A 121,896-nucleotide genomic window follows, 5' to 3' on the forward strand; every position below is an offset into this window, starting at 1 on the left:
AGTGTAGTGCCCTAGGGAGTAGTTATTGGCAGCCTGTGAGGACCTGCTCAGGGTGAAAGAGCTGATGGTAGATGCCAGGGCAAAATTCATCAATGATGGTGGGTTCTGGATTTACAAACACTGCCCTGGACACATGTTTGCCAGCACCCATCTCACTGAAGAAGATGCAAGAGCCATCCCCTCCCCCAGTGGTCTTCTCACTTGGCATCTGACCATCAGGCTGGATGCCATGTTCCAAGTAATATGGCTCCCAGCAGGCACTGCCAATCTGACCACCAGCCTGGCCAACAGGAATGAAGATGCCCTCAAACATGGTGGCTACAGCTTAGCAGGCACCGGCTACAGAAGCAGACGCTGGGTCCTGGTTACTGTTGCCAACAAACTAAGAGTCAAGGTAAATCGCACACTCGGGTACTCATATTTTATGTTCTTATTCCCTTCTCTTGCTTTTGATATTCCACTGTGTAATCGGTTTTGCTATAATGCCACCTTGATTTTTCCTCCTTTTAATAGGTTTTTTTGTTTGTTTGTTTCGTTGGTTGGTTTTTGGTGTTTTTTTTGTTTTGTTTTTTTTTTTTTTTTTTTTTTTTTTTTTCCTAAATGAAAGACTTTGTCTTCAAGGGCCAGTAAATGTTCTTGGATACATGTCAATGCTAATCATTCTGTATCAGTTTTCTCTGGGCCACAGTGCAGCCTTTTCATTTGGAGCTTCAAGTCTTATTTAATTTTCCAAAGCATTTTACTGAGTATCATCTCCAGGCTTCTTCTTAAAGGATACCAATAATGCATACGCTGCAATTCTTTTGCCTTCCAGATCTTTCGGATTCTCTTTCATCCGTTCTATGTTTGTTCATTTCTAGTCTATTTTTGCTTGCTTTTCTTAATCCTGTTCCCCTCTTCATCACGGATGTCAGCAGTGCCTGTTCTTCTTTGCGTTTATTCCAAGGTGCTTGCATTTCAATGGCGACTCTATTTTTCTCTTCTGCTTCCTTCCTGAGCTCTAGAAGTTCTTGTTTCATCTCCATCTGTAATGTCCCTATTATTTTCCCCAAGCTCTCACTTGCTGTGCTTACACCTGTTTTGTTAACTTGCCTTAATTCATAGCCATTTACTTGCTCATCATTTTCAACATCTTGGTGGCCACTTTTTATTGTGAAGAACCCTTTCTGCCATACATACATCTGTCCCTCCCCCATGCCTTTTGTCTTATACCATCTTTACATGGAACCTGTTCTGGTTGTCTTTGTGCACTCATCTGTCAATTACATACACTCTTCTGGGATTTTGGAACTAGTTCATGTTGGGAAGGGGCAGGGCAGTACTTCCAGGCTAACAGAAATTCTCTCTGGTTCAGGGAGAAACACATCATGACAAGGTTGTATATGCAATTAACTTTAGCTTTTCCCTCTCTCCAGCCAACAAACACAGGCAACTACAGCGCAAGGCATAACTTGGCTTCTCTCCCACCCACCTCACCAAGAGACAGACAAAAATGGCATTTCCACAGTTTTTTTTTTAATTCAACTCTGCCTTTCCCATTTCTCTGTGTGATGAAGTAAGGTCTAGGGATCTAGGTTCCCTACCACCACAAGTAGATGCCATTCCTATGATTCCAAAGAAGAAGAAATTGGTTTTGCCCCCTCAGAATGCCATCTGTGTAAGAAAATGTTTTCCTTCCAACTGTGTCTGAAATCTACACCTACAAACACCCCTTCCGGGAGCCTTCCTGGACCTGTACTTGATGTTTACTGCATTGGCAGCTCTCCACATGTATTACCTTTTGCAGGTTAGTCTTTAGTTTTATCAAAGGTGACATTCTTATTTCTGCCCTCCATTTTTCTTTCTGGAAAATTCTAAGAAGTATAGAAAAATATCTTTAGTATGTCCTGTTAAATCAAAGCCCCAGTATTTATAAAAGGTATAGATTAAAGTGAGCACAAAGATTAACTTTAGGGGGAAAACGTGCTGGCAGGTAGACACATATCCTGAGAACTGACCATGGAAGGGAGGGAAAAATTACTTTATCAGTGCCTCAGCTGAGGATAAAAGAACCCATGTTCGGACTATGTATATGCTAGTCCCTCCCTGTAAACTCATTTCCCCCCAGCACCAGTGTTTTGTCTTATACCACCCCTTAGAAACTTTGGTACTCAAAAGGTGGTCCGTGGAACAGCAACATCAGCCTCAGATGGGAGCTTGTTAGAGATGCACAATCTTAGGCCCTAACTCCAGCTCAAAATAAGAATCTGCATTATAACAAGATTCCCAGGTGACTCACATACACAGTAAGTTTGGGTAGCAGCATCTGGTCTCAGCTCTAGTATCCCTTCCCTCCGCTGACCCAGTCATCTGAGGCTCCTTTGTTGCACACTCCAAAGACATTTCTTCTGAGTTCTCACTCTGTAATTATCCATTTACTAGAATATGTTTAGAAAAACATATTCATCTGTATGTCCCCCACTAAGATAGTGCCAAGCTCCCTAACTATCCCACAACCAATAAATAAATATTTGCTGAATGAGTAAGTGCATGTCTACCATATTCTATTTATGTCTCAAACCATCTTCAGTGCCCATTGGCCCTTGCTCATTCTCCCTTCAGTGGCCTCCATGCATCAACTCATCCATGTCTATATCCACCTGCTAGAACTGAGCAAGGAAACAAAGGAATGAATGGTATCTCAGAAAATCCAAGAAATCTCATCATTCAGTGCCATTTTCCAACATCTTACATATTTGTAAACGGCACAAAGAGATCCTGTTACCTGAGTGTTATTTTGGAAAATCTAATCATTATTCCTGTGTGGGAAGGGAAGACATTTCCCTGGCACTGGAGCAGACACCCAGCGCCCACAGCCCCAGCTCAGAGAGAATGTGCTGCAGCAGGAAGGTCCCAGTGACAGAGGAGGGGCCAGACGGGGTGGGAGACACTGAGAGGAGCTTCCCCTGCTGCTGTGCTCACACTCAGCTCCAGTAGTGCAATTGTTCCTGTCTACTGCCCTCACCAGGTGTAGGGGAAAGTGCCATTCTCAGCTGCAGGGGGCTGTTTTGATGAGCAAGGAATGAAAAGTGACAGCTTGAAACTAGTTTCCCTACGTGGATAATTAAACCTTTACTAAATATAGTAAGTTTAAAATGAATGTTCACAACACTGAAACAGAACATGCTAATTCTAAAAATACAGACTCCCTTGCTGTGGAAGTCCTCTCAGGAAAAGGGGACAGTGAAGCGCAACGATGATTTCATCCCTCCTGACCTCCACCCCCCACCCAGTGAGCCAATGTGTTCCAAGAGGAGGGTCACCACATGGCATGGGGAGAAGCCAGAGGTGTTAGCAGACACTCCATGAAACTCTGAGGAAACTAATGGTAGAAAATCAAGGAAGGAGAAGTGATAAGGCAGAAGTGCTCTCTGTGGGATCCTGCCCTGCACCAAATCAAGCCAACAAGCTCTTGTTTTTTTAATCAATAAATGCAAATCTCGAGTTTGTATGGGAAAGAAATTTCACTAGCTTTGCATTGGAGTCCATGATGCATTTTGTTAGAAAGGACATTCCAGTAAGAAAAACTTTCTTTGAGGAAAGTAAACTTTCCAGGGAGGAAGTTTCCTGAACAATTTAATCACAGATGACCTTGACTCTCTATGACCTCAAAAGCGATTACACCCAGATCTCAAAGAAGGCTGTTCTTTGATCATAAAATTCTCCTTTGCAATTTACGTGGTGTAATAACCTGTCAACAAAGCTTCAAAGAGTTGTCTTCACTTGGTATTCTTGTCTTCCCAACCTGCTCTCTCTGGAGCCCACTGCGACCAGAGTCAAAGTGTGCATCATGGGCATAATGTCCCCATGTTGTTCCTTCCAGTGGTCAGCCCCTAGTTGTGCCAGGAGCATGTGGCAGGGCTGGTCACCCCCTTCCTGAAAATCCTCACCTTTCACTCATCTGGTTCTCGATCCACCATTCCCTCTGATTCTCCTCTGACCTCAATAGGGACAACTTCACTGACACAGAAAGTTGCATTTTGTTGATATGTGACCTCATCTTCAGTGACCATCCTTTCTATTTTTGGAAGGCTTGAGTTTTCTTCACAGCAAAACTAAGTATGTGAATATGATACTTTGCTCTTCCAAAATGTAATGTGTCACTGAAAGTCACAGTGTCTCTTCAGAAGGCACCATCCTCAGGGGTCGCAGCACTGCTACATCCTCTGTGGTTCAACCTCAACCCTTCAACTTTCCAGTCTTCCCTCAGCACCAGTCCAGTGCAGTAGCTCAGGGGCATAGGTCTAGGCAACAATAGCCAGTTAATTCTCTCCTGGCGAGAGGGGAACTCAGACATCCACATAAAACTCTGGCTACCCTCAGCCCAAAGGGTGCAAAGCCGAAAATTTATTTCCTCCATAATTTCATGCCATGAAGTTATTTGTACTGCTTATCACATCTATACTTAAAGATGTGATAAATACAACTAAGAAATTATTCCAGAAGAGAAGACAGCAAGAGTTTTGGTGTGTTTTTGTTTGTTTTTGTTTTTGAAGAATTGGGGGCAGGGAATGAGGGGGATTTGGGGCCAGGAAAACTCTTTTTCAGGGGTATAAAGGGCTACTGTGCTCCTCCCACTCTGTAATTCTCATTATAACAATCTGCCATCCTTCTTTTCAAGGAAAAAGGCCATGTTCACAATAAGCTCCCTTCACTTACTCCTGTTTTAGCACTTGTGACATTCCTGACCTGTCCTCCAACTCCCCAGGCAATAATCAAACCAGATCAATTGCAAGAAATTACAACAATTTTACACATTCTGAAACTAGCTGCATGACATTTCAGTTGTTTTTTTGTTTTCCAAATATATCAATCGATAACTTAGACTTTAAAGGAAATCCTGGTTGTTTCAAGAAGTCTTTTACCTCTGTGTGAAAATTACTTCATCTGACAAATGCTCAGCCATCTTCTGTAAATGGTAACTCATTTGTAATCTACAAGTTTATAGAGCTAAAGAATTCTTTTAGCATAACTTACATAAAAGACATTCTTAACCTCTAAAATTTAATGGGTGTTTTATATTGTGTTTACTTTTTCCATGGGAGCCAAGAAAGAAATCTAGCATGTCTGACACTTTTAAGAGATGTGCTTGTTCTGTATCCTTAATCCAATTCAAAATGTTCAAAGTTCAAGAGAAAGTGCTTAAAAGGAAGTAATTTCAATGTATATTTATGCCACAATGACATTTGTAACATATGTATTATATAATGTATAATTTATAATTTCTAGAATTTACTTTGTAAAATTTTCAAATAGGCTCTATCAATATTTATGAAAGGGTGGAAGGAGTTGAGATATTATCTACTTTTTTTTTTAAATACTCCCCTTTTACAAGCATATGGTCAGTTCTTTGTTCATTGTCTTAGCGAAGTGGTAAACTGAGGCAGAAAGAGGACAAGGCCTCTGAAATTTCCTAGCATTGATTTCTGAGTATGTGTGTGACAATAAACACTTAAGGCTAAGAAAATGAACTGAGGTCTTTACAAAGTGTCTGAGACAAACTAAAAAGGAAAAGAAAAGAATTTCTCACCTCACCCTACCACCACTCCAGAAGAAAATAAAAAGGCTTCTCTACAAAGGAGAGCAGAGCCTAGGGGCCAGGGTGTCCTAAGAAAAGGGTCCCCCAGAAAGACAGTGGCTGCAGCCAGCCTCCATGCAGGGATTCCGGATTCTCAGCCCTTCAGAAAAGTAAGAAACTGTACCGACACAGCCCTCCAAGTAGAGGATGACTGTAATAAGACAAGACACCACAGTAAAAATGCCATGCAGACAGGCACTGGGAGTGACTGGGCAGGCTTCTGCGAGGCCCAGGGACTCAGGACCAGGACCACATGTGTAGACAGTCATTCCCCCCAACAAGTGCTTAGGACCGAGTCATCTTCAACATTATCCACATTTCCTAGAATCTGGGCTCCAAGTGTGAAATGAGAGAAAAGGTCGACCCAGCCCCGACTGCCATTGTCAGACACAAGCAGAATGGGGGGTGAGAAAAGAAATTATGATGGATTATAGGGAGAACACCAGCATATGTGGACAGAAACTCATACCCACTATCAAGGAAATAGTTAATCTTCATAATTTGTTTTTCAACTAAGCAGACAGACAGTGACCTTATTTATTTCATTGACCTTATCCACTTTTATTGCATTATGAAACTGGTACACTGCGAGAAAACCTAAAATCTACCAATGTTTATGTTTCTGCAGTATTCTCACTACTTGAAGGTCAGGAGTCAAAGTTTATGATCCCACAGATAAAAACATTAAGACATAAAAAGCAAACAAAGCAGGTGAGTGACAGAACTGAACGTAGTTCTGTTTTATTTTTGATATATCGTGTCGTCCTCAGAAAGTATTCCAACCACTGTATCATGAGACATCCTAATGGCCAATATAAGTATTGTTTAACTAACTGTCTGGCATCACTAAGTCTAGAGACATTTGCTTTCTCTTGTTGAACGTAGCCACAGGGGGAAACCCTGCTAAAAATCAAACATAAAATTTAAATGTAGGTTGTTGAATTTTCAACTTCAGCAGAAGTCACAATCTTGCCCAGGCTCTCATGTGAAAATGACAGCACGGATTTGGAAAGAATGAAGTCCTAGAATGTGGAAAGACCACAGCTAGTTATACTGAAATGAAACTTACAAACCTGAAGGGCCAGGTCCCCCTGAGTCCTCCCTATCAGTGGAAGTAGCCTGCCCTCTTTTGTCTGGGGACATCAGCCTCTTGTAGCCACTCTCTTCTCCAAAAGCATAATTCTCATCAGGCTTCAGGGTATCAGGCACACAATGTAACACGGGAGCAAAGAGCTCACTCTCCAAAAGAACTCAAAGATTTTGCTAAATTACTGGCATAAATCTAAGAAATACACGTGGAAGTAGATTCTAAGAGTGTTAGAATAGGAGGACCAAACAAGGTTAGATTGGGCTACATTCATTGATAGGAGTGTATTTACTAGCGATTCTGAATTTAATGTGTTAGCTCATGTAGAGAGAAATGGCTATAACAACTGATGTGGCTGGTTGACTGAAACTTGGTCTCAAAAGTGGTCTACATTTAATGAGGTTGAAATATCAGGGAATACCAAAGCTTAGGTAGACAGGAACGTTCAAGCAGATTTATCATGTGTTACCTGCAGAGTCCCAATTATATTCCCCAAGGCCCAGAATATACTCACTTCATTAAACATTGATAAGTATATAATTGGGTAGAGCACCTGTACCCTCAAAAAGCATTGCTCACCTTGCAGACCAAGAGTGACCATGAAGAGTTTCATTGATAGGAGACCCCTGATGTCAATGGGAGGATAGGATTCCAGAGGAAGAGAAGGCATGAGGCAGCAATTTACCACCAAAGACCAGGAGAACACACTCACAATGAAGGGGACCAAGGACGTAATGGTGATCTGTTAACAGGATTTAGCAAGAAAAAACTCTAGGTCTGGTGGCCAAATACCTGGCTTGAGTTGAAAGGGAAAAGGTATGGGGAAGACTTCTCAAAGAGGGCATAGTGGGAAGAAATTTGTCTTGTATGTGAATTCCTACCCAAGGGCAACCGCTATGGAAGTTCTTTTAAAAAAATTTTTTAATGTTTATTTTTTAGGGAGAAAGAGAGAGAGAGCATGAGCATGGAAGGGGCAGAAAGAGAGGGAGACACAGAATCTGAAGCAGGCTCCAGGCTCTGAGCGGTCAGCATGAAGCCCTACATGGGACGTGAACTCACAAACTGCAAGATCATGACCTGAGCTGAGATTGGATGTTCAACTGACTGAGCCACGCAGGCACCCCATCTATGGAAGTTCTTTAAAACCATGCTGGCTGACACCAGTCACATACTTTCCCAAGATATTCCAGTGTTACTCAAAGGCCCCCTGAGCTTAGTGGCCAGAGTATCAGGGTTGGAGGCTCTGAAAAAACAAACCAGATCTCTCCTTAGTAAGGCTGACCTGGCTACAATTACTGCCTATTTTCTCATCAGCCAATAGCAGAGATCAACACTGAGCCCCTGATGTGGTACCATTTACCAGGGGAACCAGCCAGCCACCTGGTAACAGCTTCATTACCTTGGACTTATTTCCATTAAGGAGAGGATGGGGATTAATCCTCACTGTACTAAACCCATAATCTGGATAGGGGTTGGTCTTTCTGCCGGTAACACCCCTGTAAAAGCCACCCATGTACTCAAAAAATACCTTATCCACCATCATCGTATTCCACACAACACTGCTTCTGATCGACTTATTTCATAGCAAATTAAGTACAACAGTGGACTTATGCCCAACTAATCCTATGTTATTTCCATCACATATACCATTGCCCAGAAGCAACTGGGCTGATTCAAACCCTGGATGGCTTACTGACCACTCAGTTATAGCTCTGTTTGGGACAAAACACTGTGAAAGACTAAAGCTTATGCCTTGACTCAGACTTCATATGGTGCTCTCTCCCCTATAACCAGAATACATGGAACTGGAACTTAAAGGGTGGAAATAAAAGCAGCTCTTCTCACTAAATACCTGACAATGGGGACCTAACAATGGTTCCATTAAACTGTGGGGAGAAAAGGCCACTTTGAACTCCTTATGCCACTCAGTCAACAGAGAAAAAAATTAGTACCTCTATTGGCTGAAATGATTCTGTTTACCAAGAGAACTGGGGATGCTACTAAACACTGGAAACAATGAGGACTACATCTGACATACAAGGGACCCTCTGGAAGCAGCAGCAAAGTTAATGTTAAACTAAAGGAATCAACTTTTTCAAAACTGCTATTATTGAGAACTCAGACCCTTACAATGAAGGTTTGGGTCACTCAGCCAGGTAGAGAACCCTGATCTAAAGGCAATGAGAACAAGGGCAGGCAGTAAAAGAGACCAACCACAGATAGTAATGACAGCCTCTTAATTACTGAAATAAGAACTGTATAGTTTGTATTTTCTCTTTGTATGCTGTTTGTAGGAGTTTATATTAACCATTTTTCTTTTTTCTTCCTTTCTTCCCTTCACTATTTTATATATAAGTTGTTTAACTTAGCCTGTAGATAACACCCAATGGGATTGTGACTGAATTTGGAAAATAAGTAATACAGGCAGCTAAGGATACAAATGGCTGTTGAGATTTTATGTCTCCTCATTCAGAGGAGGGGGTGAGAGCTTCTGCACTTCTCTGAAGAACAGAGCTGCCTTTGTGATGTACAAAAGTTCAAATGTGGGGGTGCCTGGGTGGCTCAGTAGGTTGGGCATTAGACTTCAGCTCAGGTCATGATCTCACGGTCTGGGAGTTTGAGCCCCGCATCAGGATCTGTTATGACAGCTCAGAGACAAGAACCTGGTTTGGATTCTGTGACTCCCTCCCTCCCTCTCCCTGCCTCCCTCCCCCACTTGTACTCTCTCTCTAAAACAATAAACATTAAAAAAAATTTTTTAAAGGGGTACCTGGGTGGCTCAGTTGGTTAAGTGTCCAACTTGGGCTCAGGTTACATTCTCACTCTTTGTGGGTTTAAGCCCCGCATCGGGCTCTGGGCTGAGAACTCAGAGCCTGGAGTCTGCTTCAGATTCTGTGTCTTCCTCTCTCTCTGCCCCTCCCCCACTTGTACTCTCTCTCGCTTTCTCTCAAAAATAAACATTAAAAAACACTAAAATAGTTTTGTTTTTTTTTTAACATTTACTTATTTTTGAGACAGAGAGAGACAGAGCATGAACAGGGGAGGGGCAGAGAGAGAGGGAGACAAAGAATCTGAAACAGGCTCCAGGCTCCAAGCTGTCAGCACAGAGCCCAACGCAGGGCTCCTACTCACGGACTGTGAGATCATGACCTGAGCTGAAGTCGGACGCTTAACCGACCAAACCACCCAGGCGCCCTGAAAAAAAAAACACTAAAATTGTTTTTTAAAAAGTTCAAATATTTATCAAAGGATGTGTGTGGAGACTAAGGTGCCATAGGAGTTCACTGCCAGTCATTGATTTATTACCTCCCAACTCCAGATCCACCCTTCCCTGCCCTACTCTACACCCTGGGAACACCTCTCCCTGGACAGCTGGTGCCATATTCTGTTTTGTTGGTACAATTCAAGGGGACAAACAGCAAGGTATAGCAGAATGAACATTCTTCCATTCTTCCTGGGTCTTCTGTCACCAGCTGCATGTAGGAGACCCAGTGGCACCTACCCTCGGGCAAATTTCACCAGCTCCCAATGAGGGCTTCCAAATGAGTTTCACTTCCATCCCAGGAGACCTCTTTCTTGCCAGCAATATGTAGAACATCCAGTGGTACCCCCCTTCCAGCAGACTTGCCAAACCATAGTAGGCACTTTCCTGCTCATGGTACTAGACCACTGGCACCCCAAAAGACAGCTGACTGTTAAGCAGCCTTGGCCGCTGACACTTGAAAGAATTGCACTAGGCAGCGGGCTACACACAGCCTGTCCTTCTCCAGTAACATCTGGATCTCAGCCTTGGGATGAGGGTGAGTGAACCATCTCCAAATGAATTCCTTCCTTGAGGACTGTCAGCTCTACATGGAGTAGCCACAGATACTTTATTATGTGGTAGTTATCGTAGCTACTTCCTAACTTGGTATTCCTGTTTTTTAGAGTGTAACCTACCCCTTTTGTAATTAAACAGGTTTTTCTAATAATTCACCATATTAAATTTTCCCTATTCAAATTACTGGTGTGATTTTGGTCTCCTCTCTGGACACTGAGTGATACAGTTCCCTTGAAGAAAGAATCCCCTTTAGAAAAGTTCTAATTTTTCTAATTTTTCCCCCCACAAATGAGTATCATCAAAACATTACAGCACTTTGAACAGTATGTTTCACAGTTGGAATTATAATATTTGCCTTTAAAAAAAATGTAGTGTTTATTTTTGAGAGAGAGAGACAGATCGAGTGCAAGCGGGGGAAGGACAGAGAGAGAGGGAGACATTGAATCCGAATCAGGCTCCGGGCTCTGAGGTGTCAGCTGACTGAGCCACCCAGGCACCCCTAAAATTCAGAAAACAGTCTGACAGTTGCTCAAAATGTTAAACATCCAGTTCCCATATAATCCAAAAATTCCACTTCTAGGCAACACATGCAAGAGAAATGAAAGCATACACCACACAACTTGTCCATGAATGTTCATGGTAGCTTGATTCATAACAGCCAAAAAGTAGAAACCATCCAAATATCCATCAACTGGTGAAAAAAATGTGGTATACACATAAAATAGATTATTTAGCCATAAAAGGGATGAACATAGGGCACCTGGATGGCTCAGTCGGTTGAGCATCTGACCTCACCTCAGGACAGCACAGAACCTTTTTTGGATCCTCTGTCCCTTTCTCTCTCAAAAATAAAAATAATTTTAAAAAATCAACATTAAAAAAGAGGGAAGAATAGATTTACATGTTTTAACATGGATGCATCTTTAAAGTTTCATGCTAACTCAAAGAAATCAGAGCCAGTTATCAGAGACCATACATTGTAGGATTCCATTTGAATGACACTTCAAGGACAGAGTGATCTATACAGACAGTTAATTAGCAATGCCTAAAGCTGAGGCAAGAGGAATGAGCAGGAATGGGGACAGACAGCTAATGGATGTGGGATTTCTCATGGAAAAGTTCTCAGATTGTGGTAATCTGTAAAACTCTGAAAAATATGCTCAAAACAGTGAACTGTACACTTTGAATACATCAATTTAAATGTATGTGAGTTATGTCTTAATACAGCAGTTTTGAAACTCTGCCTTCTAAAAGTGGCTTTAGCTCTGCCAGCATAGCTCCTGAAATGTATCCAAGGGAAGCAAAAATAAAACCAAGAACTAAACCCAATAAATCACAAAATCTTTTAACATTTTACCTATTCCTTGGTTTCATTTGATTTGCTTTTAATAAAAATTGTTTTTGAAAAACATCTGAGAGGAGAGTGGATGACTTTTCTCGGAGGTTTTGTAATAGGCTGTTTTATCCAATTGCCTGAAGGGTATGCTTTGTGAATGTGATTTAATGATTCTAAATCAATGGTAAAGATCACCTCAAAAGAGATAATAACCAGGAAAGTGTGATGGAAAATGCCACAGGGTGTCCCTCTGGTTCCAGCTCTTTGAAGAGAGACTAGAGCTTTGGAAGGCACCTTCACCACCCTGGACCTCTCTGCTCATCTGTACTATCAGCATGTTGAGAGAAATGGTCTCTGAACATCTGTGTCCCCAACATTCTGGGAGGCTGAGCTTCTGTTCTGGGGGGGTGTGGGGGGGTGGGGAATGTAAGCAAATTTTGCAAATGAAAGCAGACTTCTGTTGAATACTTTGGTGTGATGGCCTACATGAGTATCAGATATGCCCAGGGCCATGGTCCCTCCAGGGTCACCAGAGAGGCTCTTCTTTAGGAAACCAGACAAACATCAAGGACAGGCTAGATGGCAATCAAAAAGTAAACTGGACTCTTCAGACTGAGGACCTTTGAATGAGGTTACAAAACTTGCTGTACTTGTTGCCAGTTTTCCTAAGTAGCTAATTCCTTTTTTTTTTTTTTTTAATAAAAGCTTCTGTAGTTATTCCTGGTTTTAAAAAAATGGGCAATTTTGAAATAATTAAATCCTTTATATAGTTTTCTTTCACATTACTCATCTCTTCTTTTGCTCCCTGAGGATCTTGCAAAGCAATGAACCTCAGGAAAAGTACAGGAAAATACAGTTACTTTCTTTCTCCTATTTCTTCTTTGTGTGCAATAAAAGATTCCCTCTAAGAGCTCTCCCTCTTAACTCCAAATGGACAAGCTAAATCTAATTCTAATTGCTACCCATATTAACTAATCTCACATTTAAATCATGCTGATGCCATTTTATCAAGGCTTTGAAAAGGGCTTAAGCAATTTGTTTACTTCAGTGAACTGTAAGCTAGCTGTTGCTCAAGGATTTTTCAATTTTAATTTTATTGCTTCAAATTTCACCTCACTTATTTTCCTAGGTATGCACAATGGTCAGATGCTCATTGAATGAAAACCTTCAACCCAGAAGACAGAAAGGGGACTAGACAACCTTTACCGGATATAAAATAAAAAATTAAATATCCACTATTAATATGCTTTCATATGTACAAGTATGTATAGGATATTTGATACAGATATACATTAATGCCGTAAGATACAGACATACAATAAAAAGTAAATACTTCTTTTAAATGAAAAAAATACAACAAAGTACAAATATGTAAGAAGTGATAAAGATAACAAGTGTTAGAAAATTTGGGGAAAAATGTATTTTTATTAGTTGCCTGATACATTTCTAGAATACTTTTATTCCTACGGTTTTAGCTGAATACTTGCTGGGTGCCTTGTCCTAGGACAACATTTTACAAAACATTAAGAACCATCTCTTTTGTCCATTGTACATTCTGTTGGGTTCTCTGTCAGTATGACGGGATCATGATTCTGGGAAAAGTCATTAAACATTGTTGAATGAAATATTGCTCACCCTAACAAGTCCCAACAAAAAAGGGCAGGTTGTATCAAAATCAATAACCTGGTCATAATGCAGTCTTGACATTCACACCCTTCTGTTGACTATAAAACTTGGCTGTGTCTATAGTGTCATATTCATTTTCCATCTGCTTTTTCACTTTCTGCTTGAGGAGGTCCTGGTTCTCCTAAACATCTGGATGTCTTGCCTTCAGTTTTTTTAACTGTAATTTTTGGTTATCTTCTTTGCCCTATCTTCATGATTTTGAGCATCAGAGCTTTTAGTTTATATAGTGACATGTTTTTTTTTTCATTTTGAAGCTTATGCTACCTTTTTCATCCAATTTTTGTTTTTTCTCTCCCTCTAGGGAGACTTCTTTCATATCAATAGTGTCATAAATTATTTAATAACTTAAATAATATCAAGTATAAAATATCTAACTTCTACAACATAATTCATCTGTCATCAGAACCTAACAAAAACAAGAGCTGGCAAACTCTTTAGTTAATAAAGGGTCACATAGTATATACTTTTCAGCACTGAGGGCCTTACAGTCCATCTTAATGACACAACTCTACTTTCACAACACTAAAATAGCCACAGACATTATGTAAATATATGGCCATGACTTTGTTCCAGCAGTAACCTGGATTTGGTCCCCAGTCCATAGTTTGTCAAACCTTACCCAAGAGCAATTTTAATGTTTATTTATTTTTGAGCGAGAAAGACAGAGCACGAGCAGGGGAGGGGCAGAGACAGAGGGAGACACAGAATCCAAACCAGGCTCCAGGCTCAGAGCTTTTAGCACAGAGCCCAACGTGGGACTCATATTCATGAACCCCTCAAACCCACAAACTCCAAGATCATGACCTGAGCCGAAGTTGGACACTTAACCAGTTGAGCTATTCAGGCCCCCCTCAAATCAGTTTTCAAACTGCTGCTACATTCTATTGACCTACACAATTACTCCTACTACCAATCTCCTCTAACAATTCTTAGATTGCATACACTGACTTATTGGTGGATATTAGGAGTTTGGTCCCTTCGACACTTCTTTCTTGTGTTTTCCTTCATTGTTGGCAATAGGGTGAGCCATTTCCTCTGGAACCATGCAATTTCAGCAGCATAGGATACATGGGAAGTGCTGAAACAATCCAATACACTAGGAAGCTTAAAACATGTGAGCTCACATACATACTATTTGCAGTATAGCAACAGGTTTGGATCTTAATCAGAAATTCTGATAAACTCTATTTTGTACATTTCCTCTCAAAAAATCTATGTATGCTGCACTGGTAATTGATATGCAGTAAATGTATTGTTGACAGGAGACAATTACCATTTGACTGGAAATTAATGAAAACAAACTTACCAGTGTACAAATTGGAATAGTTTCCCCAGACTAACTTCTGGTTCTCTACCTTTTTAAAAAATGTTTATTTTGAGAGACAGGCTACTTGGGATTCCTTCTCTCTGCCCCTCTGCCCCTCCCCAATTTGTGTGCACGCACTCTCTGTAAAAAGAAACTTAGAAAAAAAAAAAAACATAAAATAAACCGGTTTACTCTACCAAACATCTCCCCCAAAATGTTTAAGTGAATAAAGCTGCACCCAAGTTCACATAGTTTGTGTTATAGGACATAATTCTGCCCTATCCTCTGTGCAGTATATCTTCCAGTTTTATAAAGACTGTACATGAGACAGTCCCAAAGAAGAGTTTTTGAAACCACTCAAAAACCTTTGAGTGGCTCACAGAACCCTGTAATTTAACCTGTCAGCCCCCAGAAATAAATTACGATACATGTAAATCATCATTTTCCAAGCTATGGAAGCAACAATTCTTAAAATACAGTTGTGAGTAAAAGTTTTATGTTCATTAAATACAAAGAACCAAGATACATAGATTGTTTTAAAGCAAAAATGTATTTTTTTTTTTTTTTACACTCTAGGATACAAAGTCCCCGAAATAAAGACTAGAATCAGACTTTCTCATACTCATTATTATGCAATAAAATCAGGAGAGTCAGCTCTGAAAAATAGGTAGATCCATCAGTCAGAAATTTTCCACAGCGTATATTTGTCAAGTACAAATACTGGGGGTGCTTCATATATGTTATGGATAGAAAATAGGGACTTTTCCAACCCAAACTACTGTATAAGAAGGAAAGCTATGTAAGTTTCTTCCTTGGACTGCTGAAGCACAGCAGGGGGTGGGAAGCGGTGGGGAACAGTAGCCACCATTCACTGTGAATGGACTTTTGCCAGACATGGTGCAGGGCATTCTAGTGATATTAGCTCACTTAATCTTCCTCACAACTCCATTATATAGGCAGAGAATGTTAAATAACTCCCATAAGTTCACAAGTTAAGATATATACTTCTACAGAACTCACAGACTCAAATCACAATAGAAATTAAAAGACATTTCAAACTGACTTACAATAAAAATAAGACCTATTAAAACTCAACCGAAGCTACTAAAGCCGTGCTTACAGGAAAATTTATAGCCTTATAGGCATTTATTAGAAAAGATGAAATCTGGCTGCAGGCTAAATGTTTATCTCACACAACTGAAACAAGAGCAAATTAACACAAGGAAACCAAGTGAAGACAATAAAGATAGGACATAGAAAACAAATATACAATACAGAGGTCAAAAAAGCCTAAAAACATGTTACTGATAAATAATTCACTTAAAAAACCTAGGTGAAAACGAGTCCACAACCAAGCTCCTGGGCCATGGTCTGCTCATAATCTCCATGGGGTTCAGGGAATCATGAAGTACATCATTTTTTAAAAAGCAGCTCTGACCATTTGTTAAAGATAGGACCAAAACGGTAAGTCAAGTCTGCTTCTACAAGTGGATTTTGACAGTGAAATCACTGTTATTTAACACATTTGCAGAGAATTTTTTGAAGCCCACACCTTTTCTATGTTAAAGTAGCTCTCAAGTGTTTTATAGGGTAAGAGCCCTTAAAAAGTCAATTGTAGCTTATGTGAAATAATATTTCTTATACTGAACAGAAAACAATTAGGTTACTGTTTTAATGCAAAAGAGAAGAAATTCATTAAATAACATTATGGGATCAATAAATTTAGAAAACTGAAACGCCATTTCACTGTTAAAAGCCTAGGTGAAAGGAATTGTATGTGCTTACCTGAAATGTTCCCCCAAGTCATCACAGAATACTCCGAACTCTGCCATATGTGGCAAAAATTAATTCTATGACTCACTGCACTGGTTTCTCCCTTTTATTTAGGGGGTTTACAAGCCCATTGGAGCATAAACTCCCGTGGGTCTCCGGGTGTGGTCTCGCGACAACACCATCTCTATCACCTGGGACTTGTTAGACATGCAAATTATCAGGCCGCATCTACAGAACCAACCTTAGCTACAGAACCAACCTTAGCAATCTGGGCTCTAACAAGCCCTCCAGGTGATTCTAATCCACACTGAAGTTTGAGAACCCCTGCTCTAAGGTAAATTGAGAAAGACTTCCAGAAGCATCTCAAAATGGCATCTCCACCTGAAGCTAAAGGAAACGCACAGGGCTCTGCCCATCCACAGGTGTGGGCAGTTTATACAGAGCTCTTAATGGCTCTGACTAAAGCAGGAGCCTAATTATCAAAGCAGAAGCTTCCACAGCGTCTCACATAAGACGGGTTCTACCTTGCAAAAATGTGCTGTAAATAGCACTTCCCTGCATACTAGAAGAAATGACAAGAAATTTAATGAGCTTATAACAAGATATACTTGCCTGAATAGTTGATCATTCGCCAGAGTAGAGCTGTCCTACCCCTAAAAAAGGACATTCATAGGAAAATAGAAGCAAAGGAGAAAGCTGAGAAAACCACCATTCCAAGGACAGCCAATTAGTAAATGGCTTGATTGAATGAAAATAAGATCCACCAGCACTTTATCACCAATTATCCTAAGGCGACAATGGCTATATTTACTCCTTTATATTTTCCTCTGCCTTATTCCTGCCTCTATTTTGAGAAGAAAATGAAGAAAAATGTTTCCCCTGAGTTTCCCTAAGCTCACATTTCTCCAACTAACAATGGTCACAACAGCCACGAGGGGTCCCTGGGGGATTTAGACACATGGGTCTCTTAACAAAGAAAAGCAAAACACTTGCCTTTCCAGCATGGTGTTCTTGTTGTCCTGTTTTTATTTATTTATTTTTTTAATATACTTTGTCCTTTCCAAATCAGACGATAGATTAAACTGAAGTTCTGAGTGGAGCTCACTGATGATTAGGGGGGAAAGGGATGTGTGCACATTTTACTACTATTTCTTTCTCTGCCTGATGTCTCCCACCACGCACACTGCCTGTAAGTAATTGCACCACTCAGTGGAATTTTCTAAAGGTCAAACCTCTCTCCTTCCTTCAGAGAGCCTGTGGAACAGTGAGCTAGGGAGGTAACACCCCAACATCACAGCCCAGGTTCTAACTCTGTGCCTAGACCCTGAAAGAAAAACATCTCTTTTTAGTAACTATTTTGTATTCCACTTTTTTAATTGCAAAACTAATACATGCACATTTTAACTGATAAAATAATCCAAAGATGCATCTGTGGTATAAACAATATTTAACATAAACACATTTGTAAGGGACGTTGGTGGGGAAATCTTTCATTGTGTGAATTTGGGTGTGAACATGTTAAAGGGGGAAACAGTATTCTCTTTCCAAAGGATTCACACATCCCCACCAACTGGTGTCTGGTGCAAGGCACACACACTCAGCTTGCACCAACACCCCTAGCTGGACTAATGCATTCAACGGAATTGAGAAAAGACTCCATGGCCAATTGGTACCAGTAGGGGTAAAAGTCTAATGGTGGCCATGCTATTATGGACATTCTAAACCACACTGCTCTGTGACATGACCTCTGTTGTGTCCTCCATGGCCAAGGTCCCTGCCAAATTCCTGAGCCTAGTTCTTCTATATTAATCTTCCAACTAGTTCTGTGAGCCCCATTTAGCACATAATTTGGAATATTCTCAATACTGGCAAAATTTTTTGCCTTTAAGGGTAGATTTGAGTTTTGAAACAGCCAAAAGGCATTTGGAAAGAAGTGATGATACTAATGAATACTATGAATACTATATATGGACATACACACTCACACACACATGAATGAGACATGATTATTATGAAGTTAAAGAAAATGGTGCCAAAAATGTCTTGAACAATGGAAACATTGTTAAAATGAGTGCATTTTAACATTAAGAGCTCACTCTTTAAAAGGATGAAATTAATGTCAATGTTTATTTCTATTTTTGTAAATTAAAATCAGTCTTACTACTACCTATCTGGTATGCATTTTATATGAGCCCAGGCATAATGGGAACTCATGAAGAGCCTAGAAATTCTTTATTTATTTATTTAAAAAAATTTTTTTAATGTTTGTTTATTTCTGAGACAGAGAGAGACAGAGCATGAGTGGGGGAGGGGCAGAGAGAGAGGGAGACAGAATCAGATGCTTCCAGGCTCTGAGCTGTCAGCACAGAGCCCGACGAAGGGCTCGAACTCACAAACCATGAGATCGTGACCTGAGCCAAAGTCGGTCACTCAACCGAGCGAGCCACCCAGGCACCCCGAAATTCTTTATTTTAATAAGAAAAAGACAGGCTTCCAGATCCATAATTTAATTACTTTAAACCTAGAAACTACAATTCAGTTTTGGTCTGCCCAATATTATATTTTCTACACTATGATAATAAAAACAAAATAGCTTTCTCCTGACAGTACACCTACATAAATAAAACCACTATTTGGAATAGCATTTTTATGACTTTAAACAGAAGCAAATGTTTGGATTATCTTATTTTAAGTTGCCATGCACTTTTGATACTCATATCCATCCATGTATAATTGTCTAACATTTAGTGGATGCTGGAATACATTTTTATTTTCAAATCTATTCCATGAACTGGGCACGAAGTTTTTTATTTTCTACAATGATTGTTTTTGTACCAGTTTTATTTATATGTTTCACATACCATACAATTCACCCATTTAAAAGAGCAATTCAATGATTTTTAGTATATTCACAGACTTGTTCAACCATCACAGCTGTGATTTGTTTCAAGAGGCAGTAGCCAAAGCAATAAGGGACAGAAAAGGAGCTCCCTTTCAAGTTTCAAGCCGAACTCAACACCAAAAAAACAAACAATCTGATTTAAAAATAGGCAGAGAAGAGGTGACTGGATGGCTCAGTCAGCTAAGCATCCAACTCTTGTTTTTGGCTCAGGACATGATCTCACAGTTTGTGTGTTCAAGCCCTGCATAGGGCTCTGCACCTGGCAGCATGGAGCCTGGGTGCAATTCTCTCCCTCTCTCTTTCTCTCTCTCTCTGCACCTCCCCCGCCCTGTTCGCACTCTGTTGCTAAATAAATAAATACATACATAAATAAATAAATGTTTAAAAATGGGCAGAGGACCTGAAAAGACATTTCTCCAAAGATGATATACAGATGGCCAACAGACATATACACAAGCCCACATTGTGGCTATTTTGTCTGATGAATCGTATATAGCTGTGGAGTGGAAAATTCGTTCTCCCTACATGGAGATGGCATGAGGAGGGAGAGAAGCGAAGGCAAATCAAAGCAGTTTATTTATGGTTGCTAGTCTCATCTTCCTAACTAGACTATCCTGCTGGGCAGTAAGAAACTCAGGATTTAAATTAACTAAATTTAAATATATCGGATAACTTCTTATCTGATGCAATCAAGATTAATATTTGATTTAAAAGTTAAAATGAGAAACTATAAAATATATAACAAATACTATAATCATTTTCATTTAAATCATAAATACATACATTTAATAAAGTGAGTCCATTTAACTTGTCAAGATGATACATGATTTTTCACAACATAGTTGTTCCACTTTTTAATTGTACAACTATTTTTAACTCTTGATTCAATCTGGTACTTAATAAATGGTAACATTTAGGGCTTTATTGACCTATATTAGTTCTGGATTTGATTCTCTCTTTGCTTCTCCTCTTTTTCAAATTGAGATCAATTAATTTAATTAAGATCAATTAATTTAATTAAGATTTTATATGATTTCTACATTATTCATGCTATGGCCTTAGTGTTTATGTCCCCCAGTAAAATTCATATGCTGAAACCTTAATCTCAATGCAACTGTATTATGGGGCGGGACCTTTGGGAGGGTTCTAACCTCAGAAATGGCATTAGGGCCCATATAAGAAAAAGTTAGAGGTGGACCTGGGTGGCTCAGTCAGTTAAACATCTGACTTCAGCTCAGGTCATGATCTCACAGTTAGTAAGTTTGAGCACCAGGTCTGGCTCTGTGCAGACAGCTCAGAGCCTGAAGCCTGCTTCAGATTCTGTGTCTCCCTCTCTCTCTGCTCCTCCCTGCTCATTCTCATTCTCTCTCTCTCAAAAATAAATAAAACATTTTTTAAAAATTTTTTAAAAAGAAATTTAGAAACTCCTTCCTTCTCTTGACCAAGTCAAACTTTCCATGCTGCCCACACTATTTTAAAAAATACAACTACCCTATGATCCAGCAATTGCACTACTATTTACCCACAGAATACAAAATTCAAAGGGATACATGAACCCCAATGTTTATTGCAGCATTATCTATAAGTGCCAAATTATGGAAACAGCACACACAATGGAATATTACTCAGCCGTAAAAAAGAATGATATCTTGCCACTTGCAATGATGTGGTTGGAGCTAAAGAATCTAATTCTAAGCAAAATACGTCATTCAGAGAAAGACAAGTACCATATGATTTCACTCCTATGTGGAATTTAAGAAACAAAACAAAGGAGCAAAGGGAAAAAAGAGTGAGGCAAACCAAGAAACAGACTCTTCACTATAGAGAACAAACGGATGGTCATTAGAAGGGAGGTGGGGGGAGGTTGGGGGAAATAGGTGATGGGGATTAAGGAGTGCACTTGTGATGGAAGTGTTGAATCACTGTATTGTACACCTGAAACTAATATTACAGTGTATGCTAACTAAAATTTAAATAAAAACTTTAACAAAATTCTATCATAGTTAAAAGCTGAACACTGAATCTTTGCATTCTTATTATAAAAGTCTTAATCCCACTTCTAGTCCCATAGTTTCTCACACTCCTACCCTCACTGCAGAAAGATGCCTTGGCCTGACCAGGCCTGTGTATAAAGTCATATACACAGAAATTCAGGACAGGAGAGTACATAGCACATTTCAAAAAAAAATTACCCTCTGTTAAATACTTCACTTCTACTAAGTGAAGAGAATGAATAAATAAGTGAACAAGGGCAAGATAAACTTGCATAAGAAATAACAGGACAGAAAAGAAGCAAGCTCACAGAACACTCAGGAATGTTTGCTTGATACATAAACAAAGTCACTGAGACCATGAACCGCTTCCCATTATTTGTCCTTAGGAAATAAAAATACATCAAAAAGAATTGAAATCAGGATCTCAAAGAGATATCTGTATCCCCACATTCACCACAGAATTATTCACAATAGCCAAGATATGGAAACAACCTAAACGTCCATTGACAGATGAATGAATGCATGAAGAAGATGTGGTGTATATATACAATGGAATATTATTCAGCCTTAAGAAATGAAGGAAATCCTGTCATTTGTAACAACAGAGATAAACCTGGAGAACTCGATGCTAAACGAAATAAGGCAGACCACAGAAGGACAAATACGATGTAATACCATTATATGAGAAATCTAAAGTAGCCAAAGTCCTAGAACCAGGGAGTAGAAGGATGGTTACCAGGGACTGCGAAGAGGGGAAATAGGAAGGTATTAGTCAAAGTGTACAAAGTTCGATCATGCAAGATGAATAAGCCCTAGAGGCCTACTGAACATCACAGTGCCTGTAACAATACTGTAGTATGTACTTAAATACTTGCTAAGAGGGTAGATCTTACGTTACGTGTTCTTATCATACACTACACACACACAAAATAAAGAAGGTAGAAGAAAACTTTTGGAGGTGAAAGATGTTTATGGCATAGATGTGGTGCTGATTTTCATGAATGTATATTTATCTCCAAACCCATAAAACTGTATACATTAGAAACGTACATCTTTTTTTAGGTCAATAAAAACTTAATAAAGTGGCTTAGAAAGGAGATAGAAATAAAATGCCACATTTTATAAAATCTGGGACACCATTAATTTTTCCACCACTAAAAAAATTTTTAGATGCTGCCAATTAAACAATGACTCACCACCAACTGAGAGATGCATCCTAGTTTCAGAGATGCTAAAATGTGGAGAAAAAAATGTCTTAGGTGGAATAAAATATGGTAGCAGAGATGAATGAATCCTAAAAACAAAAATTAACTGATCACTTTCAGTTACGTTAGAGATACAAAAAAGATTGCTACCAAAATAAAAAAAAATGAAATAAGAACTAGAATAATCAAAAATATTTTCACCATTTCTATAACACACAGAATACTACAGAAAAATGTAACCAGGATGCAGGGTTTTGAAACAGGTATTTAAGGTCTTCCAAAATGGAATTAAAAAATGAAAAGGAATATAACAAAGTAGAATCATGGAAATGCCACTTCTTCCTGGAAAAGCTGCTGAGCGGTCAAAATCGTCATAGGAAAGCACGGGACTCTGTCTTCCCGCGGAATGGCTGGTTCAGGAGGTTTGCAAGGTCTGCGAAAGCACCCAGGGCTACTCTGAAAGATGTCTTCTTTCTTTCTTTCTTTCTTTCTTTCTTTCTTTCCTTCTTTCTTTCTTTCTTTTTCTTTCTTTCTTTAAGTGTATTTATTTTGAGAGAGAGAAAGAGAAAGAGTACGAATGGGGGAGGCGCACAAAGAGAGGGAGAGAGAGAACCCCAAGCAGGCTCCGCACTGCCACACACACCTCGATGCGGGGCTCAAACTCACGAACTATGAGATCACGACCAGAGCCAAAGTCAGACAGACATTCCATCAACTGAGCCACCCAGATGTCCCTCTGAAAGATGTCTTCTGAGACAAGTGCACAAGCTGTAAGACGTTTGATGATCTCTAGATACATCTTTTTGCCTAAAGAACAGCAATACAAGTCCTGCTGATTACATCCTTCCTTACCGGCTACAAACTGATAACATGCATAGTGATGGGAAAAGAGTTTCCTTACATTAGGATATAAATGAAGCATCCAAATGAGTTTTCAAACTATACTTTACTATACTCCATTAAAAAAAAAACTGAACTACAGAAAGGCATAGCATCTAAGTATGACCAATGTTAACTGCTTCTAACTCAATGCCCTGCTTATATCTACGAGGGGCTATAAAAGTCTATAAAATTGGGCTTTTGATTATGAAAATATTCAACCCTGGTAATGGGAATATTCACATCTTTTCACACATAAAAAGGCTATCAAGTCAAGAACATTTTAATGAAATGAGGAATAATTTAGAGATGCTTATTTAATACTCTCATTTTATATTGAGTCAATTAAAAAAAAAACTACATAACTTTGGTTTTGACTTAATGATAAAATTTGAAACTAGGCATTATGACATGAGTCATTTGATCTAACAGGACAACTTGAAGCTCTGTGCCCACTCTATTACCCATGTGGCCAAGCTACTGAAAATTGCCATGAATGTTAATAATGATATGAAAAGGGAGTCTGGTTTATATAAATGCAAGTCAATACATATGGGGAAAGGACCATTTATTGTGATGGATGTGTTCACTGAATATAAAAAGAATATTATTGAAGAGAGAGTGAAAGGAAGAGATCTATAAATATCCAGACTCCCTGCAGTTGAAGGGAATTAACTACACGGAAATGAAAGAAAAGCTAAAGGAAAACACGGAGTTCGCATGTGGAGAAAATATTAAAAGCATCTCACTGCAGGCAACAAGATTAAGGCGATGCATTTGTGGAGCCAGTTCTAACATTCATTAAATGTTATGAAACGGAACAGTACAGACCCAGAGGCATGGAATATATCAGGCTGTTGAGGGTAAAATAGAAACGGGCAAATAAAAGGATCACTCTTTTAAATAAAGCACAAGGAAGGTTCATCAATACCAATGATTTTTTGCAACCTTCGTAAATACACCAGTATAAATGAACACAGGCATGCCTTGTGAAAACTTGGAAAGAGAAACCATGATGTAGCCCCAACCTAAGCAGGATTCCAAAGCAAAGTCCAGAGAGCACGGTGTCTGGATGTACTGGGCTTGAATAAAGTAGAAGAGGAAGTCACCTTGGAGATGTTACTTGAGAGATGCGGTAAAGCTCCTCACTTAAAATAATTCCCTGCCTGCTCTACCACAGGTCATGAGATCCCCTTATCAACCACTCCTTTAGATAAAGTCATTTAAGACTCTTTATTAAAATACTAGTCGGGGCGCCTGGGTGGCGCAGTCGGTTAAGCGTCCGACTTCAGTCAGGTAACGATCTCGCGGTCCGTGAGTTCGAGCCCCGCGTCGGGCTCTGGGCTGATGGCTCAGAGCCTGGAGCCTGTTTCCGATTCTGTGTCTCCCTCTCTCTCTGCCCCTCCCCCGTTCATGCTCTGTCTCTCTCTGTCCCAAAAATAAATAAACGTTGAAAAAAAAAAAAAATACTAGTATTATACTGACAACATGGAATGACAAATGACTTCTGCCTGCCACTAGCGCCTTATTTTGCACCAGACCCACCTAGGAAATGTCTTTTTGCCCTGCCTTCGTCCTGGTGGACACGTTTTTCAGGGCTCAGCTTAAATATTAGCTCCTCAGGGACATCTTCCCTATGCCTCCAACTGCCCTGGAAAAATTGCCTTTCTCTTCTCTGTGTCCCTGCACGCTATGGGGCTCTGTGGCTCCAAGGTCATCACCTACAGTTACGTGGAGACATGTGCATTTTCCTCACTGCTACATGCCTTCAGAGTTAGACCTTTCTTCCTGCATCATTGCTGAGGGTCTGCATATTAAGGGTCTAAAAACCAAACCAAAACCAAACAAAGAATAACTGCAACAGCTCTAATTATTTGGATAGCTAATAGTCTTTCTGAAGAAACGAAGTGCAGCCTGGATTAGTTATACTGAGGGCAAAGGTCGGCATGATAGTGGAGACCCTGAAGTGAGAGGGCAGCACCATGCAAACACTGGGCCCTTCTGACAGCTCGTAAATGGCGTCTCATATAAACACCAATGCTCAGTACATACATGAGCATGGCTGACATGGGGGGTGGGGGTGAAGAGAAAAGGACCCCAAAATGAAGGGGCACAGATGGAGGATGGAGGGAAGCCCCCCAGAAGTGCCCTCTTTCGGAGATCTGCTTGGATCAAGCCCACATACCTCACCTGACAGCAACAGGATTAGTGTGGTAAAACGCAAGAGTATTGGATCATCAAAGAGAAGAGCACACCTGAAGTTCTGCATTAGTGTCTGAGCACTTCCCTGAACCTGCCTCCTCATCTGCATCTGTTTGCCCACTGGGATTTGAAAAGAGTTTGTCAGAAAATACAGGTGAAATCACTGCACCAAGTGCTCCAGAAATGAAAAGTACTGGGTTTTTTTTGTTTGGTTTTTGTTTTTCGTTCTTGTTTGTTTGTTTGTTTTTTGGTCTAACCAACAAGACAATGTAGGTAATGACAACATAAAAGCCACCTATTAGTGAAAATAAACATATGCACAGAGACTGAAGGCTGGCTCTGGCAATTTCGGTTGGCACAATGAGTACTGAAAATTTGTGAATATTTTATCAACAACTGTGATGACAGGTGCAAACATATAACACAAGTATTGACACTGATGAAGAAAAATGTTCTGGTAGCTATTGGGGATTAAACCAACCAGCCTAATCATCTAAACAGAGACAAACAGCAGTTCAAGTTAAGTTAGGCACGTTCTTTTTTTTTTTTTTTTAATGTTTTTATTTTTTTATTTTTTCTTATTGTTGAAGGAGAGAAATACAGAGTGTGAGCAGAGAGGGGCAGAGAGAGAGGGAGACGCAGAATCCAAAGTTGGCTCCAGGCTCCAAGCTGTCAGCACAGAGCCCGACGCAGGGCTTGAACTCACAAACCACGAGAACACGTCCTAAGGTGAAGTCAGATGCTCAACTGACTGAGCTACCCAGATGCCCCAGGTTAGGCACATTCTAACAAGCCTAAGGATGAAGATAAAATTTCTTTGGGAAAAAGGCAACTCATGATGCATTAGCATTCACTTTAAACTTACCCTGACAGGCTTTCTTCTATTTTCATATAGAACTGAGTGTGCTGACATGTGTTTTACTCAAAACAAAAGCAGAAGAGCTCAAGAGACAGAAATAGGAAAATAAGCATAAAGCAATAAGGGGCCAAGTGTGGGAAAAGGCTTAAAAAAAAATCACGAAACACCAGAACCAGAAGAGACCTCACAACTCACCTAATGCAAATTTTGTCATCTCTGCCCATATTATTTTTTTGGCCAACACTGGCATTTGGCATTTTGTTTTTGTTTCAAATACTTTGGCGTAGGACTTGAATGTTCCATCTTCTACTGGCCCTTCCACTACTCACAACCTCTACTATCTTCCTGTCCCCAGAAGACATTGGAGTTTGTGACCTCTGAAATCCAATCCCTTCAGTTTACTGAGGAAACCAAAGCCCAGAGAGGCTATGAGTCACTCAAGTTAGTGTGACTCACTAATCAAGATTGGTGCTACAAATTCTAGTGGGAAGGACCTTTTGGTAACAATTCAGATAGAAAGAAGAGACTAAGAGTCTTGCCTTAAGGTTGACATTTGCACAGCAAATATACCATTTCTTTAGTTCTGTTTCTTTCAGGTGCGGGAGATGAAAGTCTCCCCAAACTATGCCCTGGTACCACTGCCACTGCTCACAGTGTTCTCTCCACTCACCTGTTTATCTCTGGTAAAGTCACTTAATCTTCTCAGTGACCTCTAAGGTGTTTTCTGGGCTACGCTTGTTGGACTCCTTGCAGTAGGCTGGTGTCGTCAACTCCAAAAGCATCGTTTGCAAACACATGTTTTATCTCAGATTCTACTTCTGCACTTATTATAAGGTGCTTGGTAAAGAGATGAAAAATGAGTCTGAGGAATAAGAGGTAACCAAGATTTATTCTAAGGAAAGAGAGCCGGCAGTTACTCCCACGTTGTAGAAAAGACAGCCGACTTGCACAAAATTATCCTACCTCTGTTGTTTTTTTTTTTTCTCAAACTCAATTTTGTAGACAATTTTTTTCACTTTAAAATCTAGTAATCTGACATTTAATCCAAATTATCCGCTGCTGCATTGAGATAACTGTTTATTCTCACCATGTAGATAGCCCACTTTTGGAGAGTGTTTAGCAAGCAATAGAGCCCTGTGAGGTTTTGGAGAAAAATATGGTGATACAGGAGTCAAAACAGTACCCATAGTTACTTATGTTACAATAAAGATGATCAGTTTTTAAGTTTCTTCTTTCCACAACTAATGGATTACAAATTATGTAAAATATACATAACTTTTAAATAAAATCCCTAGCTTTTCCTTTATGGTACAATCATTACCAACACAAGACTGTTCCCACTGGGTCCATCTGTCCTCACTGGATGGTCAGGACTTGTGAAGAGTCTTCCTAAACCAGACACCTCCAACAGCTTTTAATAGATCAGTGAATTCCATTCTCTGTGAAGAGAAGAGTGAGGAACTTTCTGAAATCAAAGCCTTTGTGGTCTTTAACCAATAATGGTGGTTAATCATACTTGGCATTTGGATGAGTAGAAAGTTCAAAGAAATTTACAAATGATGTCAGTGTATGTTTCAAATGTTAATTATTGCTTCAGGTAATTATTAAGAGGTAAACAGTGAAAGCAGTATTATCCAATCAGATTTTACCACCCTCTACATGCCATTTAGAAAAGTCTTAAATTTTTTCTAAGTATCAGAAAGCTTTTTTTTTTTTTTAATAAGATTGGAATCTTTAAGACAAACTTGCATATGGGCAAAATCCCAGGTTTGATTAAAAAAAAAAAAAAGGCAGAATCAGTAGATAAAAAGGCTCATTTCTGCTGTTATTGTCCTCTATACCTCGTATTACGGTCTGTTTTAAGATCTCATGTGAAGAAACTTTCAGCCACATGATTCTAATCTTCAAAACATCGTTCGCATGCTATGACTTTGCTTTTTTTAATAACTGAGTCTAAAACACACCTGATTTTTTAAAAATATAAATACTTATATATATATATATAAATAGAAATAAACTGGAATCAAAGGCTCTTAAAATCACAGATTGCATTTTATCCTAACATAACTGTTTTTCACAGGAAATTGTTCTGCTACTTTAGTAAATTATCACTGAAATGTTTGTTGCAAAGAGTCTTCCAAAGGGCACAAGTTCTTAGTTGCAAACAGTGAGCAAAAGACCTCTTCATTCCCATGTCGGATAACCCTACACTGATTAAAAGTACTTCTATTTTAAATATCAATTATAGTTTCCTAGTTCTTATGAAAATAAAATAATCTTCATTCCTCTGGTGTTTTCTTTGTTTTACTAGAATGCTCAAGAAGACTACCTTGTTATTACTATGAGAGAGAGGCTGGCAGATATAAGGAAAATTTGTGGAGGCTGGAAAAGGGGAGAACACCTTCTGTTATATGCTCTAGAAAAGTATCTGGAATCTGTTCTCGGTTTTGACAGAAGAGGCCCAACAGAGATATTATATAATGAATACACCCAGCCAAACACATATATTATTTTTTGCTTTGAGACAGGTATGTTTTATGGGAAATAGAATTTATTCTAGGTCCTCAAATGAGGCAAACAATTCTCCAAGATGGAATTTGCAAAAACTATAGTTTTTTAACTAAATCTTAGATTCACTGAATTATGAAACTTACAGAGCAACACAAACCTACACTGAACAAGCAACAACTTTCATTTTTTAATGGGCTAGTACCTTATTATCTCATTGTTGTTCCCATTTCATTTCCTCAAATGGAAAGTTGAAACACTGAGGTTATACAGACACTAAAACACACAAAAAATCCACGAAAAGTTACTCATTATATTCTTAAATTAGTGAATATACCCTCCAGTTATCCCAGGGAGTATATTTCTTCTACAAAATTAACTAACAAATGCATTTTCAAGTTGATAAAAAGAAGCAAATTCTCTGTTTATTAATGCTGTACCAGATTCCAACTTACAAATTACTTGCGTACACAGGAGCAAATATTTTCTTTAAGTCCTAATAATCATAGTTTGTTTTATAGTAATTTGTTCGCCTGGGAGACCCAACATGTAATGATTCAAGGTAGTATACTTTTTTGCAGGTTATGTTGTCTTAGGCAAGAAAATGCAAGTGCAAAATGATTCCAAATGCCACAAAATTAGAATTTCCAATGCTTCATTTTGAAGTAAACACTTCAAATTTGGGCCACTGCTATAATGATGGAGAGACATACAGTTGAATTGCCTCTTGCTACTGATTGTAGTAAATAATAATTATTTCGTAAATAAATATTTATTTAGTAACAATATTGGTTTTAGTCAATTACTCCAGGACTTTAATGTTTAATGTCCGTTTTTGTTCTTCAAGGCAAAAGGAAAGATGTTAAAGATTCAGCCACCCCATATAGTGAAGAGGCATTTTAATTGATTCCTTTCTCAATCATGCGAAAAGATTTTGTGCTCTTCTAAACATAGAAATATTCAGTTACCTATTCTTATACATTAACAGTTCACAAATACTGGCTCTTTTTAAGTTACATTTCCTATAAAAATGTATAGAAATGCTCTTCTGGCTGTGGGAATCCAAACAGAGCTCCTGGAGGACACAAATGCTAAGTCATGACTGATACATCTGCTGCATTTGCTAGAGCCCAAATATGACTTCCCTAAAGGTAGATGCAGGAACACAATGATGTATGAGAAATGAGAATGAAGAATGGCTGAATTCCATTACATGGGATATACTCAATCTTGAAATGTGCCTTAGAACCCCCAAATTTTCTGTATGGAACACTCGTTTGATAAATTCCTGATCGCAGTCTCTCAGATCAATGATAATCCCTATGACATTTTCTACTCATCCTGCCTGTCACAATACCTTAAAAGGCATACCTACAAAGCCGATACATGACTGCACCAGAGAGCTTCTACAAAACACTCTAGTTTCATCACTGTTGCAATTTTTTTTATAGGGATATGTAGGAAATTCAGTGAAAAATCTTTAGTAGATATTCATAGAAAGTGACCAGAAAAAGAGTGGAAATGAATTTGGCAAGGTAGGTTAGGCCACTGAAAACACTGCCAATAAAAAAGAAATTTGAGTTCTTAAGTTTTACAAAGCATAGGCCAAAAAAATAACCTCTGAGCTTATACACAAATATCAAACGGTGCTCATAAAAACCATGAAACAATGCTCAATGGGAGACAATAAGACATCGGAGTCAGGAGCCTGGACAATGCAGTCACAGCTGGTCGTGACTGCTTACTATGCTGTTCACAAGATGGGTGATCTTAGGGCAGTTACCCAACCTTACTGAGTCTTGTTTCCTGAGCTGTAAACTGGATATAAATTCGAAAGTAGCAAATACAAGAATTTAATAGTAGACTAAACATACCTGAAGAGAAATGTGCTGGAATGGAAGAAAGAGTAAAGAAATTATCCAGAATGCAGCACAAAAAGGCAAAAATATGGAAGGTACATGAGAGATTAAGAAACAGAGAATAGTATGAAAAGATCTAAAATATGTTTAAAGAATCAAAAGCAGAGGAGAGATTGTGAGAAAGGGAATATTTAAGAGAGTAAAAGACCTTGATCCTCTTATTTAAGAAGCCCCACAAATAACCAATCAGAATAATCACTGAAATAGTACATTATATAAACCAGAAATGTCATTGTAAACTGCAGACCACCAAAGATAAAGAGAAAATCATAAACAGCAGCTGCCAAAACATGACACACTATCTATAAAGAGTGTCAACAGACTTCTCATCAGTAACAATGGAAGCCAGCTAACAAATGAATGACTAAAACGTACTGAGATACAAAAACCTTCAACCTAGAATTCTATAAGCAGCAGAAATATTTGTAAAGAATGAAGGCATTCTTTATACAGAATTGTATGCTTAAAAATGATTAAAATGGCAAGTTTTGATATAAGAAAAACATAAAACGTAAAATACTAAAAACCACTGAATTATACACTTTAAAAGGGTTAATTACATGACATGTGAATTACATCTCAATAAAGTTATTTATTTAAAAAACGAATGAGGGCAAAATGAAAAAGACAAAAACCAGCAAATACTAAGTTCTGAAGAATGTACTCTAAGGAGAAATGTGGTAAAACATGGGTAAGTCTAATAAACAAATACTATATATAAAAACAATATAGTATGAGGTTTAAAAATAATAAAGTTAAAATATATCAGAAGAATAATACCTCATTTGGGAGGGTGTTGTTAGTGCTTTAAGGTCCCTGAACAGCCTCCGTGGAGGGTAAAAGGTATTTACTGACTTTAAACTTTGATAAATTAGTATGTAAAATGTAATTTCCAGGGACCCAATAAGAAAATTAGAAACAGAATATTGAATTTCAAATTAGAAGAAAACATGAAATTAGGTGTAAGATTCAAAAAAAGTCGAGAAAGTAGAGACAAAGAGGTGTAAAACATCAATAAATGTTTATACCCAAATATAGAATTTTATTAAATATAATTTGTTACAAAATTTTGACTAGAAACAAAAATTGTCAAGTTGGCATCTTAAAAAATAATCTATATGATGGTTATAAGGGACACAACTAAAATATAATATGGAAAGACTGCAAACAAGTACATTGCTAAACATAAAGAGTGACAGTTTATAATAATTCTAAAAAATGAAGGAGGGAAGGAAGAAAGGAGGGATGGAGGGAGGGAGGGAGAAAAGGAGGGAAAACGAATTGGAAAGTGTATTGTATCTATCACTTCATAACAAATTACCCCCAGATTAAGTGACTAGAAAACCCAAATATTTATTATCTCACAGTTTCTGTGGGTCTGGAATCCAGGCACAATGAAGCTGAGTCCTCTGGCTCAGGACCTCAGGCTTCAGTCAAAGCGTCAGCTAAGGCTGCCTTCACCTCAAGGTTTAAGAGAGAGTGTGCTTGCAGGATCACTCACGTGACTGCTGGCAGGCTTCAGAACAGCCACTTCCAAGATTGCTCACACAGCTGTTGGCAGGCCGCACGTCCTCGCTCACTAGAAGGCAGAGACAGGAGTTCCTGGCCTGAGGGACCTCTCCATAGGGCAGCTCACGCAGGTCAGCTGGCTTTCCCCTCAGAGCAGGCCTGGGAAAGAGAGAGGGAGGGCAAGCAAGACGGAAACTGGGTCTTTATGTATTCTAATCTCAAGAGATATCCTATCACTTTTGTCATATTCTGTTTGTTACAAATGTGTCACTACACCCAACTTAACATTCAAGGAAAGATTACACAAATACCAACAGGCAGGGGTCACTGGGGACATTTTAAATGCCATAGACTGCAGAAATGAAAAACAAAAACTGTCATTGTTTGCTTATTATGTAGTGAATATGTAGGAAATTAAAAAAAAATATCACACTAGATGTTTAGAATTAATAGGAAAGACTAGGGGCACCTGGGCGGCTCAGTCAGTTGAGTCCAACTTCAGCTCAAATCGTGATCTCACGGTTCTTGAGTTCAAGCCTCACATCAGGCTCTGTGCTGACAGCTCGGAGCCTGGAACCTGCTTCAGATTTTGTGTCTCCCTCTCTCTCTATGCCTTCCTCTCTCTCTCAAAAATAAATACACATTAAAAAAAAAACAGGAAAGCCTAGCAGGGAGTTTGGATACAAATATCAGTACACAAAAATCAGTTTTATACTATATATAAGAAGCTGAAAGTGGAAATTTTAAAAATAACCCCCTTCACAATAGGATCAAACAAGAGGTATTTTTCAGTTCAATAATAACTAGTGAAGTTAGGGATGGATACTATTTACTTTTGCGTATACTTGAAATTTTTGATACTAACATATTTTTTAAAAGTATCAAATACCTAGGAACACATCTAACAAACGATTTGCAAACCTTTGCAGAGATTTTTTTTCTCATTTATTCTAAATAAATGGAAAGATAAACTATGTTCACCCACTGGAAGACTTAATATTGTAAATATAGCAATTATCTCCAAATTGATTTATAAATTCAATACAATCCAAATCAAAATCTCAGAGGTGTGTGTGTGTGTATGTGTGTGTGTGCACACATGTGTAAAGCTTGACAGGCTGATACTAAAATCTGAATAAAAATGGAAAAAGTAAAAAAAAAACATATACAGTAGAAGTCTTTGGCTAAACCATATCCATAACACAAAGTAAAACCATAATGAGATACCATTATACACCCACCACATTGACAACAATTCAAACTCTGACAATAGCAAGTTTTGGTGAGGACATTAAGCAAAAAGAACTCTTAGACACTGTCAATGGGAAGGTTTACCGGAGCACAAAGAAAGCAGAAGTAGACTTATTCTTTGCTCTAAACATCATTCTAAGATCTGAAAACAAATCCTGAAATACTAAAAATCTCCCATTCCTTTACCTATTCGGAGGGAAAGGTGGTATCCAAACCAAGAGGAATACTTTTATCCACTTGTAAGTAAACAAAATCTGAGTCACATGTAGGAGGCATTCTGCAACAAAAGAACAGGGCCAGAGGGCAAAGGCAAGGAAATTCAGTCCAAAGCCAACTAGTGACTGTTACTCTTAAAATTAGGGTAATTACTTACAGAAGAAGGCTTCCAGATGCTCCATACTCTAAGTGTACCATTATTTGCAAAAGGGCAAAGCAAACTGGGTCTTTATGTACTCTAATCTCAAGAGATATCCTATCACTTAGCCACAACGGACAAAGGCTCCTGAAGGCTCATAAAAAGCTTAAACATCACTCATTTTATCATAGAAATAAATGAATGATGTGAGGACACTGGCCAAGATGATGAACTTCAGCATCTGAAGATGTTTTCTAACTGAACTAAATAAATACCAAAAAAGAAACACCACAGAGCATAAAAAACAAAAACCAGTATTTATTTACATTCCATTTACTTTCCAAAGGACGAGGAAGGTGGGAGAAATACAAAGGAAGTAGTCTTGTTTTACTTAACCTATTTGTGCTTTTCACGAAACAACAAAGACCTGACTCACAATCACAGGAACAAGGGGACCCAAAAAGATTACTCAGTTCAATTTTCCATCTCCAGCCAAGACTGAAATTATACCACTGCAGGCAAATGAAAATCAACCCCACGTATAGGTGAACACCAGTTAATATATGTTCTAAAAGAACCAGGTTTAGTTAAAGCTGTCATAACATCCAACGAATCTGCAATAAAAGACACAGTCATCATAATGTGGAGCCTTAAGACTCTCTGTACAACAATGAAAACCAAATTTTACACAAAGAGAAGTCACAACTATTAAGCTGTGAAGTCAAGAGCATCACAGTAGCAGTACCCAGTGTCTCTCTTATTCAAGTACATACACTATTTTTAAAACTTGGTTATAACAAAGACATCAGTAACTGAAATGTACAATTATTTTATTAACACCATGAAAGATAACAAATAAAAAAATAAAACTACCCACAAATTTTGTAACAATTACAGACACGCATATTAACCATACCACTCTACATTTGTCTCAACTTTTAACTGATTTGTACACTTTAAAAATAGCATTGGGTTTTACAAAAATACTGATAATGGCTCAACATTTTAGGAAGTCTGGTAACTTTATATTTTTCCATAGCTTCTATTTTCTGCTCTTCTTTCTTCCATCACCATAATCCTCCTATAACCACCAATTTGCTCGAGGCAACAGCAACAGAGATCTCTAAGAGCAATGTAAGTACTACATCCGAAAACTTCTAGTTCTTTGAAATGGTTGGAAAGGGTTTTTTAGTGCCCACATCAGGAGCTGTGGTTTTGGTTTCGGTTTTTCAGGAAACAGAAGTGCTTCACTCTCTGGTGTAGGAAATCGTTCTTGGTAGACTTCAGGATAGGATTTTTGAAACTAAAAAAAAAAAAAAAAGATTCAAGATGAGTCAAAAAAAACCCACATAAGGGCCAATAAAATTAGGCGATCTAATTTTAAAATTAAAGACTTTCTGATCTGATTCCATACAAGCTGTTTTTGTTTTGTTTCAATGTTTATTGTTCTCTATCAGAAAAGAGAATAACAAGACAACTAATCGTAATCAAATTCACTCCAACACAAATCCATTTCTTTTGGTAAGATCATTTGACTCCACTTGCTATAGATCTAATTCAATTTAAACTTGATCAAAGCTTCAAATACACTTCTCATTTTGGTCTTATTTCTTAAAATTTCCCCCACTGCTAACTATAAATAGACTTCACTTTAAAAATATTCACAAGTAATCCTGACTTGAAAATAACTTATGTTCTACACAGTTAAAGAAAATTTTGGCCCAACTACATTTCACGATCTCCCAGCTTCTCCAACTCAGTCCCACCTGCTTCTGCTCAAATGGAAGGGAAAACATTCCAGTATATATGACTTTTTGAAAAGCTTAAAGAGAGGCAATATGCTTTTCCTTCATCCTCAACACTGAACTCTTCTCCAAAATTACTGAGAAAAATACGATTGGGAGTCTAGAACTCTGGTGATCTGTGTATAATCCTATATGCATGATGTGATCAGGGATCAAGCTTGCAGGAGTCAGACTTCAAAAATAAAAACAATTCACTTAATCTGGAATCAATACTTTAAGAATGGTCGAAGTAAATCTAGTGTGAGTTAAATACTATTCAATGAAACCCTAAACCTTGTTCCTAGCAGAAACTAAAAACTTTTAGTGCTGCCTGAGGCAAAAAAACAATTTGATACTGGTGATCTAAAACCAAAGCCTTTCCAGTTTTACACATTTTCTATTTGCAAATTCAGTATAATTTGCCTTTCAAAAAAAAATCAAAAAGAACCTGTCCTCATCTGATAGTTTCTCTGAACTTAAAGTAATTACTCCACTAACACATCAAGCCACATACCAAAACAAAGGACAAATAATAGAGAAGAGCTCCACAAATGAAGAGTTCAACAATGGTAAAATATCTACACTGGAAAATAAAGACGTGGAAAACAGACTACAATTGTGTAAAACAATGAGACTGCCGGAATGTATAAATTGAGTAATATACTTTCAAAACTGCTATGTCATAGAAGATGAGATTTATATGAAACTTAGTAAAACAGAGAATAAAAAGAAAAAATATAAGAACAGCAGGCAGAAGAAGAAATGACTTCTAAAGAATATTCTTCTTTTACCTGCTTTAGTTTTTTCTTCTTCTCTTTGCTGGAGAGTTTGGCATCTGTTATGACTTCTTCCAGCAAGGCTGCCAGAGGTTCCTGAGAGCAGTATGCTCTCTGGTATTCAAACTCCCCTGGACTGATCTGACGGCAAAATGAGGGAGCAGATAGAGTGATATCCATATCAGCTCCTGGGTATTTTATCTAAGGCAAAAGGATTAATAGTGAATGGAATAAGTATATTTTCACATAAACTGCAAAAATTAGTTCAGATCAAATACAGCACATCTCCTACTAAGAGTACCACATCATTCTTCAATTTGGGGAACACTCTTTGGTAAAAGGTAACAGTGTTTCTATAACTTCAAAAAAAATATCACAGTCACAGTTTTAAGTAAGAGATGCTTACCTTTTTAAACCCAAGATCCATTTTAATAAATAAAAAACCTGCGTGTTCTTTTAAATAAAATCTTAAGTTGAAACATAAACTAAATATGTTGACAAAAATGATTCAAAACAATTATAATATTGACCACACTTTGTGGATCCCTTCCCACATCTGGAGAATCTGATCCTCTCTTTCTTGGGGATGGACAGAGAAACACATATAGCTTGGCTGTTATGTAGAGAGAAGTTCTACAACCATCTCCAAATATGTTAACACTGAAAATCAAAAAAATAAATATTCAGACATTGTATAGGGCAAAAGGGAGAAGGAAGAAAAAAGAGGAAACACAATACCAAGACCTATAAATAAACGAGCATCCATTAAAAATATTTAATTTCTGGGGCAGTTGGGTGGCTCAGTTGACTAAGCATTGGACCTTGCTCAGGTCATGATCCCATGGTTTGTGAGTTCTAGCCCCACATCAGGCTCTATGCTGTCAGCACAGAGCCTGCTTCAGATTCTCTGTCCCCCTCTCTCTCTGCCCCTCCCTGCTCATTCTCTCTCTCTCTCTCACAAATAAGTACGTAAAAACTTTAAAAATATATATATTTAATTTACATAAAGCAAATATTAACAGGTATAAAGGGAGAAACTGACAGTAATACAATCATAATAGGAGACTTTAACACCCCACTTACATCAATGGAGAAGTCATCCAGACAGAAAATCAACAAGGTTAGATGGATGTAACAAATATATACAGAATATTTCATTCAAATACAGCAGAATACATATTCTTTTCAAATGTACATGGAACACTCTCCAGCATAGATCACATCTTAGGCCACAAAACAATACTCAATAAATTTAAGAAGACTGAAATCATATCAAACATCTTTTCCAATCACAACAGTGTAAAAGTAGAAATCAGTTATCAAAAGCAAACAAAAAAACAAAAAACCTGAAATAAACAAAAACATGTGCAACTAAATAACCAATGGATCAATGAAGAAATCAAAGAAGAAATTAAAAAAAAATACATGAAGACAAATGAAAATGAAAACACAATGGTCCGGGGCACCTGGGTAGCTTAGTCAGTTGAGACCCAAAATCTTAAAACTCCCAAAAGAAAACATAGGCTATAATCTCTTGGACATTACCCTAAACAACATATTTATGGATATGTCTCCTCAGGCAAGGCAAACAAAAGTAAAAATAAGCTCCTGAGACTACACTAAAATAAAGAGATTTTGTATAGCAAACAAACAAACCAAACCAAACAAAAACAAAAAACCCCTCAATAAAACAAAAAGACAACACAGTGAATGGGAGAAAATATCTGCATATGATATATCCAATAAGGTTATACTATCCAAAATATAGAACTTATATAACTCAACATCAAAAAAACAAATAATCTGATTTAAAAATGGGCAGAAGACCGGAAAAGACATTTTTCCAAAGACGTACAGATGGCCAATAGAAACATGCAAAGATGCTCAACATCACTAATCATCCAGGAAACAGAAATCAAAACCACAATTAGATACCACCTCGTACCAGTCACAATGGCTAGAATCAAAAAGACAGGAAATAACAACTGCTGGCAAGGATGTGGAGAAAAGGAACCCTCGTGCACTGTTAGTGGAATGTAAATTGGTGCAACTGTTTTGGAAAATAGTATGAAAGTTCCTCAAAAAATTAAAAACAGAACTACCATATGATCCAGTAATTCCTCTTCTGGATGTTTACCCAAACAGAATGAAAATACTAATTTGAAAATAAATATGCACACACCTACGTTTATCACACACGAAGAACAAAACTTTGCCATTTGCAACAATTAAGGATAGAGCTACAGAGTATAATACTAACAGAAATAAGTTACTTAGAGAAAAAAATTACCATATAATTTCACTCATTTGTGGAATTTAAGAAACAAACCATAAATAAATAAATAAATAAATAAATAAATAAATAAATAAATAAATAAAAAGCAAAGGGAAAAAGAGAAAGACAAACCAAGAAACAGACTCTTAGCTATAGAGAACAAACTGATGGTTACCACAGGACAGATGGTGGGGGATGGGTAAAAAAGGTTATGGGGATTAAACAGTGCACTTGTCATGATGAACACTGGGTGATGTACGGAACTGCTGAATCACTATATTACACTCTTGAAACTAACATAGCACTGTATGTTAGCTATACTGCAACTTCAAAAAAAAAAAAAAAGGTGGTATATACATGGAACATTACTCGGCCATAAAAAGAATGATATCTTGCCACTTGTGACAACATAAATGGACCTATAAGATATTTTGCTAAGTGAAGTCAGATAGAGAAAGTCAAATACCATATGATTTCACTTATATCTGGAATATAAAAAAACAAATTAAAAAAAACCCCAAATTTACTCTCATATACAGAAGAAGGGGCACAGGGATGGGGGGAGATAGGCAAATAGACGAAGGGAATTAAGAGGTAAAAACTTCCAGTTAGAAAATATAAATAAGTCACAGACATGAAAAGTACAACATAGAGAATACAGTCAATAATGTAACAATGTTGTATAGTTACCATACTCATCGTGAGGAGCACTGAATAATGTACAGAACTATGGAATGGCTATGTTATACACCTGAAACTAATGTAACACTATGGCAATTATACTTCAATTAGAAAGAAATTAAAGTGTTTTTTTAGGTAATAATTTTTTTCTGTACATGTTCCTTAAAATGTTTTATTAACTGTTAGATATTAACAAATATTATCTTATCCATTTCCTGATAGGATATATTAAAACGTCCCATTGCAATTGTGGATTTTCAAGTCAACTTGTAATTTTGTCATCATTATACATTCTGAGGATCATAATGTGCATACAAGTTCAAATATTTTTTCCTCCAATTTTATTTTTTATTAAATTTTATTAAATTTCTCATTATTCTTAATTCCAAAAATTTACATCACGGTTTTGCCAGTGCCTTCTTGCAAAGATTACCAGGATGACATCTGTGGTCAAAAAGAGAGAGGTAGAATGAATTGTACTGCTAAAAATGACCACAAACCATAAATAACAATAGGATTGTATTGGGGTACCTGGCTGGTTCAGTCGGGGGAGCACGTGACTCTTGATCTCGGGGTTGTGAGCTCAAGCCTCACATTAGGTGTAGAGATTACTTTAAAAAAATTAAATCTTTTAAAAAACAAGAACAGTGGAGTCTGTCAATGCGAAGGTGGTCAAATGGTCTAGGATTTGGACTTGTGAAACTCTTATAGAAATTAATACATTTAAAAAGCAGACATTTTTACAGGGGGATTGGGTACAAAGCACACCCACAGACCCAAGGAAGACCCATGCCCAATAAGGGCCTTCATGCTAGGCTGAAGGGGAAGACTTTTCTTTGCATGGAGCCAGTCTGCAAAGAGGTGATGTGGGTGTTTTATCAAATGCCCAAGTTTCAACAAAAGATCATAAGGCATACAAAGAAGCTTGGAAACATGGCCCACTAAAATCAAATCCTAAATCTCCAGAAAGCAAGCCTAACAAAACACAGGCCTCAGACTTTAGTAGACAATGATTTTTCTTTTTTTTCTTTTTTTTCACTTTACACCCAAGTTAGTGAGCATGTAGTGCAACAATGATCTCAGGAGTAGATTCCTGAACACCCCTTAGGTCAATAAATTTTTAATTAAAGAATTTTACATGTGATTCTTTGCACGGCCAATCACCACAGTTTCTCCAAAATCAGAATCATAATCTTCAAAATAGCCCTTTTGAAAAGCACTTTGGTTCAATCCACAGTTGCCACTGTCACTGCAGAGTTCTTTTCAGTTGGACTTCTTTGATCTCCACTTGTATATGGACAGACTTCAAAAATTCCCCCCACATTTAGGGTCAGAGTAGATGGATCTGATCTTCCTGGTGCTCAATTTCAGACAACCTCTAAATGTGAATGAGTGCAAATCATAATCACCCCTAAACTATCCCACCCTAAAACTGTATAGATTGTTGGGATATGCCAATACCTAAGACTTAAAAAATTTGACTATTACATCTTTCACATAGTTTTAGCAGAAAGACGTCTTGCAGTTCTTCCTACAGATCTAAACACATAGTTCTGTGAATACAGAAAACCACACATATACTCTATGAGGAGTTTCCAATGATGTAGGTCTAGAGACAAAGCCCCATCAGGATAGACCTCAGTTAAAGTGTTCCATCTTCCCAAAAATATAACACCTTTTGTTCTTCTGCAGCCAGAAGCCTAGTAAGGAAAATTCTAGATATCTACGATTAAAGATAGCAAAGGAAGAAGAGGACTGTAGTCAAGGCTGATAAAAGGTTGGTGTCAAAAACAACACCTACCTCACAATTTATCTGTCCCAGGATCAGCTGTGTAATTTCCCCAGAACAATCCAAGTAACATTGTTCATTTTCAGAGAAGCACTTCCCTAAATCTCACATGCTGTAGGGGCTGAGTAGTCCACATGAGAGAACAGAAATCTCTGAATACTGAAACAACTGGTCAGCAATTCTACTGAGTACTTCCAACAGAGAAAATGTAATTGGACAAATGAGTGCTTACTGGTTTTATGTAGTGCCAGAGCAGTGCCCTCCTCAAGATCATGATAATGTGCAGTTAAATGAATCAACACAGCTCAGCCTTCTGATCCTCAACTGAGAGCAAAGGGCTCAGTTATAAGCTGCTGCAGCATATGCCTGTGCTATGGGACACACAAACCCAGCAAGCATATAGAGGAACATAGCTACTGCTATCAATTCTCCCTGCAGAAATTCAGTGAAGTATTTCTTCTTTACCTTTTTTATAGGTTAGGGTCATAGAAATATTGGGCGGAGGGAAGATTTAACTAAAACAGCACTAAGGTTATACTTTTTACCCATTAAAACGGCAAAGGTATATGTGTTAATGATAATACCCAAAGTAGCACAAGGGTGCAAAGAAATGAACACTTTCTTAGACAATTCATGGGAATATACATTGGCATAATCATTCTAAAGGGAAATTTGGCAATATGCAATCAATACTTAAAATACACCCACGGCCTTTGACCATGCAATACCACTTGTAAAAATTTATTCTTAAAGGGACACCTGGGTGGCTCAGTCTGTTGAGTGTCTGACTCTTGATTTCAGCTCAGGTTGTGATCTCATGGTTGTGATATGGAGCCTTGCATCAGGCTCTGTGCTGATGGCATGGACCCTGTTTGGGATTCTCTTTCTCTCTCAAAATAAATAAAAACAAATTATTTTTAGAAAATAATCAAGGATTACCACCACACCACACACCCCCCAAAAAAACCTAGCTACAAAAATATTTACTGGTAGGTTGTTTGCAAAATAGAGGGGGAAATGGAAACAATCTAACCAAAGAAACCCATTTAAATAAATTATGGTATATATCCATATTACCAAACACTATACTATCAATAATAACAATACTGTGGAATGACATAACACTAATGATGATGATAATATTAACAGCAGCTACCAACTGAGGGCCTAGTATGTGATAAATATTATTCTAAGCACTTTACACATCTTAAGCCATCCAATCCCTAAAACAACCCCAGGAGGTAGGTACTGACTATTATTATCCCACTCTACAGATAAGAAAAGAGGGATGTCAGGTAGAGGCTGAAGCAGAGACATTTTACAAAATGTGCCCAAGGTCACAGGGCCAATAAAGGGTCTATCAAGAACACAAGTACCACTTAGCTCCAGGGTCTGAGCTCTCAACAACCCTGGTGTCAATCAAGAATATTCAGTGATATGGGGCGCCTGGGTGGCGCAGTCGGTTAAGCATCCGACTTCAGTCAGGTCACGATCTCGCGGTCCGTGAGTTCGAGCCCCGCGTCGGGCTCTGGGCTGATGGCTCAGAGCCTGGAGCCTGTTTCCGATTCTGTGTCTCCCTCTCTGTCTGCCCCTCCCCCGTTCATGCTCTGTCTCTCTCTGTCCCAAAAGTAAATAAACGTTGAAAAAAAAATTAAAAAAAAAAAAAAAAAAAAGAATATTCAGTGATATGGGAAATATTTCTTGTTGTACTATCAAAAGAAAAAAAGGTAAGAAATAATAAGAAAGAAAAGAGCAAGAGTGAGAGAGAGTGAGGAAAGGGGAGGGGAGAAGGGAAGGGGAAGGGGAAGGGGAGGGAAGGGAAGGGAAGGAAAGGGAAGGAAAGGGAAGGGAGAAGAAGGGGGGAGGCAAGGCAAGACAAGACATGACACAGAAAAACATCTGAAAGACGGTAATACTAACTGAATAGGTAGTGTTACCCTTTGAGTTTTTGGTGTACATTTTCTATAGTTTCCAAATTATTTCAATAGATTAGGTTGACAATTACCCAAAATTTTTTATTTTAATTTTTAAATTGCACACTGAAACAGGTGAACAGTTATTCACCCTGAAAATACTTTGGGAGGTAGCAGCTCACTGGTCCTTAATCATGGAACCTCAAAAAGTGCTTAAGCAGAAAGAGGGCCAATTATTCCAAAGGAGCTAAGAAGACCTTTTGCTTGCATTTATCAAGTTTCTGCTCCCACAGGCTGACATACAAACCCCACTTGGGGCCCACATAATAGTTATGCATTACATTTCTTTTGCATCATTTTAACAGAACAATAGTAAAAGCTCCCTTTCAACGAGTACCTGCTAGAAGTCAGACATTTATGCTAGGGGTTTTACAATACAGTATTCTACTCTTAGCAACAATTTTATAGAGCAGGTATGGCCCATTTTAACACTTGCAGAAACTAAAATTCAGAGAGGTTAAGAGACTTGCCCAAGGCCACAAAACCAGGAAAAGGGAAAACCAGGAACTGGCCCAGCCAGGACTTTACGGCTCTAAGGCCATTCTTCTACCACACCACGTTTTAGGGAGGCAGTGTGGTATGACAGACCACGGATTCTGGAAATTGAGTTTATGTGTGTGAATCCTGGCTCTGTGACTTAAATTCTCCGTGTCTTAGCTCACTCATCGAAAAAATGCAAATATCAATAGTATGTCGGTCACAGGGCGATTATGATCAAGACGTATTACACATAAATCATTTCCATCAGGAAGTATATGCAGACTCTAAACAAATTCATTTAAGGAAGTTGCAGTCAGAAGTATGCAGCATTGATTACATAACCAAACCAAGTAAGCATTCTATAAGTTTTCAATAATACCAAACACATACAGAGCTTACCATGCAGCAAGCCCTGTTGGAAGCACTTTGTACAGATTTATTCACTTACTTCTTCCCAACAAGAGGTTCCAAGAAACCTAGCAAGTTTACATGACTTTCTGCTGGCAATTTTAAAGGACTGGTAACATCCCTTTCTTTACCTGCACTCTTCGTAGATGAGCCACACGCTCCTCTATGGAGGTCTGCAAGGCCAAAGGGACTTTCAAAATCTCTTGGTAATTGTCCATTAGAAACGTCACCAACCTCACAGCTAATAACTCATCCAAGTCTACTTCATCCTTGGAACACAAGATGCAACGGGAAAATGTCTGAACCATCTGAAACAAGAAGGGGAGGTATTTTTTCATGAAACACAGATGAAGTCTTCTTTCCCTACAATGAACTGAGTTCAATCTAATTTGCAAAAAACAAATGTGACTAGTCAGGGAGAAATGGCCCACAGGACAGGGTACACATCTACTCTGACACCTGGCCGTACCTGGTCATCTGAGATGGGCTGATTTTTATCAACCAGCAAAACAGAAGGTGCGTCTCAACTAACAGAGACTCAGCAGACATGCTTGTCTGAGCAGTTTTTTTTTTTTTTTTTTTTTTTAATTTTTTTTTTTTCACGTTTATTTACTTCTGAGACAGAGAGAGAGAGACAGAGCATGAACGGGGGAGGGGCAGAGAGAGAGGGAGACACAGAATGTGAAACAGGCTCCAGGCTCTGAGCTGTTGTCAGCACAGAGCCCGACGCGGGGCTCGAACTCACAGACCGCGAGATCGTGACCTGGCTGAAGTCGGACGCTTAACCGACTGCGCCACCCAGGCGCCCCTTGTCTGAGCAGTTTTTAAAGCACACCCCTTTACATACAGTTTTAAACATATATAAACGAATTCTGAAAATTATTATCACTACCATTACTTGAATCATGTAGCAGTTCAAAGTTCAAAGTACTTTAAAGCCATTTAGTTTACTAATATCCTTATTTCACTATTGATTTTTTTAAAAATCTGCTAGCACAACATATATGCCTCAACAGTTATGTTTTTTCCCAGTTAACTGTAATTTTCTCTAGGATTTTGGGTGTACATTTGACAATCACATTTGAACAAAATCATTAGACTTTGTAACAAGTTCATTAAATGATGAGACTTTACAAAAAGCAGAAATATAAAAAATATTATGTAGCTGCTTTCATAGAAGGCATATTAACTATTTCCTTCTTTAATACTATCCTTTGGATAGATACTTTTTCCTTTTCCTACTAATTTTACTGCTGACAATCTTATTTTGAAACCTACAAGCATGAAATCATGTAATTCTGCTTAATTAGACTTCATTTCATCGACTTACTGCAGAGGATCCTTTATTTTTCATTCACATGTACGTGTACAGAGAGACACGCAGACAGACATTTTTTACCTGGAGACTATGGACCTTAGGGAATCTGAATGCCTTGAAATTGTATGCAAAATTTTACATGTGTATCCTTCTGGGGAACAGTGTAAAGTTTTCTTCAGCCTTTCACAAAGGCCCATTAGCCCCATTACCTATCTACCCAACCAAAACCAAGGTCAAGAATCCCTCTACTGGGCACTGAGTGCTCCTCTGATCTTACCCCACCCCACACTTCTAAAACTGGACCAGAGGACCCCCAGAGGCACACCATGGTTCAGCTGGACGTGAAAAGGACATACACCTCAAAGAAGCATCAAATTTGCTCCAAGGCCTCCAATTTTGAGGAAAATTAAAAATTTTTGTAATAAGAAATTCTAAACATAAACCCTATTTTAAAAAACATGCTAACATTAGCAAAGTAAAATTTAAAATTAGCATATGTGGCACACATGGGTGGCTCCGTGAGTTAAGCGTCTGACTTTGGCTCAGGTCACAATTTCACGGTTCGTGAGTTTGAGCCCCACATCAGGTTCTGCACTGACAGAGCACAGCCTGCTTGGGATTCTCTTTCCCTCCCTCCCTCTCTGCCCCTCCCCTGCTTGCTCTTTCTCTCCTTCAAAAATAAATAGATAGATAGATAGACAGATAGATAGATAGATAGATAGATAGATAGGGGCGCCTGGGTGCCTCAGTCGGTTGGTTGGGTGTCCGTCCAACCTTGGCTCAGGTCATGATCTCACAGCCCGTGAGTTCGAGCCCCGCATCAGGTTCTGTGCTTACAGCTCAGAGCCTGGAGCCTGCTTCGGATTCTGTGTCTCCCTCTCTCTCTCTGCCCCTAGCTCACTCGCATCCTGTCTCTGTCTCTCTCAAAAATAAATAAACGTTAAAAAAATAATAATAAAATAAACAAAAACTTCAAAAAATAATAAAATAAAATTAGCATACATTGGTAAGCAAAACTGAAAATATTTTATGGACCCTAAGATCATAACCTGAGTGAACAAGTTCTCAATCTCCCTGCCAGGCTATCTGATCCATCTCTGTATTTTACTTCTTTCCTCTTTACCCCATTATACAGGCTGCGTCCACTTGTTATAGTGACAAATGCTTCACAACCCTTTTTGTCGTAGAGGAAAGAATACTGTTTTCGTGAGAGACCACTTATCCTCACTGTCCACCCTTCCTTCTCTTTATGTTGACAGTAAGCTCTAGGCAGCAGACCCCTTTAAACTCAGAGCCTATCCCTACTCACTCTCCACTTTGCATTATGTTATTTAAGACACTAACACCCAAAGTGTTTAGTGTCGGGGTGGTTTCCAAGCGATGGCTCTACAAGCAAGCCTGCCTTGCACCTTTCTCTGGCTGCCAAGCTAGTAAACTCTACTCAGGTGGATTTTATTGCCAAAACTGAAGTCAAGTTAGATGGTAGAGATCAACCTACCAGTGTTCGGGTACCAAGGCCATCACACAGGGGTGGCATCTCCTTATTTAGGCAGATTCTTGCCATCATCCTCATCAACAGCTGTAACTTTCTCCTATTTTCGGGTGGCAGGAGGAGGCAGCAAATCTGAAATGCTTCAATAGCCATTTTCTCTTTCTGTAACAAACCTGATTTAGAAAGAAGTTTTTAATCTTTTAAAACCAATAGCCAACTTGACTCCATTATGTTTACATTTTTCAAATTATGTACTATTAAAATTATGTAGAACATGTACACATATCCAACTACGCTGGGCCAAATGATTATAGATCTAATGCACTGGCACCGAAAATACAAACCATCAACTAAGGATGACAAATATATAAAACAAATACAGCCATTTGCCTCTCTCAGATTTTTTGTAGTATTCTTTCCCAGCAAACCAAGAGCAGTCAGGTTAAGTCCAACCTAACACTCAACACTCACAGTTACTATAGGATGAAGACAGCATGAGCAAAGATATGAATGTGTCACTGCTGCCCTGAATTGCCCCCTTGTATTATGTCCCTGGGATGAGCAGAGTCACCATCTAACAGGATTCTCACGGACTGAAAACAGGTCCGATTGGCCTACAGTCAGACCACTGCCAGATGGCTGCACTTCTTCCCAAACAACACACGTCAAATAACCCTTCCTCACACATAAGCTGTTCTTCCTAGCTAAGTGTACCAATTCAATCATGTTATATGCCAGCCCTCCTCAACCAAACTACAGTCTTCTAATACTGTGCTAAAAATCATGGTTCTCTAATACTGTGCTCTCTTCAACCACATTTGTCCCCAGACAAATCCACATCCAAACCCTCTAATGAGAAGAAACTGCTTTCATCAAGTTATTTGTTCCATGTCCAACCTCTTCAAGTTCCCAATGGTTTCTCTTAGAGGCAAAACCATCTTTGGCACCCAGTAAGTATTTCTGACCATCTATGATATGCCAGGAACTGTGCCAAGTCCTGGAAATATGAAAATATGCCAGGTCCCTCACTCTGAAGAGCTGATGTGCTATGAGGAGACACCCATTAAAAAATTGTAAATGGCAAAATGTGAGAGGTGCTGCAAGAGACATCTGCAAGGGTAACATTAGGGAAATTATAAGTCATTCCTTAGGACACAGCACAGGCTTGGCATAGAAGTAAAGCTGGAAAGGTCAACAGAGATGAGACCCGAAAAGGCCTTGAATGCCAGACTAAGGAGCTTGGGTTTGGCCCTGACGGCAGTGGGTGGGCATGGGAGAGAAAAGGAGGCAGAAGGGGAGCTTTAATACACCAAGTTCAATCCTAGATGTTCACTGAAAATACTGCTGCTGATTCTCATCACTAGACCTTCTTTCAACTCTATATAATCAGGTCTATGAAAAGACAAAAGGTTTATGATCAAATATTAATTCTTTCTTTCACTTATCCAACAAATATTTATTAAGCCTTGCCTGTATTCCAGGAACTATTTTAGAAGAGGACATACAGTAGGGAATAAAAACAAAATCCTTGCCTGATGTCATGGAGCTTACTTTCCAGCAGATAATAAGCAAAGAGGTACAAACATATGGCAGGTGGAAAAATGCTATGGAGAAAAAAGAAAGGAGCAGGGGAGTGATGGGATGTGCTCAGAAAAACATTTCTGGTTTTTTGGGAAAGGTCTCCAAGGAGGTGAAATTTGAGCAGAGATCTGAAGGAAATGAGAGTAAGCCAGGGAAGTTATCTGAGAGACAAATTTCCAAGGTGGAGGAAAGAGCAATGACAGAGATTGTGACACGAGAGTATGTTTGGAGTGTGTGAGGAAAAGCAGTGAGGCCAGTGTGAAGACAGAGGAGTGTATAAGAGCATTCAAACAGGAAAGGAGGTTAGAGTGGAAGGTTAAGAGCCACACCAGGCAGAACCTTGTAGGCTACCATTAAGAATTTTGAGTTTTATTATGAGTGACCTCAGAAATCACTGGAGGGTTCTGGGCAGGGGAATCATTAACCTGAATTACTTTTTACTCTGGCAGCTCTAGAGAGAAGAGATTATAAGGGGGTAACACAGAAGGAGGAAGATGAGAAGCATGATGATAGTCTGGATAAGATAGAAGAAGTGGAACTAGTAAGAACTAATTAAATTCTAAATCTCTTTCTCCACAAAGCCTTCTACTTTTTCCATAAAGCTTTCTATCACATTAGCCCACAAATCCCTTCTTTTTCCAAATTATAAACACCTTTTAACAGATTTTACCTTATTTTATTATGATTCATGTATATATACAATATGTGTATTGTATATATGTATTGTTTTATGAAAGAGAAAGCAAGCTAATTGAAAGCATAATCCATTTCCTTTGGCAAGCCTTACTTCCTGATAAAGTACAGGTGAACGTTAAAATACCTATTTGTCAATAGAGTATTACATGGCTATTAAAATGGTAAATTTTGAAGTTATGGAACAATATTTCCAGTACAATATTTATGAAGAAAATCACAATAAACCTTATAAAAATAAGGTAGTAAAAAGAAAAAGATCAAGACTACATCAATTTTTTTTTAATTTTTTTTTAACGTTTATTTATTTTTCAGACAGAGAGAGACACAGCATGAATGGGGGAGGGGCAGAGAGAGAGGGAAACACAGAATCGGAAACAGGCTCCAGGCTCTGAGCCATCAGCCCAGAGCCCGATGCGGGGCTCAAACTCGCGGACCGCGAGATCGTGACCTGAGCTGAAGTCGGACGCTCAACTGACTGAGCCACCCAGGCGCCCCTACATCAATTTTCTTTTAATTTTCAGATTTCTTTGTTGGGACACTGTTAAACTAACACATAAAAGTTACATTCATCAAATCTTTTAAAAAGTCTAAATTCTAAACTTCCAGTTGCTTAAATCCCAAACTTGAAGTTGGTCATGATTCTGGGTTTTATGAAAATTAGGGTGAGAATGTATCAGTAAATCCATCTCAAGAATTAATCTACACAAACCTACACAAATAGGAGACAAAGTCCACCCTTGACTCGCGTACATCCCAAAAACTCACTGGCCCCCCTGTGAAGCCAGGGACTCCCTTCCTTCTGCCACAGATCCCAAGTGAGAACTCCCTGCAATTCATTCCAATTGCCAACTTCCTACCTCCTGTAAAAAGAGAAGCAATGCTACTGATCCCTTCCTCCATTAAATCCCTAATCTCCCCCAAACAATGCCGCAGCATCTGGCTGTGGAGGAGCCACCATCAATAGTTTGAATGAGGGAAGCTCCTGCTGAACAACAGTCCAGAATGTAGAAGGAAGGAGAGTTGCTTATGCCCAAAGCTTGAAGAGTAACATGAAACTATGAGGTTCCTAATACTCCCTCCTGGAGCCTGGAATGCATTTTACCAGAGGAAGGAAAAACAAAACAAAACAAAACACTGTAGGGACTGATTAGGCCTACAGTACCATTAGATTTTAACTACAGCTAAAATTCATAATGAATTAAGTATATTCTGTAAATTGATCTTATAACTTAGCTGTCCTTTACAGCACTGCTTCTTGGGGAAGGAGGCAAGGAGCAGAACATTGTTCTAAACAACATACTCTGAAAGGTTTACAACAAAATCTGTCATTTTGACATAATTTAATTATTTATCAGATAAAATTAAAAAATTAAGACGTTCCTACCTCCCAAAAGGTATAAAAATTGGTACTCCTAATCCCCCCTACTTGTTCTTTTTTTTTTTTTTTTTTTTTTAAGAGAGAGAGAGTGTGCATGAGTGGGAGGGTAGGGGTGTCAGAGAAAGAGAGACAGAGAATGAATCTCAAGCAGGCTCCACGCTTAGCCTGAGGCAGGGCTCAATCCCATGACCCTGGGATCATGACCTGAACCCAAATTCAAGAGTCAGACGCTTAACCCGACTGAGCCACCCAGGCACCTCTAATTTTTCTAATTATACATTATCACCTCCTAATATACTACAGAATTTACTTTTTTGTTATCTACCATTGTTTCCCCTCTGCCTTACTAAAATGTAAGCTCTATATGGGCAGGGATTCCTTTTAGTTTTGTTTACTGATACCTCCAACAGGTAGAACACTACCTGGTAGATCACAGGTGCTTACTAAATATTTTCTGTGGTGAACATATGAATGAATGACTATATGAATGAAGGAATAACAATGAGTCCTCCCTTGCTAGGATTGGAACTAGAATATCTGGCTTAACTCCCCGGTCCCATTGATTGTATATGCTTGGACAAGTCACTTAACCTCCATGAATCCCAATTAACCCAGCAGTAAATTGTGGTGGACGGCCATAAAACCGAATCATTGTAATGAACTGAGGCCCATAGGCTATAAAAGAAAGCCTACGTGAATTGAAACTTTTAATAGCATTGATGATAGCTGCTGCTGCTGCTACTACTACAATTACTACTACTAAATTAAAGCATTAAGACTAATACCAGGGTGGAAAAAAGGATGCAAATCAGATGCAACTTTGGCTAGATTTTCTTAAAAAGTCAGTTAAGGAACGTACTGTGCACTAGTACAGAGACGTGAATTTGGCTCTGGATCTCTGTGATGAGAGAATAAATAAAGTCCCACAATGCCCCAGCAGAACTGTATTACTGAGTAACAAATCATCTAAGAATGCCCTCCTCAAGCCTATATGCCTCAGCAGTTGCATAACCCTATGACAGAGGATGGAAAAAAATATAAACATATGTAAACATCATCTCATGCAATGGTTATGTCAACTTGACCATGCGTAATTCAGAAAGACTCACAATTATGACTTTTTGGGTCACTGGAACAATCTCATGCCCACATTATTATTAGGTAAAAACAGCTAAGTCTGACTTACTGATGTTAGAAGGATATATAACAACCCTTAAATTTATATAACAACCCTTAAACAACCCTATAACAACCCTTAAATTTTTCTTGACTTTTCAGCTGAAAGAATGTGGATGCCTGTGTTGCCATCAATGACAGAACTATCACAATATTTGGTAGTTGGCCCCTTGTTAACCTAAAGATTATAGAAGTCTTTGTTAGAATTAACTACTAATGTATAATGTACAACACTACAGTCTTAAAACTTAGGTGAAAGTTGTTCTTTAGGCAAAAGGCTTACCTTTCAACAGCGTTTAATTTGCTAACTGATATAGCAACTGTGTGGCTGAACACAAGATTTCAAGGATGAACTACAACAGCTGACCTGCTTTGGTTGCTTACTCCAATCAAATAATTCAAATAGATAAAAAGTTCACTGAGAAAAACACAAAAGAAATTATCTCATGTCCATAAGTGGCAAGAATTAGGAGTAGGGACTCACCTGACATGAAAGCAAGACTTGCTACAAAGCTATAGTTAATTAAACAGTATGATGCTACCATGAGAAAACATAAAAGACCAACATGACAAATTTGGAAGTCTAGAAACAGGCCCAAGTATGCTTGGGAACCTGATACATCACAGAAATGTCATCACCAATCAGCAAGGAAAGAATGGTCTGTTCAAAAAAGGTGTTTGGAATAACCTAATAACCATATGTCAGGAAAAAAATTAAATCATTAAAATTAAATTATTAAAAATACAGAAAATTCTGACTCCAACCAAGATAGAACAGCAAGGCCCAGACTAACCCTCCCTCCACAAACAGCTAGAAAACTGGACAAATTTTATGCAATAACAATTTCTATACATGGGATAGCGAAACAGTACCATAATTCCTGAGAAAAGAGAACAAAACAAACAAGCTCTACAATTTCTCCACATTATGCCTAGAGGCACATTCTAAAACATGTATCAGAGACAGCTCAAGCAGATGGAAGAGACAGACTGGAGTTTGTGGAGGCTGAGTCAGCTGGACATTGCAAAGCAGAGTTCCAACTGCAGAGAACTAAACAGAAGAAAGCTTCCATAAACCTACATAGAAATCCCCTGAGACTCTGATGAACACTGAAATGCATATACATGATTAAGGCAAAACTCTAGGAGGTCATACAAAAAACAACCAGTGAGCTTTGAGCTGAACAGTTCCCAGAGCTCACATAGAAGAGAGCCCTGCTGATCACTGAAGGCATTTCACAGAAAGCCCAGCAGGATTATGCTTCAATAGTAGGACCAAACTTCACTTCAGTAAAGGTTAATCTAATCTGGCCTTAAAAACAGCTTTAAGGGGCGACTGGGTGGCGCAGTCGGTTAAGCGTCCGACTTCAGCCAGGTCACGATCTCGCGGTCCGTGAGTTCGAGCCCCACGTCGGGCTCTGGGCTGATGGCTCGGAGCCTGGAGCCTGTTTCCGATTCTGTGTCTCCCTCTCTCTCTGCCCCTCCCCCGTTCATGCTCTGTCTCTCTCTGTCCCAAAAATAAATAAACGTTGAAAAAAAAAAAATTAAAAAAAAAAAAAAAACAGCTTTAAAAATAAGACACAGGGGCGCCTGGGTGGCTCAGTCGGTTGAGGATCCGACTTCAGCTCAGGTCATGATCTCACAGTCTGTGAGTTCGAGTCCCGCGTCGGGCTCTGTGCTGACAGCTCAGAGCCTGGAGCCTGTTTCAGATTCTGTGTCTCCCCCTCTCTGCCCCTTCCCCGCCATGCTCTTTCTCTCTCTGTCTCTCAAATATGAATAAATGTTAAAAAAAAATTAAAAAAAAATAAAAATAAAAATAAAAATAACACACAAATGAATCAAAAAGAAATTCAATTAAATTAACTGCCTAAGAGAACAAAGCTTACCCTCTTCAAAGGAAGATAACGAAATTCAGATACTCAACAAGGAAAAACATTTTGTTCAAACAAAATCACTAGACATACCAATAAGCAAAAAGTATGATCCATGGCAGGAGAAAAAATTAGTAGAAAATCATAAAAATAGCCACAGATAAAGAACTTAGAGAAAAGTATGTTACAAAAGATATTCTATGTTCTCATATTATTAGAAAATATATAAATACAGGAAGGAGAAAATGGAAGATATAAAGAAAAACCAAATGGGGGGCGCCTGGGTGGCGCAGTCGGTTAAGCGTCCGACTTCAGCCAGGTCACGATCTCGCGGTCCGTGAGTTCGAGCCCCGCGTCGGGCTCTGGGCTGATGGCTCGGAGCCTGGAGCCTGTTTCCGATTCTGTGTCTCCCTCTCTCTCTGCCCCTCCCCTGTTCATGCTCTGTCTCTCTCTGTCCCAAAAATAAATAAACGTTGAAAAAAAAAAAAATTAAAATAAAAAAAAAAAAAAAAAAGAAAAACCAAATGGAACTTCTAGAAATGAAAAATCCTCATCCTCAAAACAAACACTCACTAGGTGAGAACCATAGCAGATTAACACTTCAAAAAAAGAAAAAAGAAAACTTAAATTCACAGTAAATGAATCAGCCAAAATAGAAGCAAAGTAGGCAAAAAAGTAGGGAAAAAAATAAACAGAGCTGCAGCAAGCTGTGGGAAAGCATCAGATGACCTAAACTCTGTGTCATTAGAAAAGTAGGAGTCACAGAAAAAAATATTTGAAGAAATAATTGCTAAAAATGTTCCAAATTTGGTGAAATTGATAAATCAACAGAATAAAGAAATTCAATGAATCAAAGGGCAAAAAACACAAAAAAACTCTTAAAAGCACATTATAATTAAATTCCCAAAATCAGTGATAAAGAAAATCTCAAAAACAGTCAGAGGGAAAAAGGCACATTACAAACAGAAGAACAAAAATAAGTAATGACCATAGACTTTTCTTCAGAAACTACTCAAGCCAGAAGACACCTTCAAAGTGCTAAATAAAGAAAATTATCTTAGAATTCTATATCCATTAAAAATACTTTCCAGAATTAAGTCTGAAGAAAGACGTTTCAGAACCCCAACCTCCGCCTAAAAATCTACAGCCAAGAGACCTATACCATAAAAATGTCATAGGGCATTATTCCAGCAGAAGGAAAATGATACCAGATGGTAATGATACCAGATGGATCTGCATAAAGGAATGAAGATTCCCAGAAAAGATTAATATGTGAATAAATGAAAAGAATAATATGTGAATAAAAGATTGCTTTGTGTTCCTTAATTTCTTTAAAAGAAAATTACCTGCCCAAAGAAAAAATAACATACAATAGGGCTTATTACAAATGTTATAAAAGAATATATCACACAAAATGGATGATGATAATATCAGAAAGGATAGAAAAGAGAAAAAAAAAGGATACAGTAACATGATAACATTATATGTGAAGAAATATGATATTTAAAGGTAAGCAAAGGTTTCTTGAGACAAAAAGCATGAACCATAAAAGAAAATGATAAAATAGACTTCATCAAAACTAAAAGCTTCTGCTTTTTCATAAATTTTTTTTTTTCAACGTTTATTTATTTTTGGGACAGAGAGAGACAGAGCATGAACGGGGGAGGGGCAGAGAGAGAGGGAGACACAGAATCGGAAACAGGCTCCAGGCTCCGAGCCATCAGCCCAGAGCCCGACGCGGGGCTCGAATTCACGGACCGCAAGATCATGACCTGGCTGAAGTCGGACGCTTAACCGACTGCGCCACCCAGGCGCCCCTTAAAAGCTTCTGCTTTTTCAAAGACATTGTTAAGGAAAAGAAACAAAAGACCACAATTTGGGAGAAAATATTTACGATACATAATCAAAGAAAGGACTTAAAGGCAGAATATGCAAACACCTCTTACAACTCAATAAGAGAACAAACAAGCCAATAAAAAGCAGAATATTTCAATAGACACTTCACAAAAGAAGATAACAGAAAAGCCATTGGGCAAATGAAAACATGCTCAATATAACTAGTCATTAGAAACATACAGCTAAAAACCACAAAGATATAGCACTACCCACCTACTAAGTGTGCTAAAACAAAAGACTGACAGTATCAAATGTTGACAAGGATGTAGAACTACCAAAACTCTTACACATCATTGATGGGGATGTAAAATGGCACAACAATTTTGGAAAATACCTTGTCAGTTTCATAATGAAAGTAAATATACATTTATCATATGACTCAGCAATTCCACCCCTAACTATTTACTCAAAAGGAGATAAGATACATGTTCATACAGCTTTATTCATAATGGCCCAAGAATGGATACAATCCACCTGTTCTGCATGGATAAACCAATTATGGTTTGTAGTATATCCATGCACTAGAATACTCAGCAAAACAAGCCAGATACAAAGTACACAGTGTATAATTCCACTTGTATGAAATGCTTAAAAAGAAAACCTAATCTATCGGATAAAAAGCTTCTATTTCTGGTTGTCTGGTGCCAGTGGTGGCATTGGGGACTGACTAAGAGACAGCACAAGAGAACCTTCAGAACTAATGGAAATGACCTGTTAATTTAATGCTAATTACACTAGTATAAACTCATCAAAACTCACTGAACTATACTTAAAATGAGTGCATATTAATTGTATATTATGTATGTTAATTATACCTTAATAAAGTCAACTTTATAAAGTTAAAATAAATTATTTATTCATTTAAATAAATTAAATAAATCAAAAGAAATTAGAGCCCTAAACATGAAAAATGCAAAACTTAAAAATCTTAAAAGTACAGAATCTCTTTGTGACAGATTTCTTAAGATACACAAGTAAATTAATTTGACCAAAATAGAACATAAAAGGTTTTTTTTTTACCTTTTGATTAAAACCAAAAGAGAAGCCACAGACTATGAAATATTTGCAAGACACAAGGTATGAAGAATTAGTACCTAGAATATATTTTTAGAATGAAGAAAGAAAGAAAGAAAGAAAGGAAGGAAGGAAGGAAGGAAGGAAGGAAGGAAGGAAGGAAAGAAAAGAAAAGAAAAGAAAAGAAAAGAAAAGAAAAGAAAGAAAGAAAGAAAGAAAGAAAGAAAGAAAGAAAGAAAGAAAAGGGAAGGAAGGAAGAAACCAAGAGAAAAAAATGGGTAAAAGACAGAAAAAGTATTTCACCCAAGAAGAAATCCATATGACCAATAAACAGCAACAAGATTCCTTTTCACACACATCAGATTGCAAAAATTAAAAAGCCCCAGCAATTGTTTGGCCTTGTAACATGTAGCAACAGGGCCAGTTAGGGATCTTAAGCCACGTTTGGGGGTTTGAGGGGGTTGCTGACACTGCTGCCACGTTTGATCATGTGCAATGACAGGCTTTGATAACAAACACAGATTTCTACCACACAAGTTACAGCATCAATGACCAATCACAGCAATCCTATGACATGTAGGAAGTGGAGGACCCTACAGCAAACAGTTTGCTGGCTATGACTACTCACAGCAAGGCCAATTTGTCCCTCTAGACATGAGGCAGCCATAACAGCCACATACCAGGCCAATTTTCCAGCCAACTCAGGCATACACTCTAACACATTAGCTTGTCTATGGAAAACACTTTGAGGATAAGCCACCTTTATTAGAAGAATCAGGTATCAATTGTGACCACATCTGGCAAAAAACATGAACAGTGTTACATCCATTACAAGTGGCAGATGGCAGCATCATGAATGTGACTGATTTGGCACAACCAATGGTTTTTTGCCTTGCCTTTGGAGCCACATTGTTACTGGCTGGCAAAATCCAGTTTGGCTATGTATGTGGCATAAGTGCACTTGGATGTCTAGTTTTTGTCTACTAAACTGAGTATGACAGGTATTTCATTTGGTTGTGGCAAGTGTCCGTGGATACTGTCTTCTTCCCATGATCCTACTTTCCAGCTCTGCAGTGATATTTTCTTTGCAAGGAATGGCAAGAGTCATTCTCGCTGCTGGAATTACTGGATGGTGCAGTTTTCCCCCTTCCAAAATTTTTAATTCTGCATTAGCCATGGAAGAACAGCCACTTCTAGTAGCATATCCCTGTGCTTTGTTGAACGGAGTCTTTGCCCTAATTTCCATTTAATGAACTGAATTTATCTGGCATGGGGACATCACTGGGCCAAAAAGGACTCTGAACTCTTAAACTAGACCAGTGAACTGCTACAGGGCATCTCTCATGCAGATCTAAATTTTGGGTTTTGGTGCGGTAGAAGTAAAGATTATCTTTCGTTCATTTTTATAGAACTTCTGAATACTATCTTGGATTTACCTGCAGCATGAGTAGCTTTAAATGTTTGTGCTTATACAAATAAGAAGTGCTATTTCTTTCCTGTTCCTGCGGCCTTTGAAAAAACAAGTGTTTTTTCTTGTAAACTATTAAAATGCTTTCGACAGAATTTTAACAACTGTGGGAAACTAACCACAGAGCTGATAACGTTTCTCAAAACCACCCAGTCATAGTTAAGAAAACACAAGACTTATTGCAGAAATAGTTCTCCAAGGGATTAAGAAAGAAAAATCACCTGTATTCTCCAGTTAGATGAGCTTGAAGCAAAAATGCAATCCCAATGTAGAGTTTTAGGAGTTTGCCCTTCAAAAATTTGATATTCCTTTAAATTATCATGGAGTTTTGCTAAAATTAAACAATATAAGAAGTTCACAATCTACTTTATTGTAGATGGAAATATGAACACCTGTTGAGATTAGCATTAAATAAACCATAATGACATAGACTGGCCATGTTAATGTATATAGTTGAATCTCCAAGTTTCCGGGGGGGGGGGGGAATCAACATTTTTTTTGAGAAAAATACTTAAAATGTCACTATTTCAGTACTGCAGTTACCGATGTAAAATGCATTTGATGCTTAGTAATTAAATTTTTCCCAATTAAAAAAATTTAATGCCTGATGAAACCAAGTATTGGTAAAAAAAAAAAAAAAAGGTCCAACAGAAATATATTTCTAATATATGTGTAAGTTGCTGTGACTCTGGAAAGCAATTTGCTTCAACTAGTAAAGATGTAAATAGCAAACAGCCCAGCAGTTCAGCTTCTAGATATAAAGACATGGATGTTTTGTATCACTGTACAGTATATGTGTTAAATTAGGGTGATGGACACATAGATGTCTCTTATATTACTCTCCACACTGACAATTTAACCACTATCCTCCTCCCAAATAGTACTTAAAGTGAAAGTTTGGAAATCAGATTTCAGGGTCACTCATTTCATGTCACTGGAGAATTATATTTTCTACAGACAATATTTCCAATAAAAATGAACACAAAAACTACTAAATCTTGGCTTCTATATATCATTCTCTACTCACAGGAAGCAAGAATCCTTGAAGAAATGCCTGAGAAAGAAAGAATAAGAATCTTTCCTGCCAGAAAATAAGAAAGTGTTCCAAGAATGATAGGGATGTGGTTTAAAAAATATATAATACATGAGCTAGTTTTTAAGGACCTCCTTCAGGGATTCCAATTACATGTATATTAACTACTTCATATTGCTCTATATGTCACTAGGGCTGTGTTTGACGCATGTTGTTTGTTTTGTTTCTGGACCCTGTTCCCTCTGTGCTTTCTTTAGGCTAGCTTTTATTACTCTATATTCAAGTTCACTGATCTTTTCTTCTGCAATGTCTAATCTGTTCCTAAACCCATTCAATGAAATTTCCACTTCGCCTGTTTTGAACATTTCATATAAATGGAATCATACAAAATAAGGTATTTTGTGTCTGGCTTCTTTCACTTAGAATAATGTTTCAAGGTTCAACCATGTTATAGCATGTAACAATACTTCATTCCTTTTCATGGCTGCATAATATCCCATCGTGTGGATATATTAAATATTTTCATTCATCATTTTTTTCTCTTTAGTTTGTTTTTTAATTTCATTTTTTATTTTGTAAAAGTCACATCCAAATTGGTTAGCATATAGTAAAACAATGATTTCAGGAGTAGATTCCTTAATGCCCCTTACCCATTTAGCCCATCTCCCCTTCCACAACCCCTCCACCAAACCTCAGTTTGTTCTCCATATTTATGAGTCTCTTCTGTTTTGGCCCCTTCCCTGTTTTTATATTATTTTTGTTTCCCTTCCCTTATGTTAATTCGTCTTGTCTCTTAAAGTCCTCATATGAGTGAAGTCATATGATTTTTGTCTTTCTCTGACTGACTAATTTCACTTAGCATAATACCCTCCAGTTCCATCCACGTAGTTGCAAATGGCAAGATTCCATTCTTTTTGATTGCCAAGTAATACTCCATTGTATAGATATACCACCTTTTCTTCATCCATTCATCCATCGATGGACATTTGGGCTCTTTCCATACTTTGGCTATTGTGGATAGTGCTCCTATAAACATGGGGGTGCATGTTTGCACCTTCAAAACAACACACCTGTATCCTGTGGATAAATGCCTAGTAGTGCAATTGCTGGGTCATAGGGTAGTTCTATTTTTAGTTTTTTGAGGAACCTCCATACTGTTTTTCAGAGTGGCTGCGCCAGCTTACATTCCCACCAACAATGCAAAAGAGATCCTCTTTCTCTACATCCTCACCAATATCTATTGCTACCTGAGTTGTTAATGTTAGCCAAGCTGACAGGTGTGAGGTGGTATCTCACTGTGGTTTTGATTTGTATTTCCCTGAATATGAGTGATGTTGAGCATTTTTTCATGTGTCAGTTGACCATCTGGATGTCTACCTTGGAGAAGTGTCTATTCATGTCTTTTGCCCATTTCTTCACTGGATTGTTTTTTGGGTGTTGAAGTTCTTTACAAGTTTTGGATACTAACCCTTTATCTGATATGTTGTTTGCAAATATCTTCTCCCATTCTGTCGGTTGCCTTTTAGTTTTGCTGATTGTTTCCTTCACTGTGCAGAAGTTTTTTATTTTGATGAGGTCCCAGTAGTTCATTTTTGCTTTTGTTTCCCTAGCCTCCAGAGACAAGAGGCAAGAAGTTGAGTAAGTTGAGTAAGAAGTTGCTGCGGCCAAGATCAAAGACGTTTTTGCCTGCTTTCTCCTCGAGGATTTGATGGCTTCCCGTCTTACATTGAGGTCTTTCATCCATTTTGAGTTTATTTTTGTGTATGGTGTAAGAAAGTGGTCCAGGTTCATTCTTCTGCATGTCACTGTCCAGTTTTCCCAGCACCACTTGCTGAAGAGACTGTCTTTATTCCATTGGATATTCTTTCCTGCTTTGTCAAAGATTAATTGGCCACACGTTTGTGGGTCCATTTCTGGGTTCTCTATTCTGTTCCATTCAGGTGAGTATCTGTTCTTGTGCCAGTACCATACTGTCTTGATGACTACAGCTTTGTAGTAGAGCTTGAAGTCTGGGACTGTGATGCCTTCTGCTTTGGTTTTCTTTTTCAAGATCGCTTTGGTTATTCGGGGTCTTTTCTGCTCCCATACAAATTTTAGGATTGTTTGTTCTAGCTCTGTGAAGAATGCTGGTGTTACTTTCATAGGGATTGCATTGAATATGTAGATTGCTTTGGGTAGTATCGACATTTTAACAATATCTGTTCTTCCCATCCAGGAGCATGGAATCTTGTTCATTTTTTTGTGTCTTCAAATTCTTTCATAAGCTTTCTATAATTTTCAGATTTTTTACCTCTTTGGTTAGATTTATTCCTAGGTATTTTATGGTTTTTGGTGCAACTATAAATGGGATTGATTCCTTGATTTCTCTTTCTGTCGCTTCATTGTTGGTGTATAGGAATGCAACTGATTTCTCTGTGTTGATTTTATATCCTGAAACTTTGCTGAATTCATGAATCAGTTCTAGCAGTTTTTTGGTGGAATCCTTTGGGTTTTCCATATAGAGTATCATGTCATCTGCAAAGAGTGAAATTTTGACCACCTCCTGGCCCATCTGGATGCCTTTTATTTCTTTGTGTTGTGTGATTGCTGAGGCTACGACTTCCAATACTATGCTGAATAACAGTGGTGAGAGTGGACATCCCTGTCTCGTTCCTGACCTTAGGGGAAAGCTCTCAGTTTGTCCCCATTGAGGATGATATAGCCGTTGGGTCCTTCACATATGGCTTTTATGATCTCGAGGTATGCTCCTTCTATCCCTACTTTCTTGAGGGTTTTTATCAAGAAAGGATGCTGTATTTTGTCAAATGCTTTCTCTGCATCTATTGAGAGGATCATATGGTTCTTTTCCTTTCTTTTACTGATGTGATGAATCCCGTGAATTGTTTTGCAGATATTGAACCAGCCCTGCATCCCAGGTATAAATCCCACTTGGTCATGGTGAATAATTTTTTTAATGTATTATTGGATCTGGTTGGCTAATATCTTGTTGAGGATTTTTGCATCCATGTTCATTAGGGAAATTGGTCTATAGTTCTCCTTTATAGTGGGGTCTCTGTCTGGTTTTGGAATCAAGGTAATGCTGGCTTCATAGAAAGAGTTTGGAAGTTTTCCTTCCATTTCTATTTTTTGGAACAGTTTCAAGAGAATAGGTGTCAACTCTTCCTTAAATGTTTGGTAGAATTCCCCTGGAAAGCCATTTGGTCCTGGACACTTGTTTTTTGGAAGATTTTTTATTACTAATTCGATTTCCTTACTGGTTATGGGTCTGTTCAAATTTTCTATTTCTTCCTGTTTCAGTTTTGATAGTGTATATGTTTCTAGGAATTTGTCCATTTCTTCCAGATTACCCACTGGCATATAATTGCTCATAATATTCTCTTATTATTGTTTTTATTTCTGTTGTGTTGGTTGTGATCTCTCCTCTTTCATTCTTGATTTTAGTTATTTGGGTCCTTTCCTTTTTCTTCTTGATCAAACTGGCTAGTGGTTTATCAATTTTGTTAATTCTGTCAAAGAACAAGCTTCTAGTTTCATTGATCTGTTTTTTTGGTTTCGATAGCATTAATTTCTGCTCTAATCTCTATTGTCTTCTGCTGGTTTGGGGTTTTATTTGCTGTTCTTTTCCCATCTCCTTAAGGCATAAGGTTAGATTGTGTATCTGAGATCTTTCTTCCTTCTTTAGGAAGGCCTGGATTGCTATATACGTTCCTCTTATGACTGCCTTTGCTGCGTCCCAGAGGTTTTGGGTTGTGGTGTTATCAGTTTCACTGACTTCCATATACTTTTTAATTTCCTCTTTAACTGCTTGGTTAGCCCATTCATTCTTTACTAGGATGTTCTTCAGTCTCCAAGTATTTGTTACCTTTGCAAATTTTTTCTTGTGGTTGATCTTGAGTTTCATAGCATTATGGTCTGAAAATATGCACAGTATGATCTTGATCTTTTTGTACTTACTTAGGGCTGATTTGTGTCCCAGTATATGGTCTATTCTGGAGAACGTTCCATGTGCACTGGAGAAGAATGTATATTCTGCTGCTTTAGGATGAAATGTTCTAAATATATCTGTTAAGTCCATCTGGTCCAGTTTGTCATTCAAAGCCACTGTTTCCTTGTTGATTCTGTGTTTAGATGATCTGTCCATTGCCTGAAGGAGGGTGTTGAAGTCCCCTACTATAATGGTATCATTATCAATGAGTGTCTTTATGTTTGTGATTAATTGATTTATATATTTGGGTGCTCTCATATTTGGAGCATAAATGTTTACAATTGTTAGGTCTTCTTGGTGGATAGACCCCTTAATTATGATATAATTCCCTTCTTCATCTCTTGTTACAATCTTTATTTTAAAGTCTAGATTGAGTGATATAAACATGGCTTTCTTTCGTCGGCCATTAGCATGATAGATGGTTCTCCATCCCCTTATTTTCAATTTGAAGGTATCTTTAGGTCTAAAGTGGGTCTCTTGTAAACAGCATATAGATAGATATTGTTTTCTTATCCATTCTGTTAACCTATGTCTTTTGATTGGAGCATTGAGTCCATTGACATTTAGAGTGAGTACTGAAAGATATGAATTTGTTGCCATTATGATGCTTGTAGAGTTGGAGCGTTGGTGGTGTTCTCTGGTCATTTCTAATCTTTTGTTGCTTTTGGTGTGTGTATATATATTTTCATCTTTTCCCCCCTCAGAAAGTCCCCCTTAAAATTTCTTGCAGCACTGGTTTAGTGGTCACAAACTCCTTTAATTTTTGTTTGTCTGGGAAACTTTTTATCTCTCCTTCTATTCTGAATGACAGCCTTGCTGGATAAAGAATTCTTGGCTGCATATTTTTCTGATTCAGCACACTGAATATATCCTGCGACCACCAGGTATCAAGCTGTGGAGTTGCAGTCTTTGCGCTCCCCTTGTTTACAGTCTTAATGGAATTTAAACCCTCTTCTTTCTCCTTTCTCCCTTTTCAGTTTAGTCCCCGCGGCTATTTCCAATTTTCCACTTTCTCTCCAGCTGCTTTTGGGGAGGGGTGCTTTTCCCATATCCCCCCGCCCCATATCTGTCCTCTCTCCACCCACAAAAGCACCTCCCTTCTCGTGGCTTCTCGCTCCCCAAGTTTACCTCTCCCCACCACGTACCTGCTGAGTTCGGTGGTTCAGGTTGTGCAGATTGTTTTGTTAATCCTCAGATCGGTTTTCTAAGTGTGTAGGATGGTTTAGTGTTGGTCTGGCTGTATTTCATGGATGCGAGACATACAAAAAGCTTCCATGCTGTTCTGCCATCTTGGCTCCTCCCTCATTCATCATTTCATGGAGATCTCCATTATTTCCACTTTTTGGTTGTTATGAATAATGCTGCCATCAACATTTAGTGGTTGTGTGACATATGTTATCAACTGTTTGGTATATACCTAAGAGTGGAACTGCTGAGTCATATGGCAATGTTTAACCTTTTTTAAAGAAATGCCAAACTGTTTTATAAAAAGGCTATGCCAGAGTAGTTAAGACTTGCCCCAAGAATACACCCGGGGGACACCTGGGTGGCTCATCAATTGAGCATACGACCAGCTCAGGTCATCATCTCATAGTCTGTGAGTTCAAGGCCCATGTTGGACTCTGTGCTAACAGCTCAGAGCCTGGAGCCTGCTTCCAATTCTGTGTCTCCCTCTCTCTCTGCCCCTTCCCCACCCCCGTCTTTCAAAAATAAATAAACATAAAATACACCTGGGATTCACACCAATGTGCTCTTCCTCCCTTACACACATAATTATCAACACATAATCATCAACCTGCTTCCAATAAACTCTACTTGGTTTTAATTTAGTTTTAAAATTGATGGTCAGCAATTATTAATTGCTAATTAAAAGATTACACTCTTGAATTAATACCATACTCTATATCCTTTATTAACACTGACAGATATATTTTTCTTGACTAAGAGTCCTAAAGAAAAAAAATAATAATTTTGGAGCAGGTTCAAAAAGTTTATCTGTCAGCCATCCATCATCATTGTGTTGTATCATTAAGGAGTCTACCACCAAAATCTTCAGGAACCTGAAAAAAAAGTCTTCAAGCTCTAGTATCCATTAAGTAAATCTATATTTTAAAAGAAATTGAACCTAGGGAATAAAGGAGACTTAAACTAATAGCATTGCTCAACCACATCAAAGCCACAACTTGTAATCACAAAAATATTAACTGATAGGAAGTTTAGAAAACTGGCAGGGGAATACTTTATAAATTATTCTTTTTAAATATTTTGGAAAGTTTCAAGAGGCAATAGCATAAAAAGTCATAGTCCTAGAATTCCCGTAGCATTAGAAATAGATATTATAGACAAGGGGAAAAACATGGTCCCAAAGACATTTAACTGTGCCCCAGTTTATCACATCACTATACATGCCAGAGAAAAATAGAAGACTAGATTAAAAGTAAAAATATTTGTAGAATGTGGCAATTTGCAACACTTCCATGCCATTAATCTTGATGAGAGTAGATGGTTCTACTACATGTAAAAGCACATGAATTTCACAAAATACTTTTTGAACTAAAGTACAAGATCTTCCACTACAGAAAGGAATTTTAAAAGTGTGATAGTGGTTTTGAAGCTTATTTTTCTGTCTTTAAAAATCAGAATGAAAAAATAAGAGCAGCTAATACATATATTATATATAATATATATAATAATAAAACTAATTTTTTATGGGAGAAGAAAATAGTTAACATTAATGGAGTTAACATTAAACGTACTTTATTATGTACCTAATAGTGTTCTAAACACTAAACATTATCTCATTTAATCTTTACAAAACCTCTATAAGGTATTTAACCATCATTAATCCCACTTACAGATAAAGACAGTGAGGCTTAAAGAAATGAGGTCACTTGCCCAAATCACACAGCTAGTTAGTGGCAAAGTGGGGTGTGAGCTTACTTACATGGTCTAGGGCAGACAAGCCTCAATACCATTCTATATTACTGACTTTGTCCATGTGGCCAATTATTTCCTAAGGATAAATTCCTATAAGTAGAAATGTTGGCTCAAAGAATATGCACAAATATTTCATACGCAGATAGTCAAAATATCACTCTGCATTCTTCAACTGGGGGCAAGAAGTAGATGGTAAAAAGAAGAGAATTTCTCAACATAGTGAAATCTGAAACTAGTTCCTTTATACCAGAGAGAGCACATAAAACCATTTCTTCTCCTCATTTCTCTCTCATCAAGTAAAACTACAATGTAGTGCATCCCTGAAGAAACCTCCAAACCACTTTAAAATGCTAATCCCACCACAAAAACAAGGAAAAATTGAATGTAACTCTAAACAATATGATCCATAGGGGCCGCCTGGGTGGCTCAGTAGGTTAAGTGGCCGATTCTTGATTTTGGCTCATGTCATGATCTCACAGTTCATGGGTTCAAGCCCCACATCAGGCTCTGGACTGACAGCACTGAGCCTTCTTGGGATTCTCTCTCTCCCTCTCTGCCTCTTCTGTGTTTGTGTTCTCCCTCTCCCCCACCCTCTCTCTCTCAAAATAAATAAACTTAAAAATATATATATGATCCATAAGTAAAAAGTTATTTTTTTTATCTAAGTTTAAAGGACAAACCACGTATAGCCATAAGCATCTTTCACCATTAACTACTATTACTAGTAATATCTGAGAAATATTACACTTTCTGAGAGATTTTCTCATTCATTAAATCCTCATAGTCATCTTACTATGTAGGTAAATGGAGATGAAATTTAAAGTAGGGGTTTTTTTCAAAAATTTTTTACTACAACAAAAATTAAGAAATATATGTTATGTCACAATATATATGCATATACATAGGTATTTAAAACAAAGTCTACAAATATACCTACTATGTATATTCTGTCTTTTTAACAGTGTTCTACTACAGAGAGTTCACATCCAACACACAGTTTCTGAAATAGTGGCTTACAGAGACTCCTGAATTTGAACCAAGGCTCTTGTATAATGAACATCCAGGCATACACAGCCAGAGCCAGAGAGATATTCTGGTCAGAGCTCAGGAGACAGATCGAGGATGAAAGTAAGGAGTGGAAATCCTTAGCACATGGGTCATCTATGAAGTGGTATGAATATGATCAAAGGGAAGACGTATGGGGAAAAGCTGAGATTTGAAGCGCCTGTAATACTTCAGTCCTTCTTGGCAACCAGTTCCAAGGATGTTATTTTTCAATCTGTCCAAATGTCAAAGCAGGACTCACTTTTAGTTCTGCTTTTGAATGTTGGAGTGCGACATAATGCTTTCCTCAGTTCAAACACATGCAGAATACTTAGATTCTCAAAAACAGTTTGATCTGATTTCTCTGTTTCCTAACTTCTTTCTCATTGCTGACCACTACATTTATTTTCTTTCATAAAATGTTACTGACAAAAGCACACTACAGAACTTGGGGAAATGACTGCAAGAGAATTTAGTTTTAAAATACACATGATGGCATACAGTTGAACTCAAAACACATCTTCAACAAGTACTATTGGATTCTTCAAGATCATAAACTACTACTGATTTTAAAGAGCTTCTTGGGGGGTGTTTTAGGTTTTAAGGGCTCCTGAGGGATATTAGCAGGCTCTCCTCATTTTATAACCAAAGAGTTTAAAAGACTAACTACTTTATTCTTTGGATTAATTTCACTTTGCTGAACAAAAGCTAAAAGAGTAACTTTTCATCTTTCATCATTTCTTCAACCTCAACATCACCATAAAAATACTGAGTCTTCCTTTGCAAGAAAATGACAAGTACCTTTGGCAGCCCCAAAGGTAACTCGTTTCTTGCATTTCAGAATGATATACTAGTGCTTATCCCAATCATGGATTATAAAGATGTATCACAAGTAGTTTCACATTTAAAAAATCTTGCTATCATTTGAAAGAAGATATGGCTAGCTAGCAACATATGATTATCCTATCTTAATTTATACATTTTACCATTTTTTTGTATTTTTCAAAACAAAAAAAATGAAACTTAGTAGGAAAACAAGTGTAACCCACTACTTTAAATTTCATTTTTCATATCTAAAAGTATAGGGGCGCCTGGGTGGCGCAGTCGGTTAAGCGTCCGACTTCAGCCAGGTCACGATCTCGCGGTCCGTGAGTTCGAGCCCTGCGTCGGGCTCTGGGCTGATGGCTCAGAGCCTGGAGCCTGTTTCCGATTCTGTGTCTCCCTCTCTCTCTGCCCCTCCCCCGTTCATGCTCTGTCTCTCTCTGTCCCAAAAATAAATAAACATTGAAAAAAAAATTTTTTTTAAAGTATAATAGGCATTACTGCCATTTACCAATGAAAAATGTCTACAAAGGCAGAGTGAGTCATCTAAGTGAGTACACCTCAGTGAACAAACCAAGTTCTTGAGTTTGGAGATGTTTCCATTGGTAAAATAAGAATAAAATAATGAACAAACAAAAAAAGAATAAAATAATGAAAAGATAATAATCCACCAAATAATTCATCTTTGAGGCTTTTTCAATCAGGGAAACATTTCATTATTTAGCCCCAGTGATGAAGGATGAGTGAATAAATAATTGAATACTCAAAAAAATCCAAGTGTTCCTTATGATAAAAATAAGTAAAATTAAAATAATATTCTCTATGATTAGAGATTAGGTGACACCTCAGCCATGAAGATCACATGACAGGCTTCAGAGTTGTCAGTGCTTTGTATGACAACTACCTTTGTCACCCTCCTTCCCATTCTCCAGTGGTTACATCAGATTTCCATTCTCAAATCATTACAAACACAAATTTTTATTTCTGTAAAGTAGAAATGGCATTTCTACTAATATATGCTATGTTATCAATAAGCGATCCCTTATGGGAGCTTCAAAAAAAAAAAAAATAGTGAAATATGAAGACTTTTGAAAGGGCCCAGCATTCCCCAAAAGGCCAGTGGGATCGAGTCTGTTCAGCCAGAGAAGGAGAGACTCAAGAAGACTCAAGTTTTCGAACAACGAAAGGAATAAAAAAAAAAAAAAAAGTTTCATTTTCACAGAGAAGAGGTATAAAAAGGATAAGGTTTATACTAAGGTAAAAGAATTCAGACTACACATCAATTGGTCAGAACTTCCTGCCTAAAGAAAGACATATCAAGAGAGACTATTTCTCTAGGGGCTTTTAAGGAAACACAAACAAGTCGTCTTTGAATTGCTTAAAAGTAGACACAGATTCACCTACCACAACATGATGCCCTTTCCTACATGAAGAGTCCCAAACTGCTATAGCACTTTTATGACTTCTTTTGCTTTCAGGCTGAGAAAGTCCTTCACCCACCATCATCAACTATATTTTAGATGTACATTTTTTACATTTAATTCTCTAATTCAGCTGGAATTTATCCTGATGAATGGTATGAGAAAAGTCTTAAGTTTTTTCCCCCAGAAGTTTTATCAGCTATCCTAGTGATTACTGGTATATTTACAAACCACTTAGATATTTTGTTATAGCCAAGAAATACCTAGGCACTTCCCTAAATTGCTATCTTTAAGGAGCAGCTAACCCCACTTTATTCCAGCAATTGACTTAACAGTAGTCATTTTATTTGGAGGTGATTCAACATCCTTACCTTGGCTCATCTACATCTTCAAAAACTCCAGGCATAAGCCCTGGGCTCTGAGAGCAAAGAGAACCACCAGCAAGAACTTTGGACTAACATGGGCAAGAGCCCTCTGTCTGGTCAAGCACACCAACTAGGCACTCTCTGAAAAAAAGAATTGTTTTCCCTTAAGAATTACTATGGGACACAGACCCTAAGATAACTTGAAGAACATAACAAGAGGTAATAAGTCCATGATGGCATATAGCTCCACAGGATATCTGAGAAGTCATCAGACAAAAGAATCAAAGATTGGAAAGTTAACCCTTATAGGTGTCTCTGGATTAAAAAATACATAGAAGATCTCAGCTATTTAGTTTGATAATCCAGTGTACGATCAATCTAGTGAATTTCAATGGCATTTTCTAAACTTGACATTTTAGAAGGTAGGGAGCAGGAGAGAGCTACTCAGTATTCCAGCCTCTGAGCAAATAAACCAGGAGCCAAAAGCCCAAGTGCCTGCAGGAGCAGACAAAAGGGATAAATGAGCAAAGAGTCAAGTGAACTTAGCTTGAGAGTCTGAGAAGCAGTGGGAAGCAATGCAAATTGGAGTTTGTGTCCCTGGAACACTTGCTCCTTCTAGTGGCGGCACTAGCCACACAGATGCAACAGTTCGTGCCCATGTAAATTCAAGCCCAGAGCAGCCACACTTTCCACTTTTTCTCTTCACAAATTTACAAATTCTTACCTGAACTTCCTGTTTCTTAAAGTTTGGCAATTAATTACATTTTCTTTTTAAAACACAGGGGTCGGTGTGCCAGGGTGGCTTAGTCGGTTGAGCATCTGACTTCAGCTCAAGCTCGCAGTTCGTGAGTTCAAGCCACACTGATGGCTCAGAGCCTGGAGCCTACTTCTGATTCTGTGTCTCCCTCCCCCACGCCCCGCCCATACTCTGTCTCCATCTCTGTCTCTGTCTCTGTCTCTCAAAAATAAATACACATTAACAAAGCAAAATAAAACAAAACACAGAGGTCAAATCAGATGTATTTATAACTCAGATCTGGCCCAGAGATCACCAGTTTGGGAACTAAGATTATAACATTATACAACCCACAAGTCTCTCAACTGTCCAACACCATCCCCTGCTGCTATGCCTTTTTGTGCCTCCTACGGGTGTCAATTTTTCCTCAATATGACAAATTACAGCAAGCTACACAGCTCAGTGGATTTTAGGGTACACATGGAATGGAGTGAAGGATGCTATACCATCTCATTCACCCCACTTAAGAGTCAGCCAAATTCTATCTTAATAACAAACTGACATTTTAGAAATGAAAATTTATTATTATATACAGCTATGTTGTTTGGTCAGACTGCTGACCCAAATTAAATCATTTTCTAGTGATTAAAGAATAATTCTCATATCTCAAAAAAATCTATTTTCTTTTTCTTTTTTTTTTTTGTTTAAGAACTCTTAGATTTTTTTTTTCACATATCAATAACTAACAGCTCTCAAGGTCACAACTTTTACATCAAGCTAGCATTATTTCATTCTAGAAGCAAAGGAATCAACCTCAAAAAAGCCCATTAATTAAACTGAAAACTATTTCCACTGAAAATGCTATAGGATTTTTAGCTGCTACACAAAGTATGCTGATTACCTACTTTATTACTTACTTATCTAATCTAATAGCATCCTACTGCAGTCCAAGTAAGTCAAAAAGTTTGAAGAATTGAGTCAACCACACCAAGATTCAACCTATATATCTGCTTTGCACATATCTAAATATAATACCTTTTCCCACAGACTCTTAACAAGATTACTATACTAGATGATCTTCATTAATCAAATGATGATCAAATTTATGATAATCTATACGTCTTTATATTTCTCCTTTTACTACATAAGGATCTAAAATATATGGTTTTCAATGCGAGGTGTCTCAAACATGTTCACTTGAGAAGGACTGGATCAGAGAAGGATAATAAATCTTGACTATCTGCACACATTAGTCTATTCTTGATGATACTTGACTGCCAAAATTCTCCTATCTATCCATCCTTCTCCACCCTAAACCCTGTGTAAGTGATACTTTAGAAGGAGGCTGATTCTGACATCAATTTGGAAATAATCAGCTTTAATTCCTAGCAGAGATCAAAATGAACAATTGTGGTAGAACAGACCACTGATGTCATAAACACAGCTGATTCAAACTGGAATCTGTTCTCCAAAAAAAGTTCCAAGTACTTGTGTTTCCAAACCAGATCATTTTTACTACATAACATTATGAAAATGGAAAATGAAAAGAAAACCTAAGTAATTTTTATTCCAGTCTTTAGAATTCTTATTTTACCAGTGGCACATGGCAGTGAGTGGCTAAAAGAATCTACTCGATGAGTCCAAATGCATATTAAACAACAGCAAGTATTCATCATTAGGTACGATGTTCAAAAGGACATAAGCACTCGATCCTCTTTGGTTGAAAACAAAATACCAAGACAGCTCAGTGGTCTCAAACACCTGTAACAGGCCTAATCCTTTCATCTGTTCCCAATACTAATCCCTCTAAAAACAAACTCACTCTTATGCGCATGATTTATAGTTTTGTACTTTGTTTCTTCTTATCAGAAAATTTATAGAATCTTAAAATTTAAAGTACTGTACTATGAGATCAGGTAAATTACTCATACTATGAGTATTTTCTATGGTAGCATCCATACTTTCCAGTAAGATGGAAAGCAGAAGAAAGGGCAGGGCGGGGCAGGGCAGGGGGCTAAGCCCCCCAGTACTCAGGAACAAGAGCATGCAAATTCCTACAAATTTACATAACAGAGTATGATATCTACACAATGATTGGTCATTAAAGCAAACAATAAAAGAGTAATATTTATTGAACAATCACAATAGCAACAGGAAAATCTGATATGCAAGAAGAAAGGAACAATACCAAAAAGGCCTAAAGCAATAACATTGATTTTTTTTTTCCTCTCTACCCTGCTTTTGTGACACTGTAAATTCTGGCATACAGATCTATGTGAAGAATAGTAACAAGTTTCAGAGAATGATAAAGTTACTATATTTATTTTTCATGTTACAAATAACAAATAGCCCTACAGAAACCTGTTCCTTCTATGAAAAGAAATTAGATTTCTAAATGAAAATCTGTCTCCCATACATGACTGTTCATAAAGGCACATCCAGAGCAGGAGATCTACTCCAACAGTCAATATCAAACTGACATTCTTCTCTACCAAAGAAGTTGTACTGTTTTGCACAAAAGTGACACATAGCATATTATTCTTTCTTATCAAGTAAAAACTATTGGTCCTTGATTTCAGCTTCTTAACAGAGCTTAACCATTTTCTTTTCCTCCTTCACAGAGCAGGACTGTAACCATGCAAGCACCTCATCCATTTTTATTTTAGAAACGCTATGGAGGTTTGACTAATGGAAATCTCAAGACATTGGAAAATGAAATGATTCCATATCAATAATACAGACACACGTTCATTATATTCCAACTTACCTAATACACTGACAAAGGCATCAAAAAGATGAAATGTAAGTAGAGGCTCTTTCAAGTGACCATAGTAATCTGCTATAGTTTTAAAGACATCCTTTTCAAATCCTAAATACATAGGTTGCTTCAAATCTGAACAATTAGGCCCTGTTAAAAAAAGAGAAAGAGAGAAAGAAGAAACATTACTGGGATGATCACTTATGGGGATTAGTCTCTCTGCATATGTATGGTGTGTATAGATATTCAAGATCACAAAAGTTTTCATGGGGAAAATTGATGTTATTTAAAAGGACATTATACATTTGCTTACATGAATACTTTATGTCTAAATCGAAATCTATTATAAAACAAGGAGGAAAATCAATGGCTTACTTGCATTTTAAAAGAAACCCACTCTTTCTTTTACATCTTCTGAAAGGCATTTTTATTAAATGTAGACAATGATTATTTTGTTTGAAATATTCGATGTTTTCCTAGGCTTGACACAGTTGACCAAGGTGATAATTATCTCACATATGTAATAGACAAGTTATAAAGCAATTTTCAAAGCTTTTTAGTATTTTGTCATTGCTATATTATGAAATCCTAGAATCAGAGTTGAGTTAATCAATGTCTGCCTCTTACTAAACTATTTCAGACGAATAAAAACTTACACTCTTTTTCATAAAGATATTCTAAAAAGGAGATTTTACACTGGGTCCTGTGATTCATTTTGATTGTAAAACTCTATGTGATCCCCAACCAACCTTTAAAAGATAGTGTATCAGGCAAAGCATATTCCAAAGTTAGGGTAACAATAAGAAGCCTGGGACAATGTGGTCCCAGCCATATCCCATGCAGACAGCAAGGCAAAGATCCAGTTGTATCTGGGACCAAAGAGGAACAAGAAGAAATGCCTAGCCCTCTACAGATATAGCAGTAAATGCCCCCAAGAATCCACACACAGACTACAGGTTGACATTGTCAAGTGGAGAGACAAACCAGAGCTGCCCATGCCTTGGGGAAATGTCAAGTAGCCTCATGAGGGAGAGTTTGGCCAGTCTTCTCAATTGCTCTGACAGCGTGGAAGGGAGAAGCAGTGCAAGTGCAATGGCCGGTTCTGGGCCAGCAGAATACAAGACTAAACAACTAGATCCAAACAGAGCTCTACCCTCAGAGGAGAGTGAAAGATAAAGCCAGTAAAAACTAAAAGAAAGCGTTCCTCCAGCACCACTGTAACTAAAGAGAAAGGATCAAACTAAAAAGAACAGATAAACATTCTGGGCCTTCACATCCCAAGGCCAATGGACAAAGTGAAAATGGCTTTTTCTTGGTCTCCTTAAAAACCCTCTCACCTTTTAATATTCTGTATACACTTGTCATAAAATAACTTAATTTGATGGACTAAAATAATGAAAATTATGAGAGACTCTTGTGTGGTACCATGTTAACCTAGCAGCCAACATAACCATCATTCTTGCCTGCTTCCTCCTTTGAAATACTTCAAGCTTCATCGATTGAAACAATTAGTTTAATGTCTCAGTAATCCATAATGCCGTGAATTACTTCCTCCCAAGATAAGTATGCGGTTGATTGTAAGCAGCTGTATCCCTGAACAAACATTTCATCATTCTTGCTAAAAATATGCAAAAACAAAACAAAAACAGTTTTCATACAAATGCAAATGCATAGTAGGCCCCATGAGAGGAGGCCATATTTCTAAGATCTTCTGTTTCTTAATCATCTTGAACTTCAGAATAGCTTTTATAAATGTTATTCCTGACAGATCTTGGAAAAGAGTTGTCTGTATCCGTTTTTGTTTTTGTTTTGTTTTGTTTTGTTTTGTTTTGTTTTGTTTTGTTTATTGAATGCAATGTACATGCACAAAGAAGACACAGTTAGCCTGGTTTTATACTTAGTATCAGTTCATCATCCTGTGGCCAACCACGAGGCTGGACAAGGAAAGTATGCAGACCTATGTGCACATGGTCTACCAATGGGCCTCAGAGAAAGAGGTAGGCAGGAAATTTACAGAAAAGGAGGCAAGAAGCCTTCAAAATATCACATAAACCAGCCAGCCTATCCTTTTTGTTCCCTATTACATGACTGTAATGGGAATCTAGACTCAATAAGGATAAGAAGGGTAAGTAACAGGTCATCACTTTGATAGACTCAAAGTAAACTCAAGGGGCCAAGGAGCATTTGGAAAATTTAATAATGTCACAAAACTATTCAAAAGGATGTTCTTGCCTTTTGGTCACTTTTTTTGTCTTTGAAACATAAATAAGCATTTTTATGGATATGCCAACTATCTGTAAAACACTGCACTTGATACATGTGAGACATGTCCCTGTTCTCAAGAATTTCCACCTAATAATATAACATCACCACACACATGGAGAACATTATTAAGTTGCTCTTTACATCTTTCCTCTCCATTAATAAGTAATTCCAATTATTATAATATTCCTGCAGAAGTTTTTGTGGCTTTATGTATACATCTTACTTGCAGGAAAAGTTACACTCTTCACAACGTTTTGATCACTGAAAAATCTGTATCATAATCCCACCTTAATATACATTATACAACATATTATAGCCTAGATTTGTCATACTGGCTTCTTCTATTCTTTCCCAGTTCATCAATTACCAAATGCTTGGTTTGCCAGGAATTTAGAAATGGGTAATTTAACTTTGCATTTAGACCTTCTATCTCGTCATTGCCAACACTGTCCAAAGATATAATTTAAATTTAATTTACCTCAAATGGTTGAGTGGGAAAAATAAAAAGCACTCTCCCAAGCTAAAACCACTCTACATCTCAAACGTCCCAAAATATTAACCAAAACCAATGAAAATTTAATAGTTAAACACAGAGAACCTTGGGCTTCATACAAGCTAATAATTGGTATTCATATTCAGAATGATAGTATTGTCCACATATTATGACTGGAATTACCTACAGTAAACTGCCTGGTTATCTTAATTTCATTCTATAATCAAACAAAACTAACATCAATTAAATAAATCATTCAGAGTCTACTAACTCAAAATTTTATTATACCTGTCTCTGTACATGCTAGTTCTACCCAAAAGGTACCTCTCTCAGGCCATCTGTGAGGCTTAAAGGCCTCATAGACCAAATGTCAGCACTATTAGCAAAAGAACTAGAATTCTCCTCATTAAAATCATTTGTTTGGGTTAAGCCGTTAACTATTAGAATCCCTTCTTTGGGTTAACCCTTCTAAAAAATCCCCAGAAAAAAATGGCAATGTTAGTGGGATACTATAATACATTTTTCACAGTGCCTACAGCATCCGATGACGTGGATATCACATGCCTGTGAAATGGACTGTGGGTGCCTATGAAAATCCTCAGAAAGACCATTGTGATCCAGGCCCCTTCGTTTTACATCCAATTACTGAAACATCCCTTCTTGTTTCTCTGCACGCCAAGTTCTTCTCCTTCCAAACCAGCCTGCTTATCAGTCAGACTAGTCTAAAATATTTCTTTCCCACTTCAACTGGTGCCCTATAAAAAGCCAATAGTAGATAGGATCTGCTGAGCAAATGGAGATGTAAATATAGGGCATATTTAGGGGTATATGTTTTAGGAATAAAATACTTGCTTTAGAAATAAAAATGTGCAAACAGTCAACAGGCAGCTATCTGTACAATATTATATTCAATACTACTAATTTTTCTTTACTGTGATGAAGCAGTCAGAAGTAGTAGTATGGGCAAATCTGTAGTGTGATTATATGCACTAGAAAAAAGAAGCACAAAATACCTTGAAAAATGTTCTATAACTCAGCCCTTTCACCGAGTCACAAATTCATCACTAAAAGCACACAAGTCCCAAAATAATTAATTGCCAGTCTCACAGGTGTCAAATCAATGTTCAGTCCATTGAGCAAAAATATTTTCTAATTCAGGGCACTAATTTCTGTTAATCTCATAAAACTGGAGGATAATTAGTACTTACAATTTGCCAAACACTTCATAGCTGACAGTACCCAATGAGGAAGTTCTTCTGCAGAGAAATGAAAATAAAAAAATATTTTACTCAACTGCATATAACTCAAAGAATTATATACATACATAGTATCATAAGAATATATAACTTGCCCAAATAATATGAAACCTATCTGCCAATCGCAAACCACAAATCACCTATTAATATAGCCGAATGTTTTAAAAACATGGAAATTTTTCTTTTGCAGCAGTGTTCCAATATGCTTTTATAAATCATGCCTACAAATTTCTCTAAGGATAAGATGCACCTTTTGAAGCTTTGGTGAAAAGTATACATCTGACAGTGTATTCCAAAGAAGCAAACTAACAGATCAGTTATCCTAGGAATTAAAGAAGGAAAAGAAAAAAGAGAAAAAGCAAAAATATTAGTTATCAATTGTATTTGTGAATTCAGTTCAGCAAACAGCTAAAAAAAAAAAAAAAAAAGGTGAATTCTGTATGTCCAATGTCCAATATAAGCATCATTTTACACATTTCAATTTTCAAAATGTTTCAGGGCAAGAAAGTGCTACTGACATACTAATATAGGCTACCTCTTTTAGGACAGTCTTAAAATAATAATTGTTAACACGGCTACAAAAAGTCCCAGCTGAGCCTTTTTTCTGGAGTCTCTCCCCTCCTTTGATGAGATGGACCTCTGATGAGATGGACCATCACTCATGCTTCCCCTTCTCCACTTTCTAAAAACTGCAAAGATACTGGCTGAACTGTGTTAGATCTAATGAACCTGAAGCTCTTCTTTCTGAAGAACTTGATAAGACAAAAGATGACTGGTCATCTAACTGGTAGGTAAAAGTATTCATGTTTGCTGCACTCAAAGAATGTAGAAGGATTTTAGATATATTTCAAAGGCAATACCTCCATCATTCTATGTAAGTTAATTTTATATGTTGATATTAACCTGACAACTCACAAGGTCACAAATTCATTTGTTTCCTTAATGTCCTTCATTCCCAATACAGGGACTATATGAAAGAAGTGTTTCAAGTTTCAATGACACATTCTGTTCCTGTCAGGAAACATGGCCTAGAAAAACCTCTTCCCCTCTCACAGCTGCTGAGGCTCCTTCTGGTAGAGTTCCATCTTGTTGCCCAGGAGACTCCAGCTCTAAATTTAATAATAATTTATAAAAACCCAAAAGTACTATACCATCTTCCCACATCCAAAGGTCATTCTAGTTCCAGCTATTTCCAGGACCAAGGGTTGGAGGTAAAGGAAGAACTATTCAAAAAACCCATCTAATTCTGGTCCATCCCTGATCCAAGCGAAGTAAGCTTTAAAATCAGTAAATCAGTTCGGGGATTCTGGCCCACCATGGGTACCATGACCTTATTTTTCCAAACAAAAAAAGAGGATAGGCAGCTGCCTAATGTCTTTTTTTCCTGATTTGTAAACTGGCTTGGAATAAAAGGTATAAAAAAAATTGAAGCACCTTCAGCATTTACAGAACTACCCTTATTAATTAAAAAAAAAAAAAAAAAAAGACATAAACCAAGACTATTCTGGAAAATCTACCACAGAGACTCCATAATGAAAAGGTCGGGGAGAACCTAAAATCAGTCAAACTCACCTGAAACCTAAAATTAATCTCCAAGACCCAGTTCTAACTGACTTAAGCACTCAGGTCTTAAACTTACCTACTTTTCAGGGATTTTCTGTGAATAATATAGAACCACTTAATGCCCAGTGTGACTAACATTGAACTAGCCTCTGGATGGACTGTGCTGAGGCTTTGACTTTCCATGACATCTCCTTTATGCACACAATCATTTAAAAGGCATGAAAGTGAGAGAAGGCTATACATAATGAGGAGGTACCTTCATTGAGGGTTTGAGGAATGGTCAAAAAGAAGCTGAGGGAGCTGTGCAGCCAGCATAGTGGATCAAACGGGACCACAGTGGTTTTTATGCACTTACTTGACTTGTCATCAAGGATGACAACTCCCTGCTTGCTCACACTATATACATTATGGATGATGAACTTGGAGTTGACCAGTTTAATATCTAAGACTTCTTCCAAAGAATCCAGGCCAAGGACTTTCTGTAAACTGAAAAGATATATGATAATTAATTACTTTAAAAAATCATTATTACCCAAAAACCCGGCATGTAAAAGATCAATCTTCAAAATGTGCTGCTTTTAGGCATTTTATACAATCTTTGGCAAAAAGGCTAGAAACTAAATATGACAAAACAAATTTAAAAGATCCTTGGGTCATTAACATGTTGCTTCACTAATTTAATATAACACCTTCAATGCCAGGAAAAAGATTTCATAAGATACGATAAAAACAGAAAATAGCTTATCCAATGATGAGAAACTGCTATTAGTACACGTTTGTGAGGGAAAGAAAATGCTTTGTAACATCATTTACCTTAATTACCTATAGTACAGCAAGTATCTAGGAGATGAAATTTACCACTGTGTTTCATTAAACATAAAACTTCAGTGTTACTAGAAAGTTGTAGAACTCTTAAACTTCTATTCTTAACTGTCCTATAAATGACAAGAGAAAATTCCCAGAATTCAGTTAAATTATGTTTGCTAAGCAGCATAGCTGCAAATAATGCAAAGTTAAGCTTTTAATACATAATTTCAGAAAATTAAATATGCAGAGAGTAGTAGAGAAGCAAACCACACACACACACAAAAAAAAAAAAACACTGCAAGTTCTCATTAATATCATATGCACATACTATGATAATGTCATAGACTTCCATATCTCTTCTACATTGGCCTCCGTCAGCTGTCTGCGGTAGACAAGACGGCAGGCCGGCACCTCTCCAATAGCAATACTGTGACGCTTGAACCACATCTCAGAGTTCTAATTGGGGGAGAGTAGAAAGAAAAAGAGAATAAATATTTCAACAGGCAGTAGTATGAGAAATTTCTTTGACTTGGTTATTTGTAATTTGATTTAAAATAATAACTAGAAATATAAACTAACTTTCTTTGTACTGACTGCAGAGAAGTATAACTGTTAAAGATCAGGTCATATTATAAATGAGTATTTGTAAATTGCAAAAGCACTATAGCAATAAACATGACATTGACTAGCTATTTTTTTCCTGTGGGAATTTCAACTAATCAACGAGGTAGCCATGAAATAAAATTGTATTAATTCAAAATTAAGTCAAAGAATACCTATCCAAAAAAAAAGAATACCTATCCATATTCACACGCTGCCCAAACTGAGTGATTGTTTAAAACAAAATTAAAGTCTATTACTTTCAAGAACTCTCTATTTTTTATAAGCAAAAATCAAATAAGTACAATTTGAAGAGCAGCCCCCAGATCTTAGGCAACTGCAGAAGGCAGAAAAAACAAGAGCTCCCCGGAAAACTGAGACAGTAGGAAGAAAAACTAAAATTCAGAGAGGTTAAATAATTTGCTCAAAGCCACACAGCTTTACCAGTTCAACATTCTTAGTATCTCCTTTCTCACATAGTCTACTAAACGTTTAATTCTTAAAACTTCCTTTTTATAATCACAAAGAGAAACATTGAGGTTTTATAGACAAAACATGTAAGAAATCACTTATAAAGATTTTCTGTAATAGTTTTTTACAAAAGTATCATTACAGAAAAATCTTATAAATTTGGATGAAAGGAGCCAGAAAGTTGTTTTATGATTTTGTTTTTAGAGAATTACTGAATTACAAAAGAAAGTCGAAGACCATGTGGATTTGTGAATTTTTTTTAAGTATCTAAATTAAATTAGGTGTTCATTTTTGAAGGCAGGCATGTAAATTGTTGCATTTGCCTAGAAAATCTACTTCCGACTGAGAACAAACTGAGGGTTGATGGGGGGTGGGAGGGAGGGAAGGGTGGTTGAGGCATATTGAGGAGGGCACCTGTTGGGATGAGCACTGGGTGTTGTATGGAAACCAATTTGACAATAAATTTCATATTTAAAAAAATTGCCACTAGGCAACACACACACAAAAAAATCTACTTCCAAAAGTTACCTTTTATAAAAAAAAATTTTCTTACATTTATTCATTTTTGAGAGACAGAGAGAGAGCACAAGTGAGGGAGGGTCAGAGAGAGAGGGAGACACAGAATCTGAAGCAGGCTCCAGGCTCTGAGCTGTCAGCACACAGCCCCATGCAGGGCTCGAACTCACAAACCGCGAGATCATGACCTGAGCCAAAGTCAGACGCTTAACTGACCGAGCCACCCAGGCGCCTCCGAAAGGTTATCTTAAAGAAATACCATGGACATACTCAACTAATTATCTGTAAAGACATTGCTCATTACATTGTTTACCAGAAAACTAGAAACATGGTATATACTAACAGCAAGGGACTAGATACATAAACTATAGTGCTTTTATATTAGACAAGATACAGAGACTAAATATGTTGTCAAATGTTTAATAACATGAAAAAAGGGGGTGACTGGGTAACTCAGTTGGTTAAACATCCAACTCATAATTTTGGCTCAGGTCATGATCTCACGATTCATGAGTCCAAGCCCCTCATCGGGCTCTGTTCGGACAGTATAAAATCTGCATGGGATTCTCTCTCTTCTCTTCTCTTTCTCTCTTTCTCTCTCTCTGTCTCTCTCTCTCTCTGTCTCTCTGTCTCTGTCTCTCTCTCTCTCTCTCTCCTTCTCTGTCCCTTCCCTGCTTGTACACTTGTTCTCTCTCTCTCTCAAAATAAATAAACTTAAAAATAATAACATGATGGGGCGTCTGGGTGGCTCAGTCGGTTGAGTGTCCAACTTCAACTCAGCTCATGATCTCGTGGTTTGTGAGTTCGAGCCCCGCGTCGGGCTCTGTGCTGACAGCTCGGAGCCTGGAGGCTGCTTTGGATTCTGTGTCTCCCTCTCTCACTGACCCTCCCCCGTTCATGCTCTGTCTCTCTCTGTCTCAAAAATAAATAAACATTAAAAAAAAAAATTTTTTTTTTTAAATAGTAACATGAAAAAAGAAGCAAAACATTGTTGTAAGTGAAGAACACAGGCCACAAAAAACTCAACATGATCTCCTTTTGGAGGTAAAAATGTGCACAGAAAAAAGGATACAGAAGAAAAATGTTAATATTAATTCTCTCTGGATGATATCATGGGTGATTTTTTTTTTCATCTCTGCCTGAAAACAATTCTATTGAATAAGTGAATTACAGCAATAGCAGTTAAGTTACTGACTACCTGTGGGCCAGACACCATTCTAAGCACTTTATAGATATGAACTCACCTGATTCTCACAACAAGCCTACCTCAGAGGGTACTATTATCATCTCAGTTTCACCAATAAGAAAACTGAGACACAAACACAATGACTAAAACAGAGAAACAAGTCCAAATAAATAGTAAATGGAGGAGCCAAGATCCAAACCCGGTCGACTCGCTCCAGAGTGCACAATCTTATTTTCCATACTATTCTGCCCCTCAGCAAACACAACGGTTTCATTTTATTATTTTATTTTTTATCTGTGTAAGTGGCTAGGCAAGAGAAAAGACAGGATAAAACAAAAAAACCACCGAGCAAAGAGGAAGCAAAGATAGAAACAGGGAAAGTAAAATAGAAATAAATGATGAGTTGAAGTTCTTTTTAAGAAAGATGACATTTCTTTATTGAGTAATAACCTCATCATTCTAAAACCTACACCAAGGCCCAAGCGGGGACACAGATCCTGCTCTGCCATTCTTCCTGTGAACCATGCTCAAGAGGTAGCAGCCTAAGCTTTGCTGGAATTACAATGAGCAGGGAGCTCAAACCTCTACCACTTGAATTAAGGGGGATGTATAAGAAAGAGAAGGCGAGACAAAAGTATCAAAACAAATACAGGTACAGATGACCCGGGAAAGGATAAGCTTTGGGTTAAAATGGTTGATGAATCTAGAACATTGGTCTACTACTTCAGGGCTCCTGAAAAATTAGAAAATGACAAGAAAAGACAGAAGTCATTGTCACTAGGGCATTAAAGTATGCTAATGAGCATTTGGTCTTCTGCAGGTGATACCAGGAATATTCCAACTTCATAGAACCAAGTGGAATAGAAAAGGAAAGTAGTTATTATCGATGACATAAAAACATATTAATTTACGGGATTTTATCTCCTTTGTATAAACAGCACTGAAGACCTTATAATGAAAAAAATGTCTGTTGAATAGCCACTCTGCCAATGGGGTCATATCAGATGTTTAAATGCAAATGTTAAAAGAAAAAAATGTACCTGATCTCATGGAACTTATATTCTAATTTTCTCTGGGACAGAAACTATCAACTAGACCTCAATTAAGTACTGCTTATTAGGAGTTAATTAAAAGTCCTCAAATACCCTAAGTCACTTGACTCTGTTTTCTAATTATCTATTTTGGTACTGTGTGCTTCACTAGACTATGAGCCTTTTTAGAGTAAAAACTGTATCACATATTACTGTGTCTGTGGAGCCTAGCACAATTCATGGCACACAGTAGACGCTGATTCAATATTATCTTTGTTGAATAAATAAATTAATTAATGACTTCCAAATATGATCTTGCCTTTAAGTTCCAGGATCATTATCTCCATCTGCCTATGAGACACTTCCATTTACGATAAGCCAGGTTTATCACCAATCATATTTAAAACCAAATTCATCACCATCCTGACTGACAAACCTGCAAGTCCTTAAAGGAGTCCTTATTTCTGTTACTGGTGCCACTCTCTTTCTAGAATTATCTTTGATAAAGCCTAAGCTTCTTAGCTATTCTCTTCAAACTGAAAATACAATCTCTTTAAAAAATAAGTGTTTTTTCTTTTAATTACATTGCCTAAAAATGTTTACATCCCATCTTCGCAAACAAACGTATGAACTGGACATCTAGTCCTATCGGACTAGACTAACTTAAAACACTGGTGTGAGTACAATTCTTAAAAACTGCCATATAAAAGTTTTTCTTTGTATTTTATCTTTTAGCATCGTCTCAATCATGGTAGTTTTCTACTGGGAATATTTTAATGAAAAAGGATACCAAAAAAATTAGATTATTCAACAATAAGCTTAGGTTTTCCAAAACTAACAGAATCTACCTTTGATCATCTATAGTGTCAGGGGTCATTCCGCAATACTTCACATCCTAACCTTCTCACTCTCAACTAGTAATAGAACAAAATCCAGGAGACAAAGAGGCAAAAGAGTAAATTCTAGAACACAAGAGAATGAGATTATAAGGGAGTTGTCACATAAACCTGCTTGTTCTGAACATATGAAAATAGGTACCATATATATGCCAAAGCCTCAACAGGCAAGAGTTCAACAGCTAATCTTTACTTGTCACTGTTCTCTCAGCTACTGACACCTAAGATATTTTAAAGTACTTTCAGACCATTGTTCCTAAGGGACCAGTAGAAAAAAGACTAAGGCTGGTGGTTCACAGATCATATCCTATTTCTGGTAGCTGCTAGACCCGCCCCCAGCCACCGCCACCACCATCGCCCCACTCCACCCCGACCATCCCACCCACTCTTTTAGTAACACACTTACCATCACAAGTGGCCTCACTGGGATGTTCTCTTGTGAAGTCCCTGGTGGGGGGTCATTCCATTCTGGAAATTTTATAGCATCTTTTTGGTATGTAGGCTTCTTTGGATATGGTTTCAGGGGTGAGGAAGGAGGAAATCTAAAAACCAAGAAGGAAATCTCTATTATTTCAGTCAATGGGAGACACAGATATTTTAACAATAGCCCCCATTTCTTCTGTCCTTGAGAATTTATGTAATAATTCCAAACTTCAGATAATGGAATTCTCACTATCAATCAGAGTATGAATGCTCAAATTATTACACATGGCTCACTATGCCCAACATACGATTTTTTTCAAAATTCATTATGTCTACTAGAAAACATTTATGAAAACAGGAATCAAACCTGTGACACATTATTAAATAAATAAATAAAAGTTGTTCTCTTATCAAATGATTTTCACGAATAAAGATGTTCTTAATGGACTGCTGGAGCAAGCCAGTTCTTTCACCCAGCTGGAAATCCTTAGTACCTCACAACTCTCTGAAATGTCTAGGTGGTACGTATGCAAAAGAAAATATGGACCGATGAATGTTCAGCGCTACTTGCTGAGGAAGAGCATATCAGCACAAGAATCTTTTACCCTAATGTTCATTTTTATAACTATTTCAAAAGAAGATTAATCAATCCTCTTTCCCTTGAATATGGAACACTTCACAGTGAGATGGAAGCCTCAGTCCTAGAGGAGGTGAAAGCTGCCCAGTGTCCTTCTGCCTTTTGATCCCCTCCTCTGTCCCCATACCGCCAAGTCACTGGCAACATCACTCCTTGGACCAACACAGAGAAACCTAAATACGCTAACTCTCCTTAAATCAGTCTAGGCCATACCTGATAAACAACAATAGAAAGGTAACTAAATACATATTTTCCTCAGAGTAACTGTTCTTGTTAGTTTGTTAGAAAAAGACAGGCTGCAGGACATTGAAAAGGTAACACAAGATCTCTAGTTCTTCATGTTGACATGGAAGTCAGTAGGTAGTTTACTTTTCATTTATTTAAGCCAAAATAAAGGTTTAAAATCTTATCCATGATACCTGTAGGAAAAATAATCCAAATAAACTAGAAAGATCTTATTCCTAAGGCAAATGAAGACAGAAAGAGTTTTCAAATGCCTATAGTTTACCAAAAGAGTTTGTATTGAGGTGAATCAGAAGAATCACAAGTAATAAGCACTATGAAGCAACATTTCAAAAATAGTCACAATAGACTTGAAAGGGATGGCTAGAGGCACCTGGGTGACTCAGTCGGTTAAGCGTCCAACTTTGGCTCAGGTCATAATCTTGTAGTCCTGGGTTTGAGCCCTGAGTCCGGCTCTGTGCTAACAGCTCAGAGCCTGGAGCCTGCTTCGGATTCTGTGTCTCCCCCTCTCAATGCCCCACTTGCACGCTCTCTCTCAAAAAAAATAAATAAATAACATTAAAAAAAAAAAGTGATGGCTAATGAAGATAAGTTTCATCTTCTCTGAAAAAAATATGCAATGACTTTGCTTTATTTGAAAAGTCAATGAGAAAAAAATGAAATCATTAAATCAAATTAAAGATAAATAAACTGAAAGCTTAAATTTTTTAATCAAGTTAAAAGATAGGTATTTTCAAACAATTCCAAAATATAAATTAAATCTCTAAAGCCCATAAAAGTCACTCTACTTCTTTTTTTTAATGTTTTATTTATTTTTGAGAGATAGAAAGACAGAGTGCGAGCAGGGTAGAAGCAGACAGAGAAGGACACAGAATCCGAAGCAGGCTCCAGGCTCTTAGCTGTGAACACAAAGCCAGACGCAAGGCTTAAACCCGCGAACAGTGAGATCATGACCCGAGCCAAAGTTGGACACTTAACTGCCTGAGCCACACAGTTGCCCCTACTCCTTAAGTAAAGGCTGGCTTTTACTTAAGCCAGCTTATTTCTAAGAAGCCAACAATCATAACACAAGTCCTACTGCCAACATACAGCACGTAGGCACACACTCAGGTACACACACTCTCACATTCAAAAACACATGTGGTGTAGCAAATTGTCTCCAGGGAATTCGGAGATCACCCACTTCTCAGTTCTTTAAAAATTAAACACCATCCCAGGGTGCCTGGATGGCTCAGTCGGTTAGGCGTCCAACTTCAGGTCAGGTCATGACCTCACAATTCATGAGTTCAAGCTCCACATCAGGCTCTCTGCTGTCAGTGCAGAGCCTACTTTGGATACTCTCCTCTCTCTCTCTCTGCTCCTCCCCCCACTCTCTCTCTCTCACACATCCTCTCTCTCAAAAATAAACATTAAAAAAAATTTAAACACCATCCCTACTCCCACCCCACCACTAACACCCACTGCTTATTCCCCAACTCTGTCAACTAAAGTGTGAGAACTTGACCTGTGCTCCAGCCCTAGTTCTCTCCGGAACAGTCTTTGTGTCCTCTGGAAAATAACAGTGTCTCTAAGTTTATTCATTTGTCAAACAAAGGGATTAAATTGGATGATCAATAAATTTCCTCCTGGGTTCAAAATGCGTTTCTTGTATTCCCACACCCTGAAACAAGTAATAGCTTCCAAAACCCACAGCAGCAGTTCCTAAGTGGAGAACTGTGATTGAAGAGATACCAGGGAGTCACTTTCTGCCTTTGCCCTGAGAAGATGCCCTGGGAAGATCAATAACAGATGTGGTGTCTTTGCAGCCACCTGGCCAGAGATGAAATGCAGAAGAGCTCCCTCTCATGGACTGTTTTTATTGTGTGTATTGAAAGTTTTCCATTTAATTCTAACACTTTAATCATGTCTTCTCAGGCTTCAAAGGCTGTCACAGATGATCTAATCCAACTGTCACGTTCTTTACTTATGGAAATCAAGGCCCAAAAGAGGAAAGCAACTTATTAAAAGACTCACAACTAACTGGCCATGCGAACAAACCATCTTGCACAAAAGATTTGTAAGCCCTTTAATAAGGACATCACAAAACTTTACTGAAAAACATTAATGAAGTAAATTGATAGATGTATCATATTGGTAAATAAGATTCAATATCAATATTCAACAGCAAAATGGCAATGTAAATATTCCTCATGAAGATATACACTTACAGAGAAATTCTAATTAGAATATAAAGTTTTTTATGAAATATGATAAACTGATTCTAAGTTTACATGGAAATGCAAGAGGCCAAAAACAATCAAGACATTCTTAAAGAAGAAAAACAAAGCGAGGAGACTTACCCTACCAGCTATTAAGGCTAATTAAGATAATATGGTAGGGCTATACTGATGGCATAGACTATGGATTCTCAGCCTCAGCATTATTGACATTTGGGGCTGGATAATCTTGTGGTGGAGAGCTATCCTGTGTGCCATAGGTTGTTTAGCAGCATCCCTGGCCTCCACCCACTAGATGCTAGTAGCACACCCTCCCAAGTGTGACAACCAAAAATATTTCCAGACACTGTCCCCAGCAAAATGGCCCCCAGTGGAAAATCATGGGCCCAGACAGATAATCTAAAACAAACATACACATTTATTTAGAAACCTGGTTTATGGCAGACCAGACATTATAGATCAGTGAGAATGTATGGACTGTTCAATAAAGAGTTCTGGTCCAAGAGTTTCACACATGGGAAACGTGAAATTGCACCCCTGCTGTAGACTGCATCTCCAAAGATGTTTTACAAAGGCACTTCCCTCCCACATGCTTCTCTGCAAGTGATCTTGCCACCACTCTATCAAGAGGCAGAGTGTGTTTCTCTACTCTTTTGGTTCTGGGTGAGACTCCCTCCAAGGGCTTTGGTAACTAGGATGGCAAGAGTAAGAGGGTGCCAGTTCTACAGCCTGTATTTGCTTCAGATCATTAAGAAATAAATTTTATACTTCGAGTGTGAAAAAAAAAGAGCGGGGGCGGGGGGGTGCCAGTTCTGGGCATTAGCCTTAAAATGGCCTGGAATGCCCTTCCTGCCTCTAAGAGATTCCACTCTTCTTGCCAAGCTCCCTCTTATAGACTAGCCATCATGTAAAGAAGGGGGAGTACTCTGAGACCAGAATACTGCGAGGCACGTAAGCATCAAAAAGAGGTCCTAGAAGATGAAACACTGCATGGAAAGAAACTTGAGGTCAAGTATATGGCAGTTCCAGACTTGTACATGCAGAGGTCACCATGGAGGTGCATTTTCCAGGCTCAGCAGTCCCAGCCAATGTCCAGCTAAGACTTCCCAAACTCCTGACTCACAAAATTATGTAAAAACAACAACTGTCTTAAGCCACTGTGTTTGGGCATAGTTTTGTTACACAACAACAGATAAGCTGAACAGAAATTTATTTATATCAGAACAGGCAGTCAGTGGACCTCTGAAGAGCCTCAGGGAGACTTGTTACAGGAACATGGAAGGGCTGTGAGAAGGCTGAGGTTGGAGGTATAGGAAAGACCCATGTTGCCTAGTGGCAACAATTCCAGTCAAAATTGTCCCCTGCAGTGACATGGAAAATACGAAAGGTGGATTTGGATAAGGAGTTTTCCAAGATGAATGTTGAAAGTGCCAACCAGTCTCTTTCAGTTTTGATAACCAGGTATGGATGGACAAAGATAAACTAAAGAAGGACCACTTCAAATTTTAAGCAGAATTTAAAGGAAACATAAAAGAGCTATGACTTGATTCATAAACAAAACTATTTCTCATCCCCAGTCTCTCTCAACAAAAGGTTCTCAAAGTAAAATGGCCTTACAACCAATATCAAATTCAAGATGTTTCTAGTAAGACATGGTCCTTGGGTAGTTGCATGCGTGGCTATAAAAGACTTTTACTATAACCTTAAAAAGATTTAAGGCAGTACCTTACAGATCATCTTGGTTAAAGTTAGAGTTTAAGAATCTTGAAGGTGTTGTATCATGGCAGATTTATAAGTAGCCCAGGGAGAAAAGAGCCTGTTTCAAAGACACTTGTGTGACTTTTGTCTAATGGAATAAATCAAAATAAAATTCACAGAAAAGCCACAGCACTTTTAAGACACTAATACTAGCAGAATCACCATCCACTTGGACTAAAAAGTGAACAGTTCAAAATGCAAAAAAAAACAGTCAAGAATCTCAAGCTTCTGTAAGCGGGAAGTTTATCAGAAAGTTATTTCACTGCAAACATGAGCCATTCTTTATGGAAAAGGAAAAATGACTAAGTGTGCAGAGACAAGACTCTAGGGGGAAGAGCCAGGAACCATGTACCATCACTCACAGGAAGCAGAACTGGGCGCTAATCAAGGAATGGCAGACACATGTTCAACTGCATTTTAGAAGTGCTATGGGCTAACACTGTTTTATGTGATGCCATAATGGGACAAATTTAGAAAGTCATGATGCAGAGGATGAATGCAGTTTGCCAATGAATGCCATTGTGGCCAAAATGTATTTTGCAAGAATGGCCACAACAGTATTGCCCATCCTTCCCCAATGTGACTCTTCTCCAGTGTGACTCTTCCTCAGTGTAACTTTGACGAGGTCAAATATTCAACAGGATCAGATGATTTCTCTACCTCTTTGAATGTGAACAGGCCCTTTGGCTGCTTTGACAAATAGAATATGGCAGAAGTGACACTTTGCTGATTCCAGGAATAGACCTTATCTAGCTGGCAGTTTCCTCTTTTAGCCTATTGTAAATACCTGCTCTTGGGACGCTCATTCTTGGGACATAACCTCTTGGAAGCCAGCCACCATATAAGAATAGTGACCACCCTAACACCATCATGTCATGAAAAGTATAACCCATGTGAAAATTCCCGATACGATCAAACCTCATGTGAAAAGAGAGAGGGGCCAAGAAGCACAAAGGCACCAACCACAACTCTGAGCAGAGAAAGAAGTCATCTTGGAAGTGAATTGTGCAGCCCAACTGATGCTTTATGGGTAATGGGCAAACTGCCAGATGTGCTCTTTCTCAATTCTTGACACAAAATTATGAGAATAAAATGCTTAAAGCCACTAATGTTTGAGATAGGTTGTTTCTCAGAATGAGGGTACCAGAACAATCCCAAATTCACACCATGAATAAAAATCATCGATAAAAACCTTAAAATTTAGAATACAATATAAGAAAATATCTCTCTGACTTTCAGTAATAAAAGGACTCTTGTTAAGCAAGATACAAAAACCATAAAGTAAATGGGGCGCCTGGGTGATTTAGTCGGTTGAGCACCCGACTTGGGTTCAGGTCATGATCTCATGGCTCGTGAGGTCGAATCCCATGTTGGGCTCTGTGCTGACAGCTCAGAGCCTAGAGCCTGCTTCAGATTCTGTCTCCCATTCTCTCTGCCCCTCCCCTGTTTGTGCTTGCCACCACCCCCATCTCTGTCTTAAAAATAAATAAATATTTTAAAAACTTTAAAACAACATAAACTATTAAAAAAAAAGGTTGACACATTCACTTACACTAAAATAAAAAAGTTCTGCTTATCAAGACACAATAAAATGAAAAAAAGGAGATCTTTGCAATCCAAATAATTGACAAAATAATTGACAAAAATTATATCAATCCAAATAATTGACAAAAAGGATTAATATCCAGAATATACTTATTTTTAACTCCTAAAAACATATAAGAAAAAAAATCCTATAGAAAAAGGGCAAACACATGAACCAGGCATTTCCAGATGTGGAACCAGGAATGATGAATAAACATATAAAAGACACTTGATCCATCAATAATCAAATAATATCACAACAAGACAGCATTTCATACTTACCAGATTGGCAAAAGATCAAGTCAGTCAATATCAAATGTTTTCTACTACTGGATAAAACTTAGCATAGCCACTATGCTATGTTGGCATTACCTAGTAAAGGTGAACAAATATGCAGTATCTTCTAAACTAATTTCACTCTATGTAACTCTGGGTAGCCTAAAGAAACTCTTACACATGTACAAAAGGAGACAAGTCCATAAATGTTCATGGCAGCACTGCTTATAAAAGCAAAAAACTGGAAGCAACCCAAATCTCATTGGAAAAGGAAGAGATAAATGGATTGTGGTATACTGATAAAATATAAAGTAGCTGAGAAAATTCCTTAACTATAATTAAATACACCAACATGGATGAATCTCAAAAATCATGAGAACTAAAAGTCAGAAAAGAATACATACTGTTTGATATCTGTTATATAAATTTCAAAGCAGAGAAAAATATTTCAGGAGCCAAAATGATCCAAGGGTAAGTGTTAAAACAATAGAGAGAAGCAAAGAAATGATTAACACATAAGGCAGGATAGTGATGATCTCTTGCAGAAGAAAATGCAAATTGTCAGTGAACAGGTGTTTACTATTCTTATATAAATCATTCAGATAGTTTATACACTCACCTATGGCATATATTTTAAATACAACTGACAACATTTAAAAAGAGCAGAGCTCCCTCCAGTGGGTTATATTGGTCTTTGCTTTTAAAATTCTAAATTTAATTCTACCATTATGATCATGGATTCCAAAATTATAGTCTCTTAGAAATGATCTAGTTGGGGCGCCTGGGTGGCGCAGTCGGTTAAGCGTCCGACTTCAGCCAGGTCACGATCTCGCGGTCCGTGAGTTCGAGCCCCGCGTCAGGTTCTGGGCTGATGGCTCAGAGCCTGGAGCCTGTTTCCGATTCTGTGTCTCCCTCTCTCTCTGCCCCTCCCCCGTTCATGCTCTGTCTCTCCCTGTCCCAAAAATAAATAAACGTTGAAAAAAAAAAAAATTAAAAAAAAAAAAAAAAAAAAAAAGAAATTATCTAGTTGTACACTGAATAAAATGAGACCAGAAAAGGAATCAGCACCAGCTAATCATCCAACACAACAACAATCCAGGTCTTACCTGTGTTGCCAAATTTTTGGTTGGAAAAAAAGCAGTTAAAAATAAACCATTCCGGGGTGCCTAGGTGGCTCAGTTGGTTGAGCATCCAACTCTTGATTTTGGTTCAGGTCATGATTCCAGAGTCATGGTATCAAGCCTTGCATCGTGTTCTGTGCTGAGCATAAAGCCTGCTTCAGATTCTCTTTCTCTCTCTCTCTCTCTCTCTCTCTCCCTCACCCCCTCCCCCTTTCCCTCTCTCCCTCTCTCCTTCTGCCTCACTCCCCAGCTCATGCATCTGTCTCGCTAAAAATAAAATGAATAGTAATAAACTATCCCAGAACTTAATATATTTTGACAAATTTACTTAAATTAGAATTTATTAACTAATCAATCATTTAAAATATTCTACGGCATCTAAACTGCAAGGAGAACATAGTTTATAAATCTTAATAAATTTGAGTCATAAATGACACAATGCACTAACAAATTTCTTCCCATTACATATGCTAAAATTGTTTCTTTAGCATCAGCAGAAATTTGCAGCATCTCCAGCTTTTGCCAGCTTGCCTCTTTGACTTAGTCACCTAAGCCTCTGTACAAGAAAAGCCAGGCAGAAAGTGATTATAGGAGCTGACCTCTCTAAGACTGTGTTTTCCAAGAAACCCATGCATTAGGCAAACCGGTAGCAATTTGCTGGGCTCCAATGTGCTCTGTACCCATTCAATGTATTGTTCAGGACCAGTAGTGGTATACAGTACAGTACTGTGTAAATGCTGAAAAACCGTAAATGACTATATTTCACAAAAACTGCTTAAAGGTGTATCAGAAACATAAAGTAACTGAGGGAATGAGAATAGAAGATGAAGCTGGAAAAAACAGTTGCCAAACTAAGGAAGCCATGACCTCTGAGATCAGAAATCGTTCCTTATTCCATATGAATAAAGATTCCATTATGAGTAAAGGATCAGATAAGTTTTTTTTAAGGAAGGGAGAAATGTGATCTGGTCTGAAAGACACTCTTACCTTATTAGCAATAACTATTTAGAAAATGAATTCCATTTACAACAGAAAAAATATATAAAATATCTATAACTTAAAGAAATGTGTGAGATCTACAAAGAAAATCACCACTATTTACAATAGCAGCAAAAAACATGAACTACTTAGATCTAAATCTAACAAAACTTGTGCAGCATCAGTACATGCACAGCAACAAAGCACGGCTGAGAAATTAAAGACCTAAATGAACTGAGAGCTATGCTATGTTCATGATTTGGAGGGCTCAATTTTGTTAATTTGTCAAATCCCCCAAATTGATCTACAGAGTCTATACAATATCATTAAAAATTTTGACGAATTTTTTATAGAAATGCACAAGGAGAGTCTAAAATTTATGTGGACAAGCAAAAGAACTAGAATAGTCAAAATAATTTTGAAAAATAACAAAGTTGGAGGACTTACACTAACTGATTTTGAGAGTTATTATATGTCTGCAGTAATCAAGACTGTTGTACTGGAGACAAGCTGGACATACGGGACAGTGGAACAATATATAAATTAATTCACAGGACTTTATATGATGTTATGTCCCATATCTGCAAGAGTACATGGCCCAGGATCAAGGAGTGGAAGTAAGAAGAGCCCTATTGACCATCCCTCCCAGTGACCCATCCCCACAACTCTTGGTTCTGCAGTTAGAGGTCCTGTTCCCAAAAGAGAAACAAGTATTCCTGCCAGGAGACATAGTAAGTACACTTTAGACTCCTTGCGGCAAGGAGCAGAGGCAAGAAGAGGGGCTGCTGTCATGGTAGGGGTAACTGATCCTGACCAGCAGGAGGAGGGTGGGCCGCTCTTCACCTGTGGGGGCAAGAACACCTTGTTGTATGGAAACCAATTTGACAATAAATTTCATATAATGAAAAAAAAAAAGAACAAAAAAAGAACACCTATGGCACCTGTTGGTACTTCCTTGTCCCACTGTAACTGTACATGGGTATGGACAGAAACATCAACCTGAGAAGTGTATGGTTGTCAAAGGTCCAGACACTTTCAGGAATGAACTTTGGGGTCACACTATGAGGTAACACACCCAAAGCTTGTCAAGGTGATAGCTGAGGGTGAGGAACTTTACAGTGGCAAGAGGAGAAGAAAGAGGATGAGGACCAGCTGTAGCCCTAAGACCAGCTGTGTCAACAAGGGATATATTCTTCTCAGTAATTTCCATCTCCTGCAGGTCGTCTCAGGAGGAAAGTCCCATGCCCACGCAAAGAGAAGCAGATGTGTGCAGCACAAGTGATTGACTATGCCAGCCATGGAGGTGCACGGTCCCTACCTCCCTTCAAGAGGCCAACAGCCTCCAAGACAGTCCCCAGGCTCTAACCGCTGTGCCTTTCAGGCTTTGCCACGATGCTTCCAGCACATCAGTGAGTACACAGTGGGTATTGGAGCTGGGCCAATTCCACCAGAAGACATAGGACTCCTCTAGAAAGCAACTATTGTCCAAGGACTCCCCATCAACCCAGCCAAGACTTTCTCAGAACTGCACCCTATCATCTTAGGTCCTTCCTGCCCAATTCTTTCCCCTCTGCTTTCCCAGAGATCAGACCTGCATCAGAGTCCCAGCCCCTTGCTCCCTTCCCCCTTCAACCATTCCAGACAGGCCCCAAATACTAGCGTTAATTTCCTTTCACATCTAGCCCCATCGTGTCATCTCCTTCTCTTCTCAGAGACTTGAACTAACAGACTCAGGCCTGTCTCACTCCAGTGTGTTTGTTACAGTCCTTCCATTACTGACTTCACAATTATACTTAACTGCAGCTCACCTGATGTGGGAAAAGACTGAGCCACTCTGACTCAGGAACAGGTGGAGTGATTATTGCTTAGCTTCTCAGTTTAAAGGGACCTTATTAACCTTTGAACTTCTTTCTCAATGAATACTAGGCATTGTGTTAGGTGTGGAGGACACAGATAACAGCAAATTCTTTCACAGCCTTATCTTCCACCACACCCTTCCTAATAACACCCTCCACGTTCTTATATCCTTCAAGCTCACTTGTGATGACCACTTTTATAAGCAATTCCCTCCACCCTGATTGACCCTCTCCCTTGCCTGGCAAACACCCACGGACTCATCAAGACTGAACCCAAGCATCACTTCTGGGCAAAATATTCTCTGACGTACACAAGCAGAGTTGATTCCTCAGTCCTCCTATAACACACCCTAATCATGGCATCTGTGATAATGAATTCAGATTTATCTGTCTTCCTAACTAAAATGGAACTCTTTGAAGCATGGGTCATGCATCCAAAGTGTTTAGCACTGTGCCTGGCATAAAGTAGGTACTCCTAGATGCCTGAGAAGAGAAAGGGAAGGAAAAAGAGGACAGCAACAAGCAGCACACTTGAGGATCTAACTAACAAGGACCGTAACAAACAAGGACCAACACCAAAAAGAACCCAGAAGTATTTTGCAAGTGGTGAAATGCTGACTGGACACCAGTTGCATAAAAACACTGAAACAGGGGCACCTGGGTGGCTCAGTCGGTTGAGCATCTGACTCCAGCTCAGGTCTTGACCTCACAGTTCATGGTTCAAACCCCATGTCAGGCTCTGTACTGACAGTGAAGAGCCTGCTTGCTCAGCAGCTCGCACATGAACTCTCAAAATAAATAAACATTAAAAAACAAAAACGGTGAAAACAGACTATGCTTTCTGACACTCCCATAAAACACCTGTCAGGCCTCTCCCACTGCTAGTTTGCAGGCTTATCAAATTCAGAGAGTGGCCTTCTCCACCCTTCCACAGCCCTCACAAGTCCACTCTTACAGCCTGCACCTCAAGGCAAGTTCCCACTCTTCTCAGAAACTTCTGGCCTGGGGTTAACTGAGAAAAACTGATGGATCCCCATGGGATCATTTTGTTTTGAGGTCAGAGTATTTAAGAACTACTCCTGGGGCGCCTGGGTGGCTCAGTTGGCTAAGCATCCAACTCTTCATTTCAGCTCCGGTCATGATCTCACGGTTCATGGGTTCAAGCCCCACATCGGGCTCTGTGCTGATGGCATGAAGCCTGCTTGCAATTCTGTCTCCCTTTCTCTCTCCCTCCCCCTCTCCCTCCCCTGCTCGCTCTCTATCTCTCTCTCTCTCAAAAATAAACAAACATTTTTTAAAAGTTTAAAAAAAAAAGAACTGTTCAATCTACCTTCTCTGGCCAAAATACCTTTCTCTTCCTCTAAGGGGAGCGTTCAGTGGATTATGTTCACTGATTTTTCTGGATTCTCTACTGATGAAACTCCATTCTCTATTAATTATAATCACTAGGCATCATGAATTCATAGGAAAGAAACTTGGGTAAGGATTAAAGGAAAAAAGAATTAAAGACCAAGTGGGTGAAACAAATACAAAGTGAAGGGAAAAAGAAACATGACACAAAACATGAAACACAGGAATATGACCACACATGAATGGCCAGGGTAGAAAGATAAAACATAGGTTCGAAATTAACCTGAGGTAATCACCAAAAAAGCCTTAAAAAAAAGGATGCCACAAAAGTTTATCAGTAACCAGTAGATGCTTTTCATGAGTCAAGACAGTCTATTCAATACTCTGTTTAACACACCTACTTTCCCTGGCACATTTTACATCCAAAGAGGGCAGCGATAATGTAACCTCAAGATGAGCTGAGCCTGGTATAGAACTGTCTGCCTCAGGGCAAAGATCAGCTTACGGCTTATTTTTAGCGGATTCTGCTCCTGCACCTCAGGGACTTCCAGGGTCCTCAGGTGGAATCCATCCCCACAGCTTGGGACAGACTGCACTGCTGCTTACCTTTTGGGCAGTCTATATACACACCATAATCATGGCACTGTTTCCTCTGCCCAAAACAATTCCCCAGTTTTGCTCCTTCAACAGGCACTGCCTGTCATATAAGTTTGAGTTGTTGGTTGCAAAAACCAATTCTGACTAATTTAACCAGACACAAAAAAATTGAAAATATCCAAGTAGGTTACAAAATCAATAGGAGGGAGAGCTGGAGAACTAGCATCAGAAAGGGGGAAAAAAAGTGCTAGGGAGAAAGGAAGCCACAGCAGCACACAGAGCAGGAACCACAAGGGACAGTCTAGTGTGAGAGCGACGGCTGACACCATGGCCTCTGCATGCCTTTGCCTCTATGTGCTCTGCCCTTGCTCCTGCAGGCCACCACTGCTGTCACAAGAAATTCTATGCTGTCCCTTCCCCTTCACATCTCTCACTTGACATTCAAAGTCATAGGTAGGAGTGTATCAACCTCCAAGGGCAGGACAGGTCCCTGAACCCTAACTGCTGAAAGACGGAGAATCTCACCTACCTCGGCTTCTACAAGGAAGACAGGGCTCTGCCTCCCTCCAAGGCTCACAAAAACAGGGAATCTCACAAAACAGAAAAGGAGCTTAAAATGTTTGGCAGCAAAAAAGGTGAAATGTCCAGTATATGTTTTTTATCAGTATCCCCACAACTATGACATGGAAACCTGGACATTCATTCTTGACTTTTATGGGAGGAGTGGGTACAAAGACTCTGAGATATTCATCCAGCTCCAAAGGGTCTAAGCTCCCAGAGACTTTATACAGGAACAAATCCTAAAGATTTAGATGTTCACTAACCGCAGATGTATTTGAAGAACTGCAAGGACTTACAGATTGACAGGTGCCTTGACAAAGGTAAGAGCTAGACCCCAGACCTCAATAAAAGAAAATGTTAAACATCAGTAAAGGTTCTAAATGCAAAGGGGTGAAGGGAGAGATCCAAGATGGCAGCATGGGAAGACCCCGAACTCACCTCATCCCAGAGACAAATGGAATCTACACCTACATGTACAGCAATTGCTCCTAAAGAACTGAGGGTCCGTGAACAGCTTCTGCACACCCAAGGATAGAGGGACCACACAGAGAATGGGCAGGAGAGACAGAGACAAGGTGATGATGAGAACACCACCCCCCCACACACACTATAAACTGCAGAAGGAAGGGATAGCAACAGAAGGCCCCTCAGCAGATTTGCACAACCTGGGGCACAGCAAAAAATAGCAGTTTCAAGGGCAACTAGACTTTGAGTGGAGGAATCCCATTTACTAACCCTAGAGCACCCACGGAACAGTGCGGGAACTGCTGAAACTCTCTCTAAGGTTGGAGATGCCAGTGAGGGTCCTGTTTTTGTTCCTCCCCTATCTTGACAGCACAGAGGGGGGCAGGGCCAAGGCACTCTAGCCAGCCTGCTGCCTCAGCAAGCGCAGGGTCCCTGGCCCACACCAGCTCCAGCCATGCTGCCAAGGTGGCCACCCCACCCACACCTGTCCCAGCTCCACCCAGCCCAACAAGGGCTACCGCATGGTCCACTCTGGGAAACCTCCTGGCCCATGCCTCCTCTAGCTCCAGCCATCCCACCAGCATGTCCCCTCTGCAGGGTCCTCCACCTCACTCCAGCTCTGGCTGCACACAGCCAGCCCAAACCACCTCATTCACAGAAACATATACACAAAGTGTATATGAGGAGACAGAAGAATATACTCCAAACGAATTAACAAATCCTCTGAAAAAGAACTAAATACAACAGTGATAAGCAATCTACCTGATAAAGAGTTCAAAGTAATGCTCATAAAGATGTTCACCAGACTGGAGAGAAGAGTGGTTGAACTTAGTGAGAACTTCAACAAAGTGATAAAATATAAAAAAGAACCACCAGAGCTGAAGAACGCAATAACTGAAATAAAAAAACACACTGGAGGGAATTAAGAGCAGATTAAAGGATGCAGATGAACGAATCAGCATTCTGGAACATGGGGTAAGATAGAACACCCAAGCTGAAGAGCAAAAAGAAAACAGAATTTTAAAAACTGATGATAATAGGTTAACCTCTGGGACCACATCACATTAAGGGACCTCTGGTACAACAAGCCTACTAACATTCACATTATAAGGGTCCCAGAAGAAGACAGACAGAAAGTCACAGAAACTTATTTGAAGAAAAGTTCCCTAACCTGGGGAAAGAAATGTCCATCCAGGTCCCAATAAGACACCTAATAATTAAAATGCCCAAAATTAAAAATAAAAAGAGAATCCTAACAGGAGCAACAGAAAAATAACAATGAAGCCCTTAAACAATGTGGGGGTTAGGAGCAATGACACCCCACTCACTGCCCTCATGTACCCCAAACCCAAGTCTAACTTTGACTCTCCCAAAACTTAACTACGAATAGCCTACCAGTGACCAGAGCCTTGCCGATAAACATAAATAGTCAATTAACATATATTTTGTGTATTATATGTCATATACTATATTCCTACAATAAAGTAAGCTAGAGAAAAGAAAATGTTATTGAGAAAATCATAAAGAAAAAATACATTTATAATACTGTACTGAAAAACATCCACGTATAAGTAGACCCATGCAGTCAAACCCTGTGTTGTTCAAGGGTCAGCTGTGGTTATAAACAACAGAAACTCCCTAAGGCTGTCAATTCATTTTTCAGCAGAAACTGTGTAGGCCACACAGGAGTGGCATAATAAATTCAAAGAGCTGAAAGGAAAACACCTATAACCAAGTTACTCAGCCCAATAAGGTTATCATTCAAAATTGAAGGAGAGATAAAGAATTTCCTAGAAAAACAAAAGTTAAAGGAGTTTATCACCATTAAAGCAGCCTTACAAGAAATGTTAAAGGAATTTCTTTAAGTAGAAAAGGCCAATAAGTATAAGGCAATTCTGAAATGAAAAAAATACACAGGTGGGAGCATATAAATGTCGGTTTTTAGAATGTGCTCAAACTTAAGTGACCATAGACTTAATACAGACTGCTATATATTTAGGATATTACAAATAAACCTCAAAACAGCCAAAAACCAAAAAGAATAAAATACCTAGAAACAAATTTAACCAAGGTGGGTAAAAGACGCACTCTAAAAACTCTAAGAAACTGATGAAAGAAATTGAAGACAACAGAAACAAATGAAAAGATACATCATGCTCATGGATTGGAAGGTAATATGGTTAAAATGTTGAGAGGTACCTGGGTGGCTCAGTCAGTTAAGCGTCCGACTCTCAGTTTCAGCTCAGGTCATGATCTTATGGTTTCATGAGTTCGAGCACCACACATCAGGCTCTGCACTGGCCATGGGGAGCCTGCTTGGAATTCTCTCTTTCTCTCTGCCCCTTCCCTACTCAAGCTGTCTCTGTTTCTCTGAAAATAAATAAATAAACTTAAAAAATTTTTTTTTAATTTTTTTTTTAATCTTTATTTTTGAGAGAGAGACAGAGTGTGAGCAGGGGAGGAGCTGAGGGGAGGGAGACACAGAATCAGAAGTAGGCTCCAGGCCCTGAGCTGTCAGCACAGAGCCTGATGTGGGGCCCGAACTCATGAACTGTGAGATCATGACCTGAGCTGAAGTCAGACGCTTAACCGACTGACCAACTCAGGCGCCCCTAAAATAAAAATTTTTTAAAGGTTGATACTATCCAAAGCAATCTACAGGTTTAATGCAATCTCTATTAAAATTCCAATGATAATTTTCACAGGACTAGATAGAACAACAATCCTAAATTTTGTATGGAACCACAAAACACTCTGAAGAGTCAAAGCAATCTAGAGAAAGAAGAACAAAGCTGGAAATATCACAAACCCAGATTTCAAACTATACTGCAAAGTTATAGTAATCAAAACAGTATGGTACTAGCATGAAAATAGACACGTAGATGAAAAGAAGAGGACAGACAGCCCAGGAATAAACCCAAGCCTATAGGGTCAACTAATAGACAACAGAGGAGGCAAGAACATACAACGGGGAAAAAGGTGGTCTTTTCAATTAACAGTGCTGAGAAAACTGGACAGCTACATGTGAAAAGAACGAAAGTGAACCACTTTCTTACACCATACACAAAAACAAACTCAAAATGGATTAAAGTCCTCAATGTGAGACATGAAACCATAAAAATCCCAAAAGAAAACATAGGCAGTAATTTTCTAGATATTGCCCTTAGCAACATATTTATGCCTCCTCAGGCAAGGGAAACAAAAATAAATAAATAAACTTTTGAGACTACATCAAACTGAAAAGCTTTTGCACAACAAAGGAAACCATCAACAGAACAAACAGGCCACCCACTAAGTAGGGGCAGATATTTGCAAATGATGCATCTGATTGGGGGTTAGTACCCAAAATATATAAAGAACTACAACTCAATAGCAAAAAACCCAAATAATCCAACTAAAAATGGGCAAAGGACTTGAAGAGACATTTTCCCAAAGACATAACCAGTGTCCAAAAGACACATGGAAAGATGCTCAACATCACTAATCACCAGAGAAATGTAAATCAAAACCGTGAGATACCACCTCACACCAGTCAGAATGGCTAGAATCAAAAAGAAACAGCAAGGGTTGGAAAGATGTGGAGAAAAGGGAGCCCTTGTGCAGTGTTGGTGGAAATGTAAGCTGGTGCAGCCACTGTGGAAATCCACATGAAGGTATCTCAAAAAATTAAAAAGAAATACCATATGACCCAGTAATTCCATATTAGGGTATTCACCTGAAGAAAACAAAAACACTAATTTAAAAAGATATATGCACCTCTATGTTTATTGCAGAAGTATTTACGATGGCCAAGATATGGAAGGAGCCCAAGTGTCCATCAACTGACAAATGGATAAAGAAGATGAAAGAGAGAGAGAGAGAGAAAGGAAGGAAGGAAGGAAGGAAGGAAGGAAGGAAGGAAGGAAGGAAGGAAGGAAGGAAGGATTTCCAGCTATAAAAAAGAATGAAATCTTGTCATTCACAACAACATAGGTGGACCCAAGGAGTGTTATGCTAAGTGAAATAAATCAGACCAAGAAAGACAAATACCATATGATTTCACTTACACATGGAATCTAAAAACAAAACAAATGAACAATAACAACAACAAAAACAGACTCATAAAGACAAAGAACAAACTGGTGTTTGCTGGAGGGGAGAGGGGAGAGAAATTGGTAAAACAGGCAAAAGAGATTAAGAGGTACAAAATTCTAGTTACAAAGTAAATAAGTCATGAATAAAAAGTACAGAAGAAATATAATCAATAATATTGTAATAACTCTGTATGGTGACGGAGAATAACTATAGTAATCGTGGTAAGCACTTTGTAATGTATATAACTGTTCATCACTACGTCATACACCTGAAACTAACATAATACTATATGTCAACTATACTTTGATTAAAAATAAATTTTAAAAGTTAAAGTCTGCTCCACAACCACATATTTAAGAAACTGCACCAAATTTATCCCTATGACTTCCTGACCTTAAACTTCTCCAGTCAGGCCATTCTCCTCTCTCCTCTCCTAGGAAAGCCCACTTAGACATTTCTGAACAATAGCCTCAGTCTTGCTATCCTTGTCTCCTGAAATACCCTCTCTCTTCTCATTAACCAGATCCCACCACATTCTTGGGACCCAGGTTGAAGTCCTCCACCTCCTGCTCCATGAGATCTCAAAACACTCCCACAGCAAGTGGGTCACAAACACAAATCCTGCAGTGGCCAGGCAGACAACATCACCATGATACAGTGCGGTATAATGGAAGGGAATGGTGGCAAGAATAACAAGTGCAGTGGGTTTGCCCCAACTAAAGACTTTCAGGTTCACAATTTCTTAAGACACTGTGTCAAAGTTCAGAATTATTAGGAGCCTCTGGGGAAAGGAACTGGGTAGCTGGAGGAGAGAGGTGGAATGGAGATTTTTTCATTGCAAATACTCTATTATACTTTGTAAATTTTGAACTAAAGTATTATCTTCCCAAAATACCCAAAATTGGGAAAAAAAAAAAAAAAACGAGATGAAAACATTTGAATCACTAAAAACACTATGCCAGTGAGACAAAACGGATGTGTCAATCCAAGGGCTATCAGTGTAACACCTCTAATTTATTACTTGTTCTGGTTCATTTCGGTTAATTAATTAAATAACACCCTGTTTCTGCTACTTACCTTTTTCATATATGTATACTCTATCTCTCCAGAGAATGCCAAGTTAGGGAGGAAATGAATCATGTTATATTGCATTAGAATGACAAACACGTGAGAAAACTACTGAATATTTGGAATCATAAACATTTAGAATTTTAAAAGTCCTTAAAGATCTAGGTTATCACGTCACTTTATTTATTTTTCTGTTCATTCTTTTTATTTATATATATAAAATTTATTGTCAAATTGGTTTCCATAAACACCCAGTGCTCATCCCCAACAGGTGCCCTCCTCAATGCCCATCACCCACTTTCCCCTCTCCCCCACCCCCCATCAACCCTCGGTTTGTTCTCAGTATTTAAGAGTCTCTTATGGTTTGTCTCCTTCCCCCTCTATAACTTTCTTTCTTCCCCTTCCCCTCTCCCATGGTCTTAAGTTTCTCAGGATCCACATAAGAGTGAAAATATATGGTATCTGTGTTTCTCTGCCTGACTTATTTCACTTAGCATAATACTCTCCAGTTCCATCCATGTTGCTACAAATGGCCAGATTTCCTTCTTTCTCATTGCCAAGTAGTATTCCATTGTATATATAAACCACAACTTCTTTATCCATTCATCAGTTGATGGACATTTAGCTCTTTCCATAATTTGGCTATTGTTGAAAGTGCTGCTATCAACATTGGGGTACAAGTGCCCCTATGCATCAGCACTCCTGTGTCCCTTGGGTAAATTCGTAGCAGTGCTATTGCTGGGTCATAGGGTAGATCTATTTTTAATTTTTTGAGGAATCTCCACACTGTTTTCCAGAGCGGCTGCACCAGTTTGCATCCCCACCAACAGTGCAAGAGGGTTCCCATTTCTCCACATCCTTGCCAGCATCTATAGTCTCCTGATTTGTTCATTTTAGCCACTCTGACCAGAGTGAGATGGTATCTCAGTGTGGTTTAGATTTGTATTTTCCTGATGAGGAGTGACGTTGAGCATCTTTTCATGTGCCTGTTGGCCATCTGGATGTCTTCTTTAAAGAAGTGTCTATTCATGTTTTCTGCCCATTTCTTCACTGGCTTATTTGTTTTTCGGGTGTTTTTCGGAGTTTGGTGAGTTCTTTATAGATTTTGGATACTAGCCTTTTATCCAATACATCATTTGCAAATACCTTTTCCCATTCCATTGGTTGCCTTTTAGTTTTCTTGACTGTTTCCTTTGCAGTGCAGAAGCTTTTTATCTTCATGAGGTCCCAATAGTTCATTTTTGCTTTTAATTCCCTTGCCTTTAGAGATGTGTCAAGAAATTGCTGCAACTGAGGTCAGAGAGTTTTTTCCTGCTTTTGCCTCTAGGGTTTTGATGGTTTCCTGTCTCACAGTCAGGTCCTTCATCCATGTTGAGTTTGTTTTTGTGAATGGTGTAAGAAAGTGGTCTAGTTTCAACTTTCTGCATGTTGCTGTCCAGTTCTCCCAGCACCATTTGTTAAAGAGACTGTCTTTTTTCCATTGGATATTCTTTCCTGCTTTGTCAAAGATTAGTTGGCCATACATTTGTGGGTCCAATTCTGGAGTCTCTATTCTATTCCATTGGTCTATGTGTCTGTTTATGTGCCAATACCATACTGTCTTGATGATTATAGCTTTGTAGTAGAGGCTAAAGTCTGGGATTGTGATGCCTCCCACTTTGGTCATCTTCTTCAATATTACTTTGGCTATTCGGGGTCTTTTGTGGTTCCATACAAATTGTAGGATTGCTTGTTCTAGCTTCGAGAAGAATGCTGGTGCAATTTTGATTGGGATTGCACTGAATGTGTAGATTGGGTAGTATTGACATTTTAACAATATTTATACTTCCAATCCATGACCATGAATATTTTTCCATGTTCCATGTGCACTCGAGAAGAAAGTATATTCTGTTGCGTTAGGATGCAGAGTTCTCAATATATGTCAAGTCCATCTGATCCAGTGTATCATTCAGGGCCCTTGTTTCTTTATTGATCCTGGGTCTAGATGATCTACCCACTGTTGTAAGTGGGGTATTAAAGTCCCCTGCAATGATCACATTCTTATCAATAAGGTTGCTTATGTTTGTGATTGTTTTATATATTTGGGGGCTTCTGAATTCAGTGCATAGACATTTATAATTGTTAGCTCTTCCTGATGGGTAGACCCTGTAATTATTATATAATGCCCTTCTTCATCTCTTGTTACAGCCTTTAATTTAAAGTCAGTTTGTCTGGTATAACTATGGCTACTCCAGCTTTCTTTTGACTTCCAGTACCATGATAGATAGTTCTCCATCCCCTCACTTTCAATCTGAAGGTATCCTCAGGTCTAAAATTAGTCTCTTGTAGACAGCAAATAGATGGGTCTTGTTTTTTTTTTTATCCATTCTGATACCCTATGTCTTTTGGTTGGAGCATTTAGTCCATTTACATTCAGTGTTATTATTGAAAGATACAGGTTTAGAGTCATTGTGATGTCTGTAGGTTTCATGCTTGTAGTGATGTCTCTGCTACTTTGTGGTCCTTGCAACATTTCACTCACTGAGTCCCCCTTAGGACCTCCTGTAGGGCTGGTTTAGGGGTGATGAATTCCTTCAGTTTTTGTTTGTTTGGGAAAACCTTTATCTCTCCTTCTACTCTGAATGACAGACATGCTGGGTAAAGGACTCTTGGCTGCATATTTTTTCTGTTCATCACATTGAAGATTTCCTGCCATTCCTTTCTGGCCTGCCAAGTTTCAGTACATAGGTCTGCTACTACCCTTATGTGTCTACCTTTGTATGTTAAGGCCCATTTTTCCCTGACTGCTTTCAGAATTCTCTCTTTATCCTTGTATTTTGCCACTTTCACTATGATATGTCGTGCAGAAGATCAATTCAAGTTACGTCTGAAGGGAGTTCTCTGGGCCTCTTGGATTTCAACGCCTTTTTCCTTCCCCAGATTAGGGAAGTTCTCAGCTATGATTTGTTCAAGTACACCTTCAGCCCCTTTCTCTCTCTTCATCTTCTGGAATTCTTATTATACGGATATTGTTCCATTTGATTGCATCACTTAGTTCTCTAATTCTCCCCCTCGTACTCCTGGATTTTTTTTTAAATCTCTTTTTCTCAACTTCCTCTTTTCCCATAATTTTATCTTCTAATTCACCTATTCTCACCTCTGCCTTTTCAATCTGCACTGTGGCCACCTCCATTTTATCTTGCACCTCATTTACAGCATTTTTTAATTCATTATGATTATTTTTTAGTCCCTTGATCTCTGTAGCAATAGATTCTCTGCTGTACTCTATGCTTTTTTCAAGCCCAGCAATTAATTTTATGACGATTATTCTAAATTCTTGTTCAGTTATATTGCTTAAATCAGTTTTAAGCAATTCATTAGCTGTGGCTACTTCCTGGAATTTCTTTTGAGGGGTATTCTTCCGTTTCGTCACTTTGGCTAGTTTTCTGTCCCTTATGCATTTTAAAAACTTGTTGTGTGCTCTGCACCTGTGAGCACTGCTGTATTAAAGGAGGGTCATACACTGTCCAGGGCCTGGCCCTTCAGGAGGTGTTTTTTCTCAGACTGTTACTTGCTTTCTGTTATTGTGACTTTGGTTATCTTATTACCGTACTCATAGTGATATTTTGGACCCTCCACCAGGTGTGCTTTGATTTGTTCCTTGGAGTAGCCCTTTTTACCAGCTTTCCCATTTTCTTCCTGGTAGATTCAGTCTCTTTTCCTCCCAGGCTCTGATGTTCAAAGTCCTTTGGCTTCTGCACTTTTTGTTTGAGAGACACAGGAAGTATGGACCCCCTACTTCTCTCCCATGTTGGCCCCTCCAATTATGACAGGACAACGACCCAGGATTTGATGAAAAGAATAAAAACAAAAGAAAAACAGAATCACACACACATTTGGAGCTTACTATAGAATACAGGATGCCCACTAGAGGGAGCCATAGTCCATTAACTTGAAGGTGAGGTCCGTAAAAGTGTTCCCTTGAAAAGTGTTCCTTCAAACGGATAATGAAAACATTTTCCCAGGGCCACAGGATGTGACTAAAGAGCCACGGACCTAAACAATTCAAATTTCTTTCTCCAGAGGTACAAACGGAGATCTTCAAATCTCCAGCATTAAAAAAAATGTTATTAGCATACAGTAAAATTGATGTGTTTTTTTTTTGGTCCACAATTCTATCAATTTTAATACATGTATACATTTGTACAACCACCACAATCAGGAAACAGAACAGTTCCATTTTTCCCAAGAACTCACTCCTCTGATTTTACAGTCACATCTCCCCCCAACACACACAGTGGCATTCCATTTTATAGATATAAAATGTTTATCCACTCACCCACTGAAGAACATCTGGTTTGTTTTCAGCTCCTGGCAATTACTATAGAGCTGCTATCAATATTCATGTACAAGTTTTTGTGTGAAAATAAGTTTTCATTTTTCTAGGGGAAATGCCCAAGCATGGGAATACTGAGTTATACAGTACATAGAGGTTCAACTCTAAAAGAAAATGCCAAACTTCTCTCCACGGTGATAACCAATCCAAGCTTCCTACCACCAGTAGAGCAGATTTCCAACTGCTCTGCATCCTCTCTAGCACTTGATATTGTCAGTATTTTTATTTTAACCATTCCCATAAATATGTAGTAGTATCTTATCCAGGTTTAATTTGCATCTCCCTAATACTAATCATAAAAATCATTTTAGGCATCAGTAGCTCTTGAGTTATCTTTGGTGAAATGTCCATTTAAGTGTTCTGTTCTTTTTTTAATTTGGTTGTTTGTCTTCTTACTGTTGAGTTTTTTAAGTTCTTTATATATTCTTGATACCAGTCCATTGTCATATATATGGCTTGCAAAGTCTCTCCCCATCTGTACCTTGTCTCCTCAGCCTCTTAATAGTGTCTTTCACAGAGCAAAGGTTTTTAATTTTGATGAAGTCCAAATTATCATGTTTTTTTTTTTCTTTTATGAATCATGCTTTTGGTGTCATGTCTAAGAACTGTTTACCTAACCCCAAGGCATAAAGAGCTTCTCTGGTTTCTCTAAATTTTTCCTAGTTTTACATTTAAATCTATGATTCACTTTTAATTAACTTTTGCATAAAGTACACAGTTTACATTTGAGGTTCATTTTTTTAATATAGAAGATATATATCTAATTGTTCTAACATCATTTGCTGAAAAGACAACTCTTTTTTCCTTTAAACTGCTTTTACGCTTCTGTCAAAAACCAAGGGGCCAAGTTTGTGTGTGATTCTGGACCACCAATTCTGTGCCAGCAATCTAAGCATCCATTCCTTCACCAACACCACAGTCTCCATTACTGTAGCTTTATGTAATAAGTCTTAAAACTGGGCAGCATGAGTCTTGCTTTTGTAAATTAAGAATGTGGAAGTAACATTATTCAATAGAGCTGGCAATATCTACCTAACAAATTCTAGTTTCAAATTAAAATCAGTATTTTGGAAATAGGACAGGAAAAAAAGCAAATATGAAAGAAAGGGAACAGAAAGAATACAGGAAACAAAGAGAAAGAAGTAGGAACATGAGAGAGACACACGTAAAGAGGTAGAAACAAAGGAAGAGAAAAAGGGGACAGGGAGAGGTGGGAAAACAGAGGAAGTGGTTCCCTACACATCAGATCTCAACCACTAAAGCTGAGCCAAGCAAATTCCTATCTGTGAACACCAAACACCTTCCCACTTACACGATCCACCAGAGCTAGCATCAGTAATGAGAACAGGTCAAGGGCCAGGTATCTCACCAGACCAGGAGCCTCATCCTCCTAAAAATCTACAGTAGGACAAATACTTTTCTCATTAAATCATTCAAAACAAGCAATTATCATAATATCGACTTGAATTTTTATATGACCCATTACATTAGTCTTAAATACTCCTATATAACTGACTGTTCACATAAATAAACGGACACATTTGATGATCAGCATGAACTTTCCTTAACTAGAACACTCCTGGTGTTTGGTTTAGATATTTCAAAGAGAAACATCCTTGATTCTCTTTGGATGAACTAACCACCCTGTCCAGCTCCCAGGGTTGCCATGAAGATCAAAGGAGATCATGGAAGGGAAATTGCTTCATAAACTGAAATTTTTCATACAAATATATATCAAAGCCTCTCCTCATTAGAGGTATAGGACCAGGAAACTTTGTCAGACACACACGAAAGCATCTGGCTCAACTACATAGACCCTTTAGTGAAATCTAAAATGGTCTTTAGTAGCAGCAAATTCAGAATTCTTTCCAGACAACAGCATTATTAACAAGAAGGATGTGGTTCGGTAACTAGCTCTGGGCAGTTCTCTGCAACATCTCTGACAATGATGGACATTCAGATATTGGGATCTTGCTTTCCTTTCTTGCACGCTAAAATTCACTACTTCCTTCTATTTTCTATACTTACATCTTTGATTCTGGGGGAAAAAAAAAATCATGGTTAACAACTGTAACTGTAGTCACAGAAGAAATATGACACACAGTCTTTAAGAACTAGAAATAAAATTTGGTACATTCCAAAATAAAAGCTTAACTTTCTGTTACAAAATTCTCCCACATATACTGTGTGTGCATGCGTGTGTGTGTGTGTGTGTGTGTGTGTGTGTGTGTTTTCTGTCTTCAAAAAAATGCTGTAAAAGCCTTTGGTATTTCATGTAGCTTTCTGTAATTCACAAACCCAAGAAACCACCCACCTCCTGCTATATTTGTAAGTGCTTAGGTTGATGATGTTTACCTCACTTCCTTTATTTGACAACCTCTTTTCTTTCTTTTAATGCTTATTTTTCAGGGACAGAGAGCACGTGAGCAGAGAAGGGGCAGAGAGAGAGGGAGTGAGAGGATCCAAAGCAGACTCCCCGCTGACAGCAGAGAACCCAATCTTGGGCTCAAACTCATGAACCATGAGATCATAACTAAGCTGAAGTCAGACGCTAAACCAACGGAGCCACCCAGTCATCCTTTGACAATTTCCTGAAGACAGAGGATCATTAACTGTATTACCTGGTACTTAAAACATTACTGGAATTCTGTAAATACATAAACGCATGTTGGGTACACCAAATGCATCTTGTTTATTACTGTGTGTTTACTCATCCAATCACTATCTAATAACCTAAGTCAATCTCACGTTGTGGAAATGGAGGCAATATAGCCTATCGTAAGAACACAGGCTTCAGACACAGACACCTCAATTCAAATCCTGACTCTTACTACCAGCTGAGTGACTCTGCAGAAGTTAGTAACTTTGGCCTTAATAACTTCCTAATCTTTAAAATCAGGATAATATGCTACATCGACAGATGCTGAATTAAATAACAATAACATGACAAGTCAGCACATAATCAGTGTGTGAGTACCTTAGCTCCTTCCTTGCCAGCAAGACTCCTCGGCTATCTGTTCCAGCCTCCTTGATACTACCTAGGAAGGCTTGATATTTAGAAGCATGTTCTGGAATTTCTCCACCTTACTGACTCTCCATCTACTTTCTTTTTTTTTTTTTTTTAATTTTTTTTTTTTCAACGTTTATTTATTTTTGGGACAGAGAGAGACAGAGCATGAACGGGGGAGGGGCTGAGAGAGAGGGAGACACAGAATCGGAAACAGGCTCCAGGCTCTGAGCCATCAGCCCAGAGCCCGACGCGGGGCTCGAACTCACGGACCGCGAGATCGTGACCTGGCTGAAGTCGGACGCTTAACCGACTGCGCCACCCAGGCGCCCCACCATCTACTTTCAAATCTAACCTGCCTCTAGATCCTCATCTCCCTCATCTGCTTCCATTATAATCCGGCAGCAGGATGTACTCTGCTAGGAAAGCAGGTGCAAGCAGAGCAGGCAGGGCAGCCCCCGTCCCACTCTTCTCTGGAGCCCTGGCACAGAGCTGCGAGGATCAGAGCTCCGGTCCTGGAAGCTGCACGCGGGCAACAGCTGCCGCCTCCCTCATTAGCTCACTCTCAATTCAGGGCACATGCTCCTTAACAAATGCTTTACTTATCTGAATAGATTTCATCTGACAGTAATCTGAGAAATTGGCAAACACCAGTGGTTAACTCAGAATACTTCCACTGGGGCAAATGGAAAGCTATGAGTTTTCAGGTGGTAAACAACAGAAGAAAATAGTGCTCCCTTTATGATTCACAAGTATTAGAGAAAGTGAAGAGAAAGTCGCTATTTAAAGGACAAATGTACTCTGGCTGTGCACTCGATGTTTTAAAGTGGGACACCTGATTAAATCTTCATCCTGATGTGAAGCATGCTCTGCCAGGGCGGGGTGGCCGTCTCCTAGAGCATTCTCCCATTTCACTCTTCTGAGGACCCTGAAAGCCTCCTGAGATGCAAGGGATGTTACCCAACGTAAGGTGGTCACAAGAGAACAGATTGCAAGTTACTCATCCAGAGAATCTTTTGGAAGTGTTCTAACTAAGTTGTGATGGGGTACAAGCAATTACAGTTTCCCAAGAGAAATAATCACTTACAAATCCCCAGGGAAGTATGGCATGCAGAACCAGGGCTGGAGTTTCCACTGCCTGATGCTAACAAGCACTATGGTCTCAGAATAAGCTCAAATCACCCAAGATCCTAATTAAAAGTTGGATGAGCAAGCCAGAAATAACTGCCAAATGGAGAGACAACTAAATGTCCCATGACAGTCTTGCTATCTAGAAGCTGGAGATTGCCGATGAAACTCCATAAAGAAGTTAATGCTAAATGTGCAGCAGTGTCTGGTCTTAGCCTTGGGGCTGGTGGCAACCCTCACACTGCTCTGTGAGCTTCCTCAGCAGCTAGTCCACAAAAGAGCCAAACAAATGGTTCAGGGAGGAAATAAACAGGTTTTCTCTGCTCAAAGTCATGGGTCCCAGGAACCCCAAACTCCCTTACTAAATGTGTTGTAAGAGCATGCCCAATTTTCTTTTGGAGTAAAAGAAAACAAATGTTAAGGATCCATATTCTCCATTTCTTCTTTTAATCCCTTTCAGGTTCTCACCCCTTTGGTAGGCCTGTCAGTAACTCAATACTTACTCTTTTCAGGACATGTGTAGCTTCATTCCTCTAATACTCTCCCAGTCCCTAAAGCTTACTTAGGTAGGTCCCCTCCGCCTCCAGCAGTAAAACAACCTAGCATGTAGTGAGAAGGAAAGTCTGAGTGAGAGACATGCATTTTTCCCTTGGGCGATCGGGTGGTAAGTGACCAATCACAAAATAGCACTAAAACATGAGCAAAAACATTTGGCGGAAAGCAGACATACATCAGGGAATTCTAGTACAACGCTTCATACAGGCTCTGAGATCTGCCTAAAGATCAGACCCACTCTGCCGCTAACCCCCTGAATAAATACATTCTCACTGCCAGAGAGGCCCAGCCCAGAGCTATTTCACCCTTTCCTATTCTCTAGAAGCACTGAGCCACTGTGATCACCCTCCCAAATGTGCAAAAGGCAAGAAAAGATGTCCTTTCTGAAAACTCACTACAACAAAACACGGCCAGGGGGCACTCTACAGACCTAAGAACACGGCAACAGGCTTTATTGTGACAACACACTCAACAAATCACAAGGACGAGCATCACTCCAGTGGACAAGAGAGATTCTTTCACATGAGGCAGTTTCAAGAGACTGACCAGAGCTGCCCGTCCTCCCCCTTAAGGTTTACTTGTCACCGTTACCTGTACAAGTGACGATTGTCTTCAAAATCTTCCTGACCCCATTTTCCCTTGATGTCTTCAATAACATGATTCTTAAGGAATTTTTTCAGCAGCTGGACTGTTTGCTTGCGGGTCACCTCGGGGCCAAAGTTCTGACTGCACCTCAACAGCTCATGCAGCCAATCCACGGCTTCAGCCGCCGTGAAGCAGCGTTCGTAACTTTTAAAACGACAGCGATGTTTCCGTAAGGGCATCCTAGCGCGAAAAAGCTCAACTGTTTCATTCCACTGGGGAAAAAAGGGAGAAAAGCATGTAGCAATCAACTGGTTTTGTTCAAGTTATTACATCCCAAATATTTAAGATGATGAAGGCAGTTTTCCACTTAGAAAACTGTCTTAATGACAGCCTCGACTTTTTTTTATTTACAACCTTCACACTTGAAAGAAAAATAACTTTTAAAATGGTATTTTATATTTTAAAAAACTGTATTTTATTCATTCAATAGGTATTTACTGGAGATAAGACCAGAAAGTTGTCCCATTATGTGAATTTAATGGATTTTTACATTAATGACAAACATATGATCAAAAAAATTGATAAACCAGAGCCCAATATGCCTAATTCACTTCTTGGAGCTCTAATATGATTTTACATCATTAAGCAAATATGTATCATTTATTACATGAAAAGCATCAAATGGAGAGAAGAAAAGGTAGATGTACAAGATATAGTCCTGATGTCAAAACATGTTTAAAACTCCTGCAAAATATTTCCCTCTTAAAAAAAATCTAGACATCCACCCCTTCATCCGCCTTCCCTAAATTAAATGAAATGTTCACATAAGGTATCCTTCCTACATAATTATACCAATTTCTTTTTAGGACTCTAGGCTTCCTGACAGTACTCCTAAAAGTATTAAAACCTCACGGTCTTACTCTCCTAACCACTGTCCCTTCTCCCACTCTTCTCTTTCTGTGTCACTGCACAAAGTGAATTTTTACTTTTCACCTCCTTTCCCATTGAAATCAGAAAATCTTTTTCTAATAATTATAGTTGGGTTTTTTGTTTGTTTGTTTTTTTAGAAAGACAGAGAGGATGAGTGGGGGAGAGGGGTAGAGGGAGCCAGAGAGTATCTTAAGAATCTTAAGCAGACTCCACACTCAGGGCGGAGCCCGACAAGGGGCCTGATCCCATAACCCTGGAATCATGACCTGAGCTGAAATCAAGAGTTGGAATGAGCCACCCAGGCACCCCCAGGGTAATCTCTTACAACAAATTTGGGGCTCAAACTATTCTAGGGCTAGAAAGAAATTGGGGCAAAACCAAGACCCAAGGAAGATGTGCAAAATGGCACATCTCCCTCAGGCAGTTAGTCTCAGAATATAATCTGAAATCTGTTCTGTGGTTTCCTCATTAAGTGGTCATTTCATTATAGCACCTATATCTATAAATATAAACATACTTTTAAATAATATCCACATATTTTTAACCATTGCTGTTGTTTATTCTCTGCTGACACCTAGCCTTCAAGTTAGTCCTGATCAAGCATACTGGGAGTGGGAAGAGTTAATAAAAAAGATTTGCATTTATTTTAGGTTGACTGAATTATCATAATCATTATCAGTTAAACTTAATACATCGTACTTTATACATTACTTAATAAATGTAATGGAGACATGGGTTCCTGGGATCCAATATTTCAAAACAGAAGTAAACATGCCTATTAATTGACTCAAGCTGGTAAGCAGTTCCTCTATTTATTTTAATTAGGTAAGTAATAATATACACTGTAACAAATTAAATGCACAAGTGTATACAATAGAGCCTGCCCAGTCTCTCTCCAATCCCACATACCTATCAAACATATGCACATATATATAGATATTTCCTTTTTTATATATGTGTGTTATTATTACTGCTGTTGTTTGCTTCCTTTTTAAAGAAATACGATCAATCCTATTGCACACATTACCCAACTTGTTTTTGCACTGAACATAGCATGGATGTCTTTCCATATGAATACCTGTAGATCCAGCCCATTCTTATGAATAAGTTGTTGTTTCAATGAGTTGTTGTTTCAATGAGTACTCAAATAATGAGTATTTGTTGTTTCAAAATATTCTTATTTTAAAAACCTAAAGGACCAATGTTTTTATTTACTTTTGTTAGAATGGATTTCTAGAGAGGATCAGCATATTTAAATCAGATGTAACAATTTAGAGTGATACCAGCAGCGTATGCACATCCTACCTTACCTTTGTCCATCACTAGATGTTACTATCATCTAGATGTTACTGTTTCTGCCAATCTGCGTTCAAGAAATGGTATCGCTTAAATTTTGTTTGCATGTTGCTCTCTTCATCTTTAGTAATTTTCATTTACTCATCTGAGACTTGACATTTTTCTATTGGGTAGTCTCTTAATTTTTTTTAAATGTTTACATCTAGCATTTAAGTCAAAGCGCAAAGAAGTCAGGAAAGTTAGTCTATTTTGCTCAGTTCCGTATCCCCACAACTAAAGGCAGTGTACATGTATTTAATAAAGGTGTATTGAATTAAAAAATATGGAATATGAATCTTTTTTTAAATATATTAGGAATGTTTTCTCCTGGCTTATCAATTTGTTTATCTAGTCTCTAGCTACATGAAGGTTTTATTGTTGATGATGATATTTTAATGAAACAAATATATCTTCTTTTTCTTTATAGCTTCAGGGTTTTCCCCTTTAGGGGAAGGAAGTTGGACATTTTCCCATCCTGATGTATTAAAAGTATTCATCAAAGTCTTCTAATATTTTAGAGTGATTTTTTTTTTTTTTTTACTGTTTGAATCTACAACTGGAATTTTTTATGGGAGGAGGAAGAATACCCTTTTTTCAATGAACTGAAATAGTAAATTACCTTACATAGTATCTTTCTTGATTCTGTTCTGAATCAAGATCTGAACTCTTTTTTATCCCACTGTGCTACTTGTGTTTTCCTGTGCTATACTATACCACAGGAAATTACAATTAATTAATTACAATTAATTAATTGTGATTACAATCAATTAATACTAAGTTTAAATTTCTGGTAGGTCAAGGTCACCTACAGTCTTTTTTATTCCAAAAAAATTTTTTTGAACATACTTTTACTATTCTGTATGAGCTTTTCATTCAAAGCATTTTCCACAGAGAAAAAAACAATTCATTATGATAACATTTTTACTGACTCTGTGGACAGCTGGTTTTCATTATGCACTAAAATTTGCTAATAAGACATATTTATCAAACATAAATTATAAAAAGAACTTTTAATTTATGTTGCTTTTTAATGGCATTTATCATTATGGATTATATTTACTTAATCCATGAAACGCTTTAGAATTCTAAAACCTAGTGAGAACCATGATTTCTGTTCCCACTTATTTCCAAAACTAATAATGTTGCTATTTCGTTACTCTGTAAAACAAAGAATTAAGTTCTGCGTAAAACAAGTTACAATTCTCAGTCACACTTAGAAGGAAAATAACCTACATCAACAAAGAACAAGGCAGAGCTTCAGAATGTGATTTTGTTCTACAACATATTACATTTGAAGAGATAATCTTTATAGCAAAGGGGATAAAACAGATTTCTTTGTGATTAAAAGACTTTTTTTGTTTTACTTATTTATCCCTTAAACTAGGGATCTGAAATAAGGAATCAAACAATTGTTTTTGCTTCACATCATGAGCCAAACTACAAAATACAGCACTGAGTGTTGAAATGTGCTTCCCGTTCTTTTCTCCAGGATATTTATTCTATTTCCTTCCTTCTTAGTACCAAAAATATTGTGATAATGGTGCTACAATGACATAGCACCTGGGAGCAGAGACAACCAAACTCTAGATCTAGTTGTACGTGCCGCGTACTAACAAGACAGGCCTAATCGAGTCAGTTCACCCCTTTAGGTCTCAACAGAATGGCGGGACTGGACTAGACAATCATTCACATCCATTCTAGTTCTCAGATTCAATGACAGCTGTGTTTTAAAGTTTAACAGTTGCTTCAAATGCTATAAATAACTCAGAATTAAGTTCAAAGAAAGAATCCATAGATAATAGAGGAGTTTTTAAAAAGCTATTTTCTTTCTCCTCATTATTTCTATTAAAATGATCAACTATGGTTGCCCCTTAAACAACAGGTTTGAAATACGTGGGTCCACTTATACACATTTTGGTCTATAAATACAGTACAGTACTGTAAACGTATCTTCTCTTCCTTATGACTTTCCTAGTAACTTTTTTCTCTAGCTCATTCTAAGAATGCAGTATATAATACATAAACATACACAATACAGTAAAACCCGGATTACAAGTAACTTGCTCTGCAAGTGTTCCACAAGATAAGCAAACATTTCTAATAAATTTAAACGAGAGGTGTCTTGCAATATGAGTTGCACGTGACGCCAAACATCATATGATCACAACTGACCCAATGGTTCTTCTCTCTCTCTCTCTCTCTCTCTCTCTCTCTCTGTGGGATTGTGGGTGATCATCTCCCATGCTCAGACACTCGGTCTCAGGCCACGGTGATTAGCAGAAATCAATGATTTTTTAGAACGCTGGAAGGTGCCCACAACTGGCACCAGTGTATTTTTTGTCACTTCAAAGCACCTATGGACGGTTCTTTGCTTTTCTATACAAGAGTAAGCTTAGGAATGCTTTGCTTCATTCTAGGTCAGGCTGCCTGCAGATACAGACCCTATCCTCTGCTGCCTTATCGCCAGTCTCATTAAATACAGCATATGACAAGAGCTTATTAATACTGGACTGTAGTCAACATCGATGTGAGTGTATACAATGGCCCCTATGCAGAAAAAAATTCCATTGAGCCAATAGATAGCAGTGATTCCATTAATGACAGTGAAAGTCATCCTACACCATAACCCTCCTCTCTCGTCCCCCTCACACCAGCCACGAAGGTTTTCAAAGGTAAGTGCATGTTCATTTGTTTATTTTTCTTTATATTTTGTATTTTCTTTATTATTTTGTATTATATTACAGGATTGTCATCATTTTCATATGAATATTTTTGGGTTGTGGAATAAATCATCTGAATTTCCATTATTTCTTATGGGGCAATTCGCTTTGATATAAAGTGCTTTGGATTACAAGCAGGTTTCCGGAACAAATTATGCTCGCAAACCAAGGTTTTATTGTATGTGTTTATTGACTATTTATGTTATTGGTAAGACTTCTGGTGAATAGTAAGCTGTTAGTACTTAAGTTTTAGGCGAGTCAAAAGTTATACACAGATTTTCTTTTTTTTAAATGTTTATTTTATTTTGGGGGTGCAGGGGAGAGAGGGAGCAGAGAATTTGAAATGGGTTCTGTGCTGACAGCAGAGTCCATTGTAAGGTTCGAACTCAGGAACCATGAGATCATGACCTAAGCCAAAGTCAGATGCTTGTGACTGAGCCAGCAAACACCCCCAATTTTCAAATGCACATGGGTGGGCACTCCTAACCCATACTGTTTAAGGGTAAATTGTATTTGTATGCGGGTTACAAAAGTGAAAGCTATTTCAAAGAAGATGAGTAAGTTGCTAATCAACTTCCACATTCATCATGTAATGACTTAGAATCTGTCATCTGATTTTTGGCATAAAAAATTCACCGAATCCATAAAACACTATTTTCAGATAAGACTTTGATGCTTTAGAAAATGAAGCTGTACATGGTACAGCAAGGCATGAAAGGAGGAAGTAATGGTCTGCTCTTGGAATGCCAACAGGTTTTCCCAAGCTTTTCCTGAAGATTGGGTTGAGGGTGATGCTGGGAGAAGGGGAAAATGATAAGTGGGGAGAGGGAGATGGAAAGGGGAGCTGGGATAAATAAGTAAAGAGAGGACTGGTCACAAACTTCATGATTTACCTGGTAAGAGGTGTAAGACACAAGTGAATTATGCTTGGGGAAACATACATTTTATAATGAGGGAGAAAGCACCTGTAACGATGACTGAGATTACTGATAAATCAGAAAGTCTCACTTTTTAAAAAAATTTTGCTAATGTTTTTTGGGCTTTCAAAATCTCAGTTTAGGATCAAGGATCTCAAACAGAATAAAGCTGACAAATGAACTAACTACCTGGGAAATTCTGGTAAAATTGAGGTGCTTTCATTAATGATTCACATAATTTTCTGCTTAACTTGATCAGGCTTGGCTAAACTTGACCTGTATATCACTCCTTGGGGGATGACAGCCTCTGGAGGACAAAGAACACATTCCTTTATAAATTCCTCTGATAATATTTTAATGTGACTCAGAATGAAGCGGTGTCTTGTTACATAGGTACTCTGCATCCAAGAAAAGTAGTGATTCATACAATTCAGTGAATGAGATTAAAAACAGTTCCAATTCTGATGTAACTTGTTTTAGTCTGAAGCAGGAAGGATGAAAACTAGTTACTCCAAGATCCTGAGCCTCTCTGTTTCCCTTGCTAACTACTGTGAATAAACTGGGGAGAGAGGGATGTGTCTTTTCCCTCCACAAAGGACAGTAAACTTTTTCAAAGTTCCTGATGAAGCACAATCTATATCTCATTCCTAAAGAGGGACCTACTAATAGCCCCGACCCCAGATGGTTTCAAATGGTAGAAGCAATTGTGAAGTGGAAGCAGATATGAAAACACGATTTTTTTAAACCCTTATTTGTTCTCTGTCAGCACCATCCACACCTTTAAGAGGCTAGCCCAATGGAAATTCTAAATTTATATTTGCTGAATTTTTTTTAATGAATGAATCATTATGAATGCCTGTAACAAACAGATTGTTTGCAAGGATGAGTGCAATAATTCCTCCCCTGCTGTTCCTACCTTTTCCTGGATATCCGTTAGGTGGCAGAGAACAATGAAAGGAATTCCCAAGTTAGACGTGGCCAGAAGTGGTAACAGACCAAGGAGCGATGTCCTTCCTGCCAAATTATCAGCAGGCTTTCATACAAAGCTTCTAAAAACCTGCCAGTGACATTGACAAATTGTCACCACTTACTCCATTACAGTAATCCTCTGAAACGCAAAGCACTAAAATTACTTGCTCCAGGTCACAAAGAAATCAACTACACCTAAGAGCCCTGAACACCAAAGTTCTTCTCCCAGAAGAAAAGACAGCACCCGGGACCATCAGGGGCTACAAAGTCCCTTTCACATCCATTCGGGTCAACCGCTGATTTAGGTCGGTGCTGCCAGAACCAGAAACGCTGGGAGCCAGAAAAGCGGCTAAGACCCACCACCATCCCGGGGGCACCGTTAGAAAGAACCGCAAGTGTCACCACACGAGACACTCAAGACGGAGACACGCCCTGCCTGGACTGCGGCAAAGGGTGAGTGTTAGAAAGGGTGGGTGTCCGTGAGGTTACGGACTAGGTGCGTCCTTCCTCTCCCGGCAGCAGGCGTTCGATTCCAGAGGACAAAGGGGGTGGGGGGTAGGGTCACCCTAGTGTTTTGGATGCTTTATATCGGAAGGCGTCACTTACTGCCGAGAACCAGGCCGACGTCTGGGGACGAAGCTGCACGCACCCCAACGACGTGCTGAGCTCCAGACCCGGTAAGCCTTTCCTAGCGCACCGTCCGGAAAACGGCCGGTTTTCCGGTGGGGCCCGTCCGCACCGGCCGAAATATGTCCCGCCTCCAAACCCGGGCCCCGCCAGCCCTGTAGAGGGGAGGATTGACCAGTACGCGGCCGGCGGCTGCGCCCAGCCCCGGCATGGTCACTCACCAGCTTGGTGGCCCGGTACGGGCCGGGCCCCACGATGCGGTGCTCCATAGCTGGTAAGCAGTGGCGGCGCCGGCCGCCCCTGCGCGGATCCCTGCAGGCTGGCGGCGCAGCAGTTTGAATCGCGAGCCTAAGCGCTACAGACGCTGATTGGGCGACACGGAGACACGTGACGGGAACTGAGGGGCGGGGGCGGGGCCCCGTAGGCGACTGGTGGCTGCGTTGGCGTCTCCTGTGAGCTCAGACAGACTGGGGATCCAGTCGGCTGTCTTCCCTTATCCCACCCGGCGCACGCCAGGATGTGCACTGACCGTGCGGGGTGTCTCTGTTTAGCACTGGGGCGAACCTGACCGACCTCAGACAACGGCATACATACGCTTTCTTTGGTAGAGGGTCAATAAAGAGTGTACAATTCGGTGATGGAAATCGTGGACTGTGAACAAATCCGAGTCAGCATTCCATATGTACAGTGAGCCTGCAGGTGCTACTAGTAGGATTGGGAGAAGTGGGCAGTGAGATGAAGCGAGTGGACGGCATCTACAAGTGGAGGGACACTGAAACACTGGATAAGGTCACTTGGCCCCAAAGAGTGTCGACAGCCCCTAGAAGCAGTAAAGAGCTGGAAACAGGGATGACTGCGTGGCTCAATAGGTTAAGGATCCAACTCTTGGTTTCAGCTCAGGTACTGATCCCAGGATGGTGGAATTGAGCCCCGCATCAGGCTTGTGCTGAGCGTGGAGCCTGCTTAAGATTTTCTTTCTCTCTCCCTCTGCCCCTCTCCCCCGCTGGCTCTCTCTCTCTAAAATAAATAAAATGAGAGAAAAGGGGGGGAGGGGAGGCGCGGGGATGGCTCAGTCAGGTAAGCGTGGGACTC

General features: G+C 38.5%; 1 protein-coding gene, 1 non-coding gene and 2 pseudogenes across 3 annotated transcripts; 1 reads left to right on the forward strand and 3 right to left on the reverse strand.

The window, feature by feature from the left end:
• The window catches only part of LOC123606093, a 1,272-nt pseudogene extending 959 nt beyond the window's left edge, over nucleotides 1-313 (reverse strand).
• A 34,194-nt stretch (nucleotides 314-34,507) lies between these two features.
• DEPDC1B (DEP domain containing 1B) lies at nucleotides 34,508-121,161 on the reverse strand. Of its 2 annotated transcripts, XM_045494054.1 has the most exons (12): nucleotides 121,026-121,130; nucleotides 120,125-120,265; nucleotides 113,313-113,578; nucleotides 84,856-84,991; nucleotides 80,078-80,205; nucleotides 79,298-79,428; nucleotides 77,332-77,379; nucleotides 73,375-73,515; nucleotides 47,191-47,357; nucleotides 44,506-44,682; nucleotides 36,784-36,969; nucleotides 34,508-35,511 (listed from the first exon to the last, which is right to left on the reverse strand). In XM_045494054.1, exons 3-12 carry the CDS (start codon nucleotides 113,543-113,545, stop codon nucleotides 35,350-35,352), a joined length of 1,509 nt encoding a protein of 502 aa, XP_045350010.1. In that variant the 5' UTR covers nucleotides 113,546-113,578; nucleotides 120,125-120,265; nucleotides 121,026-121,130; the 3' UTR covers nucleotides 34,508-35,349. The 2 variants fall into 2 exon arrangements, with proteins under 2 accessions (XP_045350010.1, XP_045350000.1); XM_045494044.1 differs by lacking the exon at nucleotides 120,125-120,265 and having other exon boundaries at nucleotides 121,026-121,161.
• Nucleotides 41,237-41,367, reverse strand: LOC123582131. Its single transcript, XR_006704224.1, has one exon. It is a non-coding gene; the product is annotated as a small nucleolar RNA SNORA18 (small nucleolar RNA).
• LOC123606109 lies at nucleotides 57,292-58,078 on the forward strand (annotated as a pseudogene).
• Nucleotides 121,162-121,896: the final 735 nt, after the last annotated feature.

Source organism: Leopardus geoffroyi, chromosome A1 (genome assembly GCF_018350155.1).
Source record: "Leopardus geoffroyi isolate Oge1 chromosome A1, O.geoffroyi_Oge1_pat1.0, whole genome shotgun sequence".
Lineage (NCBI taxonomy): Eukaryota > Metazoa > Chordata > Mammalia > Carnivora > Felidae > Leopardus > Leopardus geoffroyi.

Excerpts from the sequence above, each read along its gene's own strand:
- DEPDC1B (XM_045494044.1), bottom strand. The coding sequence starts at position 121,073 with ATGGAGCACCGCATCGTGGGGCCCGGCCCGTACCGGGCCACCAAGCTG. Across the intron at positions 113,579-121,025 it reads CGTACCGGGCCACCAAGCTG|TGGAATGAAACAGTTGAGCT; the intron begins GTGAGTGACCAT and ends TTTTTTCCCCAG. Across the intron at positions 47,358-73,374 it reads TGCCTTTGTCAGTGTATTAG|GTTTGTTACAGAAAGAGAAA; the intron begins GTAAGTTGGAAT and ends TTTCTAAATCAG.